This window comes from Lampetra planeri, chromosome 75, assembly GCF_965212315.1.
Source record: "Lampetra planeri chromosome 75, kcLamPlan1.2.h2, whole genome shotgun sequence".
Taxonomy (NCBI): Eukaryota; Metazoa; Chordata; class Hyperoartia; order Petromyzontiformes; family Petromyzontidae; genus Lampetra; species Lampetra planeri.
Window position 1 is genome coordinate 1,983,217 of NC_136180.1, and position 144,179 is coordinate 2,127,395.

The window sequence follows — 144,179 nt, forward strand, 5'->3', positions numbered from 1 at the left end:
TCTGGGTTTAGTTCACCAGGTGAGAGTGCAGCTCTGACAGCCACTGCGCTCACAACCATTGCTCAAACTAAACCAAACTATTTACATGGCTACCTAATGAAGGCCGCCTTTGTTTCCCTCGTGGCGATGTTTACACACCACACCAGAATTTCATTTAAGGCATAATAGATTTAGGGGAGGCCCAGGACCGGTTCAAAAATCATCACTTGGTGGTGGCCGTGAGCGGAAATCGAACTGTGGTCGTCGGGTTTGGAGCAGAGCACGCTAACTACTACACTAACGCTCACCCCGAAACACACGCACACTCGCTCACACATAGCCCTGCTCTTGGCTGTGGTAAATAACAACACGGAAATTTTTCCCCGAGAGGAAATGGAATTTCTCACTGACCGAGTGACGCATCTGGCTCGACTGCACGCCGTTGCTAACAGCGGCTATTGGGAAGGAGCTGCAGCTTGGAGCAAGACGCCAGCGCAGACAAAACGAGCGCTGCGCGTCCGTATGTATATTGTGTGTATGTTGTATGTATGTTTTATGTACGTGTGTTGAACTTCTTTGGCACCGTACGTAGCCAACCGTGCTCATCGGTGGTGCAGGGGAAGGACAACAAACTAAAGACGAAAGCAGTTCTAAAGCAACGAGTCGTCAATCTATTTGATTTAAAGTGCATAGCTCCAGTGGCTTCCTAATATCGGAAGGAAGAGCGTTCCAGACGGCTGCAGTCGCGCGATGCGGTGAACTTTCTCTATTTGATGGCTAGCCAAAAGTGTAGTCTATAGTGTAGTGTATGTCGTGTATATTGGTGTAGTATATAGTGTCGTGTAGTTTAAATGGCATCTGAAAGCGTGCGATGCGGTGATCATCTTTGTTCGATTGCTATCCAAAGTCCGCTACTGCGAGGTTGAATTGAGTTCGTTTGATGTTTTATGCTTTTTGACGAGATCAGCGAGGTATTTTGGTTCATTTGTGGCAAGCACTTTGTGTGTGTAATGAGTGCGGTGTTGTCCACCCATCTCCTTCATAGGCGTTACTCGCTACGAGCGCACACTACAAATATATGGCAGGCGTTAGGGTCGGGATTAAGCCCACAATCTACTGTATACCAGGCGAGGTAGTTAACATCTCACCACCGTGGCGCCAAAAATGTCTGCTGACCACTCAACCTCCCCACCCCTCGTGACAAAACGCATTCACTTCTCTCTTTAAATACCAGCAATACAACAGGATTCATATTACCGGAACATCCTTATAGCTGTGTTTTTCACAACTATAATGATATATTTCTTAGGGGGGGGGGGCATTTAGATATTTGGGTTCAGGTAGTTTTATCAGGGTAATTTACCGCACTTCGTTTTTTTATTATTACTAAATATAGTGTTAAATTATTATTCACGTCTGAAACAGAAGTGTCTAAACATGTTCATTATGGACATCTGTGACAAAAATAGCTTTAAGGCTCATCGGATTTCCTCCTGCAGTGTAAATTAAGATTCTGATTCTGAACCTGTGTTTGTATCTGTAGCCGGTCTGCCCTGCTGTCCCCTCTCGTCCCGTGTTCGTAATCCTTGCTAGGGAGGACAGGTAGGCTAAATAGACAGCAGAAACAATAACAACAATAACAACAACAATACAACGAATATAGTTCTGAGACGATGATTCGATGTACTCTGCGTTGTGGAGGCAACTCCACAACAGCTGAGCCACCAGTGGTGGTGGTTGTTTGTGAAACGGCAAAACTTTTTTCAAAAGTCGTCTTCAGAAGGGATATTGCCTATCTGCAATAGTGGATCAGACACACATCGAATGAGGGCACAGACTAAATAATTAATCTGTCAGCAGGAACGACATCTTGTCCAGCTGCGGCTGGGTAAAGTACGCGTGAAGCAAATGGAGTGACGTGACAGTGGCGGTATTAACATGGGCAGTACCAAGTGTAGAAAGTTATCACTGAAAGCCTATGAAACAGAAGTTCCTAGGGCCTACAAGAACATTCATCCGGGCCTGAGCTAATGTCACATGTGCAGTTCACCAGCACAAAGTCCACGCAAATCTAAATTGGGGACGTAGCTCGTATTCTGCTTTGGACGTGGGGGCTCGTGGTCCAATCGCTGATCACCGTTGGCATTCACTTACATAATAATAAAAAAACACCTGCCTACCCGTAGCTATGATCAGAGTGCACACTTATACGTGTGATTAATCACAGGTGAGCTCATACCCAGCTACACTTCCATTGAAAGTGTTTTTTCAAAGCGAGGCTTTTTGCTGACCTGCAGTGAACGTGGGGCGCCGCAGTGACGAGTATTTATCCCCCTTGCCTGGTTTGCAGGAGGTCGTGGGTTGGATCCTGACTAACGATTCCCGTTGTATATGTAGTGGGTTCACTGATAGACACACTAACTCAGGAGGCAATACTTTTATTCTACAACCACAACGGGATAACTACATAACCGATAACCACCACGGGTAACTACATAACTGGTAACTGCCACAGAATAACTATATAAACGGGTCCGGTCAGTCGGCACACTGCCTGACCCACGATGCCGAGCACGAAGACCGAAGACCCAGGGGAAGACGTAGCACGGCGAGTACCATTCCAGCAGACAGCCCTGGTGCAGCCTCGGAACCTCTCTTTTATACCCCCCAACGTGGCCTGGCCACGCCCCCTTCTGGAACCTACCAGAAGGTTCTGGGCCATACACCACGTGTCCCTTCTGTCACCTTTGGCCCACTTCCCTTACCCTGGCCTATCACGTGCCCTTGCCAGCCAACGGGGCTGCTACATCCTCAGATGCCCCTCTCTGCCAGTCACCAGAACTATGCCCCTTTGGGACCCTTTTCATGACATTGCATACCCTGCTGGCAGAGAAGGCTACTTCACTCCCAGTTCCCCTCTCTATCAGTAACTGGCGCTCGGTGCCAAAGTGACCCATTATATGTCACTACATATATTTAGAGTTTGCATCTTTCTATTCCTCTCTTCCTGTCTCTGGGGTCCTCCGGTTTTTCCTTCCAAATTTAGAATCAACATGCCATGTAGATTATTTGGCTTCTATAAATGTCCACATGACAAGTAACTTAGGTTGAACTGCTATCATTTGTGATGGCCAGGTGAGCTCACACCGGGCTACACATCACAGCCACTCATGGGTTAGGGGACCGCACCTCTGAGAACCACTGCGCTAGAGAAACAGACACGCGGGCAGCGGTCGTGCAGAGCAATGTCGTTCTTCTGCACCAGTCCCTGGAGACAAGAACACAATGCAACGCAAGCACCAACTGTTTCATGCTATGCTTATGTGTATGTATTTAATAATAATAATCATTATTATTTCATTTCAAATAGCGTAATTCATGCAATTGCATCCCACAACGCTGCACATCTATTATCCAGTTCCGTACAAAAAGACGAAAATAAAACCCCACTACTTATCAAGTTAATGCGTAAATAATGAGAAAAATGCAGATAACAAGAAAAAATCATTGGTTCTCAATGTAGTACAGTGTTGTAGTGGAGTGTATAATCGCGTAGTGTATAATAGTGTAGTGTGTTGTGTAAATTAGTGCAGAGTATAGTAGTGCAATATGTAGTGTAAAGTGTAGTGGATAGTCGTGTAGTGTATAGTAGTGTATTGTAGTGTAAAGTGCATATAACTGGTCACAACAGGACCCTGTGTGTTGTGCTTGCCCTGTCCTCATCCCTGTCTCTTGTAACCCGCCCTAGGAGCTCCCAACCATGAACCACCGCGAGTCTGCCTTCTTCGTAATGGTAATGGTGGTGGCGGTGCACGTGACTAACTCAGGTAAGAAAGATGGAGTGGAACGTTCGTGAACAACAGAATTCAGCGCCGATGCGTGCTCTCCAATGCGATAGTAATGGTCGCGCCCAGTGCCGGATTTTCCTAGTAGCAAAGTAGCTACTACATATGTAGTAGCTACGGGCCCCTCACTTTCAAGGGCCCGCGCTAAATACTTTCAAGCTTTCAATTCCGGTTCAGTGATTCTGCACTTGCTCTATTACTATAGTACTACACTGCCCTCAACTTTTATGAACAACTGGGTGTTTAAGGTTAGCGATTTGTTGTAATATCTGGCTGTATAGCAATTACAATTACTTTACTATGAAAGTAAAAAATGTGTTTCAATATTTATGTTTTTTTTATTTAGGGCCCCTTTATAACATATGCTACAGGCCCCGCACGAGGTTTATCCGGCACTGGTCGCACCCATACCATGGTGGCTAGGAGATGTTAATTGCCTCGCCTGGTATACAGGAGGTCGTGGATTCTTTTCCGGTCTTGACGCATGTTGTATATTTAGAGTTTGCGTGTCTCTCTGATCATCATCACGATGACTAGGAGATGTCAACTACCATGCCTGGTATGCAGGATTGTCGTGGGTTCGATCCCGACACTGATGGCTGCTATATAATTGGAGTTTGCATGTCTCTCTCTCAGGGCCGGCCCTAGACTAGCTGCCAGCAACTGGCGCCCGAGGCGAACCATGCAATCAGCGCCCCCACCCCCAAACTCCAAAGAGATGTTAACTACCTCCCTGGTATGCAGGAAGTCGTGGGTTCGATCCCGACCCTGATGCCTGCTATATATGTGGAGCCTGTGTATCTCTCTCTCTTATCATCATCACGGTGACTAGGATATGTTAACTACCTCGCCTGGTATGCAGGAGGTCGTCGGGTCGATTCAGACCCTGACGCCTGCTGTATATTTGAAATTTGCATGTATCTCTTTTTCCGTGGTGGACCTTAACTGGTAAAATCATATCTAAAAACACATCTCAGGCCCTGTCGTCCGCGGTGAGACCACAAGGCTTGCATAGCGGCTCCATTCTTTTGTGCAACAGGCAGGAGTTGTGTCGGCCGTGTCACTCATAGCAACCACGCGCATTTTGATGTGGGGCATGGGTTATGAGTTAGAAATAGGCTACACACACCTAATAAGTTCCGTTCAGTCATAGCATCATTCGTTTCTACTGTAGATTAATGATAGAGCTGTATTTATATCAATACGTTTGTGATTAAAATAAGCCAAGTTAAGAGTGGTGGTGCAGTGGTTGTATGTACGTGTGTATGTATGTGGAGCCTCTTTTGCACCGTACGTAGTTAACTGTGCTAATCGGAGGTGAGGGGGAAGAACAACAAATGAAATGCAAAAATGTGTTCTAAAGAATTTACTTGTCAATCTATATCATGTAAAAGTGCACACCTCCAGTGACTTCCTAATATCGGAAGGAAGAGCATTCCAGACGGCCCCAGAAGCACATTCCAGACGGCCCAAGAAGCACATCTGAAAGTGCATGATGTGGTGTACATCTTTGTTCGATGGAGAGCCAAAAGCTGCCACTGCGAGGATGATCGGAGTTTGCGTGATGGTTTATGCTTTTTGACGAGATCAGCAAGGTAGTGTGGTTCATTTGTGGCAAGTGCACTGTGTAATGAGTACTCGGCGAACACTGGGACTGACAGTGGCATCAACGGCATTGGCAGTGACGGCCTCCTCAACCGCGCGTGACACTTTTATGTCTTCAATCGTTTCCCCCAAATGTGTTATCAGCGTAATATCACGAGGTACGTAACCTCACAGCTACCGCTAAAATCCCCCTTGAAAGAACATCTCACCCTCACAATAGGGGGCAGCACTTCCTGACCCACTCTGCCACCCAGAGTAATGTTCAACAGTAAACCCTCTACATACTATTAACATTTCTTTCCTTTGTTAATGCTACCCCCCCCCCCCTTTGATGCTGCTAATCCTGCATAATGCACGGGCATAGTATTGATTCGGTAAAGTCACGTAGAAGGGAAGTAATAAAATAATAAAAATAAAACATAATAAAACAATTCTCACGACGTTTCGGCCACGACGCAAGCAGCCGTCCTCAGGCGAAGAATGAAGCACCTCCAAGCTTGGAGCGTATATTTAAGCTGGGTTAGAGGGGGGGAGGTGGGAAGAAGAGCGCCTAAACAAAATAATTTGCATATCAAGAGGAATTCAGCATATGGAAAATGCGTAGGAGGTGGGCGGGGGGGGGTTCCAAATCAATACTATGCCCGTGCATTATGCAGGATTAGCAGCATCAAAGGGGGGTGGGGAGGGGGGTAGCATTAACAAAGGAAAGGAATGTTAATAGTATGTAGCTGCAGTTACTAAACAACCAAGTAAAAAACTAAAGAAAAAACTGCACAACAAGCTAAAGTATAAACTACATTGCATCATCAGTATACTTACTATACTCTACAATAAGCTGAGTTACTAACAGTAAGTAATACATAAAAAATTCTACGTTGTAAAAAATTATATAATATGTTTCCATCTAAACTTTATTCTCTTATATCACACGCGTCTATACCGTACAATATACTGCCATAGACAAACCCAACATTAAATTATATACTGTATTGCTATAAACCACCTTATACATTTTAATATAACACTATGTATTATTCTACCCACCCTAATGTGTTTCGAAATGGTTTATTACGTCCTTCCAGTGATTGCTAAGCCAGAATCCATCTTCTCGGTTAAAATTGTCTCTGTGTTTGTATATGTGGATCGCCTCATGAACGAATCTCTCATGATAGCCAGAAGGCTTGCAGAGAACCTCTGTCTTGGAGAAGTCAATGTCATGTGAGCCCACTGAGTTGTAACAGTAATCTGCCACGGCTGAGGTGTTTGTCCTACCGTGTTTCAGGTCAGCTTTATGTTCACGGATGCGGTCTGAGACATGTCGTTTGGTTTCGCCAATGTAACTGCTACCACAGAGGCAACTTAGTTTGTAGACACCAGGGTACTGTATGTCTGGAACCACATCTTTTACAGACGGTACCAGATCACGGATTTTATGTACTGTGTTGAATCGGACCTGGATCTTGTGTTTAATCAGGATTTTGGAGATCTTTTTTGTGACCCCAGCAATGTAGGGTAAGGTGATGGTCTTGAAAGGCTCCTCAACAGGATCCTTCTTGATGGTTGGAGTGATGGCTTTGCGGATTGTGTAGTCGGAGTAACCATTAGCCTTAAGAGCTTGGCGTACGTGTTTGAGTTCACTGGAAATGTGTTCATGGTCGGAGATGCATTGGGCTCTATGATATAGAGTCTTGATGAGGGAATTCTTCTGGGATGGATGGTGGTGGGAATCCGGTTTTAGATAAGCATCCGTGTGGGTGGCTTTCCTGTAGACAGAGTGGCTCATTGAACCATCAGGTCTCCTTTTGATTAGGACATCCAAAAAGAGTAGCTTGCCATCATTTTCGACTTCCATGGTGAATCTGATGGCTGGGTGTATGGAATTGATGTGGTCGAGAAATTGGTCTAGAGCAGGCCGGCCATGTGGCCAGATGACAAAAGTGTCGTCTACGTACCTCTTCCATAAGGTCGGGCGTAGAGTGGCAGTCTGGATGGCGTCCGTCTCAAATTTCTCCATGAAGATGTTGGCTACAACCGGAGATAGGGGGGAGCCCATTGGGGTGCCCTCAATTTGCTTGTAGAAGGTTCCATTCCAGGTGAAGTATGTATTGGTTAAGCAGTGTCTCACCAGGGGGGGTACCCCAGCATTTTGTCCTTGATGAACCAAGTCTTCAATGATTGCGATGGTGTCAGGCACAGGCACCTTGGTGAACAAGGAAACCACATCAAAACTGACAAGCAGGTCGTCTGGGGACAGGGCAATCCCCTTGATTGTCGATACCAGGTCAGTAGAGTTTAGTACTGCAGAGGTGGTTTTTCCAGTGAAAGGCCGTAGGATTTCGGACAAAAAACGAGCCAGTTTGTAAGTGGGGGAGTTGATAGTAGAGACAATGGGACGAAGAGGTGTATCTTCTTTATACAATCTTGGTGGCCTGGCTGCAGAAGGTTTCAACGAGAACTGTTTGGTCTGATCAATTAATGCGGTTGAAGCAGAAATGATGTTGTTGGTTTTGGAGACGAGGCTGTTGGTGGGGTCTCTTTTTATTTTTGTATAGCTGCCATCGTTGAGTAGTTCTTGAATTTTGTTGTTGTATTCTATTTTGTCCATGATGACAGTGGCATTGCCTTTGTCGGCTGAGAGGATGACAATGTCATCCCTCTTAATTTTGGAGCTTTCGTGACTGCAGGAATTATTCTTTGTTTCTTTCGGTTAAGTCACGTCTAAAGATAAAATAATAAATTAAAATAAAATAAAAATAAAATAAAATAAAAATAATATTTTATTTTTATTTTTATTTATTATTTTATCTTTAGACGTGACTTAACCGAAAGAAACAAAGAATAATGTCATCCCTCTTTTTTAATTGAGCTAATTCAAAACGCTCATCTTTGCTGATGTTGCTAGCTGGCATCTTAGCGTTTTTGAGGGTTACAGAGATTTCAGATCTTGCTACGTCTGCAGCGATGTGACTCAAGCCCTTGAGAGCTACATCTACTCGAGCAATTATATCATTAACTGGTATGTGTCTAGGTGTGACTGCAAAGTTTAGTCCTTTAGCTTAAACGGATTTCAAACCTTCAGAAATAGGACTGTTACTGCGATTAATTACGACTTTGTTAACATCTAGCTTTTCAATGTGTGGGTCCGGTTTCTTGTTTGAGAGGCGGTTGAATTTGGAAATCAAGTTGTCCTTACATTTAGTCGACATAGCGGCAGCTGAAGAGGCAGTCATTTTTTCCACATGTTCCCAATCCGATGTGGACATTGTTGCACTCAAAGATAAGTGTGATTTGTAGAGTGTCTTGTCTAACTGATCTAGTTCGGTGCGCGTAAGTTTGATTTTCTCTGAGATAAGAGCTAAGCTAGTTCTAGACAGAATTCGTTTCGCATTAGAAGAAGTTACAGCCGCAGATGTTAGTGTAAATGCGTTTGGTATTACCTTAGAGTCGCGGCATCTCTTCAGAAAGGTGAGAGACTCGATTAGCTGAGCCTTCTTATCCCGGAGCTTGTTGAAGGATCTCAAAGTTATGTGGAAACCCTCCCCGTAGAGGCGGTTAAATTTCGATTTAAAGCTTTCGTGACTGCAGGGATTCATCTTCTTGGTTCTTTCGGTAAAGTCACGTAGAAGGGAAGTAATACAATCATAAAAATAAAACATAATAAAACAATTCTCACGACGTTTCGGCCACAACGCAAGCAGCCGTCCTCAGGCGAAGAATGAAGCACCTCCAAGCTTGGAGCGTATATTTAAGCTGGGTTAGAGGGGGGGAGGTGGGAAGAAGAGCGCCTAAACAAAATAATTTGCATATCAAGAGGAATTCAGCATATGGAAAATGCGTAGGAGGTGGGCGGGGGGGGTCCAAATCAATACTATGCCCGTGCATTATGCAGGATTAGCAGCATCAAAGGGGGGTGGGGAGGGGGGTAGCATTAACAAAGGAAAGGAATGTTAATAGTATGTAGCTGCAGTTACTAAACAACCAAGTAAAAAACTAAAGTAAAAACTGCATAACAAACTAAAGTATAAACTACATAGCATCATCAGTATACTTACTATACTCTACAATAAGCTGAGTTACTAACAGTAAGTAATACATAAAAAATTCTACGTTGTAAAAAATTATATAATATGTTTCCATCTAAACTTTATTCTCTTACATCACACGCGTCTATACCGTACAATATACTGCCATAGACAAACCCAACATTAAATTACATACTGTATTGCTATAAACCACCCTATACCTTATACATTTTAATATAACACTATGTATTATTCTACCCACCCTAATGTGTATCGAAATGGTTTATTACGTCCTTCCAGTGATTGCTAAGCCAGAATCCATCTTCTCGGTTAAAATTGTCTCTGTGTTTGTATATGTGGATCGCCTCATGAACGAATCTCTCATGATAGCCAGAAGGCTTGCAGAGAACCTCTGTCTTGGAGAAGTCAATGTCATGTGAGCCCACTGAGTTGTAACAGTGATCTGCCACGGCTGCGGTGTTTGTCCTACCGTGTTTCAGGTCAGCTTTATGTTCACGGATGCGGTCTGAGACATGTCGTTTGGTTTCCCCAATGTAACTGCTACCACAGAGGCAACTTAGTTTGTAGACACCAGGATACTGTTTGTCTGGAACCACATCTTTTACAGACGGTACCAGATCACGGATTTTATGTACTGTGTTGAATCGGACCTGGATCTTGTGTTTAATCAGGATTTTGGAGATCTTTTTTGTGACCCCAGCAATGTAAGTAAGGTGATGGTCTTGAAAGGCTCCTCAACAGGATCCTTCTTGATGGTTGGAGTGATGGCTTTGCGGATTGTGTAGTCGGAGTAACCATTAGCCTTAAGAGCTTGGCGTACGTGTTTGAGTTCACTGGAAATGTGTTCATGGTCGGAGATGCATTGGGCTCTATGATATAGAGTCTTGATGAGGGAATTCTTCTGGGATGGATGGTAGTGGGAATCCGGTTTTAGATAAGCATCCGTGTGGGTGGCTTTCCTGTAGACAGAGTGCCTCATTGAACCATCAGGTCTCCTTTTCATTAGGACATCCAAAAAGGGTAGCTTGCCATCATTTTCGACTTCCATGGTGAATCTGATGGCTGGGTGTATGGAATTGATGTGGTCGAGAAATTGGTCCGTGATCTGGTACCGTTTGTAAAAGATGTGGTTCCAGACATACAGTACCCTGGTGTCTACAAATTAAGTTGCCTCTGTGGTAGCAGTTACATTGGGGAAACCAAACGACATGTCTCAGACCGCATCCGTGAACATAAAGCTGACCTGAAACACGGTAGGACAAACACCGCAGCCGTGGCAGATCACTGTTACAACTCAGTGGGCTCACATGACATTGACTTCTCCAAGACAGAGGTTCTCTGCAAGCCTTCTGGCTATCATGAGAGATTAGTTCATGAGGCGATCCACATATACAAACACAGAGACAATTTTAACCGAGAAGATGGATTCTGGCTTAGCAATCACTGGAAGGACGTAATACACCATTTCGATACACATTAGGGTGGGTAGAATAATACATAGTGTTATATTAAAATGTATAAGGTATAGGGTGGTTTATAGCAATACAGTATGTAATTTAATGTTGGATTTGCCTATGGCAGTATATAGTACGGTATAGACGCGTGTGATGTAAGAGAATAAAGTTTAGATGGAAGCATATTATATAATTTTTTACAACGTAGACTTTTTTATGTATTACTTACTGTTAGTAACTCAGCTTATTGTAGAGTATAGTAAGTATACTGATGATGCTATGTAGTTTATACTTTAGTTTGTTATGCAGTTTTTACTTTAGTTTTTTACTTGGTTGTTTAGTAACTGCAGCTACATACTATTGTAGTAGAGTTACCCACTCGATATTCACAAACTCGGAGAGAAAATCGTTAACAAGGTTTTCCCGCTCAAACTAACGGTCAGGGTCTCACAAGCTGTGAGAGCTTACCGTAAACGAGGTTTTCCCGCGTGACCAAACGGTCAGGGTCAGATAGGGTGAATTGGGATCGAAAACCATATTGGGAACGACCAATCACAGGGTTCCACAAGGTGGCCGGGGATTGGACAACCCGGCCACGAGCAGGTATAAAGCCAGAGCGCTCAGAGCTCTCGGGGAGTTGAAACGACACGAAGACCCAAGACGGCGGAAGAAGCCTAGGACCCTGGACCAAGCCCTCCAGCCCTTATCAGGGCTAGGGTTCAGTGTAACCAGTGGTCGGGAGACATCTCCCTAGGTCCCGCCAGAGGACACTGGAAGAGCGGGATATTAAGTAGCCTGTAGGGTACGGGGGCTTGTACGTTCTGAGTGTAACGGGTGAGGGGACCGTATACCCCTCAGTGCATAGGGACTGTGTTAAATAAACGAATAAAAGTGTGTGCTACAAAAGACGTTGAAGAGTCCGTCTGTACAACACTACACTATTAACATTCCTTTCCTTTGTTAATGCTACCCCCCCTCCCCACCCCCCTTTGATGCTGCTAATCCTGCATAATGCACGGGCATAGTGTTGATTTGGAACCCCCCCCGCCCACCTCCTACGCATTTTCCATATGCTGAATTCCTCTTGATATGCAAATTATTTTGTTTAGGCGCTCTTCTTCCCACCTCCCCCCCTCTAACCCAGCTTAAATATACGCTCCAAGCTTGGAGGTGCTTCATTCTTCGCCTGAGGACGTTGTGGCCGAAACGTCGTGAGAATTGTTTTATTATGTTTTATTTTTATTATTTTATTACTTCCCTTCTACGTGACTTTACCGAAAGAACCAAGAAGATGAATCCCTGCAGTCACGAAAGCTTTAAATCGATGATTATTATGATTTGACAATGATTCATAAAATGTATAACCGAGTCAAGTGTAAGTACGTATAAAGTAAAAAATGCACAATAGCGAGTTCAGGACACAGCGGACCGTTTCAAATGTAGTAAAACTCTGCGGTCTGTCGGAACTTTCATAGAACTTTCGAACACTGAAGTTGGGCAGGTTCGCGAATATGTAATTCATATGCATTTAGTAACTCGCGAATATGCGAAACTAGACATTTCCATAAGCTTGCGCATACGGATGGTTATACTGTATTCATTTCTCAGATATGGGATTTTGAAAAGGTATCTGTGTATGTGTGGAGATGGCATGGTTTGTTGATGCGTCCAGGCTGCTTATATCCAGCCATTAAAGTTCAATGCATTCGTTTTGCACATTTTTCTTGATGTAGCACATAGCCCCATTCAGCACATGGCGGCTGTTGAAGGCGAAGATGTGCTCCTTAACTGTTCAACATCGTCCACAATAAAAAGCTTGCGATGGAGATATGGACAGTCTGACTCAACGGTGAGTATTGAAATATCCCTCATTACACGTGGTGTTACCAACTTTAGGGATTATCAGCCCAATGCAATATCCGTCTGTATTGCTACACACAGCGTGAATATCACTCGTGCAGAATGTGCCGTATTTAAAATAATGTTAAGAAATACATTACGAGATCTCTCTCGTTAGTCTAAGCCCGTGCTTGTTAACCTTTACTGCACCTCTGCTTCTCAATCGTTAAACATGTTTCATGTTCATAAATACATAGGTTTGATGAAACAAAGTAGTTGTAATTACGTGCCCGTGCCTATTTTGTCTGGCCATGTCTCACACCCCTAGAAATGGCATCTCGCACCCCCATGTGGTGCATGCACCCCAGGTGAAGAACCACTTGTCTAAGCTGTCCAGAGACCCCATTCAGAAATGGGGGTCCGTTAGCAATCTTAACACGAACTGTGTGGCTCTTTGGCAGCAGCTGGTTTGTTGATGCGTCCAGGCTGCTTATATCCGGACATCAAGATGGGTTGACCTCCAACTTCCGTTGGGCTAAATGATAGCGAGACAGAGTTACTTCTAGCAGCACTAAAGATCAACTGCCCCCTGCTTGCCAGCGCTCCCCGGCCCAGGGATGGTGGGGGAGGGGGGGTGATGGGGGCAGTTATCTGTATTGTAGTGTATAGTATAGTGTAGTATGTATGTATGTGTGTTGAACTTCGTTGGCACCGTACATAGCCAACCACGCTAATTGTAAGTGCGGAGGAAAGACAAAAACTAAAACACAAAAAAAATGAATGAGTTGTCAAATCAGCCGCAGCTGTATTTGTTGTTATAACGAATGAACATGTGTGAAAAAGATCTCCATGGCGCATCGGATTTATTTTGTCTAAATACATGTTTTAATTCTCTTAATGTTGTTGGTTACATTCATAATTTGCGCGAAGCTTTGGCATCGCCATTAATATCAATGCTAGTTTAGAGGAGTGATTCTCATTTGTAGTTAGCTCAGCTTTCTACCATTTCAGAAATGTAGCCCAATATGCCCATTTGAAATCAGAGCGATGTCGAGATTGTGTGTCACGTGCTACTCTAACATCTAGGAATCACGATTGCAAATCGCTGTTTGTTGGACTGCCCGAATAGCTTCTTCATTGTCTCCAGCTTGTGCAAAATGCGGGCTGCTAGGGGTTCTTGGTGGACAAGGTGAATTGAGATCAAATATCCCCCAGTGCTTAGAGTTCTGCAATTGGCTACCAGGTCACCGGTTTTGGGTGTCAGTCAAAATCCTTCTGTTAACGCAAGGGGATTTTTATTGCTGCGAGGTGCACAATGTAAAATAATATACGTTCAAATTCTACCGATGTTTTAGAAGTGTTAAAAATAATAAGTGTGGCAACTGATTTAGTTGCTTCAATGTTTTACTTGTAAAAATCTAAAAATATTAAGTTGTCGATTTTAACCCCAATTCTTAATAAAATCTAGGGATGAAATACGTTTTTTACACAATTCAACGTTACTTCCCAACAGACGTTGTGAATGGCTCAATCTGAATTTAACAGCAGATGGCCAATAGAGCTCTTCCGCATAGTTTTTTGGGAGAGTGTGATGCCAGCCTACTGGTACGAATAAACAAACACTAACGTGCATCAATTAATAACATTGCTAAACGTGTAATAAATATTGTTCCACAGATATTATTTCGTAGAAATGAATCTGTCACACCTTGCAACCCACTTTTCTGCTACGTGGTTTTCTCTGGGAACCTGAGCAGTGGAAATGGCTCCATCACTCTGATTTCAGTCCCAGCGAACGCGAGTGGAATGTACCGCTGTTTTCTGGAAATAAGAAGAGCTGATCATCATCATGGCATGGTTTACAACTTGACGGTAACCTCTAAAGGTAATGCCTCAAAGCTTGAGCTATAATGAAACTCACTGTAATAAAACTACACACGCTGTGGTTTAAGTGTCCAACTATTTTTATGATGCATCGATTAATATATCTTAACATTACGAAACATTAAGATTATTTGTGTGTGCAAGAATCGATTGTTTATCTGCATGTGTGTGATCTATGTATTCAGCTCACTTTTCCCTGGAGATACTAGAGTCCGCTATATTCCCCAAATGTAAATAACATTTATTCCTGAATGAAAATCGCGAACCTTTGAATCACAACACACTATTACTCTTTATCATAACCATTGCATTTTTCTCTCCCAACGTTAACTCAATTGCACTGCAAAATCTCAAATTCGCTCGGGCGGCTTGGCACCCAGGGTGAGCAGCTCACAATCAGAAGGTCCCAAGTTGAAATTCTTGGTTGGGAGGATGAACTCAGCCATCATCCTTGAAAGGGTTGGCTAAACGAATAGCACTTTCAACTTATATGCTATGTTTTTCACGGTGGTGAGATGTTATCTTCGTCGCCTGGTATACAGGAGGTCGGAGGTTCAATCCTGACTCTGACACCTGCTGCTGTATATTTGGAATTTGCTTTTCTCTCACTCTCCGTAGTTGCCTACATTTTTCTCCTAATCCTCCACATATAAATCAACATCACGAGTTTAAATAATCTAGCTGCTTATATACGTTTGCACGCGATGAACCCCTTTGTTGAGCTATCTTTATGGCCAAGTGACCCAAGTCACTTCTGAAAAAATAGCTACATAGCTAAGTGGGGCCTGACCTAATTTTAAAAAAATAGTTTAGTTTTCATATCCCCGACAACTCAGGAAGGTTCGTTAATTTATCTGCATGATATGGGCTCAGAATAGGTGGCACGTGGTTCCAGCGCCACAATATTCACGTGCCTAGAGATCAAATCATGGCCAAATACAGATATACCATTGACTGCGGACTTATTAACTCTTGATGAAACACTCTGCCAAATCTCAGAGCATACTGTAGCCTGGAGTTTGATACAGACCGCCGCTAAGTTATCGCAACAATATGTCCTCAACAGTGCCCATGCTATTATATATATATATAAAAACAAATCTTCAACATCAACTGATTCGCAACTCTTTAAAAATTAGCAACTAACAAACTAGGATACAGTTTCTTCTCGAATCTGTAAAACAACGGTGCAAAGACTCACGCTCTGAAACTCCTCGCAATTATTAGGAAGGAATAAAGCAAAACGCAAAACACGACGAAAAATCTCCACGAAAAACTTCGCGAGGACCCGAGGGCAAAGCAAGACTCAGATCTGGGACGGCCGCCAGAGGTGGGCAAGATGAGAAATCTGCACTGATACGGGAGCGGTGACTCTCAGATGGGTAACAAAGCGAGCGATTCCCTTTTACCCACTTCGGGCATCTGTAGCTGGAGCCTACCGCAATGCGTTCCTGCCACACTTACGGATGGGAAGTGGCCATCTGGATCAGTGAGGTGAATAGCTTGCTGGCGGGGGCGGGGGTGCAGGAGGGGTCAAATGGGTTATGCACACGGTGGTTCTTTGCCTTGCATCTGCTCCCCATTTGCCCTTGTAGAGAGGCGGGGATGATGACCTCGCCATCGAACGAAGGCAGTCGTATGCATGCACGTATGTGGAACTTCTTTCGCACCGTACATTTCCAACCGTGCTAATCGGAGGTGCGGGAGGAAGTCAAACCACATCGCACGGCGCTTTCAGATGCTGCTCCTTTTGTGGGGCCTCTTCGGAACGCCCTCCCTCTCCTCCCTCTCCTTCCTCCCACCTTTGTTTATGAAACGTCTGCGCGATCTAGCCCACAACAGCTTAATAATATAATATTGGTCTCGGAAGCCTACGACGTGTTGAATCAAAGTAATATCGTACACACGCAAATGAGTAGATTGTTTAAAGCTTGCCGATGCACATTTGTCCTTAAAAGTGTATAATCAGCAGTACGGATCCTGTACTGGGTATCTTCCAGGACAAAAAACTACTTGCAATTTTGCAATTAACACTTTTTTGCTCTGGTGTGTACCTCAAACGTTTGTACACCACTTTTATACATTTTATTCTTTTCACAATTCGGTAAGCCCTAATAGCAACATATCATTTTGCTGAAGCTTCGTTCCTGTAGGATCATATTTACAATGGTCCTCGTGTTAATGACAGACAGGCAGAAAGGGCTTATGCATTATCACCTTCAACGTCAATGGGAGAAAGTTTAATCTAAACTAAATTAAGACAAATGTTTTTTAACCAGGTAAGGCCCACTGTGTTACTTAATATATATGCCAACCAAAGAGCAACAGTTAGATTAGAGTATGGGGAGACGCAAGAATTTGACTTTGGAAAAGGAGTAAGACAGGGCTGCATACTGTCTCTTTACCTATTCAATTTGTACAATGAGCGTAATATGCGAGAGGCAGGCCTGGATTCCATTGAAGCAGGCGTGAATATGGAGACAGAAGAATAAACAACTTAAGAGATGCTGATGATACCACCTTACCATCATATAGCAAAGATGAAATTATGACCCTTGGTAAATGTTAAAGAAGCTTGTGAAGAAGGCTGGGCTGTGCCTCAATCTCCAAAAGACAAAGATGATGGAAATAGAACAAGTAAAGTAATTTAGTCTGGAAAATGCATCAATAAAAGTTGTATTCCTGTGCTCCTTGACTGCTAAAGACTGATAATTTAGCCACGAGATCAGTAGGCGGTCACAGCTCAATAAGATATGGAGAGACAAGGGCATTACCATAAGCACCACGAAGAGGCTTGTCAAAGCTCTGATATTTCCTGTTGCCATATATGGATGTGAGTCGTGGACCCAGAGATTAAGCGAGCGAAAGAGGATCAGCGCATTTGAGATGTGATGCTGGAGAAGAATGCGACATAAACTAAAGACAGCCGAAATATCAAACGTGTCTGTCCTGAGAGAGATCGGTCCCGCTCTTCCACTCAAGGCCTTTTTCATGAAGCAGAAATGTAATTACTTTGGACACGTTATGAGGACCTCTGGACTAGAGGAATCAGTCTTGCTTGGGAATGGAGAAGGTAGCAGGGTCAGAGGTCGACCTCAGAGGAGATGGATGGACGACATCAAGAACACCACTGGCCTTACAATAACCCAGCTACGAGAGGCAGTGACAGATAGGTTTTGATGGGGGAGTCTGGTCGTGGGTGTCACCAGAGGTCGATTTTGACCTGACGGCAGAAGGTGAAGAGGTGAAGGCCGACTGAGCTATATAGCTCTTTTTTTCAGAAGGGACTTGGCCACAAATGATAGCTCAACGAAGTGGCTCATTACGTGGAAATTTTAAGCAGCCAAATACTTTAAACGCGTTTATGTTGATTCTAAACATGGAGGGAAAAATCCGAAGGACTCGGAGAAGAATCCACGCGACTGCCGGGAGAAAGACACGCAGACTTAAAATGTACAGCAGGCGGCAGTCGAGATCGAACCCACGAACCCCTGTATACCAGGCGAGGTATTTAACATCTCCTAGCCACCACCAATTGCGGTGTCCCTTTCTCTGCAACAGGTACCGCTGCTACGACGCATGCAGCGACATCGCCGGTGCCATCAACGGTGCCATCGATGGTTTCGCCTTTGCGCGGCAATGCGTCCATCGCCATAACCGCGTGGGCTCTGATCTTCCTTCTGGTGCTGATGGTACTTCTCTACCGATGCCACCACCGCTACCACAGCAGGAATTGGTGTTGCTGGAAGAAAATGAAAAGTATTTTCAGCCGTGGTGGTGGTGATGGTATTGATGATAGTGGTGGTGGTAGAAGGAAGGGAGACTCGGGAGAGACGCACCCTGTTGGAGAGACTCGTCGCTTGGAGGAAATGGAGACGAGTGAGGTGCGTGATCTCATTTTTCGAAAACTCAATTCTTATTTTTCTTCAAAATTCTGGCTATCACCTGATGAAGCTGGATGTTAATTGAATCACCAGCGAAACGTCATGCTACTCGAATTGTAAATGTTGTGGGTTGCCTTTCCAACACACCGGTGTGCTGAGGTAATAAGTAATAAGCACGTTTTGTTGACGTGACAACCCTTAATAATTGGCTGTCAGGTGGTGCGATCTAACCCACAAATGTTTTATTATGGCTTTTATTGGTCGCGAAAGCCAGAACTGCTTTTTGTATTTAGTTTGTTGTCCTTCCCAAGCACCTCCGATAAGCATGGTTGGCTATGTACAGTGTGAAAAAAGTGCAACACCCAAACATGTGTTGTGTCGTCTGTGCGTGCGGGTGGCGTGCGTCGCACACAAAGTCAGCCGGAGACGAGGTGGTCGCAGGAGGCACCACTCTGCCCTTTTATTGTTGTTGCTGAGCTCACGCCACCACTCGGGCCCTCTCTCTCTCTCACACACGACCCCGCTGCCGCACGCCCCGTCCCAGACACGATCCTGTCCGCGTTACACCAGCGGCATCGACTGAGACAGCCAAATACTGTCTGGTTACGCAATAATTGGGCGTAAGCGGTAGCAATGAGGGCAGCGATGACGACAGTGATGGCGAGACGAGTCCAATACCAGAACCGGAAGCCCAGAGCTCTCGCTGTCCGCTGCTTATATTCCCCTCAGTGCGACTTGGCTCCGCCCTAGCCGCATCTCCCTTCTCGAACCCTCCAGAGGGTTCCAGCGGCTTCCACACGAGGTCTATCATGACCCTTGCCCCAGTTCCTCCGCCCTGCCGGCACACCAGCGAATATACTCAGCGGCATATGCTCTAAGTGCACACCTCCAGTTGTTTTTGTTGTCCAACAGTCCGCGCCATGTCACTACATCACCCCCCCCCCCCTCCGTTAAAAGAACAACCATCCCGGCTGTTAACACAGCAGCGGCAACCGGCGGCAGGCAGGGCAACACCCTTAAACCGAGGAGCCTCAACGACAAAAAGCCTTCCTCACAATCCCATAACTGCGACATCTTCCGCAATCAACAACATGTTCCACTGCTCCCCGGTGCCCCCCCCCCCAATAACAAACCAACACTCCTTAACAAAATCAGCGAGGTATTATCATTCATTTGTGGGAAGCACTTTGTTTGCGTAATGAGTTCGACCTTATAATGTACTAATATGGCAACTGGAAGACAAGCAGCTCAGCGAACACTGGAAAGACACGGTCGGATTTTGCAGTACCCATTAACCTACGAATTCAGCAACCGCAGGTCTACTACATCTCATAGCCAACACGATTATTTGACCCCGAGGTCGACTCAGCCTCGAATGAGTACCTGGTGTGGTGTATCAAAACATGGCCACTGTAAAAATGATGGCGGTTGGGCGTGGTGTTGGCCACCCACACTCTCGTGTGACTTCCCGCCGTTCACAAATGCTGCTTGCTAACAATACTTGCCCTTACAATCTGTATATAGGCGATAACGGGGATCTTTGTCTTTGGACAGATCGTGTACGCAAACCTTTAAACGGAGCATCTACCACCTTGCGCACAGCCTCGCCAATCTCTCGGAGAAGACGTCACAATGTACACGACTATTGCGGAATTCAGTGGGGAGAATGAACATCCAGGCTGAAAGGAGTCGTGAGAATATACAACAGCAGTAGTTGGACAATGCCTTAACCACCAAACTGAACTTTTATATTACCAGGTAAGGCCCCACTGAGCTATATAGATAGCTCTTTTTCAGAAGCGACCTGGTAACAAATGACAACTCAACGAAGTGGCTTATTAAGTGGAAATATATTGCAGCAAAACTCTCAATGGATGTTTCTAAATGTGGAGGGAAAAACCAGAGGACCCAGATAAAAATCCACGTGACCATGCTGCGAACATGCACACTCCAAATATACAGCTTGCATCAGTGTCGGAATCGAACCCACGACCTTCTGTATACCAGGTGAGTTTGTTAACATCTCCTAACCACCGTTGCAACAAGAAGAACGACAATCTGCTGCTGACCGTCTGTCAATCGACTGGCCAGGGGGAGGCTCTCCTCCCCCGTGCGGCCTGTTATGCACCATACTTTAAAGCTGTTCAACACGGGGTTTGGTGGAAGACTGGGAGGTGTCCACCACTGGTGTTCGAATGTCATCAGCAATAACCTCTGGACTGTGTGTGTATGTAGGGAGCGGTAGTGTAGTAGTTAGCGCGCTGCGCTATGAACCTGGCCACCTGGGTTTGATTCCTGATCACGACCAACACCTGTGACGATTAATATGAACGGGCCATGGGCCTCCCCTAGGTCGACTCAGCCTCAAAACGAGTATCTGGTGCAGTGTATAAACAACGCCACATCGGGAGACAAAAGCGGCTGGAGGTGGTGCTGGCCACCCACCCCCTTGTGTGCCGTGCCGGCTTGCATTAGGTGCTCGTTAACAGCACTTGCCCCAACAGTCTGTAAGGCTATTCGGAGGATGTTTCTCTTTGTTTGAGACTCATTAATCCGTAATCATGAAAAAAAATCTGTAATGTATTAAATCACTTTTTTACGGGGATATGACATCATATTTATCCCTCGATTTAAGAACGAAACGGGGATTTCTCCACAAATCTGGCTGTTGCCTGATGATGCGAGTTGTAATTACTGGCGAAACATCATACTCGAATTGTAAATATTGTGGATTTACTCTCCAATACAGCGGTGTGCTGCTTGGTTTAAATATGTGGATGACACATTGGTGGTCTGGCCACACGGCAAAGATACACTTAACGAATATCTAAATCATCTCAACTCGCCAACCCCATCTAACCAGTTCACCCTAGAAGTGAAAGCTGACAGAACTCTAGCATTTCAGGATATTTTGCTCGGACTGGGTCAAAATGGTAAAATAACACGGCGTTTATCGAAAGAAAACGTACACTGACACCTATCTGAATGCAGAGTCACACCATCACCCCGCACATAAATCTGCTCTCATTAAGACTCTCATTCATTGGGCTAGGAAAGTGTCGGATGGTGATAGTCCGAGAAGTGCAATTAAACAATTTATAGAAGCGCTGCAATTGAACGGTTACATTGATGCACAAATCAGCAGGGTATTGAATACGAAAACCAAATAAAATAACACGAGCATTGAAACTGCCCGAGTAATTAAAACTATTAAAATACCGTACATTATGGGAGTAATTGATAAACTAGCCAGATGTTTTGAATAAGAAAACATCCGAGTCAGATTTGGCATGGTACATAAAATACGGAAATTAATCTGGTCCAAAAGATGTTACCGAAGCTATCAACAGAAGGTGTGTAAAGGATTAATTGGACTTGTGGCAAACGCTATGTTGGGCAAACAGGATGCATGATCAGCACGAGACTAAAAGAAAACCAAATAAATATTCAATACTCCCAAATACAACTGTCAGCAGTAGCAGAACACGCGTGCCAACAAGGACACTCAATTGATTTTGCTAATGTTGAAGGTCTGTGCAAAACTAGTTACCGAGACTAATTAGAGAATCTATCGAAATTGAAATAAATAAAACATCATTTTAACCGATGGGATAGCTAATGTTGTATATATAAGCCTTTTTCCAAAAATTATATTAAAAATAATTCTGCCAATATATATATTAGAAAAATAATCGATAAAAAATAAATAAAACAAACACTCTCAAACCCGCTACCTCCCACAAGCACCAAGAATCTGGAGGTCGTAAAAGGCCATTAAATAATAAACTCCGGGGCAAAAGAAGGTTAACGACTATCTGCAAAATCTCCAGATTGTCAAAGGACCACATGCCATGAGCTCCCCGGACGTTTTGGACAGTTCACAAACAAATCTCCAGAGCACATAGCAGAGACAAACGGACATTATAACTGGAATATTTTTTTTTATACGGTAAAAGTTCGAAGCTTGACTATGAGAATAAGTCGATATTATATACTGCAGTCTACATTAGTGGCTTTATTATCAATTCCCTTACTTTACTCTTATTCATCGCATATATATATATATTTATTGCATCTGTAAAAACAGCCATAGAGGGTTCACGTGGGGATTGGCTTGCCGGTCCTGCTTGTAGCCAATAAGGATTGAGATAGGGACCATGGCCCATGCGTCATCACGACAGGTCATCAGGAGTGATTGGCCCAGCCATTCGGGGTCCCAGCAAATGGGGATCCGGATGAGGGGCGTGGTCCCGGGATTGACAGGGAACCATCGAGAATGGTCAAAGCTGTCTATGAAGGATTGGCTGGGGGAACCACGTGACGAAGGTGTTAAGAGCGAGTGAGAGAGAGCGATCGGGAGCAGACTGAAACTAACAGGAGCAGGGTCACGCGTGGATGGGGGCTAGGGTTGCCACGTGCGCGGAGAGGACTCAGTGCGTAGTCTGTCCTCTCTCCGTTGTCTGCCAGCAACGGAGAGTGAGTGAGCAAGTGTATTGAAAGTGGAAATAAAGGACTGATTCCGAAGCCGTCACCGGGAGGATTATTACATTGGTGTCAGAAGTAATTCTGCGACTGTTTGGACGATCGTCAAGATGTCTAAGCACCTCAGAAAAAAGAACCTGCCCGTGCTTCTGTCGGAGGAAGAGGGCGAGATGGATGAAGATGAGCTGTTGGGAGCTACAGCCCTGGTGCCGCCGGCTGACGACTCTCACCTCGACGCCTCTCAGCGTCGATCGGGGGAGGATGTGACCACCGCAGGACCAAGAAACGAATGGCGGCTGATGGCGGAGCAGATCGAGTCGTTGCGCGCAATTCTGCTAAGCCTGGTGACCGCAGTGGCGTCCTCACCAGCCGTGGGTCGCCAGATCGCCGATCAGCTGGACGCTGCGGGAAGGGATCCTGCTCTGGAAGCGGGCGGCTGCACCGGAGTCGTCGGCCGCCATTTTGGGTGCGCCTGCCACCACGCGGCCGCCAGACGCCATTTTGTCTGCACTGAGCAGAGAGCGGGAACGGCGGCCGGAGACGCCCGCGGCATCGCCTTCCACAAATAAAAGAATTTATCGCCGGGGGCGATTGGAGTGCTTTTACGTGGCGCTTCGAGTCAGCTTTTAGATCTGTGAACTGGACGGAGGAAGAAGCGCTGGGAGCGCTACCTACGCTGCTCGATGATGTGTCTCTGGGAGTCTTTCACTCCATCCCGGCGTCCAAGAAGAAGACGCTGCGGGACGTGTTCACAGAGATGGCGGAATTTTACGACCCGCCGACATCGGCCACCAGAAAATTTATGTCGCGTCGCCGGGCACCGGAGGAATCGCCGTTGGCCTATCGGGGGGCGTTGATGGCGATGGCCATGGCCGCCTACCCCGACGCGACGGCCAAGCATTTAGATCCTCTCATCCTTTCCCGCATGGTGGAGTTGTCTCAGGAGCTCAACATCTCTCTACCAGTGTGCGGCCACGAACCGCTTTCATCGCGGTGGGTGGCGCGCTGCCTGGACGCTAAGTTTAATATCAAGCGGTGGGACCAGATGGCGGCGTGGACGGGGAAACCCGAGATTGACGGGCCGCCTCTGGGGTGGTCTCCGCGACTGGTTGTCCACTGCTCCGACGACTCGGGCGACGACGACATGCTGGCTGCTGCTGTTCCGCATAGGGTTCCGGGCCGGCGGCTGCGCGACCAGCGGGGCGACTACACGGGCCGACCGCGTGCGAGGGCCGGGTCGTCCGACCGCCCACCGACATCGGCCGCGTGCTTTAAGTGCGGCAGACGGGGCCACTTCGCCCGTGACTGCTGCTGCCGACCTCTGCTGTCGTCTCCTCCGCCGAGGGGACCTTCATCTTCTCTACCTGCCGCGGAGCTGCAACAACCTCGGGCGAGTCGGCACAAATCGGACACCCGGCAGGTCGTGTCACATCACTCATCCACTCGCATTCATTCTTACACTCCTAAGGGTAATTTTACTTCTCCTGATCCATTGACACGCTCTGCTACACAATGGAAGAAATTGGCTCGCAGGATTGTGGCTGCGGCGTCGGGCTCGTCGACGGTACGCGGTACCATCGACGGCGTTGACGTCCGTATCTTGGTGGACACGGGCGCATCGGCTACCATCATTTCTGATGTAATTTTTCATTTGTTGTCCATTCCTGCGTCCAGAATACGCAAGGTTAATGATGCCGCCAATGGGGGGAGCATGGGCATCTGCGGACAGGTGGATGTGAGCATCGCTATCGGAAATATTACCGCCGCAGGACCTGTGTTAATTTCTCGTTCACTAGCTGTTCCATGCTTGTTGGGTACAGATTTCCTGCGCCGAATGCCGTTGCGAATACGGGTCGACCAGGACTGTTTGGAAATGCCGGGGGGTCGTAGGATGGCGTTCCTGCCTTCCCTGCTGGCCACAGCGCCTACAGGTAACGCAGTTACTGCTGTAGTTGCGGCTACGGTCGAGGTTCCATCGGGAGCGCAAATGCTTATTCCGCTACGTTACCGAAAACCACTTCAGATGGCAAAGGGTGCGAAAGGCGTGCTATTATCCCCATCGAATTCCGTATCGAAATCTTTTTCTTTGGTGGCGGCACAAACGATCGTGCGCCCAGGTCAGGCACCTTTCATACAGGTCTTGAATGGGGGACCTGATCGCGTTGTTGTTCCGGAGGGATGGGTGCTGGCTCACGCCACTACCGATTTCGCCTCTTGTAATAAACCGCCGCGCGCTCGGATGCCCGCGGATGGGCCTCCGCACGATCGTCCACAAGAACGTTGGATTGCGAATTTATGCGGAGAGAATTCCTCTTTGTCAAATGAACATAGAAACGCCTTGCGTTCGCTATTGCTGCAGTACGCTGATGTGTTCAGCAGAAATGATTTGGACCTCGGACGCACGTCGCTTTTGTCGCACCATATTGAAACCGGTGCGTCGCCGCCTGTCTGTATGCACCCTCACCGCATGAGCCCGGCGGAAAGGGAACACGTGCGTGGTGCGGTAGATGATTTGCTGGCGGCGGATATTATCTCGCCATCCAATAGTCCGTGGGGCGCGCCCGTCGTTTTGGTAAAGAAAAAAGATGGTGGTACGAGGTTTTGCGTTGATTTCCGCCGGCTGAACAAAATCTCGGTAGCGGACGCGTACCCCTTACCGAGGATGGATGACTCATTTGATGCTTTATCGGGTGCTAAATTCTTTTCCACCCTCGACCTGTCCTCGGGCTTCTGGCAGCTTCCACTCGATGACGAGTCAAAACCCAAAACGGCATTCCGCACGCCGCAAGGCCTCTTTGAATTTAATCGGCTGCCGATGGGCCTGAACGCGGCTCCGGCCACGTTTCAGCGCCTCATGGAATTGGTGTTGGCGGGACTGCAGTGGGAAACGTGCCTCATATATCTAGACGATATAATTGTCTTTAGCCGCACGTACGAGGAACATCTGCAACGCCTTGAGACAGTTTTTCAAAGAATGCGTACGGCTGACCTTAAGTTTAAACCGAAAAAATGCCACCTCCTGCAACACTCCGTCCGTTACCTGGGTCATATTGTCAGTTCGGACGGTGTATCCACTGACCCTCTGAAAACGAAGTGTGTACGTGAGTGGCCCACACCCACTTCAGTGGGTGATGTTCGGCGGTTTATTGGATTCGCTTCCTATTATCGCCGCTTCGTTAAGAACTTTGCGACGTTGGCAAAACCGCTACACGTTCTGACTGGCAAAAATCATAGGTTTAAATGGGGGGCGGAGGAAGAAAGTTCGTTTATGGCACTTCGGAACCATCTCGCCACGGCGCCTACGTTAGATTACCCAGATTTTTCACAGCCGTTTATCCTTGATACGGATGCTAGTGATATCGGCATTGGGGCCGTTTTGTCGCAACGTAAGGACGGGATTGAGAAGGTGGTGGTGTATGGCAGCAGGGTTCTCTCCCCTGCGGAAACACGATATTGCGTGACAAGGCGGGAACTTTTGGCAATTGTCCATTTTGTTCGATTGTACCGACCGTACCTGTATGGACGGAAATTCCTGGTCCGCACTGATCATGCGGCTTTGCAATATTCCCTCAAATTGGATCAGCCGTCAGGCCAATTGGCCCGGTGGTTGGAATCGTTACAGGAATTTTCCTTCGATATAACATACCGAAAGGGGGCCCGTCATGCGAACGCTGATGCGCTTTTGAGGCTGCCGCCCATTCCTCCGTGCACTTGCCTGACGGGCACGCACCGCTGCGCCGCGCCGCCCACGTCGCCCTGCCCGGTTATGGGGGCGATAGCAAATGAGGACGACGCAGGGGCGAAAGCGCAAGAGGAGGACCAGCAGGTGCCGGTGGACACCGATGATACCTTACGGCTGCCGCACGCGGTCTGGTTGCGCGAGCAGGAGGCCGATGCCTCGCTGTCTCCGCTACGCAAATTGATTGGGAAACAGAAATCGCAATTGGCGGGCTGGAAGTGGCAGATGTTTTGGGGTAAGTCGGGATTGTTAATGTGTACCGACGGGGTGTCTGACCGACCACGCTTGGTGGTGCCTACTTCGCTTCGCTACGACCTGCTCCGTGCTCTGCACGCTGATAAGTTGATGCACCTCGGCGTCCAAAAGACTGTGGCCGCGATGCAAAAGGATTTTTTCTGGGCCGGTATGACGGCGGACATCAATGATTTTGTCCGCTCGTGCCATGACTGTGCGAAGAGAAAACCGCCTCGGAACCACTATGTACCACCGTTGCGTTCCATTGAAGTGTCCCGTATCAACGAATTAGTGGCTCTCGACATTCTGGGGCCGTTTCCCCCGTCGGCTAGGGGCAATAAATACCTTCTGGTCGGGGTGGAATATTTTTCTCGATGGCCGAAGGCCTGGCCTCTACCCGACCAAACGGCAGCGTCCATCACCGACGCTTTCCTGAACGGGTATGTCATGGACAAAGGGGCACCTGAAAGGCTGCTCACGGATCAAGGTCAGAATTTCTCCTCTAAATTGCTTAGGGAAGTTTGTGACGCGCTAGGTACAAAGAAGGTTCGCACCTCCCCATACCATCCACAAACAGATGGTATGGTGGAACGATTCAACCGTACCCTTTCCGCTATGCTTTGTCACACGGTCAGTGAAAAGCAAACCGATTGGGATTTGCACATACCAGGCGTCTTGGCGGCATACCGCATGGTTCCGCACACGTCCACGGGATACTCGCCGTTTTTTTTTATGTATGGCCGTGAAAATGTTCCACCCATCGATGTGCAACTGGGTACGCCGAGTAAACAACCGTCCCGCTCCCTGCCTGACCACGTGCGTGACTCGCTTGAACGAGTAACGGAAGCGCGAGAGGCTGCTCGGTGTGCGACGGCCCGTGCTCAGGCAAGGAACGAACGGTACGCGCGTCGATCGCATACTCGCATGCCTTGGTCAGTGGGAGACCTGGCGTGGCTCCACTGCCCCCAGGTACCGGTGGGCACATTCCCTAAATTGCACAGGCCATGGCGGTGGCCTGTGACGCTCGTAGATGTTCGGAACTCGCAAAGTATCCGCGTTCAATACGGCAAACGTCGGTGGTATGTTCATTCCTCGCGACTTAAACCCTATGTTGACGCGCGTGTCGGTCCTTCATCCCCAATAGCTGACCTGCCGGGTTCTGCTGGGCCGACTGCGCCACTTGACACGCCCGTTGATCCCAAGGGGGACTGTGTTGTGCCTCCTGCAGATGAACAGGTTCTGAGGGCTGAGGAAGCCCCCGCTGCCCCCCCTCCAACGGGGCCCGCCCTGGACGTGACCATGCACCAACAACCTACTTCTTCTTCGAGCCTGCCACCTCTTGTTCATCCGGAAGCGAAGCGATCTTGCGCTGGGAGCGGAGAGGGTCCCGCGTCGCGTACGCGGTCGAAATCTTTTCCGTTTCATTAACGTTCGATCATTCGCTAATTCCCTGTCGTTAACGCGCTGCAGGGGCGCCCTAATGTATGGTGTGATTTTCTTATAATTATTATGGGTGACTGTTTTACATGTTGTTAGGCGCAGGAATGCCGGTTCACCCTCAAATCGTTAAACGCACCTTGGTGCCCTAATAAGATGTCGCGGAATTGGTTCTTCACCCTTTTCCCAGCCGAGACGGCTGAATTTTTTCACCAGGGGGGGGGGGGGGGTGATGTAATAACAGCCATAGAGGGTTCACGTGGGGATTGGCTTGCCGGTTATGCTTGTAGCCAATAAGGGTTGAGATAGGGACCATGGCCCATGCGTCATCACGACAGGTCATCAGGAGTGATTGGCCCAGCCATTCGGGGTCCCAGCAAATGGGGAGCCGGATGAGGGGCGTGGTCCCGGGATTGACAGGGAACCATCGAGAATGGTCAAAGCTGTCTATGAAGGATTGGCTGGGGGAACCACGTGACGAAGGTGTTAAGAGCGAGTGAGAGAGAGCGATCGGGAGCAGACTGAAACTAACAGGAGCAGGGTCACGCGCGGACGGGGGCTAGGGTTGCCACGTGCGCGGAGAGGACTCAGTGCGTAGTCTGTCCTCTCTCCGTTGTCTGCCAGCAACGGAGAGTGAGTGAGCAAGTGTATTGAAAGTGGAAATAAAGGACTGATTCCGAAGCCGTCTCCAGGAGGATTATTACACATCTTTCCATTTATGTGACTTTACCAAATTAACCAAAATACATGAGCTCCTGCAATCACGAAAACTTAAGTCCAAGCTAAAGCTATCTCTCCAACCTCCGGATATCAAAATACAACTGGAAAATAAAACACCGATCCCTGGCGACACAGACTTATAACAAAGCTTGGCAAAACCCTCGGAATGATGGTGGTAACAACGAGGGGCATTACGAATCTTGGTTAAACATAAAACAAAAAATAACCACGAGATATTAGACCGGAGGGAACTCATAAGAGATACAAGAAATAGGTCCAACACACACAAGACCAGATAAATCTAGAATATATATTCCATTGAATCAAAGCCTCCCCGTCCACCTTTGTCTTCCAACAATTTGACACAAACACATGGTAGCCATAAAATACATATGAAGGGTGTCTGCCCTCGAGATAACAAACACTATGAAGAGGGGGGGGGGATGCAAACAAAACATAAACTCTGACGGAAAACAGCCTGTCTGGGGTCACCAAGGGAAGAGGGGGGGGGCAATCAGGCGCGGCCGCGGAGAGAGGACGGTGACAGAGGGCATTTGTTCTTTTTCTCTCGTAAGAGACGTGCAAAGAGGGGAGATAATTTCACACTTAAGCACGGACACAGATCATGCAATTCAGTCTTGCAAAGGAGCAGGCTGCGGGGCTTGGCCTCGACATTAGCAATCGGTGTGGTGTCTCGCAGAGAAGAGGGGCGAGGTGATGATCGGTGTTCAGTTCGGCATGGACCGACAGAGTATCGCTGAAAGTTTTATTCTACATTCATCCTGATGTTTTGAGTCGCTTGCAAAATCAAGGATTGCGATAAATTGTATTGTACTAAGCTTTCACAGTTGTTTAAGAGGGTGCGAATACAATTTACATGTTTGAGAGTGAGTCCCAGCTCTCACGAGCAGCTGCAGCTCAAGTTGAACTGACGAGCAACGTCAAACAATCAACCTCGAGAAAGGGCGGAAAGAGCCAAGCATCGTCCAAGCCAGCATCGCAGAGAACCAGCTGCACGCGCAATCGTGCGTCGCCAGAGAGCACACAGCAGCGCCACCGAGCGCCACCGAGCAAGGGTGTCAGCTGCCAGTGGACAAGTGACAAGCGTTGTGCTGACTCAGCTCATCCAGCAGGAGAAAGAGCCTGACCAGCTGCCCGTGAGGAACAGGAGAGCGCCGGCGGGAGCGTCGTAGGTTCGACCCACACACACAGAGCCGGCCCAGCCACTAAGCGACCCTTGCAATTGCAAAGGGCCCCGTGGCCAGCAGAGGGCCCCCTAGAGTCACTGCTAGCTAGTGGGTGAAAAAAATCATACATCAAAGGGGCCTCCAACCAAATTTTGCTTAGGGCCCCCAAAGGTCTAGGGCCGGCTCTGCACACACACACCGACCAGCACCAGCTGGGAACCAAGACAAGAGTGAGGAACGGCGACCAGCAAACGAGTTGGTGCATTGCCAAAGAGCACGGGGCAGGAGAGAGCACGGGGCAGGAGAGAGCGCACGCAACCAGCTCATCCAGCAGTGGAAGGTGTCTGCAGCTGCCAGCGGACGAACGGAAAGAGTGATCAACCGTCTTTAAGGACAAGCATCGTGCCGACGCAGCTCATCCAGCAGTGGAAGGAGCCGGCAGCTGCCAGCAGACACTCCCCGAGCGAGAGGGAGCAACGAAGCCGTTTGTATGACACGTCCACCCTCACACGCTCACTGCTCCGCAGGGAACAAACTTAATTTTTGGTACAAGGAATGCCCAACCTCGGCGTCTGCTTTACGCAAAGAATTGATCAAAGAAGACACACGCACACAACACGCATATCGGGAGTAATAAGATTGTACCAAAAAGTTATCTTTGTGTTTCAAGAAGGGTTGCCATTCCAAGGTGGTGCGTTAAATATCAACTGATCGTGAAAATCATTATTGCCCATTTAGTTACGTGGATACAGTCGTTAAGAAGTATTTTAGTCATTCGTTTTCGTTAATTGCATAATCTTGCCAATGCATTAATTGACGTATACTTTTGCCTTCAGGAAATGTATCTTTATTGCCGTTCGTATGAATAACGTCGCATGCATATTTTAAGGACGTTTTTCTATCGCCGTAAATGCTTGCATTACTCTGAGGAATTAATCGAATGTTCTGTTACCCAGTTAACAACGTAATCATTGAGGGTTAAATGTACGGATCAATGAGGAGAACATCTCCAGGGGTACTGTGTTGTTCAATTCCAAGCATAAGAGTTCGCATATTAGACTGTTATGTTTTTGGTTAGAAATTAAAATTGCTTAACACAAAGAGTCTGAGTGGTGCCTTCCTAAGTTCATGCATAGTAATCTCAATTATGAGAACTGTATACTGCGGTGAGATTTGAATTTGGAGACCTGACATAAACACACTAAGACATAATCAGTGAATGTTAAAGCGAGAATAATTGTAATATCCGATTGATAATACGACCCTAGACAACGAAGCTAAACCTAATGATATTTACTGCATACATTAGCATAATCACATACATGTCCATAACTTAACACGATTACACTTTCATAATTAGCATAATGTGTGCGCATAATCGCATACATTGGTATAATTATGGATAATTACGCATTTCCCTAATCTTCATTAAAGTTTTATTATTTTTATAAATTGTTCAAGACCCGGCATATGCAACACTACGAACTTAGTGCTGCGTGGAATCGAATAATTAAATAATACATTATTTAAATGCATGCCTATACAGGCCACCATACTAAGTGTAGTCACCACATCAACGCCTCCATATAAGGAACAGGTGGACTTCTCCACAAAACTGGCTGTCGGCTGATGAAGCTAGTTGTAATTACTGGCGAAACGTCGTACTCAGATTGTAAATGTTGTGGCTTGGCTCTCCAACACACCGGTGTGCTGTACTAGTGACGAATTGGCACGTTCTGTTTACGTGACAACCCTTACGAGTTGGCTGTGTCAGGTGGTGGTGGGTTTAACGACACATTTGTATATTCATGCGATCGAACCTCAAACCCTCTCATGGATTCTGTAAGCCTGTTTACCAACCGCGAGCATCTCAGTCTGAGTGATAAGCAAATCGGAAGTTGCACTCCGATTCGTGAAATTAAAATAAGCGCTGCCGCATAGCATCTGCCCCAAGTTGTCTCGCAAACTCTCGCGAGATGCGAGGAGCCTCTACCTCTGTATCCACGGGGAAAGCGCATTACATTATGACATCAGTGTATTGCGTGACATCCTTATTGATCATTTCGCGGGGGCGTGGCGCTGCTTAGCTGATCAGCTTGCTCGCCTGTTTTGTTGTACAATACTGTACAGCAGAGGTGGGAAAAAGTAATTGTTATGCAAGTCCAAGTCGAGTCGCAAGTCATCAAATTCATGACTCGAGTCTGACTCGAGTCCAAGTCACATGACTCGAGTCCACATCTCATAGGTGGGACAAAGTCATTGTTATGCAAGTCCAAGTCGAGTCGCAAGTCATCAAATTCATGACTCGAGTCTGACTCGAGTCCAAGTCACATGACTCGAGTCCACACCTCTGCTGTACAGTACACTAATTCTGCCCTTAGTCATGGAACCACGAATTGTGCAGCGAGTGAAGGTGCGTGTTGCGTCCGTGGTGCGGAGGAAGAGAGGGAGTGTTGAACTGAGCCCTAAGCCCCTCCTCCTTCTAATCAGCCCTTCCCCCATCATCTCATTGGCATCATCATCATCATCGTTAATATTAAAAAGTATGGACAGGTAAGGTGATGCGTGTTCATATTTTATGATGTTGTTATGTAATGTACTGTTCGGTGTTGAGTGAATAAACAGGCAACTCAGTTAAGCTACCACGTCTGACCATGGCCATGGTTCCCCCAACCCTCTATTTTCCATAGGCTCACAGTACTTTATCAATCGCGAGGGTTTGTCGGGAACCTAACCCTCGCGGTTGGCAAGGGATAACTGTATTTCAACAAGTCATTTAGTCGTCCGAGTCTGGCCTGTTGTGTGTGCCAAGGTTACGTCGCTGTATGGGTGAGCAGGCCTCTTCTTGTGTGGCCCAAAGTCTGTGGAATTCACTTTCCCTAAACATTTGCTTTGCTAAGATGCACTTTTAAGGATCTGTGATGCCACAGCAACGAATCAGCTTTGCCGGTGCTGCTGTCCCCTCGCAACCCCTCACAGGAACGCACACACATACCCGCACGTAGGACCTCGTGGGGAAGTCACCTGGCCTTTGGGTTTTCACCCAGGGGCCCCTCGTGGGAATGCTGCAACGGTTTCCCAGGGTCAGGAAATTGGCAGATTTCCCCCATTTTAAATTGCACTGCCGTGCCGTGAAGTGACTTAAGATCACATAGTCACGCAAGGCCACCCCGCCACCTCAATGAGAACACACACAGCACGGCACGTAGGGGGCGAGGCCACGAGCGGTGGGCCGAGAGTCCTGCGGACAGAGGTACACGGGGGAGCACTCTGAATGGCCGAAAAAATCGCCCGGATTAGCCGGGGGGTCTCTTTGATGTAGAAAAGAATAAGAGGGGAGGGGAGATGACGACCGAGAGTTCGTGTTCTTCTCAAGTCAGCGATCGGGGCAGTCGACTTTCCGGCCACTCGAGCGTCCGTGTGACACGTCGCAGCGCAGCCAGGACCCGTTCCCAACAGGAGCTTCATGCAGCCTCGGTTCCCCCCCCCGACTTCCCGCACGTCCAAGCCGAACCGTGAGTATGTGGGAGAGGTGGGGATTAGCGTAAGGACCCCTCGGGAAATTGACTCGAAATAGACAGGGCGGATTGGGTTTAGACCGTCGGGAGACAGAGTAGTTTCCTCACTGATTTGGGCTCTGGGTCACGTAGTGATTAACCTCAGTTGCGCCGGGAATACACCTCTAGCAATAAATAACAGTGCCGTGTGGTTTCTGTGAGTGTGGGAAGATCGCGGGGTGGCGTGAGTATGCGCATCAGTGTGGTGATCGGCGCGCATTCAATAAGAAACGATCGTGGGCGTCCGGTGCAGGTGTAATAAAGCAATTACGGCGGGAGACCACTTGATGGGTAGCACACTTTTATTAACATTCACTTAGCCACAACGACACGTGTAGCCATCTACAGCCTACGCTACGCGTTCCACTCGGCTACACCCATGCGGGCTCTCCGGCCCCGTAGCTTCCAGGGGAACTCCCAGACCCACCCCGGCTGGGGTATGGGTCCCGACCACTGGGTCCCACAGCCGGCCCTCACACGGACGTCCGGCCCCGGGTCCCATGGTCCCGCCTCTGAACCACACAGGGTCCCGGCCCTTACAAGGACATCGGGGCTAGGGGTCTCAGGGCCCTATCTCTTCCTCCTCCGTCTTCTGTCTTCACTGGTTACCAACTCCCCGAGTGCTGCTGTGCATCGCCCTAAATAGTCCTCCGCTCCAGGGGGGCGGGGCCTATGCGGACCTCGATGTGGACATCTGCCTGCGGACCGCGATGTAGCCACACCCGACCCGCTCTCACACGATCTCCCCCCTTGTCAGCACGCACCGTCACTACACCACGCGATGTAGCCACACCCGACGTGCTCTCACACAATCCCCCCCTGTCAGCGCGTACTGCCACTACATCACCCCCCACCACGTAGCTCGCAGCCGTCTCGGCTGCTAAACTCCCTCCCAGTGTGTGCCCCGTAACACCAACAATAACAACAACAGTACTCATCTTCTTGGTTCTTTCGGTAAAGTCACGTAGAAGGGAAGTAATAAAATAATAAAAATAAAACATAATAAAACAATTCTCACGACGTTTCGGCCACAACGCAAGCAGCCATCCTCAGGCGAAGAATGAAACACCCCAAGCTTTCATTCTTCGCCTGAGGATGGCTGCTTGCGTTGTGGCCGAAACGTCGTGAGAATTGTTTTATTATGTTTTATTTTTATTATTTTATTACTTCCCTTCTACGTGACTTTACCGAAAGAACCAAGAAGATGAATCCCTGCAGTCACGAAAGCTTTAAATCGAAACAACAGTACTACACTATAACACAACACAACCACCGCGAATCCCGTAACAATCCGAACACGCCACCGTAACAAGAAACCACACAAAAAAAATATGTACAAACCGACGAGTGACAACAATAAACTATATACAAGAATGACCCGTGCAGCATCCCTTCATTACCGCCCGCCCCTTAAACGGGACATTAGAACGGACAGAAGGGGGATGCTGAGACGAGTTGACACCGCGGGACCCCCTCTCTCCTCCCTTCAGGAAAAGTGTCGTGTCCTAGCACGAGTCCGCATGGCCGGTCCGTCGTACGGCACCGGACACGGTTGACCATCAGGTGGCTCCGGCAATCCAGGAAGGCACGGGGCAGGTATCGGAGATCCGTGCGTGCCTTGGGGGTCCGGTTTCCGACGGTCAGCAGCCGTCAGGTCCGAGCTACCTGGGAGCGGGTCAGGCGGAGACACGTGAGGATCAGGTGGCGACATGTCCCTCCCCGAGTCAACGGCCCCCTCACATGCTCGGTCGTCACGACATAAAGGGAGGCCATGTGGCGCCGCGAAAGGTTTCAGACGGGAGGGGTGAACATACCAACGGCGTTTTCCCCATTTAATCTGAACGCACTGGGGTCGCGCAACAGGCACGACTTCCACAGGTCCCCTCCATGGCTTCAGCAATTTCGGGGACGTAGCCAACTGTGCATGCGGGCAGTGCAGCCAGGCCCTATCGCCTGGTTTCCAATCGTGCGTATACACCTTTCGTGCACACAATTTCTCGTTAGCGATCTGGCGAGACCTTGAATTTAACCTTGCAGCCTCCCGCGCTTCAACCAGCTTAGTGATATTAAATTTAACGTGGTCGGCCAATTTAGAATTTGCACGTGGCTCGGAAATACCCAGTTGGGCATCCATGGGCGGATCGGCCTCACGACCATACATGAGAAAAAATGGGGAAAAGCCCGTCGCCGCATGGGGGGCCATCCTATACGCCGCGAGGACCCCAGGTATCTTTAAGTCCCAGTCAACCTGATTGTCGCAAACCTGTTGGCACAACATAGAAGTAATCGTTCTGTGGAGATGCTCAACCATTCCATCAGTCTGCGGGTGGTACGGGGAGGTACGCACCTTTTTCGTAACCAACAAGTCGCACACCTCGCGCAACAAAACGCTCGAGAAATTCTTTCCCTGGTCAGTCAGCAAGCGTTCGGGGGCACCCTTGTCCAAGACATAGCCCTGGACAAAGGCGTCCGTGACTGCCGCAGCCGACTGGTTGGCGAGCGGCCACGCCATGGGCCATCGGGTGAAGTATTCCACGCCAACCAGCAGATACTTGTTACCCCTAGGTGTTACGGGAAAGGGCCCCAAGATGTCGAGCGCGACCAGTTCGTTCGTGCGCGAGACCTGAATGGACTGTATCGGCGGGTTAGCCGCCACTGGCGGCGGTTTCCTTTGAGCGCACCCCACACACCCCTTGAGGATGTTCACCACATCGCTCCCCATACCCGGCCAATAGTAGTCCCGTTGGAGTAGGGCGAGCGTTTTGTGAAATCCCAAATGCTGGAGTCGTTCGTGAGCAGCTAGAACGACCCTACCCCGCATAGCAGACGGCACAACGAGCGCATGACGCCGGGACATATTGTCCCATTTCATCAGGAGGCCCTGTTTGACCACCCAGGAGCCGACCCCAGTCTCCCCCCCCTCGGGGCCCTCCGCCTTGCGACGCAACGTGAGTAGGGAGCTGTCAGCCATCTGGAGACGGCCCCACTCAACAAGAGGCAGCGCGAGTAACGAATCCCCGCACGCGGGAGCGGCAGGGATGTCGACCCAAGGTGCGTCGGTGGCGGCGAGCATAACTCCCGTGTCGACGGCAACAGGGGGTTTACAACGCGCCGATCCCAGAAGACATGAGCATTCCGAGCGAGGCGACAAGGCATCCGCATTCGAGTGGCGCAAACTTTTACGGTAGATGGTCGTGAATTGGTAGTCCTGGAGGACCTCCAATCATCGGGATAATTGACCGGAGGGCTGGGCGACCCGCATTGCGTACTGAAGCGCCGCGTGGTCCGTACGAACAGTAAAATGACGGCCGTACAGATAATGCCTGAATTGCTGGATAAAAAAAACGATTGCCAGCAATTCACGATGGGTCACACAGTAGCGCTGTTCCGCTGGTGACAAAACCCTGCTACCGTAGGCGACCACCCGTTCGACACCCCCGACCACCTGAGAGAGCACTCCTTCAATACCTGTGTTACTGGCATCTGTGTCAAGCAGGAACGGTTGCGTGAAATCGGGGTAACACAAGGGAGGAGCCCTCACCAAGGCATCCCGAAAGGAGCAGAACGCGGCCTCCTCCTCCGGACCCCAGTGAAACCTCACCCCTTTCGCCGTCAAAGCATGTAGGGGCCTGGCTATGGTGGCAAAATGTTCGACAAAGCGGCGGTAGTAGGAGGCAAACCCTATGAAGCTGCGGACCTCCGTGACTGAGGTTGGCGTTGGCCACGAGCTGACGCAGTGCGTCTTAGCAGGGTCCGTAGAGATCCCTGAACGGCCAACAATATGCCCCAAGTACCTCACCCATTCCCGAAGCAGGTGGCATTTCCCCGGTTTAAATTTCAACTTAGCGGAACGCATCCTGAGGAACACCCCCCTTAACCGTTGGAGGTGCTCCTCGAAGGTCCGGCTGAAAACAATGATGTCATCGAGGTAAATCAAGCAGGTATCCCATTGGAGACCTGACAAAACCAATTCCATTAGTCTCTGGAACGTCGTGGGAGCGGAATGAAGCCCCATGGGCAATCGATTAAACTGAAACAGGCCCCCCGGTGTCCGGAAAGCGGTCTTTGGTTTTGATTCCTCATCGAGGGGCAATTGCCAAAATCCCGAAAGCAGGTCAAGCGTCGAGAAAAAACACGCACCGGCCAGAGCATCCAGAGATTCATCAATTCTGGGAAGCGGGTACGCGTCGGCCACCGTGATTTTATTAAGGCGGCGGAAATCTACACAAAACCACAAGGACCTGTCCTGTTTTTTAACAAGCACGATGGGAGCACCCCATGGACTGGAAGAGGGCGTAATGATGTCGGCTGCCAGCATGTCATAAACGGCCGACTGTACATGGTCCTTCTCGGCTGGGCTCAACCGGAAGGGGTTCTGCCGAATTGGGGCCGCATCACCCGTCGCTATGTGGTGGCGCAACAGGTCCGTGCAGCCAATATCGTATTTGTGTCTGCTAAACACATTGGAAAATTCAAGTAGCAGGCCCCTCAGCGCTCCCAACTGCACACTAGACAGGTTATCGGACCCTGCACACAACGAGTCCAACTATTGTTCGTCCTCCACCGACGGAAGATGCGGCTCCAAGGTAGAATCAACATGAGCAACGAGCTGCTCATCCACGGGTACCGGCGTCGCGTGAGCAAGCACGGTGCCCTGTGTAATAACGGCCGGTCGCGACCCCGCGTTCAGAACCATAACGAATGGATCCCTGTCCGCCCGCACCATGGTCTGAGCTACCGCCAAGTCGAGGCCCCCAACAGCTTTGTTTGACGGACCCAACAGAACCCCCTGTCCCGCCGCCTCCACCCCGAAGGGTTTTCGTAACCGAAGGGGTACCAGCATTTGCGATCCCGGGGGCACGTTCACCGTCTGAGTCGCCAACGCCTGGACCGTTGCACAAACCGTGCGTAGTTTGGTAGGACTTTCCAAAAATGCAACACGCCGACCCGATGGAAGCTCGATGCAGCCCTGATCGACGAGAATTTTAATGGGCATTTTAGCTAAAAAATCCGTACCCAATAAACATGGAACTGCCAGGGACGATGAGACCAACACAGGACCCGCCAATTTAATATATCCGATACAAATGGTCGCCCGAATCTGGCCGACAATCCCTAAGGAGCCCCCGTTCGCCGCGTAACATGGTACATCCACCGGGAGTAGGGGTCGACATTGGACGGGGAGGATGTTATAGATAAGGTCCGAAATGATAGTGGCCGACGCACCCGTGTCCACCAGTACCCGGACCTCAACCCCGTCAATAAATCCCGTAACCACGGACGACCCGGCCGACGCAGCCACTATTCTGTGGGCCAACTCAGACCATTTGACTGCCCCCAGGCCATGTACGAACCCCCCTCACCAAATCGAATCCCCGCCCCCATGCGCGTTCCCTCCGCCGCGAAGCAGCGACCTGCGTGTGCCGTGTATGTGGACCGAGCATGTGTGGTGCCGCGACTTGCCGGGGGTAGCTGGGATGACTTGGGCCCTTGGTTGTCGTCCGGACATGGTCCCGCAGCACGCTGACGAGGAGCCCGGCACCCGGACGCGACGTGACCCCGAAGGCCGCAGTTGTAACACATGACGAAAGACGTCGCAGGTTTCGGTTGCTCCAAGTTGTGGGTCGATCGCAGGGGCGAACGACCTCCCGATCTCCAATCTCCCGGTTTCGCCACGGCGAAGGCCTCCTCCCGAGACGGAACACCCTGGGGCTCGGCGACTATCGAGGTAGGCGGTGCGACTCCAACCGATGCACAGACGACCTTCCGCTTTCGTTTGAGGACCTCGTGTGCATGGATACTCGTAGCTACCCGCAGAGAACAAATGTCCACCTCGTCCGCCATATTTATGGGGACCCCCAGGTCCTGGGCCAGCGCCAGCAGCTGCTCCGTCACCATGGCGTCCTTCCCCTCCTCGTCCATGCGGGGAAATGCGGCGTCTGCAAGGGCGAGCAGTGCCGTGCGGTAGGCGAGCGGAGTTTCAGAGTCCCCTTTCCGCCGCTCGTAGAACTGGTGGCGACAGGCCGAGGGCGGGCCGTACACCCTGGCCATGAGGCCTAGCGCGGTCTGGAGCGTGGAGCGGGCCAATCTTGGGGCGGACCTGAAGGCCGCGAGCGCGTCGTCGTCCAGTGTCGCCGGCAGTGCACGTAAGGCCGTGGCGTCGGACCACCCCGACATTTCCTGATGTGCGAGAAATCTTCGCTGGAAGGCTCCCCAGTCGCCCCCATCAGCCTTGAACGCCGTCAGTGCGGGAAGTCTTTGTTGGAATACTTGATCGTCCTCCGACAGATGATCTTCCCGCGCATCGCCTCTGCTGAGAAGAATGGCGGCTCCCTCGGCATGTGTTTCGTGAGGACTGTTAGTGCGCGCTGATGACGCGGGCCGTGAAGAGTGGAGGCCTCCGACCACGTGGTGCCCCCGATTCCCGCCAATCGACGGGTGAGCAGCAAAATTGGCGCCAACTTCAAAATTTGAGGCGCGGAGCGCGTTCTGGCGGGAATCTTCGGCCCGCGCTCCCTCCTCCGGCCCCGTCGTCGTCCTCCCACCTCCAGAAGCGGTAATTTCCGCCAAAATAGAAGTGGCGGCAAGCAGCAACTCCGCCAGGCGGGAGTGCGCACCCTGGAACCCGGTGTCGGACCCCAACGGAGCGTCGGGCATCCCCGCGAGGTGCTGTGGCGTCGGCATCTCCTCCTCCTCCGCTCCCGGAGCTTGCAGTCCCGGTACGTCGTGGTCATCTTCCCGATCTCGCTCGTGGGTACGGGTAGTCTTCCTAGTATCCATTCTTCGAAGACTGGTTCACTTCTGACGCCAGTTGTAATATAGCAATTACGGCGGGAGACCACTTGACGGGTAGCACACTTTTATTGACATTCACTTAGCCACAACGACACGTGTAGCCAACTACAGCCTACGCTACGCGTTCCACTCGGCTACACCCACGCGGGCTCTCCGGCCCCGTAGCTTCCAGGGAAACTCCCAGACCCACCCCGGCTGGGGTATGGGTCCCGACCACTGGGTCCCACAGCCGGCCCTCACACGGACGTCCGGCCCCGGGTCCCATGGTCCCGCCTCTGAACCACACAGGGTCCCGGCCCTTACAAGGACATCGGAGCTAGGGGTCTCAGGGCCCTATCTCTTCCTCCTCCGTCTTCTGTCTTCACTGGTTACCAACTCCCCGAGTGCTGCTGTGCATCGCCCTAAATAGTCCTCCGCTCCAGGGGGGCGGGGCCTATGCGGACCTCGATGTGGACATCTGCCTGCGGACCGCGATGTAGCCACACCCGACCCGCTCTCACACGATCCCCCCCCTTGTCAGCACGCACCGCCACTACACCACGCGATGTAGCCACACCCGACGCGCTCTCACACGATCCCCCCCTGTCAGCGCGTACCGCCACTACACAGGCATGATTGACGAGGAAAATACACGAGGTAACCTCGAGTCGATTGTCGCTGCGTTTGAGCCACGCCAACTGCGCGCGTGTGCACAACGGATTGACGCACGAGTATCATCGGTAACAACTCACCGTAGTGCGGGTAATTGGCGCGCGAATAACTTCGTCAGCGCCACCATTGTGCCCGAGTTTTGCGTGCAAATCAGGCCGAAGTTCATCCGTCGTTGTACCCAGGTTTTGCGTGCGAATCCGGCCGACGACCATCCGCCGTTGTGCCTAGTTTTGCGCGCGAATCCTGTTATTCATCATTGCACCCACGTGTTTGCACTCGCCCACGCGGGTTTGCCAGGGATTAGCGCGCGGGCAAGTCATCAGTAGTGTGCCGTTTCCCTGGGAATTAACGCTCAAACCCTACCATCATTAATTTGGTGTTGCTGGTAGTGATGGTTGTTGCGGGTGTGGTGGTGGTTATTGCGGTGGTGGTGGTGGTGGTGGTGGTTATTACGGTGGTCGTACTGCTAGTGGGGCTCGTGCTGCGCCGCGGCTACGCATATTCATACGGCTAGTTTTAGCACGAGTCGTAGCGGACGAGGAGAGCAGCGCGCGTGCAACAGCCGCACTATTTTTAGCGCGTGCACGTGGCGGCCAACAGGTGCGGGTTACTGCGCGTGCCCAAGTTTGGGCAGCGGCGTGCACGGACCCGTAAGTGCGAGGAGTCTTCTCCGAATATTTGGGGGAGTGTATGCGGGGAGTAAGTGTGTGGATAACCCCAGGTGGCCGAACGCCAGCCCAGAGCCATGCCTCACAGGGAGGACATGGAGGCCGCGAGGCCAAAGACTCGAGCGGCAATGGCGCGGAGGGAGGAAGGGGGGCAGTGGCCCCCACAATGTCAGCCCTCACACGAGTGAGGAGTCGGGGGGCAGTAGCCTCCACAGGTCTTTGCTCTTTCTTGAATCTGTTGTTTCGGGTTTGGATTTAAGGCTGCACGTGTGTGTGTGTGTGTACAGCGCCTTGAGATCTCCGGGTGGCAGGGCCTTTAGAAATCTAAATTAGGATTGTTTGTATTCTTTTTAAATTATGTTTATATATTTACGTGAAGTACTACAATTCATTAAAACGAGTGAACGTTAATTTTCATGATCCTATTGAATGAACATCAGCTCCTTATCTTAAAGTTTACGAAGAAAATGCTATATAAGTGATGTACGTCGCCTCTTTGGCATTCAATAAACACACTTTCAAAAATGAAGACCGTTTTTGCTAAATCTGCAATCAGAAATGTTGCATTCAGGCTATATTTTTTATCTTATTTTAATTATAATTTGAATGCAATCTGAGAATACATTTGGAATTAAGCTCTTTGGAGACATCTATTTTCAGGGGAGTAAAGCTTTATTTTTCCGAACGTATATAGAGTTCCAGTGTAACAACTGCCACACTCGTAATTGCTATGGCTATCTTCAGCCCCGATGGTTTCCACAAAGTGGGTTCTCGAACAGTCGACCCCGATGTCGTCCACCTCTTGTTGATTAGTCCCCAAGCAAGCGCCGATCGCGGACCTCGCTCCCCCTCACCCATATTGGACAGTGCCCCCCCCTACTTTACTGTAACACGTGTCCTTAATTGAATAATGATTGCAGTGCCTTCCGGCCACCTGTTTCCGATCTTCTCAACACATGCCTTCCAGAACGTTCTCTGTACAGTCGCCTACTTCGTCGGCCTCCCCCCATCCTGCCGATTTTCACTGTGGTCGTTCCTGAGAAGAGGGGAAGAGAGTACGATGCCTTTTTCACTGGCTTTCATCACGACACCCCCGGACCCGGCCTTTGTGAACCTGAATGACATCATGTCGGTGGTTCCTTATGAGGTTTTAGATGGTTCGCCAGCGTCCCATCTGGAAGCGTACACTTTGCGGGCGCGGACCTTCAACAATCTCTACCAGGCCCTGTCAGGCACAGTGCAGCTCAGCTTGCGTGCCCACCCAGACATGGGGACAGTGTAACCAGGCCCCATCTCCTAGCTCGGGAAGCACTGGCATTTGCCCTTTTTCACATGCGTTCGTTCACTGATTGTGATCTGCCAGACTCCACTATCACAGCTTTGCGAGCTTCTCACAGCCTTTATAGTGGCAGCTTGAGGGAGGCGGGCCACCATATGGTCTTCAATAGGCGGCTCAAGGTCCCTCCCATACATCAAAAAGGGGGAGAGCCCAGTCAATGCGTGTGGCACTATGGAATGCCCCTAGGACTCATGGAATGTGTAATTTCCAGTCTGTCTGATCATCCGTGACATGGCACATTGTGAACAGCGTGTGGTTATAAGCCTCTACTTGTCCGTCACAATGAGGGTGGTACGGTGAAGTTCGCATTTTCTTAGTGCCCATGATATCACAGACATCGCGCACTAGTTTAGCAGAAGAATTTCGACCCAGATCTGAGCAGTACTATAGTCGGAACCATTTGGTCTGGTAGTGGCCATACGACGAGCCAACCGAGTGCAATACTCAGTCCCAACAAGCAAATGTTCATTTCCCCTGATGTTTTAGAGAATGGACCCAGGGTATCCAACACCACCAACTTGTGTACCCTTGACACTACGATCGACTGCATGGGGGGCTGTATGGGTTGGGAAGGTTTCCTTTTTGCACAATCCCACTCTCGTACATACTTCAACATCCATGGCTAAAAATACCGAGATTGCAGCAAGAGCAATGTTTTACGGTGGCCCAAGTGCATAAGTTGTTCGGTGTGTATTTATAATAACAACTGTTGTCATAGGGGGTTGGTACCACCTGGCAACAGCGCTGCATCCTTGCATCCCACATCATCACAAGGCCTCGTCATTTGATAAATGGCACCCCTGCTCGACCATTTTTAGTTGCTTGTGCAGCAAAGGGCTCCAGTGAGTCATCATCTTTTTGCTAAATCCTGATTTGAAGCTTTCGTGACGGCAGCAATTACTCTTTGGTTCATTTTCTTGGTTCTTCCGGTAAAGTCACGTAGAAGGGAAGTAATAAAAAATAAAACATAATAAAATAAAATAATTCTCACGACGTTTCGGCCACAACGCAAGCAGCCGTCCTCAGGTGAAGACCAGGTTTGTCGGGGAGACAGCGTCTGAATGAAACACCACCACGCTTGGAGCGTATATTTAAGCTGGGTTGGAAGGGGGGAAGGGCGCCTTGACAAAATAATGTGCATATCAAGAGGAATTTAGCATATTTATGGGAAATGCAGGTATGTGATTAGTACTACTTGTGAAATGCGTAAACATGGCCTGCCAACGGGATTCAGCTCCCGCTGGATTGCAAGTCTCGGGGACTCGAGGTGTTTAGGGTCGATGGTTTTACCTCTAAGGGAGCTCCTCGGCGCGTCTTCTGATACCGTAGACGAAATCTCACCACTGCCACCAGTGTAATGAAGCGCCTTGGAGACATCCATTTTAAGGGGAGTAGAGGATAATTTCTCCAAACGTATATACAGTCCGAGTGTAATGACAGCCACACTCGTAATTGCTATGGTTATCTTTAGTCCCGGTGGTTCTCGAACAGTCAGCCCCGATGGTTTCTGCTTATTTGATCTCGAACCGTTGGCCCCGATGTCGTCCACCTCTGGTCGTCGATAAGTTCCCGAGCAAGCACCCCGATCGATCGCGCTCCTCGCTCCCCCTCATATACTCGCTTGGCCCCGCCCCAATCGGACATTGACCCCCCCACTTTATTTTACCACGTGTGTCCTTAATTGAAGAACAGTAACTTCCAGCGACCTGTTTCCAATCGTCTCAACGCACACCTTCAAAAATCTTTCTCTGTACAGTCCCCTGCACAATTATCCAAATCGAGTTCATGTTCAGTGGAACAAGTGTCATGGATTATAGTCAATTGATTAAAATCAATTATTTGCAATTTCAGTACGTTTGTTGAGAACAAAGAGCTGTCTTTTTAAATGTGTCTTCCCATAAACACATTTATTTTGGAATGGACTAATAATTATATGGGCAATTAATTCCTTCGATTTAATTTGGTATTCATCCCTTGCTGTAAACAACAAGGCTCCCATTTTTATGTTAGACATCTACCACAATTGGTGTCCAAACTATAAATTGATGCCATATAATGATTTTCAAATGTATGAGGCAGTCTCCATTCCGTTAGAAAAACGTGTGCACAATTTAATAAAAGAGTGAAGAGAAGTTCAATGGAGGTTGCCATGCAGGCAGCTGTTTGTGTAAATCCGTGAAAGCTCGGTGTTGCACACTGACAGAATATCACCTCCTCGAACAGGTGGAACGTGCAAATTGGAGTATGTAAACACTAAACCTTGTTCAATAAAATTGAGTTGTCCAATTCAAGTGTTTTCACAATATTACTAACGAATATGTTTTAGTTTAAAATGTTTAAGGGCGTTTGCCCTCCGTATGCCTTGCCCAGCACTCAAGACAATCCCAAGACTCAATTCCCAGGCACCATCATAGGCATGTCAGTGCCTAGTCCTGCCATCTATTGCAGTATCTGTGAGTTGATATGGGAATATTTTGGTCTAGATAAGTGGCTCCCAACATGTTGGATGTCACTTACCCCGAACAGACTTATTAACTTTCCGATTACTTCTATCATCATTGTCACAACCAGAATGAATATCTTAAAAGTGATTGAATTTTAAAACTGTGGGTAGCTCTAGACAAATATCCTATGTACTGCAGGTTTTAAGATGTTGAGAGTTTAATCGCCCAACTCAACAATATCCAGGAACCCAAAAAAATCAAATAACACCCCAACAATATTTGTATATAACAATAGCCACGTCTCACAACACACATTTTGTACAGGAGGAATAATGTTTCACACATTTTACACGTTTTTCAGTCAGACAGTATGGATTCCCCCATGGGTTACACAATACGAGTTTTTTTTCTTATTCCTATAGAGCATATTCTCTTATTGTGGCAGTCGCAAGTTATAAAGCTAAACATTCTAGTTACACTAAAAGTAGCACCTATTAAAAACCAGATAAAACACACCATTCAGTTGTACTAAATAAACTCATTAAAGCAAAACACTTTATTTACATCTTAAATCCGTACCTCCCCTTCAAAAACAGAGATGCAGCCAAGGGTATTGATTGTGCTGCGGCCACAGCCAATCCAACGACCACGACCGTGCCCACGACTGCTAAGGTCCCTATCACAAAATTCTTCAAGGTACTCTGCAACTCCAACTGTTGGCATCTCAGTTCAGCTGCCATGTCCATGCCGGTTTGGTTTGCGATGACCTTCATCTTCAAGGAAAACGCCTCCTCGTTTACCTAAAGGGGGAAAGTAACGAACAGGTGAATAATATTATAATCTACCCTTTTATAGCGCCTTCACTCGAAAATCACAAGGCGTGATACAAAGCACAAACACACATGCAATCTCACACCAATCAAGCACAACCCCAAGCCCTTAAAATAATCGCAATTTGAATGAAGGAAACGTCCAGTGGAAGTGAAGTCCACATTCTAGGGTCCACGAGGAGAAGCCCAGTTACCGATAGTACAGAGATATAACCTCGGCACACACAATGGGCCAGATTGGGAAGATCAAAGTACTCTTGTTAGAACATACAGGCAAAGGAGATTTCGTATATATGGGGGAGGAGCAGCATCATAAGAAGCTTTTTAGGTGAAAGAAAAATATTGAACCCAGCTCGAAATTGGAACAGAAGCCAGCACAGGGACAATGTGTTCAGCAACAGGACTGCACATCAATAATCTGGCAACCACATTCTTCATGTGTTGTATCATCATCTGTATTCATAATCCAAATATGTATCAGACGCATCCGATGAGCTATGAAGCTCTTTTTCACAGATGCCCAAAAGGGGCAGGTCATAAAGTTACAAAAACAATACAAACATGATATGAGTGCAAAGTATAGGAACGGTAAGCAAGTCACTAAACAATTAAAGTATATCAGTGCAAATTGCATAAATACATCCATTCCTGCTGATGTTTCAACACTAAATGCAAGCTTTTCGAGGCAGAAAAAACAAGAACAACTACAGTCCGAGACCACGCCAAGACACTACCCAGTCCCCCGATAAAATTGCACATAAAATTTAACTACCGATACATGGGTAAGGATTGAAGTTCCAAATCATATTGGCAAATGTGGTTATATCCAGTACGTATCTTCTGCTTGAGGATGTTTTTGAAGGAAGATTTACGATGTTAAGGGAGGAAAGACAATTGATACAAATGTTGGTGCTGCAGGCTTTATCACCTATTCCAATTATTTTGCTTGGGATAGTTCAAATGACTTTGGTTTCTTGTATTTGACAGTTGGGTTAATGAAATAGCTAGTATATTTCGATTTAAAGCTTTCGTGATTGCAGGGATTCATCTTCTTGGTTTTTTCTGTAAAGTCACGTAGAAGGGAAGTAATAAAATAATAAAAATAAAACATAATAAAATAATTCTCACGACGTTTCGGCCACAACGCAAGAAGCCGTCCTCAGGTGAAAACCAGGTCTGTCGAGGCGACAGCGTCTGAATGAAACAGCACACGTGCTTTAAATCGAAATTTAACCGCCTCTACGGGGAGGGAATCCACATAACTTTGAGATCCTTCAACAAGCTCCGTGATAAGAAGGATCAGCTATTCGAGTCTCTCACCTTTCTGAAGAGATGCCGCGAATCTAAGGTAATACCAAACGCATTTACACTAATATCTGCTGCTGTAACTTCTTCTAATGCTAAACGAATTCTTTCTAGAACTAGCTTGGCTCTTTTCTCAGAGAAAATCAGACTTACGCGCACCGATCTAGATCAGTTAGACAAGACACTCTACAAATCACACTTATCTTTGAGTGCAACAATGTCCACATCGGATTGGGAACATGTAGACAAAATGACTGCCTCTTCAGCTGCCGCTATGTCGACCAAATGTAAGGACAACTTGATTTCAAAATTCAACCGCCTCTCAAACAAGAGACCGGACCCACACATTGAAAAGCTAGACGTTAACAAAGTCGTAATTAATCGCAGTAACAGTTCTATTTCTGAAGGTCTGAAATCCGTTTTAGCTAAAGGACTAAACTTTGCAGTCACACCTAGACACATACCAGTTAATGATATAATTGCCCGAGTTGATGTAGCTCTCAATGGCCTGAGTCACATCGCTGCAGACATAGCAAGATCTGAAATCTCTGCAACCCTCAAAAACGCTAAGATGCCTGCTAGCAACATCAGCAAAGATGAGCGTTTTGAATAAGCTCAATTAAAAAAGAGGGATGACATTGTCATCCTCTCAGCCGACAAAGGCAATGCCACTGTCATCATGGACACAATAGAATACAACAACAAAATTCAAGAACTACTCAACGATGGCAGCTATTCAAAAATAAAAAGAGACCCCACCAACAGCCTCGTCTCTAAAACCAACAAAATAATTTCTGCTTCAACCGCATTAATTGATCAGACCAAACAGTTCTCGTTGAAACCTTCTGCAGCCAGGCCACCAAGATTATACGGCTTACCAAAGATACATGAAGAAGATACACCTCTTCGTCCCATTGTCTCTACTATCAACTCCCCCACCTACAAACTGGCTCGTTTTTTGTCTGAAATCCTACGGCCTTTCACTGGAAAAACCACCTCTGCGGTACTAAACTCTACTGACCTGGTATCGACAATCAAGGGGATTTCCCTGTCCCCAGACGACCTGCTTGTCAGTTTTGATGTGGTTTCCTTATTTACCAAAGTTCCTGTACCTGACACCATCGCAATCATTGAAGACTTGGTTCATCAAGGACTGAATACTGGGGTACCCCCCCCCCCCCTGGTGAGACACTGCTTAACCAATACATACTTCACCTGGAATGGAACTTTCTACAAGCAAACTGAGGGCACCCCAATGGGCTCCCCCCTATCTCCGGTTGTAGCCAACATTTTCATGGAGAAATTTGAGACTGACGCCATCCAGACTTCCACTCTACGCCCGACCTTATGGAAGAGGTACGTAGATTACACTTTTGTCATCTGGCCACATGGCCGGCCTGCTCTAGACCAATTTCTCGACCACATCAATTCCATACACCCAGCCATCAGATTCACCATGGAAGTCGAAAAAGATGGCAAGCTACCCCTTTTTGGATGTCCTAATTAAAAGGCGACCTGATGGTTCAATGAGCCACTCTGTCTACAGGAAAGCCACCCATACGGATGCTTACCGAAAACCGGATTCCCACCACCATCCATCCCAGAAGAATTCCCTCATAAAGACTCTATACCATAGAGCCCAATGCATATCCCGACCAGGAACACATTGCCAGTAAACTCAAACACGTACGCCAAGCTCTTAAGGCTAATGGTTACTCTGACTACACAATCCACAAAGCCATCACTCCAACCATCAAGAAGGATCCTGTTGAGGAGCCTTTCAAGACCATCACCTTACCCTACATAGCTGGGGTCACAAAAAAGATCTCCAAAATCCTGATAAAACACAAGATCCAGGTCCGATTCAACACAGTACATAAAATCCGTGATCTGGTCCCATCTCTAAAAGATGTGGTTCCAGACATACAGTACCCTGGCGTCTACAAACTAAGTTGCCTCTGTGGTTGCAGTTGCATTGCAGAAACCAAACGACATGTCTCGGACCGCATCCGTGAACATAAAGCAGACTTGAAACACGGTAGGACAAACACCTCAGCCGTAGCAGATCACTGTTACAATTCAGTGGGCTCACATGATATTGACTTCTCCAAGACAGAGGTTCTCTGCAAGCCATCTGGCTACCATGAGAGATTCGTTCATGAGGCGATCCACATATACAAACACAGAGACAATTTCAACCGGGAAGATGGATTCTGGCTTAGCAATCATTGGAAGGACGTAATAAACCATTTCGGATCTTAACTGATTGTGTTCACGTTTACGGTGACTTTCAGACCGCGTTCTACTCACTGGCATTGTATTCTCCGCAGGGAATGGATTCTTTGCTCCGCTGCATTAACATATTTTGTTGCTTCCTCTTAATATCTTTCACACGACGGTCAACGGTACAGTGTATAATAACAAATAGTATAAAAATGTATATGCTTAATACAATGTACAAAGTAATATATAGTATCATAATTGTATAGTGAATATACAGCAGTGTGACATACATTAGGGTGGGTAGAATAATACATAGTGTAATATTACAATGTATAAGGTATAGGGTTGTTTATAGCAATACAGTATATAATTTAATGTTGGGGTTGTCTATGGCAGTATATAGTACGGTGTAGACTCGTGTTATGTAAGAGAATAAAGTTTCGATGGAAGCATATTATATTTTTTACGACGTAGAATTGTAATGTATTACTTACTGTTAGTAACTCAGCTTATTGTAGAGTATATTTAGTATACTGATGATACTATGTAGTTTATACTTTAGTTGTTTATGTGGTGGTTTTAGTTACTGCAGCTACATACTATGAACACTTCTTCCCTTTATTAATGCTACCCCTATCCCCTCCCTGTGATGCTGCTAATCCTGCATAATGCACAGGCATAAGTAGTACTAATCACATACATGCATTTCCCATATCCCCTCCCTTAGATGCTGCTAATCCTGCATAATGCACGGACATAAGTAGTTCTAATCACATACCTGCATTTCCCATAAATATGCTAAATTTCTCTTGATATGCAAATTATTTTGTCAAGGCGCCCTTTCCCCCCCTTCCAACCCAGCTTATATATATATATGCTCCAAGCACGTGTGCTGTTTCATTCAGACGCTGTCGCCTCGACAGACCTGGTTTTCACCTGAGGACGGCTGCTTGCGTTGTGGTCGAAACGTCGTGAGAATTATTTTATTATGTTTTATTTTTATTATTTTATTACTTCCCTTCTGCGTGACTTTACCGAAAGAACCAAGAAGATAGCTAAGTATAGTGCAGATTTTCCAATAAGTATTTTATAAAAAATATATATGTGGATGAACAGGGCCCAATGTGAATGTATTCTTGCATCAAGTGATGCGCAATTGTAAGTAGAGGTCACAATGGTGAGTCCTTTATGGAACATCCAGTGCAAATTGAAGAACATTACGAGAAAGTGCGTTTAGTCTGTTTAGTGAGACTTTAGTAGCTGATCTGCAAGCAGCATCACCGTAGTCAAACAGTGGTAGAATTATAGCTTCAGCAATTTGCAGGCATAATAAAATGGGAAAACAATGTTTATATATGTAGTGAGTTGCAGGGAGACAGACGACGGAGTTGAGGCACACTGCTTTTATTAACTCAGGGACAGACACAATAGTTGAAGGGGTAACGGCCCCTTCACCCGTACTAGCTGGGAAACCACCATAGTACTAAGTCCCCTGTCCTGTTCCCCAATCCTCCTCTAATAGGCTACGGGAGGCTGTCTGATCTGGCCCTGTTAAGCACAGATCCCGGCACCCAGCTAAGCCGGCCTTGCCCTTACAAGGGCAGAGGTCCGGGTGCTCTTGGGCCGTGCCGCTGGCTTACCCAGCTCGGCCCTGACAAGGGCAGCGAGACAGGGGAGTCCCAGGGCCTAATCTGCAGGTCTTCAGACTTCACTGGTCAGCTTCTTGTCAAACTGGCCTCGAGCTCTCTGGCTCCCCACCTTTTATAGAGATCCCCTCGGAGGGGCGGGGTTATGGGGGATCATAGGTCCCCCATGGCCCCCCAGTGGTTAAAGGATGCGGACGTTGGTGTAGCCACCCGTGTGTGTGGGTGCAGACACCCCTGTGTTTCTCGTCCGCCTTTTCTCCCATAATAACCCCTACACATATAACATTTTTTTATTAGATTTTCTTTGAGATGTGATCAATATGGGGTTGAAATATGCATTTTGAATCAATTTGTAAACCAAGGTATTTTGATGCACTCTGTGTGTTCAATTATGTTGTTTCTGATATCTATAATAGGTGATAATGAAACTGGATTTTTTTTTGAGGAAAAGAACATTATCTTTTTTTAGGATTTAGGAGCAATTGTAGTGATGCCAATTATTGTTGAATGAAATCGAAATCGTGTTTAAGATTATATCGACTTGATTCTAGATCTGAAGCTTTCGTGACTGCAATGATTCATACTCTTTGGTGTTTTCGGTAAAGTCACGTAGGTAAAAAAATAACATGAAATAAAATTAATGAAAACAACTAAATTAAATCACGACGTTTCGGGCGCAACACAGGCGTCCTTCTTCAGGTGGGGACAACGTAGCGAGAGCACAAACACTTAAATGTCTCAGAGATGGCTGTGACGAGGGATTATATAGTCGTGGGGCATGGAGGGAGGGGGGCATGGTGAGTGTGGGGGCGGGGTGTGGGCTAGGAGGCAAAGTCTATTGACTTGGTTTGGAGATTCTTCTTCGTGGCTCCTGTCCGACCTATATTGGTCTTTTCCAAATATTCTGCACAGGCCACCGCTTCTGGTGTTGGCATTGCCAAATCTTTAGGAGTGTATTGTGATGCAGCAGGGCATCCCAGGAGATGATCCATGGTTTGCGTCTCCTGACAAGAACAGTAGTCGGTTGTGTAGAAGCCCCCCCCACCCCGCCACTATGATGTCATGAGAGTTGCATCTTCCAAAACCCACTCTCAGTCTGTTTAGGCTCTGCCATGTGAGCCATTTGCAATCAGAGCCAGATGTGATTTACCTGACACTAACATGAGAGTGTCATCAGCAAAGATATTTCATTATCAGTGATATAGGTTTAGTCCAAGATTGTTTCAATATGATAATGGAATTGGACCCAACATGGAACCTAATGGAACAAACTTTGTTATTTTAATATTTGTGGACAAGATGTTATCACTATGTACCTTTCCAGAACGGTCTGAGAGGTAGCTCTTAAACCATTTCATTTGACTGTCTGGAAATTTTAGTTGAGGAAGTAAAATTGGGATGTCACCTGATGATGGTAGTTGTAATTACTGGCGAAACATCGTACTTGAATTGTAAATGCTGTGGATTTACTCTCCAACACACCAGTGTGCTGTACTAGTGTAGTAACCTCGCTGGATGTCAACATGCTGGGTGCAGTGCTGGCCCTGTGGTGTAGCGACATCACGGATACCACAGGGGTGTGGGTGTAATACCGGCCTTAGAGGGACCCGGTGAGCGCTGAACGATAGCGCTAGATGGCACCACGCTACAAGACAGGGTGTGTGGGTGCTGGCCGAGGGATGAGGTTACTCGAGGCCATGGCACTCTGGTTGACCCGGGAGGACACGTGACCAGTTAAGTCTACAAAGGAGACCCCAGAAGGGGCAAGGGGTAGTCACGTGATTGAAACCCAATTCCTTCCCGAGGATTCTAGAAGGTGGTTCTGGCCAAGGGCGGAACCGGCCAAGCCGCAGAGAATCTAAGCCAGGTCCCGAGAGGGACCGAGGTGATTGTTCATCCTGGAAGAAACCTTCGTCTTTGTTCTCCATTCAACGAGTCTCCAACATGTGGACCCAGACCGAAGCTGTTGTTCCCGGTCCGTAGTAGCAGTTATGTAGTAACTAGTTTAGTTAGCCTGGTGGTCACCACCATAGGTTGTTATTCTGTTAAGGGGGGAAGTTACCCCGTGTGTTGGAAGTGAATAAATGTGTTGCCTCCAAGTCTACGTCTGTGACTCAGTTGAATCCATTACACTAGTAACAAATTGACAAGTTCTGTTTACGTGACAAACCTTACTAATTGGCAGTGTCGGGTAGTGGCGGGTTTCAACAACACATAAAAAATTATAAGATGGATAATATCGGTCGCTAAAGCCTCTACGTTAACTGACAGTCTTGTGAGTAGAATCGTATGGTCAACGGTATCAAAGGCTTTTGACAAGTCGAGGAATAGTGCACAACAGGAGTTGCCTTTATCCAGGTTATTGAAGAAAATTTTTTATACAGTGCAGTCATTTTTCATATTGTTGGGTCTTTCGGTAAAGTCACGTACATAGGTAAAAAAAATATAACAAAAAATAACAAAAAACTATGATGTTTCGATCGCGACACAAGCCTTCATCATCTGGAAGAAAAAATAGGGGGACAGCTGCTGAGGCAGACTGTTGTAAAGGTTTAAAATTGGTGAAGCCCAAGGGTCAAAAACGAAGTGGGTGGGGCTAGTGATGTTAATGTGACAAATTAGCATGTAAATGTAAGATCGGAGGGCGACCTCCATGACGAGGGCACGGAGGTGAAAATGTTAATGTGAAAGATTAGCTTGTTAATGGCAGATCGCAGAGCAGCAACGTCGAGTTCGGCGAGCGAGGTGGCTGTGTTAGTGTGGGGAATTTTACCTGTTAATGTAAAATCAGAGAGCCGAAAATAACAACTAACATCGGAAGGTGGTAGGATGGGAACATCACAGCCAGTTATGACTTAAACTGGTTTATAACATCCTTCCAATGATTGCTCAGTTTGTACCCATCTTCTCGGTTGAAATTGTGTCTGCGTCTGTATATATGAATGACTTAATGAAACTGATATGGGCAACGCATGAACGCGTAATGCATCTCGGCGTCCAAAAGACCTTATCTACGCTCCGCCTACATTTTGTTTTGCCGGGTATGGCGGCAGACGTACAAGATGTGTTGAAGGGATGCACGGAATGTGCTCGCCGGAAACCACCGCCGAAAACGGCCTGCCCTCCATTGAAATGAATCCGTGTAACCCGGATCAACGAGCTCGTGGCACTTACATGCTCAGCCCATTTCCCAGGACCCTAAGGGGTAATAAATACTTACTAGTAGGCATCACTGTTACATTGTTTTATAGTTTTATTTTGGTGATTCTAAAACGTTTTAGTTGAGCCATATTTGTTTGTTGTAGTACAGAGGTAGACTGATAACTCTAATCTAAATTGTCTAATGGTTGTTATTGTTTGACTTGCATCCCACTGGGATTTTTGCACACAGCATTGATATATGGTGCTTTTTCTGGAAGATTTTGCTGTTTTTTCTTGGATTTTTCTGTTGCGCGTAGTCACTTCAAGATGTTTCTTGTTCACTTTTTTGTTGGTTGCGGTTGCACCTGATTCAAGAGCTGAATGGCTCACAGGGTTATACCTAATAAATGAAACTGAGTACCTTTCGCGGTGGTCGATGGCCTGGCCTGTGCCAGACCAGTCAGCTGCTACCATTACTGATGCTTTCTTACATGGGTACGTTCTGGATAAAGGAGCCCCGGAACACCTCCTCACAGACCAGGGGAAAAATTAATCTTCTAAATTACTCAAGGAATTGTGCGGCCTGTTGGCCACAAAAATAAGTCCGTACCTCACCTTATCACCCGCAGACCGACTGCAAAGTAGAACGCTTACATAGGATGCTAACATCCATGCTGTGTACCAGATCACTGAAGATCAGTCTGACTGGGACCTGCACATGCCTGGTGTCCTTGTTGCGTACAGATTAGCCCCGCATGCTTCCACCGGCTTCTCGCCATTTTTTCTCATGTATGAGAGGGAGTTTGATCCACCCATCGAGGTTTAATTGAACCCTGACCTGGGAAAGAGTAAACTCACCGACCCCATGCGCCTTACCCTCAAGCGTTTGTCAGAGGCTAGGGAGGCCTCTCGGGGAAATTCGGGCCAGAGGCAAGCCGCAAATGAACGCCTGGTTGTTCTCCGTGAATTCGGGACTAAATGGGAGCCGGGTGATATGGCATGGCTAAACTGCCTCCAAGTTCCGGTGGGTACATCCCCAAAATTGTACAAGCTCTGGCAGGGTCCCATCACAATCATTGAGGTAGTAAGCCCGCAGAGTGTACACATTCAGATTGGTCGCAGGCGCTGGTTCGTGCATGCGTCACAACTAAAACCTTTTTATCCGCCCCACGGTGTCGCGTCATCTCCACTAATCGACAGCTGTGTCTGGTGCACCCGGCGAGCCCAGCTATGAACTCGGGGACGTTGTCCCTCAGGCATCTGTGGACTCTCTGCCCATAGGATCCCAGCGACCGGCTCCTCCTGCAAGAGGTGGACTGCCTCCGACGTCTCCTTGCCATCCTCTGGAGAAGACCAACCCATCAGGACCACTTCTACCTGTCCCTGGAGGACTAGCGACAAGGACACGCTAAAAAAAACAGCGGTTTAAAGTCACTCTCATGTTCACTGGAGCGACAAGTCCTACTACCGCCGGATTATGTTCTGTACTTCTTGCTGTCATTGTAGGCTGGTTACAGCCAGGGTAGCTTTCTTTTGTAAAGGGGGCGGGGGGTAGTGTAATGCCGGTAAATCCCGTAATTTGGGTAATCAGGGGAGTGAGTCGGCTGGGGGGTGCCGTAAGGAAAGTGTTAATAAAAGTGTGTATGTCTTTATTGAAGCGCTACAGTAGTAAGACAAAGTATCGTTTACATTTCGATTTAAAGCTTTCGTGACTGCAGGGATTCATCTTCTTGGTTCTTTCGGTAAAGTCACGTAGAAGGGAAGTAATAAAATAATACAAATAAAACATAATAAAACAATTCTCACGACGTTTCGGCCACAACGCAAGCAGCCGTCCTCAGGAAAAAAAAAGTATCGTTTCTTACTTGGGGAGTACATCTATTGCTTAATGTTCCTTAGTTATTCCAATCGAAGAGGTTATTTGATGTTTTTTGCTTTATTCCAGGCTATAATTCAGAAATGTTTGGATCAAACCAAGGTGAATGATCACCCTTTATTCTAATCTTATTTAAGTGGCCATGTTTGTCAATTATTTTTTATGAATTGGTTTTGAAAATATGTCCAATCACTTTCAAATAAAAATATTTAAAAAATACTTTAAAAAAAACACGCTTTAATGAAATGTACTGTCCAAGCTGCCCCTCCCCCTGCCCCTGCCCCTATCGCCCCTCCCCTCCTTCCACATCCCCCGCCCCTGGGAATGGCTCCCCGAGGCTTGAAGAGACGTAAGGGACCGTGGTGATTTACAGGCAACGTCAGTTGAGCGTGGACAATTAGAGCCGTTAAAAATATTGTTTCAAAATATCTAGTTTTTATTTTTAATGATAGAATATAGTATTGTCATCAGTATGACATAGCTATACCAAGTTTGCAGTCGATACGACATTGGGAATACAGTTTAAATTGAGTTACAAGATTTTTGGATACAACAACACATACAGTAAGTTAAATAAAGGCGTGTAAAAAGTAAAAAAATATGTTTTGGATTTTTTTTTATGATAGAATATCGTGTTGTCATCAGTATGACATACCTATACGAAGTTTGCAGTCGATAGCACATTGGGAAGTGTGTAAAAATCGAGTTACAATATTTATTTTTTGAGGATACAACAGACGAAGTGAGTTAAATAAAAGCGTGTAAGAATGGGATTTTGATCAGCATATCCTAGTCAGAATGGAAAGTGTCATGTTCTAGATTTGAAGTTTTCGTGACTGCAAGGATGCATACTCCTTGGTTCTTTCGGTAAAGTCACATACGTGACTTTACCGAAAGAACCAAAGAATAAAGTGTCATGTATAAATGATTGGAGGTCAAAATGTTTTAAAGACCATTTTATAATGATTTCATGAGGTGTTTTAGTGATTATTGCATGACGAATGCCAAAGATAATGGCATGGTCACTAAGCTGATTACCTAATACTCCTATTTTTTTTTTTTACGAGGTGATTTTGTTAATATCACATTAAGTATGGATGCACCAATTTGAGTTTTGTTATATTGGGTCTCGTGGTTGAAGTAATCAATTGATATAGATTGCACTGATTTGTTAAGTCTAATGCATCATGTTTAGCGAATTGCAATTTAGGGTGTGTGGATGAAAAGGCTGCAGGATAAAATGATTAGACTCCCAACAGTTTGGGCTTAGGCTTCTGATAGTGACCATAACGTAGAGATGGCATGCGAGGCCTCCAAGGTGGTAGTCGTAGGTCTTCTTCAATGATCCTTGCCCAAATGAATACTGGGAGGCCAACGAAAAATCGTCAGTGACGGAATTTGACCTGCAGGTCAGCGGTAAGATGTGAGAATGTAGGGCGGTGACTATGACTATATGGGTGAGGATCATCATAGCACATCATACATCGACAAGGGGGCTGATCGTGAACAGGGATGAGCAACTGTTTTCATAAGACAATGCAACACTAACAACCTAGGACCCTACCAAGGCACGTTGGATACGAGCTGTGGCAGACTAGTTGAATAACTCTTCGAACCAGATGGAAGCCACGGTGAGCTGCTCCCGAGCCGAATTGTTGGGCACAATGGTGAGGCATTCAATGTGTGGCAGTGCTATGGTACTCCCTGGTTAATGGAAAGCTGACGACAACCAGGGAGAGTCAGATATATACTGCAGTGGGCTGGTCGAGTAACGAGCGAGGCACAAGCTATGGCAGGAACAGTCAAGAAGGCGAACTGGACACGAACCACACCAGTGAACTGCATGGAAAGGCAAGCCGAGTGGAAGCCACAGTGAGCTGGCCAAGAACCGAGCAGGCAAACAATGATGAGGCAGTCAGATCACAGAAGTAGCAGACCAGCACCATCCACCAAGTGGTTAAAATCCACGTTCTATGGCCAAGGATCACGCAACGTGGCAGCAAACAGAGACTGTGAATCAGGTAGGCTTCTCGGACAACTCAAGGGTTGCGATGGAGGTGTCATATGCTCTGGCTTAGGGGTGACAGACTTGGAGGCAACCGGAGACCAGAGGCAGGACTAATCAATTTGATGGCATCAGGAGTTGGTTGACGTGGCAATGCCTTCTGTGGAAACGTATAACACCGCTCTAATACTACGCTGCACACTGGTGTAGTGGCACTACTGGGTGATGCCACTGCTCCCCGGTTGTAGTGCCAGTCCCAGGTCAACAGAGGGCAGAAGAGTGCCCGGATCGAGCTGGGCCATGGCACTCAGGTTGTACCCAGGGGGGGTCGTGACTGGAGGTATGGACCCTATGACCCCAAAAGGGAGCTGGGGGAGATGACGTGTCCAAAACCCATGTCCTTCTCGAAGGTTCGAGGAGGAGGGCGTGGCCAGGGGCGGAGAAAGCTGGGACTGACTATGTAAGCCGGACCCCTGAATGGGTCCGGCTGCTGTTGTATACTTGAAGACCCAAAGCCGTCACCCTGAAGAGGAGCCCAAAGACGGGACCCGGACCTCAGCCAGGATCTGGTCGACGTCAGCCTCCCCAATGCTAGGCGCGCATTAGCCTGGAGGATATATCTCCATAGAGTATCGGGTGGAAGGGGCCATTACCCCATCGTGTTAAGGTTGCGATGTTGTAATAAAGTTGTTGCCTCCAAAGAAGTCTCACTCTCTGTTCTACCCACTACACTAGCAATATACTCCACGATAAAACTACATAGCACCCTATACTACAATGCACAATACTACTACACTGTACTACACTGCACACCAATGATACACTATTTTACACTGCACACTACCACACTACTTTAATATCCTGCAGCAAAATACAATACTTCATTACACTGCACACTAATACACTGCTTTACTACACTGCACACTAATACTCCATTATACTACACTGCATGCTAATACGATACTACACTGCAGCATAATACACTACTTCATTACACTTCACACCAATACTATACTTTGCATTGCACACTAATATTACACTGTACTGCACACAAAGCAGAGGTCGCAAACGGGTTTTGATTCCTTACCCGTACCCGGCTCTCTTCTCAAACAAAACATCAAGGAATGGTAGTTTGCCATCCTTCTTTACTTTCATGGTGAATTGTTCCCACCTGATGACAGACGCTTGTGTTGCATCTGAAACGTCGTGATTTAGTTTACTTTAATTTATTTTTTCTTTTTCACCTACGTGACTTTACCAAAAGAACCAAAGAGTATGCTGCCTTACCTCATCAATCGATCGGCTGCCGATGACGATCATTGACGAGAAGGGGAAAAAGCCGACGCTGCGTGACCTGAGCAGCTGCTGTTCCCCATGGTTTGAAAAGCCGACATGACCGAACCCAGGCAGCCACTATTCCCCGCAGAGTGGCACGCTGAAATCGCTGGGCCAGAGCCAAAGCCTCCCCTCACCAAATTTCGGAGCCAGAGCCGCCACCTTTCCTTGCAGCATGGCATGGCCGAGATTCTGGTGCAGTAGCTACCGCCTCCCATCGCTGCGCAACAAGCCGAGGCCGATCAACCTGCCTGGCCATCATTGTTGGCTAAACTGCAGACCGCAGCCACCCTGCTCATGCGGGGGCTGCTTCCAGCGGTGTCGCAAACTGAAGCTGTGCCACCCGAGCTACCAACAACAGGCACCCGGTCAGACAGACCATACACACACCTCGTCATCAAATCCCTCATCACCATTATCACCTGCAAACCACTCGAGTGCAGCGACCTAGTGCGACATGGCGGGATAAAATTGGGATGCATCAAAATCAATATAGAAAAGGCTAGAAAGACGCATTGTAGTGGCGGCCACAGGAACGTCCGTGCTCGCAGGAGCAATAGGGGGATATCCCGTTAAGGTGTTGGTGGACACGGGAGCATCAATCACCATCCTGTCTGTGCTTGTGTTTGACATGCTACCTACAGCTAAACGTCGCCTAGAACTGGTACACAGTAAATGTGTTGCAGCAAACGGGGGTAGCTTGGGAATTGTCGGAAAAGTAAAGACGGAAATCTGCATACGGGAAATGTGTATATCAGGCCCGGTATTGGTTTCTTCGTCTCTAGCAGTGCCATGTTTATTGGGAACCAATTTATCTAGGTCGGTTACCCATGAACATCCAAATGGACCAGGGCTATATAGAGACACCGTCGGGAAGACTTATGCATTTTTTGCGGCCAGGCACAAACAGGGAAAACCGCAAGAGTACATGCCCTGGTAAAGGAATAAATGGTGACTCTGCCGATGGTGCAAATGTTGATTCCATTGTGCTATCACTTGCCACTAATAACATCACGCACAGACACACCGATTACAGTATCACCAATGGGGCCAGCTATTAGTTGGCTTTCATTAGTGGTGGCGGACACCATTTTGAGACGGAACGAAAGATTGTGCACAGAGGTTCTAAACACATCTGAGCAGGCGGTTGCACTAAGAGAAGAGACAGTGATAGCCCAGATCTCCCCCACAGGAGAAATACAGGAAGATGAAGTAGTAGCAGGGATACAAGAAGTGAATAATCGGGTAGGGTCCCCTTGAGATCAACTGAAAAGTGTCCTACAGGAATGCTAGGACATTTTCAGGTAAAGGCCCATATGATCTAGGGTGTATCGACTTGATGCAGCACCATATCGAAACAAAAAGTATGGCAGAACTAGTATCGAGTAGGGCCAGCAGAAAAAGAGCAGATTCGTCGAGCTACAACTGAGATACTACGAGCGGAGATAATCTCTCCAACCAGGCCTGGGTAGCGCTGGTGGTGCTCGTTAAGAAACCTAATGGCTCCATGAGCTTTTGTGTGGATTTCTTGTGCCTAAATAAAGTTATACTAGCAGATGCGTACCCCCTGCTGCGTATTGATCACTCGTTAGATGCGTTAGCGGGATACATTTTTCCCTACGTTAGATATGCTATCAGCATTTTGGCAGCTTCCCCTGGATGACGAATCTAAACTCAAGACTGCATTTCAAACACCGCAAGGCTTATTTAAATTTAATCACCTTCCGATGGGATTGCTCACAGTACTGACAACCTTGCAACGCCTCGTGGAACTCGTGCTGTCGAGCCTACAGTGGGAAGTATGTCTGATCTACTTAGACGTTATTTGTATTTAGTAGATCGTTTGACGAACACCTTTTGAGGTTATGACAAGTTTTTTTTTCAAGGTGTGAGCCGCTAATTGAAACTGAAGCCATCTAAATGCCACTTCATACCAGACTGATGTATTTGGGACATGTGGTCAGCGGGAAAGGGGTAACAAAGGACCCTGAGAACTTGTGCGGTGAAAAATTGGCCTACACCTACTTCGGTACAGGAGGTGCGGCCATTTCTGGGGTTTGTACCGCAATTCACTACAGTAGTGAAACCTTTGCATGCCCTCACACCAAAAGGAATACGATTCCAATGGGGGGAGGAGGAAGAAACAGCTTTGCAAGCACTTCCTTTGAGGTTGACTGATGCTCCCCCACTAGCATACCTGCATTTTTCACTACTGTTCGTACTAGACATGGATTCTGGTGATGTGGGTATTGGGGCTGAGTTCCCTTAAATACAGGTAAACGTAGAAGTGGTCATTGTGTACGAGATTCACGTGCTTTCCACCGCAGAGCAATGGTACTTTGTTACTCAGAACTCTTTGCAGTGGTTAACTTTGTTACTGTTTTCGGCCCCTACCTATATAGTCGCTGGTTTGAAATTTTCCTTGCGCATGGATCAACCGTCGGGACAGATGGCTAGGTGGATTGCAAAACTGCAGGAATACTCTTACAACATAACACACAGAAAAGGTACTCATCACTGTAATGTGGACACGCTATTGAGATTACGGTGGAAAACTTGCGTACTTGTACAATGGGAGTGGCTCAATGTAAACCGACCCGCCCAGAATCGCCGGGACTAGCAACATAAATAAACCCGGCAGTATATGATAAGAGCAGTCCACCCGTAGATCATGATCTCGGGTTGATAAGGACCGAATAGGTCCGCGTACAAAAGATGACTCACTGGATTCTCTCACCGCACAGGCAACTGAATCAGCAAAAACTATAAAAGCAGGGGCGTCATTTGTAAGATGGCGAGGGCTAATGATAAAGTGGGATGCTAGAATGCAGCATCGCTCCTTGGTGGTACACACCCCCCTGCGACAGAAGTAGCTGTTAGAATTGCACGCTGAACAACTTATGCATATGGGCCACCGTGAAACACTGCTTACACTACAATCTTGCTACTATTAGCCGGGGATGTCAAAGGATGTGCGGAATTGGGTAAATCGATGTCAGGATTGTGCTAAGAGGAAACCTCCTTTCACCCGTACAGCCGCTCCTGCAGTTGATTGTAGTATCAAGTGTGAATGAGCTGGTAGCATTAGACATTCTTGGTCCGTTCCCAAAAACGCCTAGGGGAAATAAATATTTGATTGTCAGGACGGCATATTTCACTTGTTGGCCCATTGCATAGCCATTGCCAGGCAGGACGGCTGCAACTATATCAGAGATATTTCTACACGGGTATGTATTGGATTGGACATAGGCCCCCTGAGAAACTGCTCACAGACCAGGGTCGAAATTTTTCTGCTAAACTATTGCACGATGTCTGTGACATGGGCACAAATATCATTTGAACCTCACCGTACCATGCTCAGTCTGACGGACAGATGGAAAGGCTCAACCACAAGCTGTTTGCTAGGCTGTGCCATGTTAAGACGTATGACCAGACGGACTGCGACTTGCATATTGCAGGAGTTCTTGGTGGCATACCGAAGAGCGCCACACGCGTCGACCAGGCTCTCCCCCCTTTTTGATGTCCGGGAGATCTAGAGCCACCAATTAAAGACCAACTTGTGGCTCTCCTGGCTTAATCAGTTTGAATGGCTGGCCTCGCTCAGACTGCCACTAAAAAGGTTGCTAAAAGCTTGAAAAGTCGCAATGGCAAAATCTGGCAGATCGCAATCATAAAACGAACACGTGCAGAAAATAATGGAAACCCCAGGGTCTTTCAAGCAAGGGGATTGGGCCTGGTTACACTTTCCCCAGGTCCGGGTAGGGACGTAGGCTAAACTGCACAGTCCCTGGCAGGGTTCTCTAGAGCTTGTCCAGGTTCTCCACCCACCAAGTATACGCATCCAGATTGGGCGCCAGCGATGGGTGGTCCACCCGAGTGGCTTGGAACCATTTTAAGGAACCACCGACACAAGGTGTCATTCAGGTTCAGAAAGGCCAGGTCTGGGGGAGTCGCGACAAAATCCGGGGACAGAAGCGCCCGCCCCAGAAAAGTACTGCTTCTGCACTCTCCCTCCTTCTCAGGCATGACCCCATTGAAGATAAAGAGGATGCGGGGGTGCAAATGCAGTCGTCATCCAAGCACACACTAGGGAGAGGCACCACCAGGCTGAGCACGCCGTTCGACCGCACAGACGAAAATTCGTGAGGACAGTTGAAGGGGGTGTAAGTGTTCGGTTGTGCATTTCCATGTGTATAGATGTTCCCTTTTACCAGTGTATTAAACGTAAGAGTAAGCTGGGTTGACCGTAACGGCTTCCTCCTTTATTTTTGAGGGCCAATGTTTAAGCGTTGACCTAGATGACAATGTGTAGAAAACTCTGTTCCCAGGGAAAAATTCCTTGTGATATCCCATGGTCCAACAATGTTATAGCTCCTGTTGTTAAAAAGCCAGTGTTTTATAGCCAAAACTGCTGTATTTTCGTTGGGGGTGGGGGGTGATGTAGGGGACTGTAGATAAAAAGTGTTAAAGTGTACACGTTGAGATAATTAAGAACAGGTGGCCATAAGGCACTATAGATAATTAGTAAATAATACACGTTCAGATGATTGGGAACAGGTGGCAGAGGGGCGCTGTAAAGGGGACAGTGAAATGTACACGTTGAGACACGTGCCATAGTGGGGTGGAGGGCACTTTTCGATAGGGGCGGGGCCGAGAGGGTTTATAAGCAGAGAGATGCCTGCAGTCTGGGTGCTTGCCCAGGGACCAACAAGGTTAATCTGTGGAAAATTCTACAATGTGCTCAATGTGCTACGTTTAACTGCCACTAAAATAACTCTCATAGCAGATATGGAACTCCATAACTTTTCCCCTTCAATCCATGTCAAAATTGTCCCATTACACATTGCTCTACCAATTATGTCTATGAGAGCCGTCAAGCCTTGTGGATCCTTGTTTTGGTATCCTTGTCCAGTCCATAGCCATCATCTTGCATGCAGACCAGGCTCGGCTTGCTCTGCTCATATATGGACAGCCAGCAGAGCTGTTGTGTGACAGGCAACCATAACAATAATGCACACGGCTCCGGAGTGTGAACTCGGATGATGCCAAAGTAACATTTGCCGGTGCACTTCCTACCCCAGTACCCCCCCCCCACACCGTCTTTGTTTGGACCTAGTTCTCACAAGCTCTGCCGCCTTCGCCCTCACACTGTTTTACAGGAAACCAGTCCACTGCAGAACGGTCTTGGAGGTTTTTCCGCACCTTTCCCTTGTTCCAACTACATATCATGGGAAAATCGTCAAACAGACATGCACCATGAGTTGTCATTATTCATTCCCCCAACCAGGGCATCCTGCACAAAGTACAAAGAGGAAGGGACTTAGTGCAGAGTCCTGGTGCACTCATAAACTCATGACGCAGCATTTAGACCTTTTGTAAAGGCTTGTCACAAATATCCTTACTCTGTTTCTCACAAGCCTCACTTGGGTTTCAGGAACCCCCAAATTATCTCTTTCTCCAGAAGCAATCTCGTTGTGGCCAGAATAAATCAATGTACAGACTTCTGGTAGCTGCCTGATTATGCTGTTTGTGACCACCAGCGAAATGTCCATACCCAATTGTTAAACGTTGTTTGGATTACTCTTCAGCAAAACGGCGGCGACTTGTCCCAAAAATCTATTACGAATTGTGTAAAAATCCTCCACATGTGAGAGTCGTGTGCGAGATTGTGAGCATACAATAGGAGGGCGGTGTATGGCCCTGCTCACCTTTGCCAGATCCTCCACGGCCTGTGCTTTAGCACCATCATGAAGTTGCTTCTTAAGCACAACCTCATGGCCATGTTTGTGATCTAGGGAGAGTGACAATCCATGTTACAGGGTTGTGTCAATGGAACCAAGACATTAAACCATGAATCCGATTTACAGGTTTCCCTTGCTTTATGTGGTAGACGCATTCCAAAATAAGGGGCACACAAAAATCGCATTAATCGAAGCCATGTTCACGGTAAAACATACATTCTGAAACCTTCTGCTTCTCCGCCCCCCCCCCCCCCCCACAGAGATGCACTTTCACCACTCGATTATGACAATAGTATGCGGGAAAATGCAAACAATTAACACCTTACTCTTTGGTTATTTCGTTAAAATCACGTAGGTAGAAAATAATATATCACGACGTTTTGATCGCAACACAAGCGACCGTCATCAGGTGAGACACTTACAGCAGGGAAACTGCTGAAGCAGTCGAGAGAGCTGCCGTGACAAGAGGCTATATAGGTAGGGCACGTGAGCGGGGCCAGAGATGGGAGAGAGAGGGGGGCGGGCCAGTAAGATGAGTGGTGGCCAGAGAGCTCGCAGGGGGAGAAAGAGCAGGGGGGGGGGGGCAGAGCAAGATCTGCGGCAGGGACGGGAGAGCTTGCCAGGGGGAGAGGGCGGGGCAGAGCAAGATCGGCGGCAGGGGACAAGTGGGACGTGGAGAGAGAGCCGCCACGACATGAGTAAGTGATTGGCGGCAGGGGGGAGAGGGGGGGTTTGGGCAGAGATAATGGAGGGGAGGCAAGGGGGGGGAGAGAGGGGGGTGGGGCATAGATAATCGGTGGTAGGGGGAGAGAGAGAGGCTGTGTTAGTGAATGTGGCTCAGAGAGTCGAGAATAGCTGTTAACATAAGCAGGCAGGAAGGGGGACATCACCACCAGTTATGACTTAACCCGGTTAATAACGTCCTTCCAATGATTGCTCAGTTTGTTTCCCTCTTCTCGGTTGAAATTGTGTCTGTGTTTATATATCTGGATGGCTTCATGGACAAATCTTTGAAGGTAGCCCGAAGGTTTGCCGAATACCTTGGTCTCGGAAAAAACAATATTGTGTGAGCCCACCGCGTTAAAACAGTGATCCGCCATGGCAGAGGTATTGGTTCTGCCGTGTCTCAAATCTGCTTTCTGTTCGCGAACACTGTCCGAGACATGTCGTTTTGTTTCCCCAATGGAACTGCTGCGGCAGACACAACTTATCTTCTTGGTTCTTTCGGTAAAGTCACGTAGAAGGGAAGTAATAAAATAATAAAAATAAAACATAATAAAATAATTCTCACGACGTTTCGGCCACAACGCAAGCAGCCGTCCTCAAGTGAAAACAAGGTCTGTCGAGGCGACAGCGACTGAATGAAACAGCACACGAGCTTGGAGCATATATATAAGCTGGGTTGGAAGGGGGGGGGAAGGGCGCCTTGACAAAAGAATTTGGATATCAAGAGGAATTTAGCATATTTATGGGAAATGCAGGAATGTGATTAGTACTACATATGCCCGTGCATTATGCAGGACGAGCAGCATCAAAGGGAGGGGATATGGGAAATGCAGATATGTGATTAATACTAATTATGCACGTGCATTATGCAGGATTAGCAGCATCAAAGGGAGGGGTAGCATTAATAAAGGGAAGGAGTGTTAATAGTATGTAGCTGCAGTAACTAAAACCAACACGTAAACAACAAAAGTATAAACTACATAGTATCATCAGTATACTAACTATACTCTACAATAAGCTGAGTTACTAACAGTAAGTAGTACATTACAATTCTACGTCGTAAAAATTATATAATATGCTTCCATATAAACTTTATTCTCTTACATCACACGAGTCTACACCGTACTATATACTGCCATAAACAAACCCAACATTAAATTATATACTGTATTGCTATAAACCTTATACATTGTAATATAACACTATGTATTATTCTACCCACCCTAATGTATGTCACACTGTTATATATTCACTATACAATTACGACACTATATATTACTTTGTACATTGTATTAAGCATATAAATGTTATACTATTTGTTATTATACACTGTACCGTTGACCGTCGTGTGAAAGATACGAAGAGAAAGCAACGAAATATGTCAATGGGAGAGTAGCATTGCAAAGAATCCATTCCCTGCGGAGAATACAATGCCAGTGAGTGGAACGCGGTCTGAAAGTCACCGTAAACACAATCATTCTTTGGTTCTTTTCGGTTAAGTCACATCTAAAAGTAAAATAAAATAATAAATTAAAATAACATATTACGACGTTTCGATTGCAACACAAGCAATCATCATCAGGCATAAAAGAAACAGCAACAACAAATCTAACTAGAACACTATAGACTATAGACAGACATAATAATTATGCTTGTGTTGCAATCGAAACGTCGTAATATGTTATTTTAATTTATTATTTTATTTTACTTTTAGACGTGACTTAACCGAAAAGAACCAAAGAATAATTCCTGCAGTCACGAAAGCTAAATTAAGAGCAAACACAATCAGTTAAGATCCGAAATGGTTTATTACGTCCTTCCAATGATTGCTAAGCCAGAATCCATCTTCTCGGTTGAAATTGTCTCTGTGTTTGTATATGTGAATCGCCTCATGAACGAATCTCTCATGGTAGCCAGATGGCTTGCAGATAACCTCTGTCTTGGAGAAGTGAGTGTGTCAGTGGGTGAGTTAGCAGAGGGTGGGTGGGTGTGTGTCACTGGGAGAGTGATTTGGTCAGTAGCCTTCTACATGGGTTGTTGGGGCAGGTTCCTGTTAGTTGCAAGTAGCAGCGCCGACGTCGGCCGGCACTGTGGCACACGAGTTGGTGGCCAACACCAACATGCCCGGCCGCCTTTGTCTCTCCCCAGTAGCGATGTTTACTTACACACCACTGTGCCAGCTAACTCACTGGAGGCTGAGTCGACCTAGGGGAAGCCCAAGACTGGTTGAGCCTCCACACACGCAGACACCTACCTTTAATAGGCGCTCGCTAACGGAGGAGTTGGGGGCCCGACATCTGTGTGCCGTGAGCAGAGGTGCCGGCGTTGAGCCTCCGCATGAAGACATTGAGGGAGACATCACCACCACCAGCAGCATCACCACCACCAGCATCACCACAACCACCAGCATCACCACCAGCAGCAGCAGCTGCTGCTCAGCCGCGCCCCAGACAGCCGGGCCGCACCAAGCGACCCGCTGGGCAAGGTAGCGCTGGCGGCAAAGCCAAGATGGCCAGGAACACGAGGGGAGGAGCAGAGGAGGTGGAGGGCGGTAACAGAGCCAAGAGGAGAGGATGGAGCCAAGTCATTTTGGAAGCCTCGACAAGTCCGACTCCTGCTGCTGCTCAGGGGGCAGCAGCAGCGGGGGCAGCGAGGGGCAGGCCGAAGATGAAGAGGCAGGCGGTGGTTGAGGAGGAACGAGGAGAAGAGATGTCGCCACCTAAGAGGAGGACGACACGCACCGGTGAGTGGCGATGGAGGTGGCGGATGTGGTGGCGTTGGAGGTAGTGGAGGCGGTGGTGGCTGCATGACGCTGCTGTGTGGAAGCTACCTGGTCTGTCGCTCCATACGAAGCTTCGGGTCTTCTCTGCCACGGTCATTCCCTCCCTTCCCTATGGTTGTGAAACGTGGACTCTTCGAATGGAACATCTGCGCCAGTTAGAAACATTCAGGCTGGCCTGCCTACGATCCATCCCGGGTTTAACCTGCAGGCTGGATTGTGTGAGGAGCTCACAAATCCTCGGAGATTTTGACACATTCCCATTGGTGAGCTCCTCCGGTAGGCGAGGCTGCGTTGGCTGGGTCACGTAGCACCCATGCCCAGCCATCTCATGCTTAATCAGCTTCTTTTGGCCAGATAGAGGCGGCTAAATTAGCACAACACGGGCTGGAGAAGAGATGGAGCTGATGCGGTACAGGAGGATTTGGAGTGGAGTGAACTTTGGCATGACCGGTACCAGCGGTGTTAAGATCAGCTTCTGCGGAGGAGGCTCGTGAAGGACGCTACTGGGCAGTGCCAGACTAGGTGCACCGTGAGGCTACTGGGCAATTGGGGGTAGTTGCCTTCCAACAACAGCGTAGATCAGAGGAGTGACGCTGCTCACAACGAGGCAAGCGCCGGGCGGATAAAAATGCAGCAAGTTGGCACAGTAGGGGGCCCAGGTGGTGCATCGACCAGTCATCTCAGTCAACCCACAGCATCTGGGTCTGTCCCGTGACCTCCTGCACCTAGCCTGGCACAACAGTCAACTCATGGCACCTGCTGGGTCTGTTTCTTAACCTGTCAGCAGCGAGCCTTTGGCACTTCACGTGGTGCCAAAGTCCGTGCACCTGGCCTGGCACAGGCGCCCGTGGGGATGTCACCGTCACTAATTGGCGAATGGCGGGTATTGGTGTGTACATGTACACACACACGTGTGTACACATCTCCCTTTAATGGGCGCTCGCTAACAGTGTGTGGAGGTACCAGAGGTGGTGGCGTTGAGACTCCGTGTGCATCAGCGTCATCACCACCAACAACAACAACCACCATTTGCCACTAAGTGGCGGTGACATCACCAATGAGCTTGTGCCAGTCTATTAAGGCAATTTAAGGCCACGTAAAGTGTCGAACGCCCGCTGGCAGGAGGTCACGCGACAGACTCAGGTGCCATGGGTTGACTGTTGTGCCAGGCTAGGTGCAGGAGGTCACGGGAAAGACCCAGGTGCCATGGGTTGACTGAAATGACTGGCCGATGCACCACCTGGGCCCCCTACTATGCCCAGTGCTCCGCTCGTTGTTGTGAGCAGCGTCATTCTGCCCTCCGTTGTTGGAGGGCGACTGCCTCAAACTGCCCGGTCGTGTCCTTTACGAGCCTCCTTTACAGAGGACGATCTTGACACCGCTGGTACCAATCTTCACCAAGTTCACTCAGCCCCACATCTTCTTGCACCACATCACTCCATCTCTTCTCTAGCCTGTGCCGTGCCCATTTAGCTCCCTCTCTCGGCTGCTTGGGCACGTGGTGGCTGGGCATGCGGGCTAAATGACCCAGCCAGCTGAGCCTTCCCTGCCGGAGGAGCTCACTGATGGTAATGTGTCGAGAACGTTCATTTCGAGGATTTGTGAGCTGCTCGCACAATCCAGCCTGATTAAACCCAGGATGGATCGTAGGCATGCCAGCCTGATTGTTTATAACCGGCGCAGATGTTCCATTAGAGGGATCCACGATTCACATAACCATGGTCAAGAAGACCCGAAACTTCGTGTGGAGCGACAGACCAGATTGCTTCCACACAGCTTTTGTGCAGCCGATGAAAAGTTAAATGCCACCCGACTGATTCGGAACTTTGTCATAAGCACACTGCCAGGTTTGGGAAACCACTCTCTCTACAACTGCTCCATCACCAATGGGGAGCTGAGGGGATGGAGTGTTTGGTCGCATAAATTACCCGGGATGTTATCTCCCTCGCCGGACGCTGACAATGCCTGCCACTGTATATTTGGAATTGCGTGTCTCTCTCTCTCATCATCATCGCGGTAGCTAGGTAGATGTTCACTACCTCGCCTAGTATACAGGAGGTCGTGGGTTCAATCCCGGACGCTGACAATGCCTGCCACTGTATATTTGGAATTGCGTGTCTCTCTCTCTCATCACCATCATCATCATCGCGGTAGCCAGGTAGATGTTCACTACCTCGCCTAGTATACAGGAGGTCGTGGGTTCAATCCCACCCCTGATGCCTTACTGTATATTTGAAGTCTACGTCTCATTCCCACCGTGGTGAGATGTTATCTGCCTCGCCTGGTACGCAGGAGGTCGTGGGTTCGATCCCGAACTCTGATGACGCCTGCCGATGTATATTTGGAGTCTGTGGTCTCTCTTTCCCCATTGCCGCAGGGATATTTTCTTCGAGTTTTTCCCTCCGCATAAGATATTGACGTCACACGTTCTGAGTGTAATTGGTTGCCGCGTATACATTTCCAATTGACGATAAGCCACTTTGTTGTTGAGCCATCATTTGTGGTAGCCAAGTCGCTCGCTGTAAAATAGCTACCTAGCTTAGTGGAGCCTTACCTGGTAAAATAAAAATAGTTATGCTGAGCGGTGGCGCAGTGGTTAGCGCCACGCTGCGCTCCGAAACCTGCAGAGACCAGGGTTTGATTCCCGCTCACGGCCACCAAACACCAGTAAGCGACGATTATCTCAACTGGTCCTGGGCCTCTCCTAGGTCGACTCCGCCTCAACTCAGTGTCGCGTGCAGTGGCGTGTCGTGAACATCGCCGCTGGGGGAGACAAAGGCGGCCGGACGGGCGTGGTGTTGGCCACACCTCCTCCTCGTGTGCCACAGTGATGGCCTTCATAGGTGCTACTGCTGTGCGTTACTAAACAGCACTTGCCCCAAACAGTCTGCCACAGGCTGTACGGGGGATCTTTGTTTGTGTGTTGTTAGAAAAGCAGATCCCTGGCTGTAATATTCAAACACCCTCTGCGTGTGCCTGGGATTTCTTCCTCGTGTCTCCGACACAACCATTATGAACCCCCTGTGAGAGAGAGAGAGACGCCCAGGGCTTGAACCCAGGCTCGCCTTGCGGTGCTAAGTTAAGGACTTGGCACGGCCAATTATTGCATCGTCCTAAATCTTTATTGTATTCAAATCTTTATTTTTGTAATTTGTCTTTTTACCTTATATTTACAAAGTGTTTGGCGTCTTAATTTGTTTGTGCTTCCCTAGCAACGTTGTTTTTAAAAAGCTCTTGTTAAAACTTAATACTTATGCTTTTAATTAATCTCTAGTTGTATTACAGAGGAGAAGGACCTGTGTGTATGTGTCTCTGTGTGTGTGTGGGGAGCGGTAGTGTAGGAGCCCTACGCTGCGACGCTACGAACACAATAATCCGGGTTCGATTCCCGCTCACGGCCAGCACCAGTGACGAATATCTGAGTCGGTCGTGGGCCTCCCCTAGGTCGACTCGGCCTCAAATGAGTACCTGGTGCAGTGTGTGTATACCCTCACTAGGGAGACAAAGGCGGCCGTGCGTGGTGCTGGCCACCCACCCCCTCGTGTGCCAGTGTTAGCGTTCATAGGTGCTACTACTCGCTAACAGCACCTGCCCCAACAGTCTGTTAAGGCGACATGGGGGGGGGGATCTTTGTTTATTGTGTGGATGGAGCGGTGGCGCGGTGGTTACCGCTACGCTACGAACTCGGGTCGCCGGGTTCGTAGCGTTCACGGCCTCTTAAACACCAGAAGTGGCAGCGATTATCTGAACCGATCCTGGGCCTCCCCTCATCCTCCGCCATATCCCCCACATATCTCTCCATCCCCTCACTTCCCCCCCCCACATCCCCCCTCTCTATGACCTGTGTTGAACCCCCCATCCTCGTCAATGGGACCAGTCTGAGTAAGCATGGTGGCTAGGGGCCGCTGTAGGTTTGGGATGAACGGGGATTCTATTTTGGCTTGGCCTCCCTCTGTACCACCGCTGATTTACATCGCCCCGTTTCCCCTCGGTGCAAAAATGGATGGAAGGTTTCGTTTTTAATTTTGTTGTCTTTATGATGATGATCATGATGATGCTATTTTTGTTTCCCCACCCCCTCCACCGTGTAAGTATCCGTAGAGAGCTGGTGGTTTTATATGTGGTTTAAATAAAAAAGGTCCTGGTCCCCTTTTAAGCGTTACACACTCTCATCTTTTCTTTAAAGGAATTTATATTGCCCCCTTACTCAAGGCGCTTTACGCAGTATTAACAATTAGTAAGTATGGATGTGATAATGGTGGTTAGATGAGGTGAATGAAATAGATGTGAGGAAGCAATGGATGGGTAATCGGTGGTGGTGGTGATGTGTGAATTCGGTGGAAGCGAAATTGATGGCGGTAAATGATTAATGGATTGAAATTGAATTAATGGGGTTAATGAGTAATGGACATAATCAATTATTCAATCTAGATTTTAAGTTTTCATGACTACAGGGATCCATACTCTTTGGCTCTTTCGGTAAAGTCACGTAGGTATAAAATAAATTAAATCACGAAGTTTCAATTGCAACACAAGCAATCATCATCAGGTGGGAAAAGCACAGCAAGAATTTTTTTTGCCGGCTCCAACAAGGAGCCCAAAAACCGAGCAAAAAAATATCTTGCTGTGGTTTTCCCACCTGATGATGATTGCTTGTGTTGCGATCGAAACGTCGTGATTTATTTTATACCGACGTGACGTTACCGAAAGAAGAGTATGAGAATTATTATTCTGACAGTAAATTATGATGAATGGATTGCATGACTGGGAAATGTTAAGTGATGATTAAACTGGCTCGGTGTTTGGGCTCCTTGTTGGAGCCTATGAAGGTATTCGTTTTCTGTTTAGGTGGAGATCACCCCCCCCCCCCCCCCCTTGTTCTGTCCTGTCTTGTCTGTTTGTTTTTCCGTACTCGAGGTTTTTACTTTGGGGTTATATCTTCGCGTGCATATACAGTGGTGTTTCAGTTTTCAGTTTCATTTATTTGGTATAGCCCTGTGAGCCATTCGGCTCTTGAATCGGGTGCAACCACAACAAACAAAAAACTAAAACATGAACAAGAAAACATCTGAAAGTGACTATGCGCAAACATAAAAATCCAGGAAAAAACTGCAAAGTCTTCCAGAAACAGAAGCGTCGTGCACCAACGCTGTGCAAAAATCCCAGTTTAAAAGACGATGCTTATGTATTATCAGAGCATGTTTGTTTGCATTTTCACCACAAGTACTTTCTGTGGTTAATGCAGTACAGTAAAACCTTGGATTGCGAGTAACTTGGTCAGCGAGTGTTTTGCAAGACGAGCAAAATTTTAAAATAAATATAAATTTGATAAACGAGCGAGGTCTTGCAATACGAGCAGTACGTGTTTACGCTTTGTCTGCTGAGCGTCACGTGATCACAACTGATACGAGTCCTTTGATATACGAGTGCTTTGGATTGCAAACACGTTTCCGGAACGAATTATGCTCGCAACCCAAGGTTTTACTGTACTTGACTCCTTGCCAAAGGTTAATCTATTTGGTGTTTGAACATCTGAACACAACTGCTGCTTTATTGCCAGAGAGGGCGAAAACATAATCCTATTTTACATACTTTTGATACTGGCAAGAAAGGCATCCCATGATGTAGCTGCTCACGCAGAGTTATAAATGCTCTGATACTTGCATGGTCTTTGGACTGTTTGCCTTTTGGCGTTCTCTGATTTGACACTGGTGAGACATTGTGACAATATTATTTGGGTCTTTCGGTAAAGTCACGTAGATAGATCGATGACGATCGCTTGTGTTGTGATCGAAACGTCGTAGTTTTTTGTTGATTTAACTTTTTTACTAATTTGAACCTCTCTACGTGACTTTACCGAAAAACCCAAAGAATATAAATTCCTGCAGAAACGAAAGCTTTAAGTCAAGATTTAACATAATATGTTACAATGGATCACAGTTAATCAACATAAGTAGAATGTCCGTAAGTAGACAAGTCCCTGCCAGTATCAAAGGTAAGAAAAATAGGAATATATTTTAAATTTTAGAGCCATGCTTGTGACGTCTGGTTGTGTGCAGCCCATGGGCTTGTAATTACCAACCATGCTGTTCCGTCATTGGCGCATCATCCACAAAACATAGATGTATGCCCGGTCCAAGCAAGAACATCTGCTGGACTACATCGTGATGGAACAGGGGATGCAGGCCCATGCCCTTGACACCAGGACCAAACGTGGAGCTGATCTGCTCACTGGCCATTGGCTTGGCATCTGTAAGATGCACCTGCCATTCTTCCACGCCGGTGGTGGGTTTACATCGAGTACCCCCATTAAAACCCACAGCGGCGTGGTCTCAGCTAACGGATGAAAGTTGCAAGCGAGAATTTAATCATCGCTTGCAGCTGGGGTTGGCATCGACCCCCTCTCTTGATGCCGAGGAGAATTGGGCGAGGTTTAGGACTGTGGCTCGTGTAGCTGCTTTGCGAGCACGGTCCAAACCTCCCCAGAGACATTTGGTTGAAGGAGGTGTTCCGGCTGGCTGAGAAAAAGCAACAGGCCCATTTCCAATATGTACAGCATCCCATGTCCATGAATGAGGAGGCTCAGAGGTGCAGAGAGCCTTGCGGCACTAAGTGCTGGTCGCAGGTTGCTGTGGAGATGAAATCTTCAATAGCCCGCAATGATAATAAAGTAACTACTACACCGAGCACCATCCTGAGGTGAAAGAAAGGTGATCCAATATTTGACCCCAGCAACAGGTTTGAAGGTTTGCTGAGCATTTCTTGAGATCTTCGGGGAGGGGAAATCCCTCAGCCCAGAAAACATCATGGGGCAAAGTGGGCACGACCCTCCTGAGGCTGCCATGCCTCAAATATGGAAGAAGTAGCGACCCCCTGTGAGTGGCTGGCTGAAGTACGGAGGGAAGGTGGTGTTTTTGTGCAGACTGCCAAATATGGCAACAGTCTGGACTATTGGACAGATTCCGCAGAAATGGAACGACGGCCCTTTTTAAGAAGGGGGGCCGCACAGACTCGCAACTACAGGGGCTTCTCCCTCAGTGTTCCGGGAACATTCCTCGCAAGCATTATTCAATATCGCCTTGCCAGGCATGCTTAATAGAGGATTGCGGAGCCCCAATGTGGTTTCAGGCCAGGGCAGTCCTGCGCAGATGCTATAGTGAGTATAGTCGGAGCCTTTCCCTGCTCACCTTCGTGCGTGACAGGAATGTCCTCTGGCTCCTACATTTGTAATAAATCAGCTCGACGACAAGTGATTGTGTCTCCGTATGTATTCCTTTGTCTGCTGGACAGCTCGCGTTCCGCTCAGTTCCTCCAGTTCCTCCCCACCAACCGGCGACCGACCCAGCATAAGGTCTCATTACATCACCCCCCCAGTGTAAAAGACTAGCCGTCCCGGCGAAATTAAGGAAAGTCTATAATGCGAGAGACATAGTAACACAGTAACAGACAAGTGGAACAAGAGCAACACAACGAAGAAATGGTAATAATCAACGGAAGGGGAGGGATTTGGATCTGGTACGTGACGCCGGACCATCCCCTACATGACGCTTGTGCCAGGCTAGGTGCACTATGAGGCCACGTGAAGTATCGAGCGCCCGCTGGCAGGAGGTCACGGGGCAGACCCAGGTGCCACGGTTCGACTGACTGAGACGACTGGCCGATGCACCACCTGTGACCCCACTGTGCCAACTTGCTGTGCTTTAGCCACCCGGCGCTCCACTCGTTGTGAGCGTCGCTCCTCCGCCCTCTGTTGTTGGAAGGCGACTGCCTCTAACTGCCCAGTAGCGTCCTTCAAGAGCCTCCTCCACAGAGGCCGATCTTGACACCGCTGGTACCGGTCATTTGCAAGTCCACTCAGCTTCACGTCCTCCTGTACCACATCACTCCATCTCTTCTCTAGCCCGTACCGCGTCCATTTAGCCCCCTCGATCCGGCTGAACAAAAGCTGTTTAGGCATGCACAAACACTAACACATACATTATTAATTATATAACATTCTTAATTACACCAAACCCATATTTTTAGTTAATCACACTTAATTACCTGCATTAACATAATTGACCTAATTTTCACAATTTTTTATTTTCTCATCTTTCATTTTTACATTTTATTTGTTTTTTAGAACAATTAATACGTCACCCCCGTCACCCCCGTCACCCACCATTACCCAAAACCTCTGGCATACCAGGCGAGGCTTGCTGAATGACTCTCCATTGACGTTCCGTAGATTCCACTCTTTGTTGAATGTTCTTATTCTGTTAAACCTCAAAACACAAAAAAAATCAAAAGACTCACCACCACCACGTATCTATCACCTGGGTGGGTAAGCGGGTGAATGGGTGAGTGATTGAGTGGGTAAGTGAGGGAGTGGGCAGGTGAGTGTGTGAGTGAGTGGGTGGGTAAGTAGGTGGATGAGTGGGTGTGTGAATGAGTGAGTGGTTGAGAAAGTGGGTGGATGAGTGGATCGGTGAGCGGGTGAGATAACGGATGGGTGAGAGAGTGGGTGGGTGAGAGAGTGGGTGGGTGTGAGAGTGAGTGGGTGGGTGAGTGAGTGGGTCGGTGAAAGAGTGGATGGGTGTATGAGTGGGTGGTTCAGTGAGTGGGTGGGCGAGTTGGTTGGTAAGGGGGCGAACAGGTGAGTGAGCGAATAATGGTGTCACAGTTTGCATATCTTCAAGTTCCCGTTGGCGTCGAGGACGATAAGGTTAGATTCGTGTATAGTGAAGGTCAGGATGTTAACATCGGGCATTGGCTGAGTCCACGCCGTTTCATTCACAGCCCTGCGAGAAGAACAGAGACACCATAGACTCATCATTGCACCATAGACTTAGCACTGCCAAGCATAGTTTCAACACTGCCATCCATAGACTCAGCACTGCCACCCATACACTTGTAGTGGTGTTAACTACTCGCTGTTCGCAAACTGTGAGAGAGCGGATCGTAAACAAGGTTTTCCCGCTCAATCAAACGGGCAGGGTCAAATGGGGTGAGGTAGGATCCAAACGCCAGATTGGGAAGGACCAATCGGAGGGTCCCACAAGGTGGCCTGGGATTGGACAACCCGGCCACGAACAGGTATAAAGCCAGAGCGCTGAGAGCTCTTGGCCAGTTCTGCTACACGAAGACCCAAGTCGGCCGAAGACATCTAGGACCCTGGACCAAGCCCTCCAGCCCTCGTCAGGGCTCGGGCTCAGTGTAGCCAGTGGTCGGGGAGAGATGCCCTAGGTCCAGCCAGAGGACGCTGGGATAGCAGGGAGATCAGATAGCCTGCTAGGTCCGGAGGCTGTGTCTCCTCAGGGTAACGGGTGAGGGGACCATATACCCCCTTTGTGTGATAGAGACTGTGTATTAAGATAATAAACAGTGTGTGCCATAAAGAAGTTTAGAAGTCCGTCCTTTACAACACTACACACTCAACACTGCCACCCATAAAGTCAGCACTGCTACCCATAGAGTCAGCAGACACCCATAGACTTAACACTGCCACTCAGACTCAACACTGCCACCCATAGACTCAGCACTGCCACCCATAAACTCAGCACTGCCATTCTAGACTCAGCACTGCCACCCAGAGACTCAACACTGCCACCCATAGCGTCAGCACTGCCACCCATAGACTCAACACTGCCACCCGTAGATTCAGCACTGCCACCCATAGACTCAAAATTGCCACCCATAGACTCGAAACTGCCACCCGTAGAGTCAGCACTGCCACCCACACACTCAACACTGTCACCCATAGAGTCAGCACTGCCACCCATTGACTCAGCACTGCCACCCATGAGACTCAACACTGCCACCCATAGAGTTAACATTGCCAACTTTATACTGAACACTGCTACCCATTGCCTCAACACTACCACCCATAGACTCAACACTGCCACCCATAGACTCAACACTGCCACCCATAGAATTAACACTGCCAACTTTATACTCAACACTGCCACCCATAGACTCAACACTGCCACTCATAGACTCAACACTGCCACCCATAGACTCAACACTGCCACCCATAGACTCAACACTGCCACCCATAGAATTAACACTGCCAACTTTATACTCAACACTGCCACCCATATTCTCAACACTGCACCATAGAATCAGTATTGCCACCTAACACTGCCACCTACAGACTCATCACTTCCACCCATAGGCTCAACACTGCCGATAGACTCAACAATACCAATAGACCTCCTTAACCAGTGGCAAAATATAGTATTAGGTTTTTACCCTTTAAACTGGTACAAAACTGACAGCTTTATACAAGGCATCATGTTTGCAATAACCGCAACACAAGCAGTCGACATGCAAACAAAAATAAACTCTGATAATGGTAATGATATGCACTGTCCTTGAAGTTGATTGGTCCACACCTGAGACAGCTTTCCTTAGAGCCTAGTCTCCATTGGTGTTGGACCAGATGACGCCAAAAGGCATACAACTAAAAAACAGTGCACTATCAGAGTATTGAGATCTCGGGCTAAGAATTTACACTATGAGACCTCCTTTACCAGTGGCTAGGCTCTAAGGAAAGCTGTCTCGGGTGTGGACCAATCAATTTCAAGGACAGTGCATATCATTACCATTATCAGAGTTCTTTATTTTTGTTTGCATTTTGACTGCTTGTGTTGCGGTTATTGCAAACATGATGCCTTGTATAAAGGTGTCAGTTTTGTACCAGTTTAAAGGGTAAAAACCTACCACTACAATACCAATAGACTCGACACTGGTACCCATAGACTCAACACTGCCCATAGATTCAGCACTGAGACCCATACACGTAACACTGCACCATATAATTAACAGCACTGCCCATAGACTCAACACTGCATAATAGACTCAGTACTCACTCATAGACTCAGCACTGCCACCCATAGGCTCAACACTGCCGATAGACTCAACACTACCAATAGACTCGACACTGCTACCCATAGACAAGGCACTGCACCATAGACTCAGCACCGAGACCCATAGACTCAACATTTCCACCCATAGACTCAGCACTGCCACCCATAGACTCAACACTGCCACCCATAGACTCAGCACTGCCACCCATAGACTCAGCACTGCACCATAGACTCAGTACTGAGACCCATATACTCAACATTGCCACACATAGACTTAACAACACAACTCCAACCTGTGGTAGAGTAGCCCATTGGTTCCTTTCAAGTAGACTCCACCCGCGGAGTCCACCTTTATTTTAAAATGCTTCGTCGGAGCGTCTGGACCCCTCACCCACGTCGTGTCGGCGCAGTCAACGTTGGGCTTATGCCACATCCGTAATTTGCGGTCGCCGGCCCAGCATTCGTGGGGCGAGCAATCTATGGAATCCATGTGGAAGTCATTTCTCTGGAGACTTATCGAGGTCTTCAACCAGGATGGGCGCTCGCCGGGCGCAGACGCCTTGGCGCACAGGATGCTATAATAATTGCCCGTGTAGACGTTGACGTAGATGTAGCCCGGGGCTCTGCCCGTGAATTCTGCTGCGCCATCTGCACGCATCCGTTCATATATATATACATTTGTTTAGAAAATTCAAGTATATATAGAGTGTACATCATTGGACCTCCATTGCCAGTACCAAAATATGGTAATAGGTTTTTCTCCTTTTTTCTGGCAACAAAACAGGTGTTAATTTGTTAAAAGACCAAAACTGAAACCTTTTACAAGGAATCATGTCTGCATTAACCACAATGCTTGTAGTCAGAATGCAAACACCGTTTGAGACGAGGCTCAAAAGAAAGCTGTCTCTGGTGTGGACCAATCAGTTTCAAGGACAATGCATATATTATCAGAGTATGTTTTTTTTGTATTCTGACCACAAGCATTGTGGTTCCTTGTACAAGGTTTCAGTTTGGTGCTTTAACATCTTAAATACCTGTTCTGTTGCCAGAAAAAGGGGAAAACGTATTATCATATATATGTATACAGGGTGGTTTATATGTTAAGAAAGTTTTGTACGTACTTAATTGTGATAGAATATTACCCCAGGAACGTAACCTCCCCAATTAATATTTATTCCTATGGGAAAGTGGGTTTCACTTAGCGCTGCTTCACTTAAAGTCGCATTTTCAGGTTCATATACAAGGTGCAGCTCTGCCTGTGCATTGCTCCACTCCATTTGCACACATTCATTAATGTGTATATATACGATGTGGTTCAATGTATGTACACACATATTTAAAAAAACATTCCATCGTAAATTTCCCCAGGAATGTAACCTGCCCTATTAACATTGTTTCCTTATAGAAAGTGGGTTTCTACTTATAAAGGGTGGTTCGTATATAGGGTCGCCTAAAGTCAGGACGCATAGGAACTCTATGCATCTCTATTAATTCCATGAGTCTCTTTGGATCTATATTCATCTCTAAGAGTCTCTATGTATCTCTATGAGTGGTTATGTATCTCTATGAGTGTTTATGTATATCTATGGATCTGAATGTATCTCTATTTATCTCTATGAGTCTCTGAGTATCTCTATGGGTTTCTGAGTATTTATATCGGTCTCTCTATGGGTCTCTGAGTATATCTATGTATCTCAAAGGGAATCTGTTTATCTATATGGGTCTCTGAGTATATATATATATGGGCCTCTGCGTATCTCTATGGGTTTCTGTATATCTCTGTGTATATATGTATCCCTGTGTATGTATATTGGTATCTATGCATCTCTGTCTATCTGTTGTATGTGTCGGGTTATGAAATTTTGATGAAAATAATAAAAATTAATAATTTTCCGAAAAATGCGCAAATCGCATTAATTATGTTAATGTGTGTATTAATATGCATAAATTATGATGATGCGTGTAATTATATGCATAAATTATGATAATCGCTGAGATAATCGTAGTAATTTATGCGGATGCTTGCGACGATGTTAATGTGTGCAGTTGTGATAATTAGGCTCAGCTTCGTTTATCCAGAGTTGTCAATCAGGATAACACGATTATCATCGATTAAACGTTTATCCATTATCCTAGTGTGTGTTATGATATTTAAGGTCACCAGTTCAGATCTCATCAGGATACAGCTCTTATGAATAAGACAGTTTTGCATGGACTTGGAAAGAAGCACTCGAACAGTTGGTGTTAAGCAATTTTATTCTAACAAGCATGTGACATTCTATCATGCAGGTCAAACATGCGTCAATAATTCATGAATAACCAAACTCTTATGCATTGCGAAACTATGCATTCGATTAATATGAATAACTGAAATTCTTATGCAATTACGAGGTTAAGCATTGACTAAAATGAATGAATAAACACTTATGCATTTACTAAATTGAATAACTCAAAACTCTTATGCATTTTTGATATTGTGCATTCGACTAATATGGATAACTAAAATTCTTATGCAATTACGAGGTTAAGCATTGACTAAAATGAATGAATAAACACTTATGCATTTACTAAATTGAATAACTCAAAACTCTTATGTATTTTCGATATTGTGCATTCGACTAATATGGATAACTAAAATTCTTATGCAATTACGAGATTAAGCATTGACTAAAAATGAATGAATAAACACTTATGCATTTACTAAATTGAATAACTCAAAACTCTTATGCATTTTCGATATTGTTCATTCGACTAATATGGATAACTAAAATTCTTATGCAATTATGAGATTAAGCATTGACTAATATGAATGAATAAACACTTATGCATTTACTAAATTGAATAACTCAAAACTCTTATGCATTTTCGATATTGGGCATTCGACTAATATGGATAACTAAAATTCCTATGCAATCGTAACCTCTACCTCTCCACCAGGCATCTCGTTAGTTCGTTTTTGTATCGATCACCATCGGCGACTGGCCGAGTTTGAAAACAAGCATGACACACTTCATTTTGCGGTAATAAACAGCACTTATTGTATCCCAGAGGCGAAGGTGTATGTGAGGGCGGGTGTGGGGAGAGCGAGTCTGATTTTTTTAATTAATTCTTCGGCGAGATTCTCTGACAAAGGGGAACTGGTTTGACAAGATTTTCTCTCTCTGTGCACGGTCGATTTGTAATGAGAATTTCGGGAGGTTGAGTTTGCCTCGACGAGTCTATTGATCGCCTATGTGATGAGCGGAACAAGGGACAGTCACGGAAACCAACCTCACTCTTATAACCGACGGACTCTTAATCACTCGATGGGCCACGATTCCTCATGGCCAGCTGATGGTTCATGTAGTTGATAATCAGTCTTCCAATAATTGTGTAGGGTTGATACGACAGTAAGGGTGAACTAGATAGGATAGTCTCACAGGTGAGTGGGGCGTCGATGCGTGCGTGTGTGTGGGTCTATTGGTGGGGGAAGTTGTGGGTACGAACGACTTTCGGAGAAGGGTCCTCTTTGTCGCGGTTGCGGTGATCAGCTGCTGCAGACTCCGCCCTCGGCTAACCCCGTACGATGATTGTCGGCGCGGTCAGGCGATGCACCTCGGCGTGGCGACACGGCACGGGAGCTGGGCTCGTACCCTCGTGTGCGGCAGGCGATGCACCTCGGCGTGGTGACACGGCACGGGAGCTGGGCTCGTACCCTCGTGTGCGGCAGGCGATGCACCTCGGCGTGGCGACACGGCACGGGAGCTGAGCTCGTGTACTCGTTTGGGTCAGGCGATGCCTCGTCCTTCTGGATGACGAAAAGCTTCTTCGTTGGCGGCGACGAGAAGAGATGGAGCCGAAGCCCTGGAGATCTGTGGTGGGGCCAGAGGCCCTGATGATCTGAGTTGAATGGATTTTTCCCCGGCTTATATTGAGAATATCCACTCAATCTTCCCGAGTTGTTTGAAGGCTGTCATATATCTTTCTGTGGGTTGAACACATCTCGTCCGTGTGTTTCGTGTGTTTATTAGTGAAGACACAGTTGTGTGACCCTTCTGGGAGGAGGGGTGTGGAATATTATTTGCTTGCGTGTGCAAATCTTGCTGTTTGTGCTCAAAACGTGATCACCCTCTTCTCTCTTTTGCGAGAGAAAACAAACTAAAACAGAGCGAGAATAAGCAGACACCCTCGCAATCACTCCTCGCGACCTTCCTAACCCTCCAAGCATTCATGGGCCATCTGTTTGTGCTGCGGGGAGACAAAGGCGGCCGTGCTTAACTCAAACACGCGAGCACCCTCCCTCTCTCCGCATCTCTTGCGAGAGAAAACAAACCATGTCAGCACAAACCCCCCCCCGCCCCTTTGTGACCTTTCTGCTCCCTTCATGCCAGCCCCGCGCGGGTCATTCCGAGGCCAGACCCCGCTGGGAGACAAGGGTGGCTGAGGAGATGTTTGCAATACATTTATGTGGTCCTGTGTGTTACATTTATTCTTGAATTATATTTTATGAGTTCCTTCGGTCTTGGTATCGGGGTTATCATTCGTCTATGTTTAATGAATATTCGTCATGATCCTCGTCACATTATTATTTTGGGTTTCGCCAAGTTTAGTTCTCCAGAGATTGGTGTTTATTCTGAGTTAATTTTTTTTATGTCCGGAGATTAAGTGTACTATGCACTTAAGCTTTCTGGAATTCGTACTCTTTAGTTTTTCGGAAGGTCGTGTAGATAGGAAACATATACTTCTAAATAATATGTATGCGGTGAATATAAGGGAATTACTAATAATACAAATTATTGTTTGTTGGTTAATTATCTATGTTAAGTTTCTACTTTTCGGTAAGGAAAACGTTAAGAAAACGCGAGTTTCAACCGTTGTTTGCTCTGCACTTTATCTGGACATCTCCAGATGTCTTTGGGAGGTTAGTCCATACATCTTTGTCCATCTGGATGTCTATGACCTCTCTGTCACCGACTTCTTACCAGTTTAATGGCCGTTTCACAGATTCCTGGTGTGTTTGTAGTGGGTTGTTTTCATTATTTAATTAAAAGGTATATATAGATATAGTAAAAAGAGAAATGTTTTTTTTTTCTTAATTATTCTTAATATTAATAACGGAAAACAGGGCATAGATACAACAATCCGCCCTTTTAAAAATTATCAGTGGTTGATTCGGCCACTGGCGAATTTTTAAACAAAGTAAATGCCCTGTTTTTTTTTGTTATAAATCCATCAGCCGCCCTCACTCTCGGCGGTTATTCTTACAAAGCGCGCGCACGTATCGCAGTCTTAACATGGTTATATTTGAATTAAGCTAAGAAAAGTAAGGAAGAGGGAGAAAGAAAAAAAAACGGTACATTCTACTGGTTATGTTTCCTAGGGGTTGCAGTTACTGTGGCTTCTGTCAGTTGACATGCCCTCCCACCTTTCCTGTTTTTTTTTAGGTCTTGATTCCTCCTTTGTTCCTGGGCTCGAACGGTATGTGCTTTGTGCCGGCGATTAGTCTTTTAAGCTTGGCATTCATCTTGGACACGTGGTATGCTAGGGTTAGGATAGCCATGGCTAGTATGATCATTCCAGTTGCTCCGGTGATCCCCAGTCCCATCTGTTGATTCCGCTGGTGTCCGAATTCATCGGTTGCCCAGGTGAGGTCAGTTACGTTCATTTCTGAATCACTGATGGCTAGTCTCACGGTGTAGAATTCTTTGCCGTTTAATAGGTTCGACAGGGCGTTGCTTATTTCAAACTTGTGGCTCCTGAATACGTTTACTGTTTCTACGTCTGCTTGATGTAGGCCTTTGTCTAAATTATATAATACTTTATCCCCTATGTGTACAAATGCTCCTTTTGGTGCCGTGACTAGCACGACAGGGCTTGGTATCGGAACTTTCATGGTAACGGAATGTCGATCGGTGGAAATGGTTGCTGTATCCAGAGGCGTGCTGACTAGCCACTGGGCATCAGCTATCATGGCCACTGTTTCGGTTCTTTCTTTAGGTTTACTTAGTTTGAACTTGCAGGTCTCTCTGAGGCTTTGGGTCGCCAGGCCGCACATTATTTCAGCTGTATTGATTAGGAAGGGTTTGCCTGGACAGAGCCAATGGACGTCTTTCATTATTTGGCACATGGTTAGGTCGGGTACTAGGTATTTAAGGGGGCTTTCTTCTTGGTAGGCTATTACGGAGGGTGTCTCCATTTTGGAGTAAATGTCATTTCTCCATGTACCCACGTTTAATACTGTTCGTAATCGGTATACCTGTTCGGGTTTGACTAGTGGCAAGTTTAACAGGAACGCCAGTTGTCTGGTTTGGGGGTTCACATATATAGGTGTGGCTGTACCCATGTTAAATGCAATTTGTACTTGTGTTGGACTGATTCTTTCTAGGGAGGCTGTTTGTAGCACGTTTTGTATCAGCGTTGGAGTTACCAGATACGAGGGAATTTGACCTTGGATTAGATCACTGATGCTTCCGCTGATGCTACGCAACAAGTCTTGGATTACCCATTGGATTGGTTGTCGAAGATTTTCGTCGTCATATAGGTCTCGGAGTGTACGCCCCAGTTCTTGGATGGTTAAGTTCAACATGGCTGAGTGTAGGTTGACCAGAACTATGGTGTCTCTAAGGGTGGAACCCATTTCGATTAAGTTTTTTTCTTGGTGACGGATTTGTCGGCGGATTTGCAGCATATCGAGTTGTAGGTTTTCGATGCCTTGCGTGAGGTGTCCAATTTTCACGGCGTTGGATATAGATACTCCTAATGTGATTAAGGAGCTAAAGCCGGACAGGACTCCGAAGGCCACTCCCAGGCCGATCGATCTCTTGGTCCGTGTGGTGTTGAACGTGGCGGGGGGAAGTATCATGGTTCTCTGTAATTGCTCCAGGATCATTCTGATATTCAGTTTGCTGTATTTTAGGAAGCCATGGTACCACTCTCGGGTTTCTGCGGTGGCCGAGGATGGTAACTTCCCGAAATGTCTCTCTACTGCCATGGCAGGGTCTAATGTAACATAGACTTGTTGGGTTACTGTTTTCGTTTCAGTTACTAGGAAACCGGGAGAATCTCTCAGCATCACCCCGGATTCTGGTCCTGGCTTGAGTAGGTCTTGGCTGCCTTCTAGCTTGGTGATGCACGTTAGCAGGAGCGTGAGTAGGAGGGCTGCCATTTCCTGGAAAACATTTATACGTTGTTTCAATGTGATATCCCCACTCCTTAGTTTCTTCCCCCCCCTTTTTTTTGTACCGTTACATTTACTTCCCTGGTTCCATCTGCACAGGGTACAACTTGATTTGGTTGATGTGTACCCACTTGTATTGCTGCTCCCTCCCTGTCTTTGTAATTTTCAATTGGTACACGACTGGGGATATTTTGTCAACAATCTCATATGGTCCTGTCCAGGAAGGGAGGAATTTCCTGCATTTTTGTTTTCTTTTCTCGTAATTGAGGTACAACACCTGATCTCCTAGCTGATATTCTGCATGGCTAGCTTTTTGGTCGTAGTATGCTTTGCTCCCTTGAGCCTCGGCTTGCAATTTGTCTCTGACCATCGCGAACGTGTTCTGTAGGTGACTGTTCAATCCGGTTAGGTATTCCGTCGGTGTCATTGCCGTCGTGGCCTCGTCCTCCGCTGGAACGTATAGCAGGTGTACTGGAAGGGTCATCTGTCTTCCGGTCATGATCTCGAAGGGTGTCCTGCCTGTCGCCCGGTTGGGGGTGGCTCTAATGGCCATCAATACTAGGGGTAGTTTTGTGTCCCAGTCGCGTCCGGTAGTGGACACATATTTTTTTAGGAGGCTCACAATGGTCCTGTTGGCTCTTTCCACCTGTCCTGAGGATTGTGGGTGGTATGCGACATGTAGTTGTCTTTTTACTCCCAATGTCTTCCACACTTCTGCAATTACATCGGCAGTGAAGTGGCTTCCTTTGTCGGAATCGATGGTTGACGGTAGGCCCCATCTACTGAATATCTGGTTGACCAGTAGGGTAGCTGTCGTCTCCGCGGTGTTGTTGGGGGCTGGTAAGCACTCCACCCACTTGGAAAAGGCACAGGTTACAGTCAGCATGTATTTGTTTCCTTTGGTGGATCTGTTGACAGGTCCTATCCAGTCAATCTGTAGGTTAGACCAAGGGAAGTCTGTTCCCCTTTTCTGTAGGGGTGCTCGGTGTTGTGAGTTCGTTGGCTGGTATTTGCAACACACGAGACAGTTGGACACATGCTTGTGTACGTCTTCACCCATTCGGGGCCAGTAGGCCACCTGTCGCAACATCTGTCCTGTGTTCATCTCGCACCGATGTCCGCTACATGGTTCATCGTGGGCGTGTTGTAGCATTGTGTCCCGATATTGCGAAGGAACTACCCATCTGGTGTTTCCGTCTTTTTCGTTTGTGTATACCAGTAGCCCTTTCCGCATTTAAAATCTTCTGACTTGGTTATGCATGGTCTCGAGTTCCTTGTTGTTGTCCAGGTTGTCTTTCGTGATTGGTTTTCCTGTCGGATCCTGGATATGGTCGGCTAGTGTCTTTAGTGTTTCGTCCTCTTGTTGCATCCTGATCAGGTCTTCTGGAGGTTGTGTATTGCTCAAGTGAGCTCTGGTCCCGGTTTCTGCTGAGTTCTTTCCGCTTCTTGTGACCAACCCTATAACGACAGAGTCCGAGTTCGTCGCCTCTTCTAGTCTGTTAGGTTTGGGTTGGTCTTCTAGCTTCCATGGGGTGCCTTCCAGGCTTCCTAGTTTTGCTAGGGCGTCTGCTCTGTCGTTCCCCGCCTTCTCCTGTCCTGGTATCTTGGAGTGCCCTTTTACTTTCCTCCAAAATATCTTCATGTCGCTCTGCTGGATCATAGTGTCTATGGACTCGAACAGTTCCCGATGGTGGATCGGTCTATTCCTATGGTTCTTCATGCCATTTCTCCTCCATATGGGTAGGTGGTTTAGGAAGCTGTATTGTACGTAGTCAGAATCGGTGCACACCACCATGGTCTGTATCTTGTTATCGGCTGCCATTTGGAGGGCAATGTGTACCCCAGCCAGTTCTGCATACTGGTTTGACTTCGGTCCCAGCTGGAACCCCTCTTGGATACCTGTGAGTGGTCCGGATTCCCACATGATTCCTGCTCCCGCGTGGAGTTTGTTTTCTTTCATTTTGGCACATCCATGCTGGCACATGTTTCTTTATCAAAGGGGAGGTGCTGGCTGTCCTCGGGAGGTATCCCTACGTCATGTGCTCCTACTGTCTCTAGGGTGCAATCATGTAGATCGGCAAGTCCTTGGGCTACTGGGCTTTTCTTATTTTTTGCGTATTTTACTGTGATTGGTAAACCTTGGAGGGTCAGTGCCCAATTGGCTATTCGGCTGCTGGTCACGCGCCCCTCCCGAATCTTCTTGCTGTTGAGATACGCCAAGGATTCATGATTTGTTTCCAAGATGATCTTTTCCCCATTCAACAAGTTCCGAAAATGTTGTATAGCCCAGATGTTTCCGAATATTGCCTTCTCACATTCGGAGAACTTTGTCTCTACTCCCCGGAGTGCTTTACTGGCATAGGCAATAATTTGTTTCTCTGCCTCTGGTCTCTGGTACAGTACTGAGCTGATACTGTGGTCTGAGTAGGCAGTCTCGAGGTAGTATTCCTTTCCTTTCTCGGGATAGGCTAGGCAGGATGCTCTTGTGATCTGTTGTTTCAATTCTTTTTCTGCAGCTTCCTGTTCTGGTCCCCACTCCCATGGCTCGTCCTTTTGTAGTAGTTTGACTAAGGGTCGAGTGATCCCTGCATAGTCGTCCACGAACTGTCGGAGGTAGTTGCAGATTCCCAAGAAACTCCGGAGGGTCGTGACTGTGTTGGGCGACTTGAGTGCGAGGAGGGCTTCAATTCTGTTGGTTTGGGGTAGCAATCCCTCAGTGCCAATCTGAAATCCAAGATAGTCCACCCTTTTCCGTGCCCACTGCCCTTTTTGTATCGAGATCTTTGCTCCTGCTTCTTTTAATTGTTCAAGGGTATGTTGGAGGCTCTTGAGATGTTCTTGCCATGAGGAGTCCTTGACTAGTATGTCGTCAACGTAGACGATGGTGCCTCGCTCTTTTGCGTCGCCCATCGGCTTGTGTAGGAATATGTTGAAGTCTGCAGGTGAGTTCGAGTATCCAAACGGGCAGCGATTCCAAGTATACTGTATTCCGTCGAAGGTGAAGGCCAACTTGTATTGATCGGTTTCTTTTACTGGCATGGTCCAGAAGCCATTTGCTAGGTCCATTGTGGTGAGTACCTTTGCGCCTTTTATTTGGTTGAGACCGTGGTCGATTTCTGCCATTGGCCATCGAGATAGGGGAACTGTTTTATTGAGTTGCCGGTAGTCGATGGTGAGTCTCCATTTTCCCGTGGGTTTTAGTACTGGCCAAATGGGCGAGTTGTAGGTCGAGTTGCATTCCCGGATTATGTTCCTTTTGAGTAGGTTCTCCAGGGTTTCTTGGATCGATTCATAGGCGGCCAGTGGAATCTTGTATTGTTTCACGTATACCGCTGTTGCTCCCTCCAGTGTGGGAATGGATACCACATGTAGGTCGGTTTTGCCACAATCATAGGAGTCTTCGGAGAACAGGGAGTTGTATCTTTGGAGCAGTTGTCGTAGCTCGTCTCGTTGAGTGTCGTTCTCTAGGGCGTCTGCTGCTTCAATTTGTTGTTCTATTTGTTCTTCTATTGTGAGGACTCTTTTCTCTTGGTTTGGATCCAGGGCCTTCATGGTTTCGGGCGGCTCAGTTTGGTGTTTTCCTTGCGTTAGTGGTGGTTGGATCACCGTTGCTTCACTCGAAGGGAATGAGCTCTTGCCCTTGGGCTCTCCCTTTGTTTCCTGTTCACCCGTATGGCCACTAGTGGGCTGTCGATACTCTCTGGAGTGATGGTCCTTTGGAAAAACCGGCCGTAGGTTGGCTTCCTCAAGGTTCTTTCCCCGTTCGTTGGTTATCAGTTGAGTGGTACGTATTTCAGCCGGAATTCTGTTTTTGTCTTTGATTGTCGGTGGTAGGTCGTTGAGTTCTTGTGCTAGCACTTGGGTTTTCGTGGGGCTTTGTTCTTCGTCCTCTGGATCTCTATGCCATTCCGCTATTGATTGTGCCCAGATTTGTCGGGACCCAAGGTTCACAATGGGTTTTAGCCGATTCAGTAGTTCGATCCCGATAATCAGCTCTTTTCCTGGGTATTGTACGATATATAGTGGATGGTTCATTTTAACACGTAGGCTTTCGCGACCAATATTGTTCATAATCAACGATTTTTGGGTTTAGATCGCGTTATTTATAAATGTGTCGTAACCCTCCACCACCCGACACGGCCAATCAGTAAAAAAAAGTGTCACGTTGACAAAAGACAAATAGTTCACTGCTTTAGCCCACCGGTGTGTTGAAGCGTGGAACCACAACATTTACAATTTGAGTACGACGTTTCGCTGGTAATTGCATCCAGCATCATCGGGCAATTTGCCAGAATGGTGAGGCTCTAAATTAGCAAAATATGTAACTAAACAAATACAGCCCTACATCGGTAGGACATCATCATTCATAAGAAATTCAGAACATCTTGTGAATATGATCAAAGATATTAAACTTAACCCTAATGATATTTTGGTGAGTTTTGATGTGATTTCGCTATTCACTAAGGTTCCAGTGAGCGAGTCGCTTAAATTACTTGATACACTGGTAAAGAATACAGATTTACCAAAAGATATTCCGAAACTCGCTGACCATTGTTTAAATAACACTTACTTCTTATGGAGAGGTGAATTCTTTAAACAAAGGGAGGGAGCAGCAATGGGCTCTCCTTTATCTCCTGCTATAGCAAATTTGTACATGGAAAACTTTGAAACCAGAGCACTTGCCTCGAGCACATTAAAACCATCCTTTTGGTTTAGATATGTGGATGACACTTTGGTTGTCTGGCCACATGGTAAAGATACACTTAACGATTTTCTAAATCATCTCAATGCACAAAACCCGGCCATTCAGTTCACCATGGAAATGGAGGTGAATAACACACTCCCGTTCCTGGATATTTTACTTGGGCATGGCCTAAATGGTAAAATGACACACAGCGTTTACAGAAAGCAAACGCACACTGATGCCTATCTGAATGCGAAATTGCATCATCACCCAGCTCAGAAATCCTCTCTAATCAAGACGCTCATACATCGGGCTAAAACAGTGTCAGATGATGAAAGTCTAGTGAGAGAGATTAAACATGTTAAAGAAGCACTAAGACAGAATGGCTACAATAATGCTCAAATTAACAGAGCACTAAATGCCAAATCACGATCGCAAAGCAACACTGCTGAAAGCGATCAGATTATTAAAACAATAAAAATACCATTTATCTCAGGAGTAACTGACAAATTAGCCCGTGTTTTGCAAAAGCAAAACATTACAGTAAGATTTGGTACAGTACACAAAATTCAACAACTAGTAACGTGCACTAAAGACGAATTACCTAAATTATCAACAGAAGGTGTATATCGGATTAATTGTGTATGTGGCAGATGCTATATTGGACAGACAGGGCGTAACGTTAGTGTAAGACTAAAAGAACACCAGAGAAATATTAAACTATCGCAAACACAACTGTCGGCAGTGGCAGAACATGCTTGCCAACAGGGACACTCAATTGATTTTGACAACGTTGAAGTGTTGTGTAAAACTAGTTACTACTGGCAAAGACTAATTAGAGAATCCATTGAGATTGAGAGAAACAGAAATAACTTTAATCGCTCAGACAGCTACAGGCTTAGTGCGGCCTGGAAGCGTATTGTTAAATAAGATGCATTACAATTCCTTATAAGGGAAACAAGCACTAACTGATTATTAATGTAGCACAATCACAATACAACACATTCCAAATGATTACTAATCTACAACTCGCATCGTAACAATAGCCTTATTACTAATCAAGTATATAATTACAATAACCCCCCCCTCAAATCTTTGCACCTGATGAGTTAATGAGTTAATGATGACGTCACCCTGCTGCTGCTCTATATAACAACGGGAGACACAGCAGAGCCTCACCATTCTGGCGAATTGCCCGATGATGCTGGATGCAATTACCAGCGAAACGTCGTACTCAAATTGTAAATGTTGTGGTTCCACGCTTCAACACACCGGTGGGCTAAAGCAGTGAACTATTTGTCTTTTGTCAACGTGACACTTTTTTTTTACTGATTGGCCGTGTCGGGTGGTGGAGGGTTACGACACATTTATAAATAACGCGATCTAAACCCAAAAATCGTTGATTATGAACAATGGTACAGTGTATAATAACAAATAGTATAACATTTATATGCTTAATACAATGTACAAAGTAATATATAGTTTCGTAATTGTATAGTAAATATATAGTAGTGTGATACACATTAAGGTGGGTAGAATAATACATAGTGTTATATTAAAATGTATAAGGTATAGCGTGGTTTATAGCTATACAGTATATAATTTAATGTTGGGTTTGTCTATGGCAGTATATAGTACAGTGTAGACTCGTGTTATGTAAGAGAATAAAGTTTAGATGGAAGCATATTATATAATTTTTATGACGTAGAATTGTAATGTATTACTTACTGTTAGTAACTCAGCTTATTGTAGAGTATAGTAAGTATACTGATGATGCTATGTAGTTTAGACTTTAGTTGTTTATGCAGTTTATACTTTAGTTTTTTACGTGGTTGTTTAGTAACTGCAGCTACATACTATTAACATTCCTTTCCTTTGTTAATGCTACTCCCCTTCCCCCTCCCTTTGATGCTGCTAATCCTGCATAATGCACGGGCATAATATTAATTTGAAACCCCCCCCGCCCACCTCCTACGCATTTTCCATATGCTAAATTTCTCTTGATATGCACATTTTTTTGTCTAGGCGCTCTTCTTCCCACCTCCCCCCCTCTAACCCAGCTTAAATATACGCTCCAAGCTTGGTGGTGTTTCATTCTTCACCTGAGGACGGCTGCTTGCGTTGTGGCCGAAACGTCGTGAGAATTATTTCATTTTATTATGTTTTATTTTTATTATTTTATTACTTCCCTTCTACGTGACTTTACCGAAAGAACCAAGAAGATGAATCCCTGCAGTCACGAAAGCTTTAAATCGAAAGGCTACACACACCTAATAAGTTCCGTTCAGTCATAGCATCATTCGTTTCTACTGTAGATTAATGATAGAGCTGTATTTATATCAATACGTTTGTGATTAAAATAAGCCACGTTAAGAGTGGTGGTGCAGAGGTTGTATGTACGTGTGTATGTATGTTGAGCCTCTTTTGCACCGTACGTAGTTAACTGTGCTAATCGGAGGTGAGGGGGAAGAACAACAAATGAAATGCAAAAATGTGTTCTAAAGAATTTAGTTGTCAATCTATATCATGTAAAAGTGCACACCTCCAGTGACTTCCCAATATCGGAAGGAAGAGCATTCCAGACGGCCCCAGAAGCACATTCCAGACGGCCCCAGAAGCACATCTGAAAGTGCATGATGTGGTGTACATCTTTGTTCGATGGAGAGCCAAAAGCTGCCACTGCGAGGATGATCGGAGTTTGCGTGATGGTTTATGCTTTTTGACGAGATCAGCAAGGTATTGTGGTTCATTTGTGGCAAGCGCACTGTGTAATGAGTACTCGGCGAACACTGGGACTGACAGTGGCATCAACGGCATTGGCAGTGACGGCCTCCTCTACCGCGCGTGACACTTTTATGTCTTCAATCGTTTTCCCCAATTGTGTTATCAGCGTAATATCACGAGATAAGTAACCTCACAGCTACCGCTAAAATCCCCCTTGAAAGAACATCTCACCCTCACAATAGGGGGCAGCACTTCCTCACCCACTCTGCCACCCAGAGTAATGTTCAACAGTAAACCCTCTCTCGATCCGCGAGCGTTACGTTCTTGAAAATTTCTCGCAATTCATAATTTTCCGAATCCAGAAACCTTGGTTTCCTTTTGGGGGAAAATGGGGGGAATGTTCCTGTTATGAGTGAACATTGGGTGAGAAATTGGAAATAAGTTTAATAACAATGGCTAAAATAAATAATAAACTGCACAGAACATGTTTTTTGTATTACCTTTGACGATGATTATTATGATTTGACAATGATTTATAAAATGTATAACCGAGTCAAGTGTAAGTACGTATAAAGTAAAAAAATGCACAATAGCGAGTTCAGGACACAGCGGACCGTTTAAAATGTAGTAAAACTCTGCGGTCTGTCGGAACTTTCATAGAACTTTCGAACACTGAAGTTGGGCAGGTTCGCGAATATGTAATTCATATGCATTTAGTAACTCGCGAATATGCGAAACTAGCAATTTCCATAAGCTTGCACATACGGACGGTTATACTGTATTCATTTCTCAGATATGGGATTTTGAAAAGGTATCTGTGTATGTGTGGAAATGGCATGGTTTGTTGATGCGTCCAGGCTGCTTATATCCAGCCATTAAAGTTCAATGCATTCGTTTTGCACATTTTTCTTGATGTAGCACATAGCCCCATTCAGCACATGGCGGCTGTTGAAGGCGAAGATGTGCTCCTTAACTGTTCAACATCGTCCACAATAAAAAGCTTGCGATGGAGATATGGACAGTCTGACTCAACGGTGAGTATTGAAATATCCCTCATTACACGTGGTGTTACCAACTTTAGGGATTATCAGCCCAATGCAATATCCGTCTGTATTGCTACACACAGCGTGAATATCACTCGTGCAGAATGTGCCGTATTTAAAATAATGTTAAGAAATACATTACGAGATCTCTCTCGTTAGTCTAAGCCCGTGCTTCTTAACCTTTACTGCACCTCTGCTTCTCAATCGTTAAACATGTTTCATGTTCATCAATACATAGGTTTGATGAAACAAAGTAGTTGTAATTACGTGCCCGTGCCTAATTTGTCTGGCCATGTCTCACACCCCTAGAAATGGCATCTTGCACCCCCATGGGGTGCATGCACCCCAGGTGAAGAACCACTTGTCTAAGCTGTCCAGAGACCCCATTCAGAAATGGGGGTCCGTTAGCAATCTTAACACGAACTCTGTGGCTCTTTGGCAGCAGCTGGTGGTACGGACATCAAGATGGGTTGACCTCCAACTTCCGTTGGGATCAATGATAGCGAGACAGAGTTACTTCTAGCAGCACTAAAGATCAACTGCCCCCTGCTTGCCAGCGCTCCCCGGCCCAGGGATGGTGGGGGAGGGGGGTGATGGGGGCAGTTATCTGTATTGTAGTGTATAGTATAGTGTAGTATGTATGTATATGTGTTGAACTTCGTTGGCACCGTACAATGCCAACCACGCTAATTGTAAGTGCGGAGGAAAGACAAAAACTAAAACACAAAAAAAATGAATGAGTTGTCAAATCAGCCGCAGCTGTATTTGTTGTTATAACGAATGGACATGTGTGAAAAAGATCTCCATGGCGCATCGGATTTATTTTGTCTAAATAAATGTTTTAATTCTCTTAATGTTGTTGGTTACATTCATAATTTGCGCGAAGCTTTGGCATCGCCATTAATATCAATGCTAGTTTAGAGGAGTGATTCTCATTTGTAGTTAGCTCAGCTTTCTACCATTTCAGAAATGTAGCCCAATATGCCCCTTTGAAATCAGAGCGATGTCGAGATTGTGTGTCACGTGCTACTCTAACATCTAGGAATCACGATTGCAAATCGCTGTTTGCTGGACTGCCCGAATAGCTTCTTCATTGTCTCCAGCTTGTGCAAAATGCGGGCTGCTAGGGGTTTTTGGTGGACAAGGTGAATTGAGATCAAACATCCCCCAGTGCTTAGAGTTCTGCAATTGGCTACCAGGTCCCCGGTTTTGGGTGTCAGTCAAAATCCTTCTGTTAACGCAAGGGGATTTTTATTGCTGCGAGGTGCACAATGTAAAATAATATACGTTCAAATTCTACCGATGTTTTAGAAGTGTTAAAAATAATAAGTGTGGCAACTGATTTAGTTGCTTCAATGTTTTACTTGTAAAAATCTAAAAATATTAAGTTGTCGATTTTAACCCCAATTCTTAATAAAATCTAGGGATGAAATACGTTTTTTACACAATTCAACGTTACTTCCCAACAGACGTTGTGAATGGCTCAATCTGAATTTAACAGCAGATGGCCAATAGAGCTCTTCCGCATAGTTTTTGGGAGAGTGTGATGCCAGCCTACTGGTACGAATAAACAAACACTAACGTGCATCAATTAATAACATTGCTAAACGTGTAATAAATATTGTTCCACAGATATTATTTCGTAGAAATGAATCTGTCACACCTTGCAACCCACTTTTCTGCTACGTGGTTTTCTCTGGGAACCTGAGCAGTGGAAATGGCTCCATCACTCTGATTTCAGTCCCAGCGAACGCGAGTGGAATGTACCGCTGTTTTCTGGAAATAAGAAGAACTGATCATCATCATGGCATGGTTTACAACTTGACGGTAACCTCTAAAGGTAATGCCTCAAAGCTTGAGCTATAATGAAACTCACTGTAATAAAACTACACACGCTGTGGTTTAAGTGTCCAACTATTTTTATGATGCATCGATTAATATATCTTAACATTACGAAACATTAAGATTATTTGTGTGTGCAAGAATCGATTGTTTATCTGCATGTGTGTGATCTATGTATTCAGCTCACTTTTCCCTGGAGATACTAGAGTCCGCTATATTCCCCAAATGTAAATAACATTTATTCCTGAATGAAAATCGCGAACCTTTGAATCACAACAACGCATCACACTATTACTCTTTATCATAACCATTGCATTTTTCTCTCCCAACTCAATTGCACTGCAAAATCTCAAATTCGCTCGGGCGGCTTGGTACCCAGAGTGAGCAGCTCACAATCAGAAGGTCCCAAGTTGAAATTCTTGGTTGGGAGGATGAACTCGGCCATCATCCTTGAAAGGGTTGGCTAAACGAGTAGCACTTTCAACTTATATGCTATGTTTTTCACGGTGGTGAGATGTTATCTTCGTCGCCTGGTATACAGGAGGTCGGAGGTTCAATCCTGACTCTGACACCTGCTGCTGTATATTTGGAATTTGCTTCTCTCTCACTCTCCGTAGTTGCCTACATTTTTCTCCTAATCCTCCACATATAAATCAACATAACGAGTTTAAATAATCTAGCTGCTTATATACGTTTGCACGCGATGAGCCCCTTTGTTGAGCTATCTTTATGGCCAAGTCACTTCTGAAAAAATAGCTACATAGCTACGTGGGGCCTGACCTAATTAACAAAAAAGTTTAGTTTTCATATCCCCGACAACTCAGGAAGGTTCGTTAATTTCTCTGCATGATATGGGCTCAGAATAGGTGGCACGTGGTTCCAGCGCCACAATATTCACGTGCCTGGAGATCAAATCATGGCCAAATACAGAAATACCATTGACTGCGGACTTATTAACTCTTGATGAAACACTCTGCCAAATCTCAGAGCATACTGTAGCCTGGAGTTTGATACAGACCGCCGCTAAGTTATCGCAACAATATGTCCTCAACAGTGCCCATGCTATTATATAAATATATATATATAAACAAATCTTCAACATCAACTGATTCGCAACTCTTTAAAAATTAGCAACTAACAAACTAGGATACAGTTTCTTCTCGAATCTGTAAAACAACAGTGCAGATGTAGTGGTGGTATTGACGTGCGCCGACTGTGACAGTGATGGATCACGGGGCGGCGCGGGGTGCGGGGTTGGGCACGCGTTGTGGGCGTGGTGTGGACGCGCGCGCCGGGAGTGACAGATGACGGGGCGGCGCGGAGTGAGTGGTGAGGCACGATGAGATGTGGGAAAAGAGGATCGTAGCCAGCGCCCGGCGATTGGTCGAATAAGTGGGTGCTCGCAGCGACGTCCGCAGGTGGGGTATAAAGGGGGACGCGCGAGAGCACTCGGGGGGAGTTACCCAGTTGAAGACCTGAAGACGGAGCTGAAGACTTAGTCGCCGAGTAGCTAAGTGGATGTTGGTCATCCGAGTAGCTCAGTGGCGTTAGTCGCCGAGTAGCTAAGTGGATGTTGGTCATCCGAGTAGCTCAGTGGCGTTAGTCGCCGAGTAGCTAAGTGGATGTTGGTCATCCGAGTAGCTCAGTGGGCGTTAGTCGCCAAGTAGCTAAGTGGGTGGTTGTCACCCGAGTACTAAGTGGATGTTGGTCATCCGAGTAGCTCAGTGGCGTTAGTCGCCGAGTAGCTAAGTGGATGTTGGTCATCCGAGTAGCTCAGTGGGCGTTAGTCGCCAAGTAGCTAAGTGGGTGTTTGTCACCCGAGTACTAAGTGGATGTTGGTCATCCGAGTAGCTCAGTGGGCGTTAGTCGCCAAGTAGCTAAGTGGGTGTTTGTCACCCGAGATACAAAGTAGGTGTTAGTCACCTGTAAACGAGTTTGATAAAATAAAGAGTGTGTTACCCGTGAAGTCGTCTCCCGCCGAGTTACTACACTACACAAAGACTCACGCTCTGAAACTCCTCGCAATTATTAGGAAGGAATAAAGCAAAACGCAAAACACGACGAAAAATCTCCACGAAAAACTTCACGAGGACCCGAGGGCAAAGCAAGACTCAGATCTGGGACGGCCGCCAGAGGTGGGCAAGATGAGAAAGCTGCAGTGACACGGGAGCAGTGACTCTCAGATGGGTAACAAAGCGAGCGATTCCCTTTTACCCACTTCGGGCATCTGTAGCTGGAGCCTACCGCAATGCGTTCCTGCCACACTTACGGATGGGAAGTGGCCATCTGGATCAGTGAGGTGAATAGCTTGCTGGCGGGGGCGGGGGTGCAGGAGGGGTCAAATGGGTTATGCACACGGTGGTTCTTTGCCTTGCATCTGCTCCCCATTTGCCCTTGTAGAGAGGCGGGGATGATGACATCGCCATCGAACGAAGGCAGTCGTATGCATGCACGTATGTGGAACTTCTTTCGCACCGTACATTTCCAACCGTGCTAATCGGAGGTGCGGGAGGAGGTCAAACCACATCGCACGGCGCTTTCAGATGCTGCTGCTGCTCCTTTGTGGGGCCTCTCCGAAACGCCCTCCCTCTCCTCCCTCCCACCTTTGTTTATGAAAGTTTGCGCGATCTAGCCCACAACAGCTTAATAATATAATATTGAATTTCGATTTAAAGCTTTTAAAATAAAAATTCCCACCATTGTGAGAATTTTCATTTTATTATGTTTATTTTTATTATTTTATTATTTCCCTTCTAGGTGACTTTACCAAAAAGAACCAAGAATAAAAATATTATATTGGTCGCGAAAGTCTACGACGCGTTGAATCAAAGTAACATCGTGCACACGCAAATGGGTAGATTGTTTAAAGCTTACCGATGCACATTTGTCCTTGAAAGTGTTTAATCAGCAGTACGGATCCTGTACTGGTATCTTCCAGGACAAAACACTACTTGCAATTTTGCAATTAACACTTTTTTGCTCTGGCGTGTATCTGAAACGTTAATACACCACTTTTATACATTTTTTTTCACAATTCGGTAAGCCCCTAATAGCAACATATAATTTTGCTGAAGCTTCGTTCATGTAGGATAATATTTACAAGGGTCGTCGTGTTACAGACAGGCAGAAAGGGCTTATGCATTACTCCCTTCAACGTCAGTTGGAGAAATTTTAATCTCAACTAAATAATACAAAGGCCCACTGTGTTACGTAATATATATGCCAACCAAAGAGCAACAGTTAGATTAGAGTATGGGGAGACACAAGAATTTGACATTGGGAAAGGAGTAAGACAGGGCTGTATACTGTCTCCTTACCTATTCAATTTTTACAATGAGCGTATTATGTGAGAGACAGGCCTGGATTCCATTGAAGCAGGTGTGACGATTAGAGACAGAATAATGAACAACTTAAGAGATGTTGATGATACCACCCTACCATCATATAGCAAAGCTAAAATTATTACCCTTGGTAAATATTAAAGAAGCTAGTGAGGAGGCTGAGCTGTGCCTCAATCTCCAAAAGACAAAGATTATGGCAATAGAACAAGTAAACTCATTTAGTCTGGAAAATGCATCAATACAAGTTGCAAAGAACTTTGTATTCCTGTGCTCCTTGACTGCTAAAGACTGAGAATAGCCACGAGATCAGTAGGCAGTCAGTTCTCAGTAGAATAGCCATGTCACAGCTCAATAAGATATGGAGAGACAAGGGCATTACCATAAGCAACAAGAAGAGGAGGATTTTCAAAGCTCTGATATTTCCTGTTGCCATATATGGATGTGAGTCGTGGACCCAGAGATTACGCGAGCGAAAGAGGATCAGCGCATTTGAGATGTGGTGCTGGAGAAGAATGCTACATAAACTAAAGACTGCCAAAATATCACACATGTCCATCCTGAGAGAGATCGGTCCCGCTCTTCCACTCGAGGCCTTTTTCATGAAGCATAAATTGATTTACTTTGGACACGTTATGAGGACCTTTGGACTAGAGGAATCAGTCTTGCTTGGGAATGGAGAAGGTAGCAGGGTCTGAGGTCGACCTCAGAAGAGATGGATGGACGACATCAAGAACACCACTGGCTTTACACTAACCCAGCTACGAGAGGCAGTGACATACAGGTTTTGATGGGGGAGTCTGGTCGTGGATGTCACCAGAGGTCGATTTCGACCTCTTGTTTCAGAAGCGATTTGGCCACAAATGATAGCTCAACGAAATGGCTCATCACGTGGAAATTTTAAGCTGCCAAATACTCTAAACGCGTTTATGTTGATTCTAAATGTGGAAGGAAAAATCTGAAGGACACACAGGGAGAAAGACACACAAACTCCAAATATACAGCAGGCGTCAGTCGAGATCGAACCCACGACCCCCTTTATACCAGTCGGTATATTTAACATCTCCTCGCCACCACCAATCACGGTGTCCCTTTCTCTGCAACAGATACCGCTGCTACGACGTGTGCAGTGACATCGCCGGTGCCATCAACGGTGCCATCGACGGTTTCGCCTTCGCGCGTCAAAGCGTCCCTCGCCATAACGGCATGGTCTCTGATCTTCCTTCTGGTGCTGATGGTGCTTCTCTACCGGTGCCACCACCGCTACCACAGCAGGAATTGGTGTTGTTGGAGGAAAATGAGAAGTCATTTCAGCCGTGGCGGTGGTGATGGTATTGATGATAGTGGTGGTGGTGGTAGAAGGAAGGGAGACTCGGGAGAGATGCAGCACCCTGGTGGAGAGACTCGTCCCTTGGATGAAATGGAAACGAGTGAGGTGTGTTGTATCCTAAGCCTTCTTCCAAACTTGATATTTTTATATATTATCTTTTTACTTGATATATAATGAATGAAAACACCCCAAAAAGCAGCAGGCTGCAAAAACCAGGTGTTGTTAAGTAATGGACTGGAGGAGGGCTAGGATGACAGAATTTGCAACCTTGCTTCAAGGAAGGAGGGGGCCTGATGAACGGGCATATGTCACCCGTGCAGGCGGCAGAGACAGTGGGAGAGTCAGCCAGACATAATTAAGGCAAAAAGCCAACCATCCTGCATGGTTTTAAGGAATTAAATTATTAAATCCAGGGTGAGTGGTCAAATGAAGTGGGTCAGCAACGCTGTGTGCACAGGGGAGGGAGCTGATTAACAACCCTGCCCGGCTGAACCGTGAGGGGGCCTTTGACCTGAAATTAAGAATAACACTCCCAGAGCAGAAGGTTGGATGACCACAGTGAGACGAATAAGAGCGTTGTATATCAAGGATGCAGACTCAGCTGAATAACAAGGCTGCGGAGGTCACCAAAAGTTCGTGTTCGCCTAGTTAAGTCGAAAAGCTCAATTATTCTGTATTGCTATTAAAGCAACGTTAAAATCAGAATTTAACAACAGGGTAGGCTAAAGTTATTGATATTCACACCCACTCCAATTAAACCAGGCCACAAGTTACGCCTACTGAACCATCACCATCATTAAGTCAATATGAAATGTTATTTCCATACTTTAAAATACAACTCGACCCAAAGCATATGACAATCAGAACCTTCCTAAGTCAAAATTGAATCGCACCCAGACAGGAGCGAATAGTCGATATAAGGTTGAAGAGGGAAGGAAATTAAGAGCACGGCGAACTGCAAACGTAAGCGAAAAGCCGGGAACAACACACAGCCAGCAACAGCGAGTCGGGCTTCGACAGGCCATAAAGTAGGAATGACAACTCCCGGGGTCAGGGGACATCAGAAAAAGCAAGCAGACAAAAACCAGAACTGACTCCAAGGTACAACCGCCCTCACCTACAAGGAGTGACGGAAATTAATGAGGCCTTGAGTTAACGGCGTCAGCTGGACAGCAACAACAACGGCGAGCAGAGACAGAGTGAGGCAAAAACCTGCGAGGCTATGAAATGCAACTTCATGTCAGTGAAGCCTGACCAACAAGTTAAGTTAAAGACATCACAATACATAATATCGTACATAACATCAATGTTAACGCTATTCACCGTCAACTATATTCCGCTTATATAACCATGCAGACACCAAGGAATACGAATTCCTAGGATCAAGAAACTTACCCCTTAACCTAAGATATCGGAAATAAATTAATAATAATAAGCCTATGCATGAAAGACAAAAGTAAAACTTATGAAAAGCCAGGATAGCGGGATAAATCACCACCAGGTCGAAATAAAGTACATAATAAAGAGCGATGTTAAACCCAGGGTCGGAGAGAAAGGGAGATCCCGGCCGTCTTTGTATCCCCGCAGCACGGGATGGGAGTGTGTATGTGCTCGGGGAGGCACCTCCACTTGAGTCAAGCACCACGATGGGAAACGACACACCTGAGGTTACATACAGAATCATAACTGGGAAATGGTAAGGGACAAATGTTAATTTAAAACTTTTTAACCATGTCTTTGTGTGCTGTGAGGATCGGAGGGAGTGTGCCCCTCCCTCCAGGTCGTGCAACACGAACAGAGGTGCCTATGAGACGATTTGTAACGTCTGTGTTTTGGTTCATGAAGGAGGCCAGACAGAGAGACGACTTCGAGGCAATTTGTAACATCTGATTGTTTGCTCATGGATTTTATGGAGGGAGTATGACAACGGAAAATGCCGTGGGTGATGCACACAAGCACACGGACGTACGGACACACACATGAACACACCTACACACGGACAGATCCTGACACAGTAAATCAAAAGAAAACCCCGCCTTGTGGGCAGGACCCAAAGGGATTTTTCGGCATAAAAGAAAGGACCCTGAGCATTGGAAACCAGTTGGACCAGGAGAGTCAACTCATCACGAGGACGACCAACGGGTCGACTCATGAGCGAGCTCGACCGGAAGGGTCGGCTCGACTCATCAGCCGAGTTCGACCAAGAGGGTCGAACTCACCAGCCGAGCTGTGACTAACGGGTCGGCTCGACTCTTCAGCTTCTGGGACTCAGCCGAGTTCAGCCGGCTCTCGGGGCTCGACTCAAGCAGCTCCCCGTCTCCTCTGCAGGCGGGCAAGACCCGCTTGACAGCTCAACCTGCCGCGTCAGAGGCCCCTGCTGGCAGCCAGGGTCGCGGTTTGGAGACGAGAGGACGACGGTGCGCTGCGAGCGAGCTGCGGGCGCCACCTACCGACCGGGTTCCGAACTACGACAGCGTATCAACAGACATCCAACCAATTCCCCACGGCGACAGAGGAGCGACTAATACGTATGACGCGCACCGTCCCCTCACCACACGACCACCTGGCGTCTGTTTGACATAAAGAACCGACTCCGAACACTGACTATTGAAGACAACTCTTACCACTCAAACCCACTCGAACCCATAAGCCATCCGTGGCTGTGAAGAAAAACTCGAGACCGAGTGATGGCCATCCGTCATTTATAAGAGTATTATCTTTAATATTTAGTGGACTGTACTCTTAATCGCATAAATTCCCAACAGATCCATCAATACGAATTGATTCTTGGCACCTCCTTCCGCCGAGCCACTCTGTTGTCAGATAACCTGCGATGTATCTGTTGAGATTGGTGCCTTTAAGAATAATAACTGTTTTGATTGTGTTTTATCGCCGTATAATCTTTCAAGCATCTTTCATTCATTAACGTTAAGGTTTTCTTAGCATAGTATTTGCACGTTTTAACGACTCTCTCTCACTAACAACCATCGCGTTACGCGGGATCCATGTGCCGTTGTCAAGTGAAATCAGACAATCATTGATGATACTGTATTGATGCCGTGTTGACGTTCCGGGATTGAGAGTTCGCATACTATATCATAGTTGAGGTTGAATTAGTAATAAATTGATTAATACAGAAGTGGTTGTGTGATTCTTTCCTGAAGTCTATGCATAAGATCTGCTTCTGCGTTGAGATCTGAACTTGGTGACCTTAATAAACACACTAACACATACTCAGTAAATGTTAAAGCGATAACGGGGCGAACCGGGGACCTAAGATAAGCGAGAATGAGACGAACCTAGACAACGATGCCGAGTTAATCTAAGTTAATCTTGTATACTTACACCACACCTGCATAACTGCATACGATTAATTGCCTTATTCCGATCGATAACCCACCCTCGTCACCGAGGCGGGGTCTGGTTATCATAACGACTTGCATTATCATAATTACACCCACTCGCATAATTACTACAATTACCTCTCGAATTGGCATAATTAAATGTGCGTAATTACATGGATTAAAGTATTTCCGGATAATTACACCTTTGGCCAAATTTCGATTGATTATTATTATTTTCACTGAATATTCATAACCCACATATACAACATAATAATTTCACCCACGCACGCATACAACACATCAAAATTTTCACACCCAACATATACAACATAATGGGGGCTCGGGTCCGGGATTTCTCGCAGACAGTTTATGCATGAATTCAGGAACGAACCACTGTTGTGTTAATCAAAGAGTTGTGAACTAACGTTGCTTTGTGATTGTAAACGGGCGTAAAACAAAAAACGCGCTCTGAAGGGAAATACCAGAGTAGCAGAGTATAACAAAGACAGCTGGGCTGAAATTATTTGCTCGAGTTGAACTGACGCATCCTGTGATACAATTGTGTATAGGTGCGCTGAAGGGGAATTCTAGAGTAACTCACGCCGCACATGAGATGTTAGAATTAAGATACACTCTTAAGTCTGTTAACCACACTACGTAATAGAGATGGCGCAGGATCCACAACGTTCTGAGGTTGACACACCAACGCATAACACTGATACAGAGTGGACCTCGGAGGAGGAGATGGAATCTATGGAAAAACAATATCGGGAATTTGTGTTAAAACGCACTGGACGGACTGCTAGCCAGCAGACGGAGCAGAGAGATATATGGGAGGGGTGCCATACAGAAGATGTTAAAGCCCATAGAAGGAAACTACTTAAGGACGTGATGAAATGTGGCAAAGCCAAACGTGACGTAAAAATTGCAGAAATAGCGAGGGTAGACTCGTACCTCCTCGCACAGACAGACAGAGAAAGATTATGGAATGAGGAAAAATTTGAAAGGGAAAGACAAGAGAAACTGTCCTTAATGGAGCAGGTAGAGAATCTGCACACCCTCGTGAGAGAGAAAGAATCCGCACTAAATGCACCAGTGAAACACCCAGACGCTGATACACAGAACACATACGGGAGTAACAATTTACCACACTCCGAGCCACGTGGACGTAGCCCAGGGCCAGATCCCACAATGAGTATGGCTACTGTGCAAAGCAATTTTGATGAAGTAACACCCTCGCAAATCGAGGAGAGAGAAGAGGAAATAATAATACAAACGGGAAAACATGAGGCCGACCACACCAACGTTAGAGAGAGACAAATAATTAACCCTAAGTCATCAGGATACACTGTAATGATAGGGCGGAGAAGGGCGGAGCTGGTGCAAGACGGGAAACATGACCTAAACAGCACACCAGGCAGACGCACGCTACGCAAGTATGACCGACATGATGCAGGTGACAGAGACAGCTCACCAGAGAAACGCACCTCGCACAAACACGACCAACACGACACGGATAACAGACACAGCTCACCAGAGAGACACACCTCACGCAAACATGACAGACGCACCTCACGTAAACATGACAGACACAGCTCACCAGAGAGACACACTTCACACAAACATGACCGACATGATGCAGATGACAGACACAGCTCACCAGAGAGACACACCTCACGCAAACATGACAGACACAGCTCACCAGAGAGACGCACCTCACGTAAACATGACAGACGCAGCTCACCAGAGAGACACACTTCACACAAACATGACCGACATGATGCAGATGACAGACACAGCTCACCAGAGAGACACACCTCACGCGAACATGGCAGACACAGCTCACCAGAGAGACACACTTCACACAAACATGACCGACATGATGCAGATGACAGAGACAGCTCACCAGAGAGACACACCTCACGCAAACATGACAGACACGATGCAGATGACAGACACCGCTCACCAGAGAGACGCACCTCACGCAAACATAACAGACACAGCTCACCAGAGAGACGCACCTCACGCAAACATGACAGACACACCTCACACGAACATGACCGACATGATGCAGATGACAGACACAGCTCACCAGAGAGACACACCTCACGCAAACATGACAGACACGATGCAGATGACAGACACCGCTCACCAGAGAGACGCACCTCACGTAAACATTATCAACACGACAGGGGTAACAGAGAAAGCTCACCAGAGGGACGCATGACCCGTAAAAATCACCCACGCAAAACCACCCGCACCACAGATGACAGAGACAGGAATCCCGATAACCATGAAGCACGAGACAAACGTAAATACAACACCTCACCTAGCAGGCACTACACATGTAGTAGGCAGCATGAAGGTCAAAGACAAAAACACTCACCACATAGACACCGCTCAAGGAGATCACGCACACCAACCCACAAACACGAATCACAAGACCCACATAAGGAAAACAAGAGACACAGACACGGGAAACATGACAACAGGGATAGTGGAGACAAGGGTAGCTCAAGTGAGCACTCCTCAGGAACCGACACCACTGATGACGAACAACACACTTTTAACAGTAAGACACTAAAACTAATGGACAAAGCACTCGTGAGAATTCCCTACTTCGATCCACATAACAAGAACAGGGACATACACACTTACATAGCTACGGTAGAACAGGAGGCTAAGATCCGGGGTCTGGGTAAATCAGCAGAAAAGGCATGTTTATTATCAAGGAGCCTACATGAACCCGCCAGACCATGGGTAGCCTCCCTGCCAAATAGGGTGAAGAGTGACTTTAAACAATTGAGCCGAGCAGTAGTTAAGAGATTTGGGGAATACTCCACACTATCCGAAGGATTGAACGCGGCAAAGTTGATGACCCAGCGTGTAGACGAAGACCCACGAGATTATCTCCTACGCCTTAAGAAAGCATATTACGCAGGGGACGGGGACAATGCCCAGGGAGATAAGACAGTTTTAAAAGTGATGTTCTTTCAATCATTGAGACCTGAAATAGTGAGAATAGTAGGAATGATGTTGGACCCCGAGACTGCCTCCCTACGCCAGATTGAAAGCAAGGCCCACACGGCCTGGGTGAACGGACGGAAAACCACTAGCATAGCCAAAACCCACATCGTCACCAGAGATAAAGAATGCCTCGATCTGGAGGGAAGCGAATCTCCAAGGAATAATATTAGCGCCACACGGGGTGGACATGAATTCCCCCAGGAGAGGGCGCCTAACCCAATAGAATCAACACCCGTCTACAACACGCTGAACAACGTTCCACGTGGGGGGAGGGACGAGTCCAGGGGAACCTGGCACCCACAGCCGCCACCACCATGGAATGCAGGAGAGGGCGGAGGCTGGAATTATGGAGGAGGAAGAGCGAGTGACGGGCCATACCTACCCCGCGGAGGCCGACGCCCACCAAACCAGTCACCATATCGTTCCCTACTGCCGCCTCCACTAACCATAGAGCATAGACCACCGTTAGCTAACAGGAATCGATATGCTCACCACATCAGGATGGAAAAAGAGCTCCTAGGGAGTATGAAGACTCCCATGCAAATAGCGAAGGGAAGAATACCAACTATACCCACACAGGAGGAGGACACACCCAGAGCAAAGGTAGCCCAAGTGAACGTAGGGAAGACAAGAAGCCCCGAAGCAATCACCGAAGTGGTACCAGAGGTAAAAGGGTACCATCTGGGGGAATTGATTCCCGTAGGACCAGTCGGACGAGTCCACGTGGAGGTAATACTACAAGACACCCTGACCAGCCAGGGCCTTTGGGATACTGGAGCAGAAATATCCATGATATCCAGAGAATTATTTGACGAACTCCAGACTGCCCTCCAGAGGAAGAATGAAACACTACAGATGATGCCAAGTAACCTTACCTACTCAGGATGTGAAGGGACCCACATGCGACCATTGGGCAAAGTTATGACGAAGTTGACGTTCAACAAAATCAACATGAACCATCCCCTATACGTCGTACGGAGCCCCGGAAAAGAGTTGATCATTGGGATAGAACTAATGAATCGCCTGAAACCCATTATGAACCTTGAATCCCAACAAATTTGGGCACAATCAATGCCGGAGCAACAAAGGGACTCAGAAGATGAAGACGTTGTGGAAGACTCCACGGGAATCCAAGTGATAACACAAGAGCTCAACGTCCTATCAACGACAATCAGGAACGAAGACGAAGACCCAGCAGGAATTCGAATCACTCAGCTAATGACTAACAGACTGAGAGAAGACCGAAAGGAAGCCGACTTAGAGTCAGTATCACTAAATGACCGTCCCCTCATGGAGTATATACCGCCCCCTGGAGGCCAAACCGACGAACTGCAAACTGATGAAGGAGAACACGAGGGCAAGAGCGTATTACCCTCGGATGAAGCCAAGGCAACTCAACCGATAGTAACGCAAAAGGAACTTTCAACCGAGCCGCCCGAAACCACAAAGGCCTTAGACCCAGGACAAGGAGTCTCCCTAATAGAAGAACAAATCGAACAACAAATTGAAGCAGCAGACGCCCTCGAGAACGACACTCAACGAAATGAGCTTCGCCAACTGCTCCACAAATACCACTCCCTGTTCTCAGAAGACCCCTATGATTGCGGCAAAACCGACCTACACGTGGTATCTATTCCCACACTGGAAGGAGCGCCAGCGGTATATGTGAAACAATACAAGATTCCACTGGCTGCCTACGAATCCATCCAAGAAACCTTGGAGAACCTACTCAAGAAGAATATAATTCGAGAATGCAACTCAACCTACAACTCACCGATTTGGCCTGTATTGAAACCCACAGGCAAGTGGCGACTCACCATCGACTATAGGCAACTCAACAAAACGGTTCCCCTATCTCGATGGCCAATGGCAGAGATCGACCAGAATCTCAACCAAATAAAAGGCGCAAAAATTCTCACCACCATGGATCTATCAAATGGCTTCTGGACCATGCCTGTGAAAGAAGCGGATCAATACAAGTTGGCATTTACATTCAATGGAATACAGTATACTTGGAACCGATGTCCATTTGGATACTCAAATTCACCTGCGGACTTTAACATATTCCTACACAAGGCAATGGACGACGCAAAAGAGCGAGGTACCATCGTCTATGTCGACGATATACTGGTCAAGGACTCCTCATGGGAAGAACACCGCGAGAGCCTCCAGCATACCCTCGATCAGTTAAAGGAAGCAGGCGCAAAGATTTCAATACAAAAAGGACAGTGGGCACGCAAGAGGGTGGACTACCTCGGGCTCCAGGTCGGCACTGAGGGACTGTTACCCCAAACCAAAAGACTTGGAGCCCTCCTCGCACTCAAATCGCCCACCACAGTCACGACCCTTCGGAGCTTCTTAGGAATTTGCAACTACCTTCGACAGTTCGTGGACGACTACGCAGGAATCGTTCGACCCTTAGTCAAACTACTGCAAAAAGACGAACCATGGGAGTGGGGACAGGAACAGGAAGCCGCAGAAAAAGAATTAAAACGACAGATCACAGAGGCATCCTGCCTAGCATACCCAGAGAAAGGGAAAGAATACTACCTGGAGACCGCATACTCAGATCATAGTATCAGCTCGGTACTGTACCAGAGACAGGAAGCAGAGAAACGAGTTATTGCCTATGCCAGCAAAGCCCTCCGGGGAGTGGAGATGAAGTTCTCCGAGTGTGAGAAGGCGATATTTGGAAACATCTGGGCCATACAACATTTTCGGAACTTGTTGAACGGAGAGAAGATCATCCTGGAAACGAATCATGAATCCTTGGCATACCTCAACAGTAAGAAGATTCGAGAGGGCCGCGTCACCAGCAGCCGAATAGCCAGCTGGGCACTGACACTCCAAGGCCTACCAATCACAGTGAAATACGCAAAAAACAAGAAAAGTCCAATGGCCCAAGGTCTTGCCGATTTACATGATTGTACCTTTGACAGCGTAGAAGCAGAGGACGAAAAGAAACCTCCGGAGGACAACAGGTACCTGCCCTTCAGGAAGGAGACATGTGCCGACCTACCAGTGGTATACATCGATGGATGCTCCAAGATGAAGGAGAACAAGCTTCACGCTGGGTCAGGAGTCATTTGGGAAACTGGCCCACTCACAGGGATTCAAGAGGGATTTCAGCTGGGACCAAAGTCAAACCAGTATGCAGAGTTGGTCGGGGTACACATCGCTGTCCAAATGGCATCCGATAACCAAATACGGACCATGGTGGTGTGCACTGATTCCAACTACGTACAGCACAGCTTCCTGCACCACCTACCCATATGGAAAAAAAACGGGATGAAGAACCATAGGAATAAACCAATTCACCATCGAGAACTATTCGAGGCCATAGATAAGATGGTTCAGAACAAGGATATGAAGATATTTTGGAAGAAAGTCAAAGGGCACTCCAAGATACCTGGTCAAGAGAAAACTGGGAACGACCAAGCAGATGCCATAGCAAAGGTGGGAAGCCTGGAAGGCACCCCGTGGAAGCTAGAAGACCAAACCGACAGAGACGGACAACCAGAGTCGACGAACCAAGACATCGCCGTGATAAGACTGGTCACAAGAAGTGGGAAGAACCCGGCAGAAGCTGGAACCAGAGCCCAATTGAACAGTGCCCAGCCTTCCGAAGACCTGATCAGAATGCAACAAGAGGATGAAACACTAAAGACCCTCGCCGATCATATCCAAGATCCAGCAGGAAAACCGATCACTACTGACAACTTGAATGACAACAAAGAGCTCGAGATCATGCATAGCCAAATCAAAAGGTTCTCAATGCGGAAAAGGCTACTGGTATATACAAACGAAAAAGACGGTCGACCTAGATGGGTAGTCCCCTCTCAATATCGGGAAATAATGTTACAACACGCCCACAATGAACCGTGCAGCGGCCACCGATGCGAGGTGAATACGGGACAGATGCTGCGACAGGTGGCCTACTGGCCAAAAATGGGGGAAGACATACACAAACATGTGTCCAACTGTCTCGTGTGTTGTAAGTACCAGCCAACGACTTCACAGCATAGGGCACCCCTACAGAGGAGGGGAACAGATTACCCTTGGTCCAACCTACAAATCGACTGGATAGGACCTGTCAACCGATCAACCAAAGGGAACAAGTACATGTTAACTGTGACCTGTGCATTCTCTAAATGGACAGAGTGTTTACCAGCACCCAACAACACCGCGGAAACGACCGCTGTCCTACTGATCAACCAAATATTCAGTAGATGGGGTCTACCGTCAACGATCGATTCAGACAAAGGAAGCCACTTCACAGCCGAGGTTATCACAGAAGTGTGGAAGATGTTGGGAGTAAAAAGACAATTACATGTCGCATACCATCCACAATCCTCAGGACAGGTGGAAAGAGCCAACAGGACCATCGTGAGCATCCTAAAGAAATATGTGTCTACCACGGGCCGCGACTGGGATACGAAACTACCCCTAGTCTTGATGGCCATGCGAGCCACACCCAACCGAGCTACAGGCAGGACACCCTTCGAGATCATGACAGGGAGGCTAATGACCCTCCCAGTACACCTGTTATATGTCCCAGCGGAGGACGAGACCCCGACGGCAATGACGCCAACTGAATACCTGACGGGACTCAGTAGTCACCTACAGAGCACCTTCGCTATGGTCAGGGACCAGTTGCAAGTAGAGGCTCAGGGGAGCAAAGCATACTATGACCAAAAAGCCAGCCACGCAGAATACCAGCTAGGAGACCAGGTGTGGTACCTCAATTACGAGAAAAGAAAACAGAAGTGCAGGAAATTCCTACCTTCCTGGACAGGACCACACGAGGTTGTTGACAAAATGTCCCCGGTAGTATATCAGCTAAAAATCACAAAGACAGGAAGAGAGCAGCAATACAAGTGGGTGCACATCAACCAAATCAAACCGTACCCTGTGCTGGTGGAGCAAGATGAGGAATAAAGGTGGAAAAGGAGGGGGGGAACTAAACTAATGGGCATATCACACTACGATAATGTGTAACATGTTTTCCAGGGAATGGCAGCCCTCCTGCTCACGCTCCTGCTAACGTACCTGGCCAAGCTAGAAGGGAGCCAAGGCCTGATGATGCCACCCAAGAATAACCGTAGAAACTATCTTTTTAACGATATCTCCTATAACACGTAGTCAATAGAATAATTTCTCCCTCCCTTATCGTGTTACCTTCCTTTAGAATTTTTTTTTTCCTCCTCTCTCTTGTCACATATAACCATGTTAAGTTGTGACACGTACGCGCGCGTTGTAAGGAAATAGCAGCAAAACTTGAGGACAATCGATGGTTCATGATGGAAGAAGGGTATACATTTTTTTTTAAAAATAACCCGTGGCCATTTGACCACTGGCCATTTTTAAAAGGGCGGAATGTTGTATCCTAAGCCTTCTTCCAAACTTGATATTTTTATATATTATCTTTTTACTTGATATATAATGAATGAAAACACCCCAAAAAGCAGCAGGCTGCAAAAACCAGGTGTTGTTAAGTAATGGACTGGAGGAGGGCTAGGATGACAGAATTTGCAACCTTGCTTCAAGGAAGGAGGGGGCCTGATGAACGGGCATATGTCACCCGTGCAGGCGGCAGAGACAGTGGGAGAGTCAGCCAGACATAATTAAGGCAAAAAGCCAACCATCCTGCATGGTTTTAAGGAATTAAATTATTAAATCCAGGGTGAGTGGTCAAATGAAGTGGGTCAGCAACGCTGTGTGCACAGGGGAGGGAGCTGATTAACAACCCTGCCCGGCTGAACCGTGAGGGGGCCTTTGACCTGAAATTAAGAATAACACTCCCAGAGCAGAAGGTTGGATGACCACAGTGAGACGAATAAGAGCGTTGTATATCAAGGATGCAGACTCAGCTGAATAACAAGGCTGCGGAGGTCACCAAAAGTTCGTGTTCGCCTAGTTAAGTCGAAAAGCTCAATTATTCTGTATTGCTATTAAACAACGTTAAAATCAGAATTTAACAACAGGGTAGGCTAAAGTTATTGATATTCACACCCACTCCAATTAAACCAGGCCACAAGTTACGCCTACTGAACCATCACCATCATTAAGTCAATATGAAATGTTATTTCCATACTTTAAAATACAACTCGACCCAAAGCATATGACAATCAGAACCTTCCTAAGTCAAAATTGAATCGCACCCAGACAGGAGCGAATAGTCGATATAAGGTTGAAGAGGGAAGGAAATTAAGAGCACGGCGAACTGCAAACGTAAGCGAAAAGCCGGGAACAACACACAGCCAGCAACAGCGAGTCGGGCTTCGACAGGCCATAAAGTAGGAATGACAACTCCCGGGGTCAGGGGACATCAGAAAAAGCAAGCAGACAAAAACCAGAACTGACTCCAAGGTACAACCGCCCTCACCTACAAGGAGTGACGGAAATTAATGAGGCCTTGAGTTAACGGCGTCAGCTGGACAGCAACAACAACGGCGAGCAGAGACAGAGTGAGGCAAAAACCTGCGAGGCTATGAAATGCAACTTCATGTCAGTGAAGCCTGACCAACAAGTTAAGTTAAAGACATCACAATACATAATATCGTACATAACATCAATGTTAACGCTATTCACCGTCAACTATATTCCGCTTATATAACCATGCAGACACCAAGGAATACGAATTCCTAGGATCAAGAAACTTACCCCTTAACCTAAGATATCGGAAATAAATTAATAATAATAAGCCTATGCATGAAAGACAAAAGTAAAACTTATGAAAAGCCAGGATAGCGGGATAAATCACCACCAGGTCGAAATAAAGTACATAATAAAGAGCGATGTTAAACCCAGGGTCGGAGAGAAAGGGAGATCCCGGCCGTCTTTGTATCCCCGCAGCACGGGATGGGAGTGTGTATGTGCTCGGGGAGGCACCTCCACTTGAGTCAAGCACCACGATGGGAAACGACACACCTGAGGTTACATACAGAATCATAACTGGGAAATGGTAAGGGACAAATGTTAATTTAAAACTTTTTAACCATGTCTTTGTGTGCTGTGAGGATCGGAGGGAGTGTGCCCCTCCCTCCAGGTCGTGCAACACGAACAGAGGTGCCTATGAGACGATTTGTAACGTCTGTGTTTTGGTTCATGAAGGAGGCCAGACAGAGAGACGACTTCGAGGCAATTTGTAACATCTGATTGTTTGCTCATGGATTTTATGGAGGGAGTATGACAACGGAAAATGCCGTGGGTGATGCACACAAGCACACGGACGTACGGACACACACATGAACACACCTACACACGGACAGATCCTGACACAGTAAATCAAAAGAAAACCCCGCCTTGTGGGCAGGACCCAAAGGGATTTTTCGGCATAAAAGAAAGGACCCTGAGCATTGGAAACCAGTTGGACCAGGAGAGTCAACTCATCACGAGGACGACCAACGGGTCGACTCATGAGCGAGCTCGACCGGAAGGGTCGGCTCGACTCATCAGCCGAGTTCGACCAAGAGGGTCGAACTCACCAGCCGAGCTGTGACTAACGGGTCGGCTCGACTCTTCAGCTTCTGGGACTCAGCCGAGTTCAGCCGGCTCTCGGGGCTCGACTCAAGCAGCTCCCCGTCTCCTCTGCAGGCGGGCAAGACCCGCTTGACAGCTCAACCTGCCGCGTCAGAGGCCCCTGCTGGCAGCCAGGGTCGCGGTTTGGAGACGAGAGGACGACGGTGCGCTGCGAGCGAGCTGCGGGCGCCACCTACCGACCGGGTTCCGAACTACGACAGCGTATCAACAGACATCCAACCAATTCCCCACGGCGACAGAGGAGCGACTAATACGTATGACGCGCACCGTCCCCTCACCACACGACCACCTGGCGTCTGTTTGACATAAAGAACCGACTCCGAACACTGACTATTGAAGACAACTCTTACCACTCAAACCCACTCGAACCCATAAGCCATCCGTGGCTGTGAAGAAAAACTCGAGACCGAGTGATGGCCATCCGTCATTTATAAGAGTATTATCTTTAATATTTAGTGGACTGTACTCTTAATCGCATAAATTCCCAACAGATCCATCAATACGAATTGATTCTTGGCACCTCCTTCCGCCGAGCCACTCTGTTGTCAGATAACCTGCGATGTATCTGTTGAGATTGGTGCCTTTAAGAATAATAACTGTTTTGATTGTGTTTTATCGCCGTATAATCTTTCAAGCATCTTTCATTCATTAACGTTAAGGTTTTCTTAGCATAGTATTTGCACGTTTTAACGACTCTCTCTCACTAACAACCATCGCGTTACGCGGGATCCATGTGCCGTTGTCAAGTGAAATCAGACAATCATTGATGATACTGTATTGATGCCGTGTTGACGTTCCGGGATTGAGAGTTCGCATACTATATCATAGTTGAGGTTGAATTAGTAATAAATTGATTAATACAGAAGTGGTTGTGTGATTCTTTCCTGAACTATGCATAAGATCTGCTTCTGCGTTGAGATCTGAACTTGGTGACCTTAATAAACACACTAACACATACTCAGTAAATGATAAAGCGATAACGGGGCGAACCGGGGACCTAAATAAGCGAGAATGAGACGAACCTAGACAACGAGGCCGAGTTAATCTAAGTTAATCTTGTATACTTACACCACACCTGCATAACTGCATACGATTAATTGCCTTATTCCGATCGATAACCCACCCTCGTCACCGAGGCGGAGTCTGGTTATCATAACGACTTGCATTATCATAATTACACCCACTCGCATAATTACTACAATTACCTCTCGAATTGGCATAATTAAATGTGCGTAATTACATGGATTAAAGTATTTCCGGATAATTACACCTTTGGCCAAATTTCGATTGATTATTATTATTTTCACTGAATATTCATAACCCACATATACAACATAATAATTTCACCCACGCACGCATACAACACATCAAAATTTTCACACCCAACATATACAACATAATGGGGGCTCGGGTCCGGGATTTCTCGCAGACAGTTTATGCATGAATTCAGGAACGAACCACTGTTGTGTTAATCAAAGAGTTGTGAACTAACGTTGCTTTGTGATTGTAAACGGGCGTAAAACAAAAAACGCGCTCTGAAGGGAAATACCAGAGTAGCAGAGTATAACAAAGACAGCTGGGCTGAAATTATTTGCTCGAGTTGAACTGACGCATCCTGTGATACAATTGTGTATAGGTGCGCTGAAGGGGAATTCTAGAGTAACTCACGCCGCACATGAGATGTTAGAATTAAGATACACTCTTAAGTCTGTTAACCACACTACGTAATAGAGATGGCGCAGGATCCACAACGTTCTGAGGTTGACACACCAACGCATAACACTGATACAGAGTGGACCTCGGAGGAGGAGATGGAATCTATGGAAAAACAATATCGGGAATTTGTGTTAAAACGCACTGGACGGACTGCTAGCCAGCAGACGGAGCAGAGAGATATATGGGAGGGGTGCCATACAGAAGATGTTAAAGCCCATAGAAGGAAACTACTTAAGGACGTGATGAAATGTGGCAAAGCCAAACGTGACGTAAAAATTGCAGAAATAGCGAGGGTAGACTCGTACCTCCTCGCACAGACAGACAGAGAAAGATTATGGAATGAGGAAAAATTTGAAAGGGAAAGACAAGAGAAACTGTCCTTAATGGAGCAGGTAGAGAATCTGCACACCCTCGTGAGAGAGAAAGAATCCGCACTAAATGCACCAGTGAAACACCCAGACGCTGATACACAGAACACATACGGGAGTAACAATTTACCACACTCCGAGCCACGTGGACGTAGCCCAGGGCCAGATCCCACAATGAGTATGGCTACTGTGCAAAGCAATTTTGATGAAGTAACACCCTCGCAAATCGAGGAGAGAGAAGAGGAAATAATAATACAAACGGGAAAACATGAGGCCGACCACACCAACGTTAGAGAGAGACAAATAATTAACCCTAAGTCATCAGGATACACTGTAATGATAGGGCGGAGAAGGGCGGAGCTGGTGCAAGACGGGAAACATGACCTAAACAGCACACCAGGCAGACGCACGCTACGCAAGTATGACCGACATGATGCAGGTGACAGAGACAGCTCACCAGAGAAACGCACCTCGCACAAACACGACCAACACGACACGGATAACAGACACAGCTCACCAGAGAGACACACCTCACGCAAACATGACAGACGCACCTCACGTAAACATGACAGACACAGCTCACCAGAGAGACACACTTCACACAAACATGACCGACATGATGCAGATGACAGACACAGCTCACCAGAGAGACACACCTCACGCAAACATGACAGACACAGCTCACCAGAGAGACGCACCTCACGTAAACATGACAGACACAGCTCACCAGAGAGACACACTTCACACAAACATGACCGACATGATGCAGATGACAGACACAGCTCACCAGAGAGACACACCTCACGCGAACATGGCAGACACAGCTCACCAGAGAGACACACTTCACACAAACATGACCGACATGATGCAGATGACAGAGACAGCTCACCAGAGAGACACACCTCACGCAAACATGACAGACACGATGCAGATGACAGACACCGCTCACCAGAGAGACGCACCTCACGCAAACATAACAGACACAGCTCACCAGAGAGACGCACCTCACGCAAACATGACAGACACACCTCACACGAACATGACCGACATGATGCAGATGACAGACACAGCTCACCAGAGAGACACACCTCACGCAAACATGACAGACACGATGCAGATGACAGACACCGCTCACCAGAGAGACGCACCTCACGTAAACATTATCAACACGACAGGGGTAACAGAGAAAGCTCACCAGAGGGACGCATGACCCGTAAAAATCACCCACGCAAAACCACCCGCACCACAGATGACAGAGACAGGAATCCCGATAACCATGAAGCACGAGACAAACGTAAATACAACACCTCACCTAGCAGGCACTACACATGTAGTAGGCAGCATGAAGGTCAAAGACAAAAACACTCACCACATAGACACCGCTCAAGGAGATCACGCACACCAACCCACAAACACGAATCACAAGACCCACATAAGGAAAACAAGAGACACAGACACGGGAAACATGACAACAGGGATAGTGGAGACAAGGGTAGCTCAAGTGAGCACTCCTCAGGAACCGACACCACTGATGACGAACAACACACTTTTAACAGTAAGACACTAAAACTAATGGACAAAGCACTCGTGAGAATTCCCTACTTCGATCCACATAACAAGAACAGGGACATACACACTTACATAGCTACGGTAGAACAGGAGGCTAAGATCCGGGGTCTGGGTAAATCAGCAGAAAAGGCATGTTTATTATCAAGGAGCCTACATGAACCCGCCAGACCATGGGTAGCCTCCCTGCCAAATAGGGTGAAGAGTGACTTTAAACAATTGAGCCGAGCAGTAGTTAAGAGATTTGGGGAATACTCCACACTATCCGAAGGATTGAACGCGGCAAAGTTGATGACCCAGCGTGTAGACGAAGACCCACGAGATTATCTCCTACGCCTTAAGAAAGCATATTACGCAGGGGACGGGGACAATGCCCAGGGAGATAAGACAGTTTTAAAAGTGATGTTCTTTCAATCATTGAGACCTGAAATAGTGAGAATAGTAGGAATGATGTTGGACCCCGAGACTGCCTCCCTACGCCAGATTGAAAGCAAGGCCCACACGGCCTGGGTGAACGGACGGAAAACCACTAGCATAGCCAAAACCCACATCGTCACCAGAGATAAAGAATGCCTCGATCTGGAGGGAAGCGAATCTCCAAGGAATAATATTAGCGCCACACGGGGTGGACATGAATTCCCCCAGGAGAGGGCGCCTAACCCAATAGAATCAACACCCGTCTACAACACGCTGAACAACGTTCCACGTGGGGGGAGGGACGAGTCCAGGGGAACCTGGCACCCACAGCCGCCACCACCATGGAATGCAGGAGAGGGCGGAGGCTGGAATTATGGAGGAGGAAGAGCGAGTGACGGGCCATACCTACCCCGCGGAGGCCGACGCCCACCAAACCAGTCACCATATCGTTCCCTACTGCCGCCTCCACTAACCATAGAGCATAGACCACCGTTAGCTAACAGGAATCGATATGCTCACCACATCAGGATGGAAAAAGAGCTCCTAGGGAGTATGAAGACTCCCATGCAAATAGCGAAGGGAAGAATACCAACTATACCCACACAGGAGGAGGACACACCCAGAGCAAAGGTAGCCCAAGTGAACGTAGGGAAGACAAGAAGCCCCGAAGCAATCACCGAAGTAGTACCAGAGGAAAAAGGGTACCATCTGGGGGAATTGATTCCCGTAGGACCAGTCGGACGAGTCCACGTGGAGGTAATACTGCAAGACACCCTGACCAGCCAGGGCCTTTGGGATACTGGAGCAGAAATATCCATGATATCCAGAGAATTATTTGACGAACTCCAGACTGCCCTCCAGAGGAAGAATGAAACACTACAGATGATGCCAAGTAACCTTACCTACTCAGGATGTGAAGGGACCCACATGCGACCATTGGGCAAAGTTATGACGAAGTTGACGTTCAACAAAATCAACATGAACCATCCCCTATACGTCGTACGGAGCCCCGGAAAAGAGTTGATCATTGGGATAGAACTAATGAATCGCCTGAAACCCATTATGAACCTTGAATCCCAACAAATTTGGGCACAATCAATGCCGGAGCAACAAAGGGACTCAGAAGATGAAGACGTTGTGGAAGACTCCACGGGAATCCAAGTGATAACACAAGAGCTCAACGTCCTATCAACGACAATCAGGAACGAAGACGAAGACCCAGCAGGAATTCGAATCACTCAGCTAATGACTAACAGACTGAGAGAAGACCGAAAGGAAGCCGACTTAGAGTCAGTATCACTAAATGACCGTCCCCTCATGGAGTATATACCGCCCCCTGGAGGCCAAACCGACGAACTGCAAACTGATGAAGGAGAACACGAGGGCAAGAGCGTATTACCCTCGGATGAAGCCAAGGCAACTCAACCGATAGTAACGCAAAAGGAACTTTCAACCGAGCCGCCCGAAACCACAAAGGCCTTAGACCCAGGACAAGGAGTCTCCCTAATAGAAGAACAAATCGAACAACAAATTGAAGCAGCAGACGCCCTCGAGAACGACACTCAACGAAATGAGCTTCGCCAACTGCTCCACAAATACCACTCCCTGTTCTCAGAAGACCCCTATGATTGCGGCAAAACCGACCTACACGTGGTATCTATTCCCACACTGGAAGGAGCGCCAGCGGTATATGTGAAACAATACAAGATTCCACTGGCTGCCTACGAATCCATCCAAGAAACCTTGGAGAACCTACTCAAGAAGAATATAATTCGAGAATGCAACTCAACCTACAACTCACCGATTTGGCCTGTATTGAAACCCACAGGCAAGTGGCGACTCACCATCGACTATAGGCAACTCAACAAAACGGTTCCCCTATCTCGATGGCCAATGGCAGAGATCGACCAGAATCTCAACCAAATAAAAGGCGCAAAAATTCTCACCACCATGGATCTATCAAATGGCTTCTGGACCATGCCTGTGAAAGAAGCGGATCAATACAAGTTGGCATTTACATTCAATGGAATACAGTATACTTGGAACCGATGTCCATTTGGATACTCAAATTCACCTGCGGACTTTAACATATTCCTACACAAGGCAATGGACGACGCAAAAGAGCGAGGTACCATCGTCTATGTCGACGATATACTGGTCAAGGACTCCTCATGGGAAGAACACCGCGAGAGCCTCCAGCATACCCTCGATCAGTTAAAGGAAGCAGGCGCAAAGATTTCAATACAAAAAGGACAGTGGGCACGCAAGAGGGTGGACTACCTCGGGCTCCAGGTCGGCACTGAGGGACTGTTACCCCAAACCAAAAGACTTGGAGCCCTCCTCGCACTCAAATCGCCCACCACAGTCACGACCCTTCGGAGCTTCTTAGGAATTTGCAACTACCTTCGACAGTTCGTGGACGACTACGCAGGAATCGTTCGACCCTTAGTCAAACTACTGCAAAAAGACGAACCATGGGAGTGGGGACAGGAACAGGAAGCCGCAGAAAAAGAATTAAAACGACAGATCACAGAGGCATCCTGCCTAGCATACCCAGAGAAAGGGAAATAATACTACCTGGAGACCGCATACTCAGATCATAGTATCAGCTCGGTACTGTACCAGAGACAGGAAGCAGAGAAACGAGTTATTGCCTATGCCAGCAAAGCCCTCCGGGGAGTGGAGATGAAGTTCTCCGAGTGTGAGAAGGCGATATTTGGAAACATCTGGGCCATACAACATTTTCGGAACTTGTTGAACGGAGAGAAGATCATCCTGGAAACGAATCATGAATCCTTGGCATACCTCAACAGTAAGAAGATTCGAGAGGGCCGCGTCACCAGCAGCCGAATAGCCAGCTGGGCACTGACACTCCAAGGCCTACCAATCACAGTGAAATACGCAAAAAACAAGAAAAGTCCAATGGCCCAAGGTCTTGCCGATTTACATGATTGTACCTTTGACAGCGTAGAAGCAGAGGACGAAAAGATACCTCCGGAGGACAACAGGTACCTGCCCTTCAGGAAGGAGACATGTGCCGACCTACCAGTGGTATACATCGATGGATGCTCCAAGATGAAGGAGAACAAGCTTCACGCTGGGTCAGGAGTCATTTGGGAAACTGGCCCACTCACAGGGATTCAAGAGGGATTTCAGCTGGGACCAAAGTCAAACCAGTATGCAGAGTTGGTCGGGGTACACATCGCTGTCCAAATGGCATCCGATAACCAAATACGGACCATGGTGGTGTGCACTGATTCCAACTACGTACAGCACAGCTTCCTGCACCACCTACCCATATGGAAAAAAAACGGGATGAAGAACCATAGGAATAAACCAATTCACCATCGAGAACTATTCGAGGCCATAGATAAGATGGTTCAGAACAAGGATATGAAGATATTTTGGAAGAAAGTCAAAGGGCACTCCAAGATACCTGGTCAAGAGAAAACTGGGAACGACCAAGCAGATGCCATAGCAAAGGTGGGAAGCCTGGAAGGCACCCCGTGGAAGCTAGAAGACCAAACCGACAGAGACGGACAACCAGAGTCGACGAACCAAGACATCGCCGTGATAAGACTGGTCACAAGAAGTGGGAAGAACCCGGCAGAAGCTGGAACCAGAGCCCAATTGAACAGTGCCCAGCCTTCCGAAGACCTGATCAGAATGCAACAAGAGGATGAAACACTAAAGACCCTCGCCGATCATATCCAAGATCCAGCAGGAAAACCGATCACTACTGACAACTTGAATGACAACAAAGAGCTCGAGATCATGCATAGCCAAATCAAAAGGTTCTCAATGCGGAAAAGGCTACTGGTATATACAAACGAAAAAGACGGTCGACCTAGATGGGTAGTCCCCTCTCAATATCGGGAAATAATGTTACAACACGCCCACAATGAACCGTGCAGCGGCCACCGATGCGAGGTGAATACGGGACAGATGCTGCGACAGGTGGCCTACTGGCCAAAAATGGGGGAAGACATACACAAACATGTGTCCAACTGTCTCGTGTGTTGTAAGTACCAGCCAACGACTTCACAGCATAGGGCACCCCTACAGAGGAGGGGAACAGATTACCCTTGGTCCAACCTACAAATCGACTGGATAGGACCTGTCAACCGATCAACCAAAGGGAACAAGTACATGTTAACTGTGACCTGTGCATTCTCTAAATGGACAGAGTGTTTACCAGCACCCAACAACACCGCGGAAACGACCGCTGTCCTACTGATCAACCAAATATTCAGTAGATGGGGTCTACCGTCAACGATCGATTCAGACAAAGGAAGCCACTTCACAGCCGAGGTTATCACAGAAGTGTGGAAGATGTTGGGAGTAAAAAGACAATTACATGTCGCATACCATCCACAATCCTCAGGACAGGTGGAAAGAGCCAACAGGACCATCGTGAGCATCCTAAAGAAATATGTGTCTACCACGGGCCGCGACTGGGATACGAAACTACCCCTAGTCTTGATGGCCATGCGAGCCACACCCAACCGAGCTACAGGCAGGACACCCTTCGAGATCATGACAGGGAGGCTAATGACCCTCCCAGTACACCTGTTATATGTCCCAGCGGAGGACGAGACCCCGACGGCAATGACGCCAACTGAATACCTGACGGGACTCAGTAGTCACCTACAGAGCACCTTCGCTATGGTCAGGGACCAGTTGCAAGTAGAGGCTCAGGGGAGCAAAGCATACTATGACCAAAAAGCCAGCCACGCAGAATACCAGCTAGGAGACCAGGTGTGGTACCTCAATTACGAGAAAAGAAAACAGAAGTGCAGGAAATTCCTACCTTCCTGGACAGGACCACACGAGGTTGTTGACAAAATGTCCCCGGTAGTATATCAGCTAAAAATCACAAAGACAGGAAGAGAGCAGCAATACAAGTGGGTGCACATCAACCAAATCAAACCGTACCCTGTGCTGGTGGAGCAAGATGAGGAATAAAGGTGGAAAAGGGGGGGGGGAACTAAACTAATGGGCATATCACACTACGATAATGTGTAACATGTTTTCCAGGGAATGGCAGCCCTCCTGCTCACGCTCCTGCTAACGTACCTGGCCAAGCTAGAAGGGAGCCAAGGCCTGATGATGCCACCCAAGAATAACCGTAGAAACTATCTTTTTAACGATATCTCCTATAACACGTAGTCAATAGAATAATTTCTCCCTCCCTTATCGTGTTACCTTCCTTTAGAATTTTTTTTTTCCTCCTCTCTCTTGTCACATATAACCATGTTAAGTTGTGACACGTACGCGCGCGTTGTAAGGAAATAGCAGCAAAACTTGAGGACAATCGATGGTTCATGATGGAAGAAGGGTATACATTTTTTTTTTTTTAAATAACCCGTGGCCATTTGACCACTGGCCATTTTTAAAAGGGCGGAATGTTGTATCCTAAGCCTTCTTCCAAACTTGATATTTTTATATATTATCTTTTTACTTGATATATAATGAATGAAAACACCCCAAAAAGCAGCAGGCTGCAAAAACCAGGTGTTGTTAAGTAATGGACTGGAGGAGGGCTAGGATGACAGAATTTGCAACCTTGCTTCAAGGAAGGAGGGGGCCTGATGAACGGGCATATGTCACCCGTGCAGGCGGCAGAGACAGTGGGAGAGTCAGCCAGACATAATTAAGGCAAAAAGCCAACCATCCTGCATGGTTTTAAGGAATTAAATTATTAAATCCAGGGTGAGTGGTCAAATGAAGTGGGTCAGCAACGCTGTGTGCACAGGGGAGGGAGCTGATTAACAACCCTGCCCGGCTGAACCGTGAGGGGGCCTTTGACCTGAAATTAAGAATAACACTCCCAGAGCAGAAGGTTGGATGACCACAGTGAGACGAATAAGAGCGTTGTATATCAAGGATGCAGACTCAGCTGAATAACAAGGCTGCGGAGGTCACCAAAAGTTCGTGTTCGCCTAGTTAAGTCGAAAAGCTCAATTATTCTGTATTGCTATTAAAGCAACGTTAAAATCAGAATTTAACAACAGGGTAGGCTAAAGTTATTTATATTCACACCCACTCCAATTAAACCAGGCCACAAGTTACGCCTACTGAACCATCACCATCATTAAGTCAATATGAAATGTTATTTCCATACTTTAAAATACAACTCGACCCAAAGCATATGACAATCAGAACCTTCCTAAGTCAAAATTGAATCGCACCCAGACAGGAGCGAATAGTCGATATAAGGTTGAAGAGGGAAGGAAATTAAGAGCACGGCGAACTGCAAACGTAAGCGAAAAGCCGGGAACAACACACAGCCAGCAACAGCGAGTCGGGCTTCGACAGGCCATAAAGTAGGAATGACAACTCCCGGGGTCAGGGGACATCAGAAAAAGCAAGCAGACAAAAACCAGAACTGACTCCAAGGTACAACCGCCCTCACCTACAAGGAGTGACGGAAATTAATGAGGCCTTGAGTTAACGGCGTCAGCTGGACAGCAACAACAACGGCGAGCAGAGACAGAGTGAGGCAAAAACCTGCGAGGCTATGAAATGCAACTTCATGTCAGTGAAGCCTGACCAACAAGTTAAGTTAAAGACATCACAATACATAATATCGTACATAACATCAATGTTAACGCTATTCACCGTCAACTATATTCCGCTTATATAACCATGCAGACACCAAGGAATACGAATTCCTAGGATCAAGAAACTTACCCCTTAACCTAAGATATCGGAAATAAATTAATAATAATAAGCCTATGCATGAAAGACAAAAGTAAAACTTATGAAAAGCCAGGATAGCGGGATAAATCACCACCAGGTCGAAATAAAGTACATAATAAAGAGCGATGTTAAACCCAGGGTCGGAGAGAAAGGGAGATCCCGGCCGTCTTTGTATCCCCGCAGCACGGGATGGGAGTGTGTATGTGCTCGGGGAGGCACCTCCACTTGAGTCAAGCACCACGATGGGAAACGACACACCTGAGGTTACATACAGAATCATAACTGGGAAATGGTAAGGGACAAATGTTAATTTAAAACTTTTTAACCATGTCTTTGTGTGCTGTGAGGATCGGAGGGAGTGTGCCCCTCCCTCCAGGTCGTGCAACACGAACAGAGGTGCCTATGAGACGATTTGTAACGTCTGTGTTTTGGTTCATGAAGGAGGCCAGACAGAGAGACGACTTCGAGGCAATTTGTAACATCTGATTGTTTGCTCATGGATTTTATGGAGGGAGTATGACAACGGAAAATGCCGTGGGTGATGCACACAAGCACACGGACGTACGGACACACACATGAACACACCTACACACGGACAGATCCTGACACAGTAAATCAAAAGAAAACCCCGCCTTGTGGGCAGGACCCAAAGGGATTTTTCGGCATAAAAGAAAGGACCCTAAGCATTGGAAACCAGTTGGACCAGGAGAGTCAACTCATCACGAGGACGACCAACGGGTCGACTCATGAGCGAGCTCGACCGGAAGGGTCGGCTCGACTCATCAGCCGAGTTCGACCAAGAGGGTCGAACTCACCAGCCGAGCTGTGACTAACGGGTCGGCTCGACTCTTCAGCTTCTGGGACTCAGCCGAGTTCAGCCGGCTCTCGGGGCTCGACTCAAGCAGCTCCCCGTCTCCTCTGCAGGCGGGCAAGACCCGCTTGACAGCTCAACCTGCCGCGTCAGAGGCCCCTGCTGGCAGCCAGGGTCGCGGTTTGGAGACGAGAGGACGACGGTGCGCTGCGAGCGAGCTGCGGGCGCCACCTACCGACCGGGTTCCGAACTACGACAGCGTATCAACAGACATCCAACCAATTCCCCACGGCGACAGAGGAGCGACTAATACGTATGACGCGCACCGTCCCCTCACCACACGACCACCTGGCGTCTGTTTGACATAAAGAACCGACTCCGAACACTGACTATTGAAGACAACTCTTACCACTCAAACCCACTCGAACCCATAAGCCATCCGTGGCTGTGAAGAAAAACTCGAGACCGAGTGATGGCCATCCGTCATTTATAAGAGTATTATCTTTAATATTTAGTGGACTGTACTCTTAATCGCATAAATTCCCAACAGATCCATCAATACGAATTGATTCTTGGCACCTCCTTCCGCCGAGCCACTCTGTTGTCAGATAACCTGCGATGTATCTGTTGAGATTGGTGCCTTTAAGAATAATAACTGTTTTGATTGTGTTTTATCGCCGTATAATCTTTCAAGCATCTTTCATTCATTAACGTTAAGGTTTTCTTAGCATAGTATTTGCACGTTTTAACGACTCTCTCTCACTAACAACCATCGCGTTACGCGGGATCCATGTGCCGTTGTCAAGTGAAATCAGACAATCATTGATGATACTGTATTGATGCCGTGTTGACGTTCCGGGATTGAGAGTTCGCATACTATATCATAGTTGAGGTTGAATTAGTAATAAATTGATTAATACAGAAGTGGTTGTGTGATTCTTTCCTGAAGTCTATGCATAAGATCTGCTTCTGCGTTGAGATCTGAACTTGGTGACCTTAATAAACACACTAACACATACTCAGTAAATGTTAAAGCGATAACGGGGCGAACCGGGGACCTAAGATAAGCGAGAATGAGACGAACCTAGACAACGATGCCGAGTTAATCTAAGTTAATCTTGTATACTTACACCACACCTGCATAACTGCATACGATTAATTGCCTTATTCCGATCGATAACCCACCCTCGTCACCGAGGCGGGGTCTGGTTATCATAACGACTTGCATTATCATAATTACACCCACTCGCATAATTACTACAATTACCTCTCGAATTGGCATAATTAAATGTGCGTAATTACATGGATTAAAGTATTTCCGGATAATTACACCTTTGGCCAAATTTCGATTGATTATTATTATTTTCACTGAATATTCATAACCCACATATACAACATAATAATTTCACCCACGCACGCATACAACACATCAAAATTTTCACACCCAACATATACAACAGGTGCGTGAAATCTATCGATCTCAATCTTTTGAAGACTCAATTTTTCTTCTTCTGCAAAATTCTGGCTATCACCTGATAAAGCTGGTTGTTGATGTTATCACCAGCGAAACATCACGGTACTTGAATTGTAAATGTTGTGGGTTGACTTTCCAACACACCGGCGTGTTGAGGTAGTAACTAATTGGCACGTTTTGTTGACATGACAATCCTTAATATTTGGCTGTCAGGTCGTGGCGGTTTTAACGACACTTATGTTTATGCGATCTAACCCACAAATGTGTATTTATGGATAATATTGGTCGCGAAAACTAATTTCTTGAGAACTGCTTTTTGTATTTAGTTTGTTGTCCTTCCCAAGCACCTCCGATAAGCACGGTTGGCTATGTACTGTGTGAAAGACGTTCAACACCCATAAATGCATGAACTCAATACTGCACATAGACGTAACACTGCTCATAGACTCAACGATTCCCATACACTCAACACTGCCCATGGAGTTAACTCTGCACCGCGGCAACATCCTGCATCACATTGGAACCGTGTAGTTTGCTGTGCTGCCCTCTGCTGCCCTATGTGAATGAGTGGGCCAGTGAGTGGGTGAGTGAGGTGGGTGGATGAATGGATGAGTGAGTATGTAAGTGGTTGGGTGAGTGAGTGGGAGGGTAAGTGAGTGAGTTGTAGTGACCTACAGTGTGGTGAACATTGGGTGAGACAGTCAGTATCTGGTAGACTATAGGTGGGGGGGGATCAACAAAGTGAGTCTTAGAGGCAACTATGACCATGATCGTAGCTGGAGAAAAGTGATAAGGAGATGAGTGAGCGAGTGATTGGAATACATCAGTGAGCTCTGAATGAGCAATAAACCTAGAAGGGTTAATGAGTGAGGCGGGTGGATGAACGGGTGACTGGGTGAATAAATGTGGGTGAGTGAATGAATGGATGAGTCGGTGTGTGAGTAGCTGAGCGAATGAGTAAATGGCTGACTCAGTGACTGGCAGTGCGAATGACTGGCTAGCTGGTTGAGTGAGGGAGTGATTTAAGTAAATCAGCGAATGCTGGATCATGAATCAACCAGCCTACTGCTTTACTCTGAATTGTATGGGTGAATAAGTAGGCGATTGAGCTAATAAGTGACGGGGTGAATGAATAAATGCAGCGTGATTCAGTGCTGAGTGAATTAGATACTGGGGAAATTATTAAGTGTCTGGCTGAGTAACTGCCTGGCTGCACGAATGACTGGCTGAGTGAGTGAGCGAGTGACTTGAGTAAATCACTGAGTGCTGGATAATTGGTCACCCCGACTGCTACTCCCATCTGAATTATACCGGGTGTAGCAGTGAGATAGCAACTGGCAGCTCCTGCTGCTGCTGCTCCACCACTCGAGATACGGTGACAGCAGCAGCAGGATTCCATCTTGGGCCGAATTACTCCGTTTTGTGTGGCTGCCTAATATTGGAAGGAAGAGCATTCCAGATGGCCGCAGAAGCATATATGACAGCGTCCGATGCAGTTACCGTCTTTATACGATGGTAAGCCAAAATCCACTGCAAGGATGACTGGAGTCTGCTCCTTAAGGAAATTACCGAGCTATTGTGGTTCATTTGTGAGAAGAACTTTGTTTGTGTAATGAGTGCGACCTTATAATGTACTCATTTGGCAACTGGAAGACAATGCAGCTCAGCGAGCACTGGAAAGACACGGTCGAATCTTGCAGTACCCATTACACTAGGAATTCAGCGACCCGAGGTCTATTACAGCTCACGGCCAACACGATTATTTGACCCTTAGATAGACTCAGTCTCAAATGAGTACCTGGTGTGGTGCATCAAAACATGGCCATTGTAGAGACAATGGCGATTGGGCGTGGTGTTGGCCACCCACCCTCTGTGCCTTTCCGGCCTTCACATGTGTTTCTTGCTAACAGTACCTACAATCTGGTATGTAGGCGAAACCTGGGATCTTTGTCTTTGGGCAGATCGTGTACGCAAGCCTTCAAACAGAGCATCTACCGCCTTGCGCGCTGCCTCGCCGACCTCATGGAGAAGACATCACGGTGTACGTGACCATCGCGACATTCAGTGGGGAGAACGAACTTCCAGACTGAAGGGAGTCACGAGAATAAACAACAAAAGCAGTAGTTGGACAATGCCTTAACCACCAAACTGAACTTTTATTTTACCAGATGAGGCCCCACTGAACTATATAGATAGCTCTTTTTCAGAAGCGACCTGACCACAAATGACAACTCAACGAAGTGGCTTATTAAGTGGAAATATATTGGAGCAAAACTCTCAACGCATGTTTCTAATGTGGAGGGAAAAACCAGAGCACCCGGACAAAAATCCACGCGACCATGCTGCGAACATGCACACTCTAAATATACAGCAGGCGTCAGTGTCGGGATCGAACTCACGACCTCCTGTATACCAGATGAGTTTGTTAACATCTCCTAACCACCGCGGCAACAAGAAGAACGACAATCTGCTATCAATCGACTGGCCAGGGGGAGGCTCTCCTCCCCCATGCGGCCTGTTATGCACCATACTTTAAAGCTGTTCAACACGGGGTTTGGTGGAAGACTGGGAGGTGTCCACCACTGGTGTTCGAATGTCATCAGCAATAGCCTCTGGACTGTGTGCGTGTATGTAGGGAGAGGTGGTGTAGCGGTTAGTGCGCTGCGCTATGTACCTGGCCACCCGGGTTTGATTCCCGATCACAGCCAATACCTGTAACGATTAATCTGAACCGGTCCTGGGCCTTCCCTAGGTCGACTCAGCCTCAAAACGAGTACAACGCCACCTTGGGAGACAAAAGCGGCCGGACGTGGTGCTGGCCACCCACCCCATTGTGTACCGTGTGTGCTTTCATTAGGTGCTCGTTAACAGCACTTGCCCCAAAAGTCTGTAAGGCTATTCGGGGCATGTGTATCCTTGTTTGAAAATCATGAATTAGTTATCATGAAAATAGCTGTAATGTATTAAATCACTTTTTTACGGGGAGTCCCTAACTTTCGAATGGGTTCCATTCGTGAGGGGCCTTGAGTAAGTCGAACGGTTCATACGTCGGGACACAAGAATGTGGTGCTGCATGTATTTACATGTGCATACGGTCAATGCTATAAATATGTTACGTTTCAACAAGAGGGAAGTATTATTAAACTCATAAATGAGAAGAAATGTACATTTGCATGTAATACTGTAATAAATACTGTTCCTTGACAACTTTAAAATTCTCACTTTAGGAAAATAAACAGTTTCAATCAATATCAATAGGTCATACAATCCATTTGTAGTTTCTGCCAAGTAACAACCTTGGTATTTTGCCATTCATAATAATGATTTTTTGTAAAACTGCGTAAATACAAATGTATTGTGAACCCACCACCACTCGACACAGCCAATCAGTAAGGGTTGTCACGTGAATAAAACGTGCAAATTAGCTACTACTTCAGCACATCGGTGTGATGGAGAGTAAACCCACAACATTTACAATTGAGTATAACGGTGGTTACAGACAGCTTCATCAGGCGATTTGCCGTAATTTTAAAGTCGACCCGGTCCCGGTCTTAAATAGATCAACGTGATGTCATCACTGTGAGCCTATGTTGTGCGTGTTCTACTGTGGCCCATGGAATCCGGCACTGGGAGATCCACAGCAAAGCTTATACACACCGTGTAACATTGTGGGTGTCCAGAATAAACACCTCATTCGAGACCCAAACATCACACCTCCAGTCTTTAACATTCCTCGACGACTCTAGTGTCACAATTATAAACTGCATTATAACATCAACAGCAGGCCAATGCGCATACCTCTTTCCTGATTGGAAATTTTAAGACAAGCCCCAGTAGGGCGATTGTGGCCATGCAACCCAAACTATCGCCCACATAGTAAACCACTGTAGTGTGTGCTTCTTCAATGGAGGAGGCTGAATAGCATAATTACATCAACTCTCTCCTGAAGCCCTCACGTCGTGGCCAGCAGACCTCGACATTGACATTAGGCCCCTGAACAATATTGCCAGCATGTGCAAGAATATAAGAGAAACTGACTTGGTATTTTTTTTGTCGATTGTGTCCAGTTTATTCTGGTCCCAAACAAGAAACATTTTCAAGTCAGTGGTGAATAATAATGAATTATTTGCAGCTTGAAAAAAAAATGTATGTTACTTTCACTTCGTGATTTCAATTAGGATGATGCATGCAGTTTACTGATAATGTAAAGGAGTGGATCATATTGTGTCTAGAAAATAAAAGTAATTATTAACTGCGAATAGGGTGACGGCGATTTGATGATTGGTTAACGAGTCGCGCAGATACTCAAAAAGTGGTTATTATGTGATCTATGCTTTCAGACTGGTAATGCAGTCACACTCTGGCCTATATATGAAAAATATTAGTGCTCTGCTGCTGCTGAACTTAAGGCCGGCCTTGGGGTGATATGGGTTAAAATTAATCCAGAGCCAAGCCGCAAATAAAAATACAGCCTGTCTTTGACATCGTGGGGTGGTGGTGAGGGGTGAGTGAGGAGGGTGATGAGGGATGTGGGAGTGGTGGTGGGGGAGCGATAATAGTGGAGGGTGAAGGTGAATGTTAGAGGGGTGTTGGGGGATGGTCTGGCCGATGTTCCGCTTGGACCTTTGCACTCAAGCAATGCAATCACTGTTTTTTTAATTGGTTTGGCTCTGAGCTTGGTCCCAGCCATGATTTATGCTCTTCGAAGGAATATGGTTTTTCTTTCAGAATAATTATTTCAATCTATAATGCGAACAGAGTTCATTCGCTTTCAAAGAGAGAGAACGACTGGGATGCGTGAGGCGGCACCACAGGCAAGATGGAAGGCAGCTACGCAGTGAGCCAGTGCCATAAATTACCCAATATTTGCGGTCCTCTATATACTAACGTGTTATAGGTAAATTAATAAGTGTTTGCATCTCGGAATAAAATCACACATGCGAGGGAGAAACGCCTTACCCCATACAAACTGAACAGGTGGAGTCCACGTTTGTTTTGCACTGCCATCTCTTGGTAAGTCTGAGTATGGCTCCTTAATGGCCACGGAGAGAGTTTGACAACATTTTGTGCGACCCAACAACCCTTACTGTGTCCCTAGTGCTGGAATCCATGCGTGTGCCACCACGTGCCTTTTCTGAGAGACGTGATGGAGACGGTGCTTATTCAAGAATATGTATTTTGGGTTATTATACATTCTGGAAGACATGGAATGGTCTCATGGCTATTTTTTTTTTTATTCAGAACGATATTCCAAAAGTGTAATACGTCTTTTGTCGTGAAGAATGACATTTGGAAGGTGCGGACCCGTTCTTCCATTCGTGTTATTGGTCAGAAGACTCTTCCGAAAGGTTATTACCATACTGAATAATCTCCCGCTTGTTATTTTGTTATCACAGTGTGTACCCTATATAGTATACTAGCGGTTAGTACCCGGCGTTGCCGGGCGAAAAAGGCAGACACACATGTAGTTACACACGCAAATCGATTGACACACACACATAGAGTTACACGCACAAATGGACTCACACATACATACATAGAATGAACAACAACAACCGCCATTCGCCACTAAGTGGCGGTGACGTCACGACAACGCTTGTGCCAGGCTATGTGCACCTTGAGGCCACATGAAGTGTCGAACGCCCGCTGGCAGGAGGTCACGGGGCAAACCCAGATGGTACAGGTCGACTGACTGAGAGGACTGGCTGATGCACCACGTGTGGCCCCTACTGTGGCAACTTTCTGTGCTTTAGCCACGCGGCGCTCCGCTCATTTCTGTGAGCGTCGCTCCTCCGCCCTCCGTTGTTGTTGGAGGGTTGACTGCCTCCAACTGCCCAGTAGCGTCCTTCAGGAGCCTCCTCCACAGAGGCCGATCTTGACACCGCTGGTACCAGTCATCCGCAAGTGGACTCAGCTCCAAGTCCTCCTGTACCACATCACTCCATCTCTTCTCCAGCCCCCTGGATCCGGCCGAACAAAAGATGTCTAGGCATGCAGTGTCTGGCCATGCGGGCTACATGACTCAGGCAACGCAGCCCTGCCTGGCGGAGGTCACCGATGGGACTTTGTCCACATCTTTCAAGGATTTGTGAGCTCCTCACACAATGCAGCCTGGTTAAATCGAGGACGGATCGTAGGCAGGCCATCCTAAATGTTTCTAACCGGTGAAGATGTTCCATTAGGGGGGTCCACATTTCGTAAGCGTACAGAAGGGAGGGAATGACTGTGGCCGAGAAGACCCGAAACTTCATGCGGAGCGACAGACCAGGTAGCTTCCACATAGCGTTACGCAGCCGATGAAAAGTTAATGCCGCTTGACCAATTCGGAGTGAGACCTCTGCTGTTAAACTGGAGCCGGTCATAAGCACACTGCCCAGGTATGGGAAACTCTCCACTCTCTCCACAACTGCCCCATCACCGATTGGGAGTTATGGGGGTGGAGTGCCCGATGGTACAAAATACCCAGGCAGGTGCTTCGTTTTGGTGGGGCTGATGGTAAGGCCCCACCTCTTAGTGACACACTCCAGTTTCAGCAGTAGCGCCTCCAACTCCTCCTCTGAGTGAGCTGCAATTACCAGGTCGTCGGCATACATAACGTGGTTGACCAATAGGGAGCCATCCCTTGACCGCATCCGGGCATCGATCAGCCTCCCATTGTATCTGCACCAGATGGAAATTCCTCCGGTACAGCGACTGAAGGCTTCACGAACTACGTGGTCTAAATAAATGTTAAATAATGTTGGAGCCAGAGGACACCCCTGTCGCACCCCAAGGTGTACAGGGAATGGCTCAGACTCCCGGCCACGCAGTTTTACCCGGGCCTGCTCACCGTTATGAAGGTCCGACGCTACACATATGTAATAAAAGACTTGACCACGATGTCTGGCTCAGTGTCCTTTATTTGGTTCGTACTGTATTTCCCACACGGCTGTCTCCTATTTGTTCAGTCCCCACAGTGCTGGCTCCGATGTCGCTCCAGTCACCATCAGCAGCCCCGCTGCTGTTCCTTGTCGCTCTCGTAGCACCACAGCAGCTCCGCCGCTGTTATACTCACACAGCCCCCATGGCTGTTCTTGCTGCAGCTCTTCTCTCTCTCCCTGCTACTCCGCAGTTCTGACAGCCTCGTGCTGTCTCTCTCTCCGTTGCCCCTGCAACTCCTGGCAGCCACACCGCTGCCTCTAACACACAGCCTTACTGGCTTTACTATCTGCAGCTTCACACCACCCAGTAGCTTCCTCCTGTTCCCGGGGTTGGCTCCCGATCCGACGGTGCCCCCCTCCTCTTGTTCGCCCACGTGGCCTCCTCCTTTTCCATTCACAACCCGACTGACTTCTCCTTCCGGTTTACCCCCTTAAGGGCCCGAACCTTCCACCCACGTCACATGACTCCGCCCCCCCGTGACGTCACATCCGGAAGGTCGCTTACGCCCGCATTACACCACCCTCCCCCGTAGAGAAAATCCCAGCCGACCTCGGCTGAACAATACCAAACCGTAATGCGGCGAACCGACCTTCACCCTTAAAGGACACTAAGCATGCAATATAACAACAAGAACAACAACACAAGTAACATTAACGACGTACGAAAGCATGCGATAAATACAGCGGTAAGAACAAGAACAATAACACAACATACAATCAACGAAACGTAAGCGATTTGGAACGAGTGCGGGTCGCCGGCCCGTCCCGGACGGTCGGCGGCCCACTTGCAGAACGGGGACGCGATGGAACTCGAGGAATGACAAGGGGTAATTCCCCTGCTGCGGTTGGAAGTCCACCGACGTCCCGTGTCCCTGACGAATTAGTCTTGGCCGTGTCCCGCGAATGTGCCTGCAGCGGGGTCGGAAGGGCTGCAGGGCTCGAAGGTCCCGCAGACCTGGCAGGCGCCCTCCGAGCAGGGCCCCTCGTCCCCCGCGGTGTCACGGTCGGCCTGTCTGGAACAGGTACGACAGGCGCACTAGCAAGATCAATGGACGCAGGCGGGGGAGAGTCAGAGTCAGCAGCAACAGACCCCGGCAAGGCAACATTGGGAGATAACGCATCGTGTAGGGGAGCAACATATGGTTTCAACCGCGACGTATGAACAAACCAGCGACGAGATCCAATCTGAACACGTGCCGACTGTGGGTTGGGAACCTCAATGAGGCGTACGGGACCATGCCAAGGCTTGTGCAATTTAGGAGAGGTTCCCGGCCGTACCTGCGGACAATGAAGCCAGGCTAGGTCCCCAACCTTCCAGGGGCATTCTCCCTCGGACCGTCGAGCATACCGCTCGTTTCGGGCCTGGGCTTTGGCCGTAGCCACGCGGGCATTCTCCCGCGCCTCCGTGACCCGTCGGACCGTATCCTGAATGTATTCAGGGAGTGGTTTACGAGGTCCCTTCAATCCAGTTCCCATTTGCACATCCACCGGCGGCACGTTTTCCCGACCATACATAAGGTAAAACGGCGAATACCCTGTAGCAGCATGAGGCGTCATCCTGTACGCCGAAAGCACTCCGGGGATGTGCAGATCCCAATCTGATTGTCGTTCACTCACAGTATGGCAAAGCATGGCGGACAACGTCCTGTTCAGCCGTTCAACCATACCATCCGTCTGCGGATGGTATGGAGATGTCCGTACTTTCTTAGTCCCAAGGCCCGCGCACACTTCCGCCAATAATTTAGAAGAGAAATTTCGGCCCTGGTCCGTGAGGAGTCTCTCAGGCGCCCCCTTGTCCATAATGTACCCAAACAAAAAGGCGTCGGAAATGGCCGCGGCCAATTGATCGGGCAACGGCCAGGCCATCGGCCAACGGGAGAGGTACTCAACCCCTACCAGCAAATATTTATTACCCCTCGCCGATGGTGGGAAGGGTCCCAATATGTCCAGTGCCACCAATTCATTGACGCGAGACACCTGAATCGACTGGATTGGCGGCACGTAAGGGCGTTTAGGCAGCTTACGTCGGGCGCACTCAGGGCACGCGCGCACGTGCCCTACGACATCTGTCGCCATGCCGTGCTAAAAATAATGACGTTGCAACGTCAGTAAGGTCTTCTGCACCCCTAAATGTAAGAGTGTATCACAATGGAGAGTTCTAATCAACTCGAACCGCAAGGACGTTGGTACCACCAGACGCCAGGGTTCCTGGAACCCCTCCCGCCACATAAGTAACCCATCTCGGAGAGCGGTTTGCGGCCCCACAGCCGTACTCGGACTCCCATTGTCCCTCGTAGACCGCTTCCGCAAGGACAACAACGACTCATCCATCATCTGTTCCCGAATCCAGACAGACCGCGGCAGATTCAAAACCCCGTCAGTCGGTCCCGGTTCCATCGGAGTATCCGACTTCTCGACGGCCAACGTAAGCGGCTGAGGGGGGTTTAGAATCGGCGAACACCTATGCGTCCCCGAAGCACATTTACAAGGGGCGCGCTGCGGTAATCTGGAAAGTGCGTCAGCGTTCGCATGGCGCACTCCCTTCCGATGTTGAATTTGGAATGAAAATTCCTGTAGCGTGTCCAACCAACGTGCCAACTGTCTGGATGGCTGGTCCATTTTAAGTGCATATTGCAAGGCCGCATGATCCGTACGCACAATAAAAGAGCGACCGTAGAGATACGGTCGAAATTGCCGTAGGAAAAAAACAACCGCCAAAAGTTCTCTGCGAGTGACACAGTAGCGGGTTTCCGCAGGAGACAAGACTCGGCTACCATACGCCACGACGCGCTCTACACCCCCTTTAGACTGTGATAATACCGCCCCAATACCTGTGTCACTCGCGTCCGTATCAAGAATGAACGGGTGATCAAAATCGGGATAGTTCAATGTTGGGGCCGTAGCCAATAGATCACGCAGACTCCGAAAGGCCGCCTCTTCCGGCTGTCCCCAAACAAACTTCCGTCCTTTACCCGTAAGGAGATGCAAGGGCCTCGCAATCGTCGCAAAACCCGGCACAAATCTTCGGTAATACGAGGCAAATCCCAAAAACCGCTGAACATCCCCCACGGTGGCCGGAGTCGGCCAATCCCGGACGCACGCCGTCTTTTCCGGATCCGTGGACACCCCCTCAGCACTCACAATGTGCCCCAAATAATGGACGGACCGTTGCAGTAGGTGGCATTTCTTTGGTTTGAATTTCAAATTCGCAGAGCGCATCCTCGTGAACACTGTCTCCAGCCACGTTAAATGTTCCTCAAATGTGCGGCTGATGACAATGATATCGTCCAAATATATAAGACACGTCTCCCACTGCAACCCCGTCAAAACGAGCTCCATCAATCTTTGAAATGTAGCAGGGGCCGCATTCAATCCCATCGGAAGGCAGTTGAATTGAAATAACCCCTGCGGCGTACGGAATGCGGTTTTCTCCCGTGAGGACTCGTCAAGGGGAAGCTGCCAAAATCCCGAAGAGAGGTCCAGTGTGGAAAAGAACTTAGCCCCCGACAATGCGTCAAGGGAGTCGTCCATACGCGGCAGGGGGTACGCATCTGCCACCGATATTTTATTCAATTTTCGGAAATCAACACAAAATCGCAATTTGCCATCCTTTTTCTAAACCAAGACCACAGGAGCGCCCCATGGGCTGTTAGATGGCGATATAATGTCTGCAGCCAACATATCTTCCACTGCCCCCCGAACGTGTTCCCGCTCCGCAGGGCTCATCCGATGCGAATTTAATCGAATAGGGGAAGCGTCGCCCGTATCAATGTGATGGTAAAGCAACGATGTGCGGCCCAGATCCAAATCATCGGAGCTGAACACATCCGAATACGTCAACAACAATTTACGCAGCGCCCCACGTTGCTCCATGGACAGGGAAGAATTTCCGTCACATAAGTCAGCAATCCAACGATTATCCGAACCCCTCGGCTCGGAAACACCAGCAACCACTCCCCGGCTATGCGGACAATCGTGCGTCGCAAACGCCGTAGTGGCATGTGCCACAACCGTACCGGCCGGAACACGGACGTTTTCCACCCCCGCATTGAGTACCTGTAAAAACGGTAATTGATCCGGCCGGACGATGGTCTGTGCCCCAACTAACGCCAACCCGGTTGTTATCGTGGCGGACGGTGACAACAAGACCCCCACTGCTCCTAGCCGATCAGGCAGGGGCTTCCGATACCGCAAGGGTATAAGCATCTGTGAACTAGGCGGGATATCCACAGATGCAACGGACAGCGCCTGCACTTGTACGGCCGAAGCAGGTCGCCCCCAGGGCGACGGCAGAAACGAGATTTGACGGCCCCCCGGCAATTCAATACAATTCTCATTGATTTTGATCAAAATGGGCATCTTAGCCAAAAAATCGGTGCCTAATAAGCAAGGAACCGCCAAAGATCTTGATATTAACACAACGCCCGAAGCCGACACATCCCCAATAGATATCTTAGCATCCACCTGGCCCACGATACCCATGCTACCCCCGTTCGCAGCGACGCACGACCCATAGACCGGACGCACAGCCCCCGGCGGGATGTTCAACAGATGGAAAATGACATCCGATATAATAGTCGCAGACGTTCCCGAGTCGACCAAAATGCGCACGTCCACCCCTTGTATAGACCCCGGTACAGTGGACGAACCCGTTGCGGCCGCGACAACTCTCCGTGCCAATTTGCGCCACTGCGTCACCGAGCGACAAGGCCCCGTCGATGGCCCTTCTTTAACAACAACATTAGGATCGCGCAACAAAGGTGGTGGGTGAGGTGTAAAGCCTTGCCGGGTGTCTGGTGCGTGCCGACATGCCTGTTTCGGAGGTTCTTTGGTCGGCTTGTCCGGTACTGAGGCCTCCTGCTGCGGCAGACCCGGGAAGCGGGCCCAGCAGTCCTTGGCGTAGTGGCCCCTACGCCCGCAGCGGAAGCAGTCGACATCGTTGCGCCGAAGCGCAGGCCTTGCATCCCGACGGCTCCGTCCCGGTAGCGTAGCGCGCGGCCCTGGCCCGCCGCGTTCCGACCATGGAGCGGAGGCGGCCGTCAGCTCCTGAGGGCCCCGCTCATCCGGCACGTAGACCGCCTTCGTAGGGTCCCACCCCAGCGCGCCCCCCTCTTTGACGGGCCCCCCCGTCCACGCCACCACTTGCTTCCAGCGACGGAGATTAAACTGCGCATCCAGACACTTTGCTGCCGCCCGGGAAGTGAGCTTCTCATGCCCACACACAGGCATGGGGATCCCCAGATCCCGAGACAGCTCCAGCATTTTTCCTAATATGAGAGGCTCGAGCAGGTCCTGTGGCGTCTCAGGATATGCTGCCATGGCCAGCTCCAGCACCGCACCCCTGAACGCCACGGGCGATTCCTCGGGTGCTCGTTGTCGTTGAGCGAATCGCCGATGCGCGTCGTCAGGTGGCTCATAAGCGTCGGCCATTTCTTCAAAAACTCCACATAAAGTCTTCTTCTTATCGGCCGTTATGGAACGGAAAAATCGAACAGATTCGTCGTCCAGTAGAGTCGGCAACACTTCCAAGGCCTCAGCATCGGTCCATCTTGCTGAACGAACCGCCGCCAAAAATCGGCAGGCGAAAGCGCTCCAATCGCCCCCGATGGAGAATTCCTTAACTGTGGTAAGGTGGCGACTCCAACTCCTCTTTACGCCGTCTTCCAATGATGGTTGTTCTGGAGGCAAATTCAAAATGGCGTCAGCCCGCGGCGTGGCAAAGATGGCGGTTTGGCGCCGCGGAGCGCGCAAGATGGCGTCTTCTTGCCGCGTGGCCAATGGCGGCGGCAGGGCAGGCAACGTGGCGGCCCGTGGAGCACCTTCTCCTTCCGCCGTCGTCCTTGGCGTGACGAGATGACATAGTTGCGCCAGGACGTCCTTGAGTGCCTCCAGTTGTTCTGCCACCTGTTGCCATCTTTGATCAACGTCCGATGATGTTGACGGACCCGCCATCGCGCCGACATCTTCCACGCCCGTCCCCGTGCTCGCTTCAGCAGGGCTCTCCTCTACCACCCCAGCAGAATCCGTGGTTGGAGGGAAATCGTCGTCGTCGGACGAAGAAGCCGATGCTGGCGCCGGAGGAATTTTCTTCCTTACTTGCTTCGACATGCCGTTTCACTTCTGACACCAGTGTAATAAAAGACTTGACCACGATGTCTGGCTCAGTGTCCTTTATTTGGTTCGTACTGTATTTCCCACACGGCTGTCTCCTATTTGTTCAGTCCCCACAGTGCTGGCTCCGATGTCGCTCCAGTCACCATCAGCAGCCCCGCTGCTGTTCCTTGTCGCTCTCGTAGCACCACAGCAGCTCCGCCGCTGTTATTCTCACACAGCCCCCCTGGCTGTTCTTGCTGCAGCTCTTCTCTCTCTCCCTGCTACTCCGCAGCTCTGACAGCCTCGTGCTGTCTCTCTCTCCGTTGCCCCTGCAAGTCCTGGCAGCCACACCGCTGCCTCTAACACACAGCCTTACTGGCTTTACTATCTGCAGCTTCACACCACCCAGTAGCTTCCTCCTGTTCCCGGGGTTGGCTCCCGATCCGACGGTGCCCCCCTCCTCTTGTTCGCCCACGTGGCCTCCTCCTTTTCCATTCACAACCCGACTGACTTCTCCTTCCGGTTTACCCCCTTAAGGGCCCGAACCTTCCACCCACGTCACATGACTCCGCCCCCCCGTGACGTCACATCCGGAAGGTCGCTTACGCTTGCATTACACATACATAGATTTACACAGAGACCCATAGACTCATACAGCAGAGACCATATTCTCACACAGATACCAATAGACTCACACAGACAGCATAAGCCTGCACAACAGAGAACCATAGTTTCTTCTCCCCCCCACCGCACCTCCGAGTAATACGGTGGGCCTCGAATGGTGCGATAGAAGTTCAAGATACGTACACAACATATCGTACTATACTATACAGTACAGAACTACACACTACACTATACACTAAAACACACTACACTACTATATATTACACGACATACTACTACACACTATACACTACACTATGCACTGCGACTGCATACACTATACACTGCACTGTACACTACAACACTATTATACAAGTGTAATAAAAGACTTGACCACGATGTCTGGCTCAGTGTCCTTTATTTGGTTCGTACTATATTTCCCACACGGCTGTCTCTTATTTGTTCAGTCCCCACAGTGCTGGCTCTGATGTCGCTCCAGTCACCATCAGCAGCCCCGCTGCTGTTCCTTGTCGCTCCCGTAGCACCACAGCAGCTCCACTGCTGTTATTCTCACACAGCCCCCCTGGCTGTACTTGCTGCAGCTCTTCTCTCTCTCGGTCACTCCGCAGCTCTGACAGCCTCGTGCTGTCTCCCTCTTCGTTGCTCCTGCAACTCCTGGCAGCCACACCGCTGCCTCTAACACACAGCCTTACTGGCTGTACTTCTCTGCAGCTTCACACCACCCAGTAGCTCCCTACTCCCCGGGGTTGGCTCCCGATGGCCGACGGTGCCCCCCTCCTCTCGTTCGCCCGCGTGGCCTCACTCTTTTCCATTCACAACCCGACTGACTTCTCCTTCCGGTTTACCCCCTTAAGGACCCGAACCTTCCTCCCACGTCACATGACTCCACCCCCCCGTGACGTCACATCCGGAAGGTCGCTTACGCCCGCATTACACCACCCTCCCCCATAGAGAAAACCCCAGCCGACCTCGGCTGAACAATACCAAACCGTAATGCGGCGAACCGACCTTCCCCCCTAAAGGACACTAAGCATGCAATATAACAACAAGAACAACAACACAAGTAACATCAACGAACGTACGAGAAGCATGCAATAAATACAGCGGTAAGAACAAGAACAATAACACAACATACAATCAACGAAACGTAAGCGATTTGGAACGTGTGCGGGTTGCCGGCCCGTCCCGGACGGTCGGCGGCCCACTCGCAGAACG

At 47.5% G+C, this 144,179-nt stretch overlaps 1 protein-coding gene and 2 long non-coding RNA genes across 3 annotated transcripts; 2 read left to right on the top strand and 1 right to left on the bottom strand.

Annotated features, from left to right (window-relative positions):
* The first annotated feature begins 436 nt into the window (after window positions 1–436).
* On the top strand, window positions 437–29,106 carry LOC144737897 (uncharacterized). Its single transcript, XM_078620784.1, has 6 exons — window positions 437–499; window positions 3,728–3,806; window positions 12,660–12,775; window positions 14,443–14,650; window positions 18,211–18,533; window positions 20,088–29,106. The coding sequence occupies exons 2-6, from the start codon at window positions 3,740–3,742 to the stop codon at window positions 20,106–20,108; spliced, it is 735 nt and encodes a 244-aa protein (XP_078476910.1). The 5' UTR covers window positions 437–499; window positions 3,728–3,739; the 3' UTR covers window positions 20,109–29,106.
* Window positions 29,107–45,432: 16,326 nt separating this feature from the next.
* LOC144737925 (uncharacterized) lies at window positions 45,433–68,988 on the bottom strand. Its single transcript, XR_013589111.1, has 3 exons — window positions 68,869–68,988; window positions 65,856–65,938; window positions 45,433–46,586 (listed from the first exon to the last, which is right to left on the bottom strand). It is a non-coding gene; the product is annotated as an uncharacterized LOC144737925 (long non-coding RNA).
* Window positions 68,989–95,680: 26,692 nt separating this feature from the next.
* LOC144737885 (uncharacterized) lies at window positions 95,681–132,582 on the top strand. The gene is made up of 4 exons (XR_013589097.1): window positions 95,681–95,841; window positions 97,483–97,690; window positions 102,137–102,465; window positions 131,289–132,582. It is a non-coding gene; the product is annotated as an uncharacterized LOC144737885 (long non-coding RNA).
* Window positions 132,583–144,179: the final 11,597 nt, after the last annotated feature.

Bases quoted from the DNA above. Each gene is read 5' to 3' on its own strand.
- LOC144737897 (XM_078620784.1), top strand. From the start codon at position 3,740: ATGAACCACCGCGAGTCTGCCTTCTTCGTAATGGTAATGGTGGTGGCG. The intron at 3,807-12,659 runs GTAAGAAAGATG...TTCTTGATGTAG, and splicing joins GGTGCACGTGACTAACTCAG to CACATAGCCCCATTCAGCAC. The intron at 14,651-18,210 runs GTAATGCCTCAA...TCTCTGCAACAG, and splicing joins CTTGACGGTAACCTCTAAAG to GTACCGCTGCTACGACGCAT.